This window comes from Prionailurus viverrinus, chromosome C1 (assembly GCF_022837055.1).
Source record: "Prionailurus viverrinus isolate Anna chromosome C1, UM_Priviv_1.0, whole genome shotgun sequence".
Lineage (NCBI taxonomy): Eukaryota > Metazoa > Chordata > Mammalia > Carnivora > Felidae > Prionailurus > Prionailurus viverrinus.
This window is the reverse complement of record NC_062568.1, coordinates 24,644,720-24,785,270: the sequence shown is the minus strand read 5'-3', so window position 1 is coordinate 24,785,270 and position 140,551 is coordinate 24,644,720. Positions and strand designations below refer to the sequence as shown.

General features: G+C 42.4%; 2 protein-coding genes across 8 annotated transcripts; one reads left to right on the top strand and one right to left on the bottom strand.

Moving 5' to 3' along the window:
* The first annotated feature begins 49,890 nt into the window (after nucleotides 1–49,890).
* ZDBF2 (zinc finger DBF-type containing 2) lies at nucleotides 49,891–105,899 on the top strand. 7 transcript variants are annotated; one of them, XM_047871702.1, is made up of 8 exons: nucleotides 49,891–50,475; nucleotides 56,061–56,134; nucleotides 78,405–78,457; nucleotides 79,434–79,511; nucleotides 80,681–80,785; nucleotides 86,277–86,404; nucleotides 93,881–97,253; nucleotides 97,821–105,899. In XM_047871702.1, exons 5-8 carry the CDS (start codon nucleotides 80,726–80,728, stop codon nucleotides 101,196–101,198), a joined length of 6,939 nt encoding a protein of 2,312 aa, XP_047727658.1. In that variant the 5' UTR covers nucleotides 49,891–50,475; nucleotides 56,061–56,134; nucleotides 78,405–78,457; nucleotides 79,434–79,511; nucleotides 80,681–80,725; the 3' UTR covers nucleotides 101,199–105,899. The 7 variants fall into 7 exon arrangements, with proteins under 7 accessions (XP_047727658.1, XP_047727654.1, XP_047727652.1 ...); XM_047871698.1 differs by having other exon boundaries at nucleotides 56,064–56,134; nucleotides 93,881–105,899; XM_047871696.1 differs by having other exon boundaries at nucleotides 93,881–105,899.
* Nucleotides 62,810–74,289, bottom strand: LOC125171580 (basic proline-rich protein-like). The gene is made up of 3 exons (XM_047868783.1): nucleotides 73,822–74,289; nucleotides 73,574–73,722; nucleotides 62,810–63,161 (listed from the first exon to the last, which is right to left on the bottom strand). The coding sequence occupies exons 1-3, from the start codon at nucleotides 74,287–74,289 to the stop codon at nucleotides 62,810–62,812; spliced, it is 969 nt and encodes a 322-aa protein (XP_047724739.1).
* Nucleotides 105,900–140,551: the final 34,652 nt, after the last annotated feature.

Below are 140,551 nucleotides of genomic sequence, written 5' to 3'. Positions count from 1 at the left end.
TCTCTCTGCCCCTCCCCTGCTCATGCTCTGTCTCAAAAATAAATAAAAACATTTTTAAAAATTACTCAATTAATTAATTAATCAAAAAAATGAAAGATTGGAGGCACCCGGCTGGCTCAGTCTGTAGAGCATGTGACTCTTGATCTCAGGGTTGTGAGTTCAAGCCCCACATTGGGTGTAGAGGTTACTTAAAAGTAAAATCTTTAAAAAATAATAATAATAATAAAATGAAAGACTGATTCAAGAAGTAAAAGCATTACAGCAATGATGTGATTTAGTAGTTGCCTAAATTGTACCTTCTGCAGACAGATCAGTTTCACTAAAATTCAATTACTAATTGCTGATGTAGAGAAGTATCTTTTTCTCCTATCCATTTAAGTGGGGTTCCTGTGAGAAAAGACAGATTGACAAGAGAAAAGCATACACATTTATTTAATATAAGTTTTAAGGTCATGGGACCTTCATAAGGAAATAAAGACCTGAAGAGTGTTTTATGCCGGGTTTGATGAAGAATGAAAAGTCATGAAAAAATGTGGTAGGACAAAGAAGGGTATGAGCAAAGTGTATAAACTAGGGGAACAGCAAGGCCCCTTTGTTCTAATTCCTCCTGGTGTCATGGATGTCAAGATGGATATACTTTCCTCAAGTACAGGGAGGGCGCCTCTCCCACAAGGGTGTCAGGACCTGCTTCAGGAGAAGGTCAGAAGGTTCTTCCTGCTGCACACGCTCTTTTGCAAATTCCTTCATGCTTAATATATTCAATATGTCAAGGTGCCATATTTTGGGGTAGCATGTCCTGAGCCTTGTCACTGGATAGTTATTTGCGTGAAATATTATTATATCAGACGGCAACCAATGGATGTGCAGTCAAATTGTTAGTAAGACATAAAAAGAAGCAGTTAGGCCTGGGAACGTACATACATTTTAACAAAGGGTGTTTCATTGTGGAGAAGTGATAGACAAAGGAAGAGGGGGAGGCGGACTTCTAGGGGTGATACATTTCGGGAAGCTGACTAAAAATGTATGGTAGATAAGGGTTGTTTTAGTAAGTGCTATAGTCTGAATGTTCGCGTCCACCCCCCACGGCAAGATTCATATGTTAAGTCCTAACTCTCCACCTCGAAAGTGATAGGAGAGGGGGGGCCTACGAGAGGTGATTGGGTCATGAGGCAGAGCCCTTGTGAATGGGATTGGTGCTCTTCCTGGTACATGAAGGGAGACGCCTTTTTTTTTTTAAGTTTATTTATTTTTGAGAGAGAGAGAGCATGAAGGGGAGAGGGGCAGAGAGAGAGGGAGACACAGCATCTGAAGCAGGCTCCACACTCTGAGCTGTCAGCACAGAGCCTGACGCGGGGCTTGAACTCACAAACTGTGAGATGGCGACCGGAGCCAAAGTCAGACGCTTAACTGACTGAGCCACCCAGGCGCCCCGAGACTCTTTTATAAAGAGGAAATTTGTTACCTTTACAAAGGCGAATTTATGTCCTGTCTTTAAGCAGAAGGAGGGAGAACAAAGAATCCTTTCCACGTCTGCTGTTTCTTAATTGCTTTCAACTCAAAATAATCCTTACACCAAAGTGGCATATTTGGGGGTGGCATATGTTTCAATAACCTCATAGACTCAGCAAGATGCGCTCAGGAGCACTCGGTTTTTTCTGTGGTTGTTGGAGCATTTGTTTTTTAAAAAATTAAAAAGTTGTTTTTCTTTTAAATTTTTTTTTTAACGTTTATTTATTTTTGAGACAGAGAGAGACAGAGCATGAACGGGGGAGGGTCAGAGAGAGGGAGACACAGAATCCGAAACGGGCTCCAGGCTCTGAGCTGTCAGCACAGAGCCCGACGCGGGGCTCGAACTCACGGACCGCGAGATCATGACCTGAGCCGAAGTCAGCTGCTTTACCGACTGAGCCACCCAGGCGCCCCAGAAAGTTGTTTTTCTTTTATAAAATTGTGGTTAAAAAACACGTAACATAAAATTTGCCATCTTAACCATTTTTAGATATACAATTCAGTAGTTCAGTATTCACACTGTCAGGAACTAGATCTCCAGAACGTTTTTCACTGTTTGTTTCGTTTTTTTGTTTTTTTACTTTTGGTGTAGTTGACACATACCGTTACATTAGTTTCAGGCAAAGGACACAGTGATTCAACAAGTCTACGCATTATGCTGTGCTCACCCCAAGTCTAGCTGCCACATGCTGCCATATTATGCTATTAAATACCATTGACTGTATTCTGCATGATGTATTCCTTTCATCCCTGTGACTTATTCATTTCATAACTGGAAGCCCGTGCCTCCCACAGCCCTTCATCCCATTTTGCCCATCTTCTCACCCCCCCTCCCCTTTGGCAACTACCAGTTTGTTCCCCCCATTGGTAGGTCTGTTTCTGCCTTTCTTTTTTAGTTTCTTCATTGGTTTTGTTCTTTAGATTCCACATGTACGTGAAATCAAATGGTGTTTGTCTTTCACTGTCTGATTCATTTCACTTCGCGTAATATCCTCTAGGCCCATCCATGTTGTCGCAAATGGCAAGATCTCATTCTTTTTTATGGCTGAGTAATATTCAAGTGTGTGTGTGTGTGTGTGTGTGTGTGTGTGTATTCCACATCTTCTTCATCTATTTATCTATCAATGGAAACTTAGGTTGTTCTCATATCTTGACTATTGTAAATAATGTTGCAATAGGCATAGGGGTGCCTATATCTTTTCAAATTCATGTTCTCATTTTCTTTGGATAAATACCCAGCAGGGGAAAAGAACTTTTAAATCTTCCAAAGTGCAACTATATACCTATTACAGTAGAACTCCTGGTCTCATACTGAATTTTGAAAAGACATTCGAAAAGGGATGCCTGTCTAGCTTAGTCAGTGGAACATGTGACTCTTGACCTTGAGGTCATGGGTTTGAGCCCCACATAGGGCATAGAGATTATTTTTAAAAAATATGTTTCAGTGGACAGGTCAGGCAGAGAAGACCTCAGGCTAAGTAGCCAGCACGAAGAAAGACAGTGCGGGGAGCAACGGGCCAACTTCACAGCAGCAATGTGGATAGAAAGAACGGAACACGAAGGTCCTGCCCAGGACAACCTGATTTGCCAGGAGAGGCAGAGGTCCAGGTGGAGTTACCGGAGAGGCTAGAAAGGGGTCCAGGCCATTAATTTTACTACAGTCTTTGAAGATGCTGGGTATCCTTGGACTGAAACTGACCACGGAATGAGATATCAGCTGCTTTGTTTAGACTTTGTTGCTTTGTAGTCGATGCCACACCATAATACCTTCCACACCACCCACCCATTCAAAGTAACTGCCAGAATAATTAACATTTCTCAATTAAAGAATCAGAATGATTATCATAGAATTTTCAGAAAATAGAAAAGAACATAACATGATGATTAAAATCACTCCAATCTCCACCATTTAGAGAGTAAACCCATGACATTTTGGCATAGTTGTATACTTTAATTAATTAGTTAATTAATTAATTTTTGTACATAATCTCTTCCCCCAGCCTGGAGCTCGAAGGCACGACCCCACAACCCAGAGATTGAGAGTTGCATGCTCCACCGATTGAAACAGCCAGGTGCCTCTATTTGTAATTTTTTTTTAATTTCTATATTTTATTTATTTACTTATTTATTTATTTTTAATGTTTATTTATTTTTGAGAAAGAGAGAAAATGAGCCAGGGAGGGGCAGAGACAGAGGAGGACAGAGGATCTGAGGAGGACTCTGTGCTGACAGCAGAAAGCCCAACGTGGGGCTCGAACTCATGAACTATGACACCGTGACCTGAGCCAAAGTGAGAAGCTTAACCGACTGAGCCACCCAGGCATCCCCCAAATTTCTATATTTTAAAAATATTATGCGAGATTAGTTTGTACTTGCAATTTTGTGACCTGACCATTTTACTTACACTGTGAGCATTTTTCCATGTCATTATATATTACTCAAAAACATATTTTTAATGACTGCATAATATCATACTCTACAGATGCTCTTTAAGGCATTTTAAAAAGTGGCAATTTTATTGCCATCCTAGAAAATGAGAGTCCTATCTTCAAAGCAATTCCTGGGATCCTATGCTAAAATAAAGCACTATCAAGCTGGATCCCAGAGATAAGCGTATTTTATGAACTACTGAAATGAAATATAAAATCCTAGCACAGGAAATAAAAAAAAAACCCACAAAACCCTAGCACGGGCTGCAATTTAAGCAAATAGAAACAGAATCTGGTACTTTTTCTGTCAACAAATAACTCAGAAAGCTTTTTCCATAAAATTAAATAATGATGTGATGTGTTATCCACTACATTTGTAGCAGCCATAATTACAATAATGAGACACATTTAATATAATGAGACTCCATATTTTTAAAATGCTAAGTCACGCCAAGCATGCTATTTGGTGTTGCCCAGTTATTAAACCATTTAATATTTCCATTTAAATTTTATGAGGTCCAGGAAGCAAAGTGAGAAGAAATTTTGTTGAATTATAAGCATATTAGGTGGGAAAATGAAAGCTTCTCTTGCATCCTCCAGAGTCAGTTAGCAACAGAGTTGCAAGTTTAGAGCTTCAGTTAGAATTCAGGAGCTCTCGCCAATGCCAATGAATACAAATTTATGGCACTTTAAAGAGCATACTTAATATTTTATTTTCTTTCCTGTGATTTCAGCTACCAAAGTATTGCAGTAAATGTCACACTTGGGAACTTACCTGGGAAAACTTCCCCCAAACCATTATGGTGCCAGTACACATAAAGGTGATCAATGCTAAGACCGGGGCACTCGTGGCCAAAACAGAACATGGACATGGTATTGAAAAATCATTCGCTGGGAGAAAAAGCAGAGTCAGATTGATTAAGTAACACTGCACTTTGAGATCAAGAGTCCTGAGAAAGGTGTTGACCACACATTTTCTAGGAGGGGTCCTTGCTCTCTAGAACAGACTCTAGATTTTGTGATTAGTCATTTGATGCAGGGCAAGAGGGGAAACCAGCACATATTGACTGCAAAATCTGGGCTTTAAGAGAACCTGGATTCTAGTTCTGACTGCTCTCCCACTAATTGGCTGAATGGCTTTCAGCAAGTTTCAGAAATTCCCCAAACCCTGGTTTTCTTATCTGGCGAATGATAATGATATTACCTGTATCACAGTGTTGTCGTCAGGTTCCAATGAGACAGTATCTGTAAAGCACATAAACAGTAAGGTCTCAATACATGCTTATGTTCTTTATTACTCGTCATCTATTATGCCTTGCCCTAGGTACTTTCCAGTTAAATTATCTGTTGATGAGGTGCTATTAGCACCTATTCACTTAGCAGCAGTGACCACAATTGCCTCCTCAAAATCCATTCCTTCCTTCTTTCTCATCACCAGAGCCACAATTTTATTTAGGACAGCAGTGTATCCAGATAAAACACTATATTTCCCAGCTTGCCCTGAAGCTGAGAATGGCCACTAAGATTTATGTGGAAAACATTGGCTGGGGCTTCAAGGAAAGCTGGCTGTGCTTCAGAGGTATGCCTTGGAAGGTCAACAAGATGAATGAAGCTTCAGCCGCTTTTTGGAACTATAATGGAACAAGAAGTGCAGGGAAGAAGTTACAAAAAGTCTAGAATCCTGGAGGTCTCAGCCTTGAGCTTTTTTTTTTTTTTTTTAATGTCTATTTATTTTTGAGAGAGAGACAGAGCATGAGGGGGGCAGGGTCAGAGAGAGAGGGAGACACAGAATCCAAAGCAGGCTCCAGGCTCTGAGCTGTCAGCACAGAGCCTGATGTGGGCCTCGAACCCACAAACCGTGAGATCATGACCTGAGCCGAAGTCGGATGCTTAACCGACTGAGCCACCCACGCACCCGTAAGCCTTGAACTTCTTGAGGCACTCAAGGGAAGTCAGCAACATTTTACCTCCCCAAACATACTGTTTCTTGAGAGATATAAGCCTTGAATGAGTTTAGGTCACTATTGCTTTGAGTCTGTTGTTATATGTTATCCCAAGTGTAGCTCACTTTTCTCACACCATATTAGAATCCTTGAAAAATGATGACACCTTCATCATTCAAAGGATCATTATAACAAAGTCGCATTTTGTGAAGTAACCTGAATAAGTTTGTTTGTGAAACAAACAAAAAACCTGAGAATCTACCTCACAGTGTTTTTGTTAGAATGGAATGAAAAAGAAAGGGGTGCCTGGGTGGCTCTGTTGGTCGAGTGTCAAACTCTTTTTTTTTTTTTAACATTTATTTATTTTTGAGAGAGACAGAGACAGCGCGAGTGGGGGAGGGGCAGAGAGAGAGAGGGAGAGAGAGAAACCCAAGTAGGCTCTGCATTGTCAGCACAGAGCCCGATGCACAGGGCCCGATGTGGGGCTAGAACCCATGAAATTGTGAGATCATGATGGAGCCGACACCAAGAGTCAGACGCTTAACCAGCTGAGCCACCCAGGCGCCCCCAGAGTTAAACTCTTGATTTCGGCTCAGGTCATGATCTCACGGTTTGTGGGTTCGAGGCTCACGGTTTGTGGCATCCTAGGGATCGAGCCCTGCATTTGCTTCCTTGCTGAGCATGGAGTCTGCTTAAGATTCTCTCTCTCCCTCCCTCTCTCTGCCCTGCTCATGTGCATTCTCTCTCTCTCTCTCTCTCTCTCTCTCTCTCTCTCACACACACACACACACACACACACACACACACACAAATAATAATAAAATAAAAAAATAAAAAGGAAAAAACACATAAATTGACTTGTTTAATACAGTCCCTGGCATGTGGTGATTATTTGGCTAACACTAGAGGGCTATCACGAAAGAAAACAAACTAGAAGAAAATCTTGCTTTGTCCTTGGAGTAGAAACCAAAGACAATCATTTTTATAGCTCATTAGCCGACATTCTGTATTATCATTATTTCCCTAAACTCATTGTCTGATAAATTCATTATTCAGGAGGATTGTAGCTCAGACATGATTAAGAAGGCAAGGCATAAAGGAAAGTCGGTGGACTTTCTTCAGAAGGCTGGAAGCACAAGAGTGGCCTGTATGTATAGAGAGTCGCAGGTAACAGCTTGTAACCTCCTGAGGTTGCTTCTGGGATATGAGAGAAATCATGTAATTGTATCCCATCTCACGTTCCGAATGATTATGTCAGGTAGGATGTAGATTCAGAAAAGTGCAGCTGTGGGCCGGGGGGGGGGGGGGGGGGGGGGCGGCGCCTGGGTGGCTCAGTCAGTTAAGCAGTTGACTTCAGCTCAGGCCGTGATCTTATGGTTCGTGGGTTCGAGCCCCGTGTCCGGCTCACTGATGTCAGCCTGTCAGCACAGAGCCTGCTTCAGATCCTCTGCCCCCTCTCTCTCTACCCCTCCCCTGCTTACTCCCTCTCTCAAAAAATAAATAAAAAACATTAAAAATTAAAAAAAAAGAAGAAAGCAAAGTGGAGCTTTGCCAGGTCCTGATGGCCTGGCTCCTCGTTTCCTGCTTCTCTACTCGTGCTGGGGTTACAATGGCAGTATCCCAACACAGAATGGGAACAAACTCGGTGGCTTGTGTGAAGATTTTGAATGGTGGAAACACACACAAGGCCCTTCCCCTGAACCTGTGGCGGTCACGTGACTAACGGTCACTTTGAAACCCTCAGGGGGATGTCACTGCCAAGAGCCCCGAGTGAGGTCACCGTTCACGTGCTGAGGAGCATTTTTGCATCGGCCCAGTCTGCGTTAGCATCAACTTGTTTTTAGTTAAGCTGTAAAAGAGCAGTAAGACGTCAGAGACCACTCCCAGACAATGTGTATTCGCCTCATCTTCAGTGGAGTCTCACTGGACTTTGGAGACAGGTTTCTCTGAAAATTCCTGGCCGTGTGCTAAGACACCTTCTTGCACAGCAACAACGTTCAGGATGGTGTGCAAACCATGCAACGGATAAGGTTACTGCTTTCCCAGCATTCCGTCTTGCTTATTCCAACTATGACATAATTTAAGTGGAAGGAAACGTTTTCTATGGCAGCCGTTCACAGAAATGTCATACGTATGTGGCGTAGAACTGGTAACCACATCCCCAATATATAAACCATTTGGTGCCATCGTACAAGCTAACTCAATGCTCTGCTCTATAGGAGACTCACCGAAGTCAATGGGATAACGGTGCTTCTGCACAATGGAGTCTTCCGCAGGTGAAAAAGGAAGAAAGAGGATCTCTCTGTCTTCACAGAAAGTGTTCAGCAAGATAGACGTTAGTACTAAAAGGTGGGTCCAGAACTGCATTATAGCATGCTATCTTTTGAGGAAGACAGGGTATGCACGCATGTATGTATGTATGTGTGTGGATATTGACCAAGATTCTTTGCTTGACTAAACTTTACTAGGGTTCCCCATGAACCTTTTCCTCAATAATGATTCTTCCTTGTAGAAGTCAGTTTTAGCAAAACTCCTGCTAAGTCACCTTAGGAGAATTCCCCACCATGATAAATAGCTAATACATGTGTGAAATTAGCAGACTCATCTCCAACATTCAAGAAACCAAGCGATTTCCAAGCCTTGGGACTATGCCCCTAGGTCCCATTTCAAGGCTCTAGACCTTGGCAGGCTTATTCATCCTCCTCAAGGGAGAGAACTTCTTCAGGATGACCTCTAGGGAAGTCATAAAAGAGATTTGCAAGGCCTGAGTAACAACTTCAGTCTCAGAAAGAACTGGATAGGAAAAAGCTGGATGTTTAATCCACTTAGATGGACTTTGGAAACAGCAATATGGCTGCTTGGTTGCTCCTAAGTCTACCTCTCAAGTCCTTGTGTATGGTTTACCCAGCATGACTCACCTTAGAAAGGACAAATTGCATGATATATTAGACAAACAGTGGTTTGGATCCTACCCACAGAGGAGAGTGGACTCTCGCTAAGCTGAATTAGCAAGGTTCTTGCTAATGCCAGATTTTATAAGGAAGTGCACAGATGGGCCGAGGAGAAGTTTCAGGAGCCTGACTAAAATTTTTTTTATTTTAAAATTTTTTAATGTTTATTTGTTTATTTTTAAGAGAGAGAGAGAGAGAGCGCACGTAGGGGAGGAGAAGAGAGAGAGAGAGCCACAGAGTGTGAAGCAGGCTCCAGGCTCTGCACTATCAGCACAGAGCCCGACGCAGGGCTCGAACTCAGGAACCATGAGATCATGACCTGAGCCAAAGTCAGATGCTTGCTTAACTGCTTAACCAAATGAACCACCCAGGAGCCACTGACTAAAGTTTGATTAAAGAATCTTTGTTAAAAACCATATTGTTTTAAATAATTTAAAAACATTGAATCAAATGAAAAGAATATTAAAGACCCAAATATCCTCTTTGGGTCTCTGGCTGGGTCCAAGAGTTAAACTGACATAACCCTGAAAGATTAACAAGAGAAAAGTATAAAATTTTATTAAGTCTTTACACTTACAGTGGAACCTCCACAAGGGAAAGAAGCCTCGACGTGACCAGAGCAGGACATTTTTATACCTTTTAGACAACATAAGCAGAAATGTGTGAAAAACTGGGTTTCAGCTAAGGGTGGGAAATGGTGAAGTATTAATTAGGAAGATAAGAGTTAGGTGAACAAGGTTTGTGTGTACCCATCTCTTGGCCCCAAATCCCCTGTCTCCAGTAAGAATGTCTTCTCTCCTCCTGGCACAGGGAGGGCATCTTTTCACATGAGAAATGTATCTCCTGCTTTCAGGAGGACATAGGAGGGTCAGAGTGTTTTTCTTGTACTGGCTCTTTCTCAAATGCCTTTAGTACAAATTATCCAATATGTCCATGTGGCATATTTTGGGGTGACATATTCTGGTGTCCTTCAAGAACAATCCTTTAATATTAAAAATGAACTGGGGTACCTGTTTGGCTCAGTGGGCAGAACACACAACTCTTGATCTCGGGGTCATGAGTTCAAGACCAACACTGGGCATAGAGTTTACCTAAAAAAAAAAAATCGAAAACAAACTGAAATTAATGAACCTAACTGTATGTCAAGCTGGTAGCATATACACACACAGAAAAAAAAGCACTTTAAGAGACTTTAAAATATAATCTTTTGCCTGCACATCCTTATGGAATATAATTTAAGAGCTTGCAAAGAAGTTTTAAACTGCAGTCTACAATTAATGTTAGTACAGATAATGGCCCAGCATCACTGTGGAATAATCCTGCCCAAAATATATTGAACCAAATCTAATCAAGTCTCTGGATGTAACTATTGCTTTCTAGAAAATGCAGGGGATGGATAAAAAGTTAAATGACATTATGGGAGGGGTGGCTGGGTGGCTCAGCTGGTTAAGCATCTGACTTTGGCTCGGATCGTGATCTCATGGTTTGTGAATTGGAGTTCGAGTCCATGTTCGGCTCTGTGCTGACAGCTCAGAGCCTGGAGCTTGCTTCAGATTCTATGATTCCCTGTCTCTCTGCCCCTCCCTTACTCACGCGCGCTCTCTCTCTCTCTCTCTCCCTCTCTCTTAAAAATAAGTAAACATTAAAAAAAAATGTTAAGTGGCATTATGAGAAAGCAATCAGCCACATTCAAAGTACGTTACATTCTAAAGGATAAATGATTTGCCAACAAATCTATAAGTGTGAGGAAGAAAGGGTTAAGAAAAAATATTATAAAATAAAAGAGAATTAAGGGACAACATAACCAAATAAAATGTGTTGACCTTATTTGAATCCTGACTGCTTTTTTGGCAATCAGATTAATTTTCATATGCACTGGGTATTAGATAAGTAAAGGAACCCTTGTTAATTTTACCAGGTATGACAATGGGAAAGTGGGTGGGTCAAAAATCTTATGTTAGTAGTGAGTAAGGTGATGATCATGGAAAAATTGTTGTGTTAGTTATCAATGCATGCTGACGTACTTACAGTTTCAATCTTATGATACCTGGGTAATTAAAATACTCCAGTGTCCTAATACTAAACTAAAAGATTTAAAGAGAAGTAGGGATGTCAGACTGAAATATTTCAAAGATGATCAGTAGGTCACAATGGGAAAGGTATTCTTTGGTTTAAGCAACAAGGAAGTCACTGGAAAATTTAAGAAGATGCAGACCAGATGATTTGGAGTTTAATTAGTGAGGGAGGGTTTTGAGCGCCGAGATCCGAGACGGTGAAATTTATTTTTAAAGAGCTGGAAAGACACTAATAGAAAAAAATAAAAGCCATTGTAATAGCACTAGTAACTAGTGAGGTTTCAGAAAGGTTGGTTTGCTGCCTTTTTTTTTTTAACGTGAAGCAACTCTATAGGGAGAAAAGGGAGTTCTCTTTTTTTATTTCTTTCATAATTTGGTCCATAACACCATACTCTCTCTTTTCCTCTGCCAGAGAGACAGTGTTCCAGAGGGTGTGTTGTCTTGCCCCCCGAGTCCCAAAGGAAGTAAACTTGGAGCAAATCTTCCAGCCAAGGCAGGATGGATGGGTAGTGAGGTAGGAATGAATCTTTCCTGTTTTAAGCCACTGACATTTTAAGGTTTGTTACTGTAGCAGAACTCAGCCCATCTGACTTAGGAATACTTTTCTTTTCTTTTCTTTTTTAAGTAAATTCCACGTCCAAGGTGGGGCTTGAACTCACAGCCCTGAGATCAAGAGATGCATGCTCTAAGGACCAAGCCAGCCGGGTGGCCCATGGGATACTTTTTAGTGTAACAAAATCTAAAAGATGCTTAATGAATTCTGATAGCAGCTTTTCTCAGCGAGACATTGGTGACAACATGTCTCCTATGTGGCTGAGGGAGGAGTTCGTGTCACCCACCGTGCATTCTCCCTGTGTCCCATAGTTTTCTGTGTCTCCTGTGGCAGGAACAGTGGCAGGTAATCATTGGCTTTTGTCTGTTGACTCCAGGAACAGCTGCACGACTGTTCTGTTTCCAAAGAAGATTTTTACATATCTTTTCACAAGAATGGCTGCAGCCACAGGATGAGACACTGCAGAATTAGGAAGTCTCAACAAGAGGCCTTGGTAAGCATTCAAAGAACATGATTGAGGAAAGGAAAGGTTAGAAAATCTGACTCAGTCCACGCCTGGAAATTCTGAGAAGCGAGCGCGATGGAATATTAGGGACTCCTTCCCCATCTGGAGGCAGGATCTGGAATTTGTGACCTGCCCTGATCGTGCTGACGTCACGCAGGCACTGCAGTGGTAACTTAGCAACTCTGCCAGCTCTCCCTCCGTGGAGCCCACTGTGCAGGAATGTGATTAAGTCGCCCGTGGCACCAAATCCTAGCTAATGCTTCAGAGGACCAGGCTTTGTCTTAGAAATATTTTCCAGTGGATAGAAAAACAGCTCTTTCTGGCTCACTGCAGGGTCTGTCTCTGAGGGCGAATGGAACTGCTGAGATGGCAGTTTATTCCAGTGAGGTAGCCTCAGCCAGCTGCTGGGAGGCTGAGCCCATTTACCCTACGGGCAGGTTTGCCAAGGTAGCAGGGATCCCTCAACAGCCTCAGCTGGGTTCATCCAGGATTCAGACTTGCTGCGGCATGATCTGGGAGGCTGGCAGGTGCCGGGGGCTGGGCTTTGGGCATCAGGAGCCTCGTGGAAAAGAAATTCACTGATTTGGCTCAAAGACAGTGAGAGAGCAAGTGCTGGGGGCCAGGGGCTTTCTGAGGACAGCATGGTGGGTGTCTGTCACTCAGATTGTCCTCTGTGACTGCTCTCTGGGCTGCGCTCCTGAGTCCTGGGAGGAGGAGCTGCACTTAACATCGAGTGGAAATGGACAGAGCTGATCCACTTGTAACCTCAGACGTGCAAAGGGGCGGGAGAGAGTACTCCGAAGCCTCATCTGAGCGCACCCTGCTCTTTTGATGTCCCACAGGCTCTTCCCATGGCCACCTCTGATCCTGCCCCCATTGCACTCCCTACCCACCCTCCACTTTGGTGGCCAGTTACCAAGAGGGCCGTGGGTTCCACCTCAAGGGCCTAAATACTTCATTGCCTAAAAGGCTTTCTCAGGCCCAGGCCCAGGGGCTGAATGCGTCGGCGCCAACCTCCAACTGATGAGGGACATAGACAGGTACATAACACTCCCCCCACCCCAGCTTTCTAACCCTGCCTTGGGACAATTCTGGGGCAGTTCCACACAGCTCCCCAGGGGTCCCAGTGGGACCCAGACAAACTTGCCCACACCGGTAATCCGCTCATTAGCATATCTTTCACTGGCTGCTCTCTGGCTCAGAGCTCCCTTCACTCCCGCCTTCTCTTCTGCTTCCTAGCAACCCCTCCCAAACAAACTGCCTGCACCTACGCCCCTCCTGGGGGGGCTGCTTTTTGGGAAAATGTAAACCAAGACACCCACTCTCTGTATTACCTGCCTCGCCACCAATTTAAATTCTCTAACCTCCCTTCATTCTTCAGGCCTTTCTTCTTGTAGCTGATGTCGAATTTATACCTCCACCAAAGCAACGCACCACCTTCTTTGTAACATGCCGCATAGCGACCCAGAGATGCTGTGTTTTTGAAATTTCAGTCTTCCTTTCCGCTCTCCCCCACCGGCGTCTGCATGTACAAAGAGGCAGAGGAGACAATTCTTTGTCTCTTGATATGAACTGTGCATGGACACAGCCCCTTGAAAGGTAGAAGTCACTGTTGTGAGCTTGCTTTTCACTATTTTTACTTCCACCCAAAAGGGTATTTTCCTCACTGGATGCTGCTGGGGAAGGCAGTGGACACAGTGACTCACGGGGTGAGAGCAGGAAGGACATCAGATCTTGGCGACATCAAGGTAGCTTCGGAGGCCCTGGTGCCCGATGTAAATGTGGAGTGAGGCAAATGGAGGGTTGCTTCAAGAATACATTGAAGGCACCCACCAGAGATGAGCAGCACCTTTGGGAGGAATTTGAGGGAGGCCTGGAATTCCCACAGCACGGGCGAGAATGGAATTGAAGCCCTCCTTTTAGACACTGTCTGTCTTGACTGGTGTGGCCCAGAAAATTATGCATTATGCTAAGACAGCTGTGATTATTCCCCATGTACTCTAAATTGCTTAATTTGGCTGAGTGGATACACACTAATCCATTCCCTGGTGAAGCAGACACAAAGGGATATTTTCCCCATAAAGCGAAGCATGATGGCAGATATGATGGGAGACTGGGGGAGCCATCATGGTTGAACTTGGGTAGAAACTTACAGTGAAAATGCCACAGAGGTGAGGGCTCCTTGGCATCCTGAAGAAAGCCTAGCATTGGGAATGATTTGAAAAGGTGAATCTGCTAAGAAAAACTCAGCCAGGTGATAGTGTAACTTAATTCTTTAAAGGAATCAAATTCAGAGAGAGTAACTTTAAGACTATGTAAGCTGTTAGAACCTTAGGACTCAGTGAAAACTCAAAGAAATAGCATTTATTGAATGTGTTCTTAACTTGGGGACATAAAGTGCCTAAAACTGGATGCAGACTGTTTTTCAAGAGAGCATTTCTAGTTATGGGTGCCTGGCTGGCTCGGCAGGTGGGGCATGCGACTCTTGATGTTGGGGTCCTGAGCTTGAGCCCCACGTGGGGCGTAGAGATTACTTTCAAAAAATAAATAAAACGAAAAAAAAAAAAGAAAGGATTTGTAGTTTCATCAGATTCTTATTGGGGAATCTGACCCCCAAAAGACCAAAAACTATTGGTATACTTTAAGAATACAGAAACCAAGGCATCATATAAAGCTACCTACATGCAACCTCTGTCCTGTTTCTAATCTCGTGTGGACTGTACTTAGAACAATAATGGTAACAGCAACAGGTGTCACCACCACCTTAATGAGCCTGAGGATCGTGACAGCCAAGTGGACTTAACGTGCTATTGTATATATGGAAAGCGTGGGTTTTGTACTCAATGGTAATGGACTCAAATTCCTACTTATATTGCTATTTAATAATTATATGACCTTCACCTGGTAACTTCATCCCTTTTTGCCTATTTTCTCATCTCTAAAATGGAAATCCTATCTCATATGTTGCTGTGACGATTAGTATGGATATGTATGGCCTCCCTGGAATTCTTTCTTAGAATTTTTTTTTTAATGTTTATTTATTTTGAGAGAGAGAGAGAGAGAGCAGGGGAGGGGCAGAGAGAGAGAGAGAGAGAGGGAGACAGAGAATCCCAAGCAGGCTCTGCACTGTCAGCACAGAGCCCGACCTCACAAACCAAGAGAGCATGACCTGAGCCCAAATTGAGAGTCAGACACTTAACCGCTTAACCGACCGAGCCACACAGGTGCCCCTGGGATTACTGCTTTTACTGTCAGAGCCCTCTGTCACAGGATGTAGATGGGTTGCCATAAAGGTTGGGGTTCGTCAGAGAGATCAGAATCTACTCAAGCTGGTTTTGGTAGAAGAGTCATCACAATTTGGAGGGCTGAAGAAACAGATTGCATACTGAGCGTCTAGAAAGGAGTCTCAAAGCCAAACCGCAGAACAAGGACACCCCGGAAGCTGCTGCATATCCTGTGGGCAGGAGGCCATCTACTCAATCGGGAAGCTGCACAAGGATTGCTGGCCGGGAGGTCATGCCATCGTTATTTCCGTCATGAAGGCATCGCGAATTGGAGGTCGGCCTCCACAGCTACCGGCTTCAGAACCACAGCACACCTATGACAGTAGACCCTGCCATCTGACGGCAGTGCCCTGAGAGAAACCACATACCTTTGCAGATAAACCGCATACCTCTGCGACCACTTATGAAACAGGAGCATAGAAACAACAAAAGCAGGGCTCTTACCTCATAATCTGATTTGAGGAGCCTAAATCATAGCCAGGGCTTTAGCTCAAGGGGGTTTGGAAAATGTAGGATTTTTTTTTTCTTTAATCTTTTCATCATCTCATATGGGGGGGGCACACTAGAGAGAGATTAGAATGCATGCTTAGCGCTAATCTGCCACATGCACTCCGGAATGTTTGGTCAAGGTATTTTTATGTTTATTTTTTAAAAGTTTCTAATGTTTGTTATTGAGAGACAGAGCATGAGCCATCAGCACAGAGCCCGATGCGGGGCTGGAATGCAGAGACCGTGAGATCATGACCTGAGCCGAAATCAGCCTTTAACCCGACAGCCACCCAGGCGCTCCCAGGGCATTTTTATTGTTATCTTTTTATTATTTTAAATTATAAAAGTAATACACATGAATATATTCACTTTGCAGAAGATGAGAACAAAACAAACTTATGGAGTAAAAAGTGAATGTTCACCTCAGTTCCTAACTTATTTCCTGTCAGGAAATTACGGACACCAATTTACCTTGCCTCTGTGTTACATTTTGACTGTACACGTATCTCTCTCTATAGGTACAACACACATATCTGAGATGAAAAGCAAACAAACAAAAAAAAAACATAAATGGGGCACCTGGCTGGCTTAGTCAGTAAAGCATGCGCTCTTGATCTCAGGGTCACGAGTTCAAGCCCCACATTGGGTGTAGAGATCCCTAAAAACAAACAAACAAACACCCAAACACCCAAAACAACAAACCAAACAAACAAAACACACATAAGTATGGTTAACAGCAGTTCAGAACTTTGCTTGGAAATCTTTTCATGTCAGAACATAAAGATCTACGAGTTGGGAAACTTTCTGAGAAGGGCCAGATAGTAATAATTTCAGGCTCTGTGGGCCACATGTAGTCTCTGTCACTTCTTTTTTGTTGTTGTGTTTTACAATCATTACAAAATATGAAAAACCTTCTTAGTTTGGAGGCCACACAAAACAGGTCACAGACCAAATTTGGCCTGTGGGTCATAGTTTGCTGACCCCTGAGCTAACCTTACTCTTTTTAATGGCCGAATAGTGTCCCATGGTATGAATATGTCATAGTTTCAGTGGTGGGGAGGTCAATTTTCTTGCTGAAATATTTAGAGATTTTACAATTTTTTTTAAATTGCTATGTTTTAATTTATTTAATTTTTTTTTAAGTTTTTATTTATTTATTTTGAGAAAGACAGAGACAGTGTGAGCAGGGGAGGGGCAGAGACAGAGGGTGAGAGAGGATCCCAAGCAGGCTCCACACTGTAAGCGCAGAGCCCAATGTGGGACTTGAACTCATGAAACTGTGAGATCATGACCTGAGCTGAAACCAAGAATCAGACGCTCAGCCACCTGAGCCACTTGGGTACCCTTAATATTTTTTTAATGTTTATTTATTTTTGAGAGAGAGAGACAAAGTGTGAGCGGGGGAGGAGTAGAGAGAGAAGGAGACAGAATCTGAAGCAGGCTCCAGGCTCTGAGCTGTCAGCACAGAGTCTGACAAGGGGCTTGAACCACAAACTGCAAGGTCATGACCTGAGCCAAAGCCGGATGCTTAACCAACTAAGCCACCCAGGTGCCCCTTTAATTGCAATGTTTTAGAAAAAAACACCAGCATAGGGGCGCCTGGGTAGCTCAGTCGATTGAGTATTCGACATCAACTCAGGTCATGATCTTGAGGTTCACGAGTTCGAGCCCCACATCAGGCTTGCTGCTGTCAGTGTGGAGCCTGCTTTGGGTCCTCTGTCACCCCCTCTCCCCACACCTCCCCCGCTCATGCTCTTTCCCTCAAAAATAAATAAAAAACATTTAAGAAACCACACCAGCATATATTTCTCATGAATATGTGTGTAAATGTTTGTACCTATGTCTCAGAAGTGGAATTTCTTGATCAAAATGTATATTCAGCCTAAGGCTTCATATACACCATGAAATTCCCCTTCAAGAAGGCTTTTCCAATTTAGACTGACACCAGCATTACATGAGAATACTTGCTTTCTATCACTCTTCCCAGTCCATAATATTATTCCTGTTAAACTTTCATTAATTCGATGGGAAACAAATCACACAGAAAGTATAATATTCTTTTTCTCAGTAGTATATTGAATTTTCTTAAAGATAGCTCTATTGAGGTGTAACTGACTTAAAAAAAACTGTACATATTTAACATATATAATTTCATGAGTTTGGACATATGAACACATGTATGCACCATGGTAAAGGTAACAAACATACCCATCACCTCTAAGTTTCCTTGGCTGCCTTTGTGTGTGTGTGTGTGTGCGTGTGTGATCAAAACATTTAACATGACATTTACCCCATTTCTAAGTGCACAATACAGTATTGTTAACTATAGGCACTATAACACTTATTCATCTTGCATAACCGAAATTTTCTCTATTCAACAGCAACTCTCATTCCTGCCTGTCCTCAGCCCCTGGCAATCACCATACTGTCTTCTGCTTCTATAAGTTTGATGATTTTAGATACCTAACGTAAGTGGAATCATATAGTATTTGTCTTTCTATATGTGAATTATTTCACTTGGCATAATGTTCTCCAGGTTAATCCATGTTGTTACATATCATGAGATTTCCTTCTTTTTTTAAAATTAATTAATTAATTTATTTTGAGAGGTACAGAGAGTGTGCAAGTGAGGGAGGGGCAGAAACAGAGGGAGAGAGAGAATCCCAAGCAGGCTCTACACTGTCAGTGTGGGGCTCGATCCCATGAACCTCTGAGATCATGACCTGAGCTGATGTCCAGAGTTGAGCACTTAACCGACTGAGCCACCCAGGTGCCCCCTCCTTCTTTTTTTAATGCTGAAAACGTATTTCTTTGTGTGTGCACACCACATTTCTTTATCTATTCATTTGTCAATGAACATTTAAGTTGTTTCTATGTCTTACTATTGTCAATAAAGCTGCAATGAACATGGGAGTGCACATGTCTCTTTAAGATCTCAATTCCGGGGCGCCTGGGTGGCTCAGTTGGTTAAGCATCTGACTTCAGCTCAGGTCATGATCTCACAGTTCGTGGGTTCTAGCCCTGCAATGGGCTCTGTGCTGACAGCTCAGAGCCTGGAGCCTGTTTTGGATTCTGTGTCTCTCTCTCTCTCTCTCTGCCTCTCCCCCGCTTATGCTGTGTCTCTCCCTCTCTCTCTCAAAAATAAACATTAAAAAAATTTTTATTAAAAAAAAAGATCTTGGGGCGCCTGGGTGGCGCAGTCGGTTAAGCGTCCGACTTCAGCCAGGTCACGATCTCGCGGTCCGTGGGTTCGAGCCCCGCGTCAGGCTCTGGGCTGATGGCTTGGAGCCTGGAGCCTGTTTCCGATTCTGTGTCTCCCTCTCTCTCTGCCCCTCCCCCGTTCATGCTCGGTCTCTCTCTGTCCCAAAAATAAATAAACGTTGAAAAAAAAAATTAAAAAAAAAAAAAAGATCTTGATTTCAACTCTTGGATATGTACCTAGAAGTGACATTACTGGATCTCATGGTAGTTCTATTTTTAATTTTTGGAGGGACACCCATACTGTTTTTCACAATGACTACACCATTTGACAGTGTGCAAGGGTTCTACTTTCTTCAAATCCTTGCCAACACTTGTTAATTTTTATTATGTTAATAATAGCCATCCTGACAGATGTGAGGTGTTATTTCATTGCGGCTTTGATTTGTGATGATTAGTGATTTTGAACATCTTTTCATATACTTGTCAGCCATTTGTATGTTTTCTTTGGAGAAATGTCTATTCAAGTACTTTGTTTTTAATTAATTAATTAATTTATTTATTTATTTTAAGAGAGAGAGAGAGAGCGAGTGGGGAAGGGGAGAGAGGGGAGACAGAATCCCAAGCAGGTTCCCCACCTTCAGCACAGAGCCTGCCATGTGGCTCAAACTCACAAACTGTGAGATCATGACCTGAACTGAAGTCAGACGCTTAACCTACTGAGCCACTCAGGCACCCCTGCCCATTTTAAAATCAGGTTATTTGTTTCTTTTGCTATTGAGCTGTGGGAGTTCCTTTTCTAGTTTGGATGTTAACCTTTTATCAGACCGACGGTTTGCAAGTATTTTCTCCCATTCCTTAGGTTGCCTTTCATTCTGTTGATTGTTTCTTTTGCTCTGCAGAAGCTTTTTAGTTTGATGCTAGTCCCATTTGTTTATTTTTGCTTTTGTTGCTTGTGTTTTTGGTGTCACATCCAAAAGGTTTGGGTGTCATATTCAAGATGAATATCATAGAACTTTTTTCCTGTGTTCTCTTCTAGAAGTGTTATGGCTTCAAGTATTACATTTAAGTCTTTAATCCATTTGGAGTTAAGTTTTGTGAATGTTGTAAGATAGGGGTGCAATTTCATTCTTTTGCATGTGAATATCCAGTTTTCCCAACACCATTTATTGAAAAGATTATATTTTCCCATTCAGTTATTGGATCCACTGTCAAATATTAGTTGGTCATATATGCCTGGATTTATTCCAGTGCTCTGGAATTTATTCCATTGGTCTATGTATATGTTTTTATGCTGGTACCATACAGTTTTGATTATCATAGCTTTGTAGTACAGTGTGAAATCAGAAAGTGTGGTGCGTCTAGCTTTGTTCTTCATTCTAAAAATTGCTTTGGCTATTCAGGCTCTTTTCTTGTTCCATATGAGTTTTAGGATTGTTTACTCTGTGAAAAACAACATTAGAATTTTGATAGAGATTTCATCGAATCTATAGATGATTTGGAGTCGTATTGACACTTTAATAATATTATTTCCTCCTATCCATGAACACTGGATGTTTTTTCCATTTATTTCCATTTTTTTCTCAATTTCTGTTATCAATATCTTACTGTTTTCATTATACAGATCTTTCACCTCCTTGGTTAAATTTATTCATAAATATTTTATTCTTTTTCATTCTATTGTAAATGGGATTATTTCTTTATTTTTCCTTCAGATATTTCATTATTAGTGATAAGAAATGCAAAATTTTTGCAACAAATTGTTGTACATTGATTTTGTATCATGCAACTTTACTAAATTTGTCAATTAGTTCTGACAGTTTTTTTGGTGGAGTCTTTAGGCTTTTCTAGATATAAGATCATGTCATCTGCAAACAGACAATTTTACTTCTTTCTTTCTGCTTTGGATTCTATCTATCTATCTATCTATCTACCTATCTATCTATCCATCTATCTATCTTTGCCTCATTACTTTGCCTAGGACTCCTAGGACTATGTTCAATGGCTGTGGTGAGTGTGGACACCTTTGTCTTGTTCCTGATTTTTGAGGAAAATCTTTCACTGTTGAGTATGATGTTGGCTATGGGTTTGTCATACAGGGACTTTATTATGTTGAGATATAATCATTCTATACCCAATTTTTAAGAGCTTTTTATCATGAAAAGGTGTTGAATTTTTGTGAAATGTTTTCTTCTGCTCTGTTGAGAAGATAATGATTTTTTATCTTTCATTCTATTAAAGTGGTGCCTCATGTTGACTGATTTGCCTGTGTTGAAACATCCTTTTATTCCAGAGATAAATCCCACTTGATCATAGTGTATGATGCCTTTAATGTGCAGTTAAATTGGGTTTGGTAGAATTTCATTGAGAATGTTTGCATCTATACTCATCAGGGATATTGTCCTACGCTTTTCTTTTCTTGTAGTGACAATTGACTTTGGTTTCATGGTCATGCTGGCTTCATTAAATGAGTTTGGGAGTGTTTCCTCTTCTTCAAATTTTTGGAGGAGTTTAAGAAGGATTGGTGTCAATTCTTCTTTAGATGTTTGGTAGAATTCACCAGTTAAGCCATTTGGTTTGAGGTTTTTCTTGGTTAGAAGGGTGTGGATTATTGTTTCAATCACCTTAATTGTTACTAGTTGTTCAGGATTTTGATTTCATCATGATTCAGTCTTAGTGGATTGTATTTTTATCCATTTCTTCTAGATTATCCAATTTGTTGGCACACAATTGTACATAGTCACCTCTTATGATCCTTTGTATTTCTGTGGTGTCAGCTGCAATGTCTCCTCTTTCATTTATGACTTTGAGTCCTCTCTTTTTCTTGGTTAGTATAGTTAAAGGGTTGTCAATTTTGTTTATCTTTTTAAAACCCCAACTCTTAGTTTTATTCTCTTTTTTTATTGTCTTTCTAATCTCTATTTTATTCACTTCTGGTCTAATCTCTATTATTTCCTTCCTTTAGGTAATTTTGGGCTTAGTTTGCTGTTCTTTTCCTAATCTTCAAGGTGTAACATTAAATTGCTTTATTTGAGATCTTTCTTTCTTTCTTTCTTTCTTTCTTTCTTTCTTTCTTTCTTTTCCTTTCTTCCTTCCTTTTTCTTTCTTTTTAAATAAATATAAGCACTTATCACTATAAACTTTCTGCTATGGGGCAAGGCTGTCTGGAGCCATGGGAACCCAACCCCTGCCCAATAAGGCAGGCCTATAACTTCAGTGGATCCAGAAGGTGGGACCACCTTCCCAGTTGGCCTGGAGGGCAGAACACGCAGCCAAAGATTATTCATGAACCTTGAGTTTTAATGTTGTTTGCCCTGTTGGATTTTGAACTTCCTTAGGAACTGTCACTCCTTCCTTCTTTCCTTTTGGAATGGGAATGTCTACCCTATGTCTGTCTCACCATTGCATTTTGGAAACACTCAACATGTTTGATTTCACAGGATCACATTTGGAGAGGAATTTGCCTCAGGCTGAGTGTTTTTTAAAGTTTGTTTTATTTTTGTATTTGGTGGGGGGAGGAGCAGAGAGGGAGGAAGAGAGAGAAAAAATCCCAGACAGGCTCCATGTTGAGCCCCATGCGGGGCTTGAACTCGTGAACCTGTGAAATCATGACCTGAGCCAAAATCAAGAATCAGAAAGCTTAACCACCTGAGCCACCCAGGCACCCCACCTCAGGCTGATTTATATGGTATTTAGAGGAAACTTTGAACTTAGACTTTGAGCTGACATTTGGTAAGGATGTGGATCTTTGGGGTCCAGAGACTGAATGCTTGTGCCCTCCCAAAATTCATATGTTGAAAGCTAATCTCCAATCAGATGGTATTTGGAGGTAGGACCTTTTGGAGGTGATTAGATCATGAGGGCTGAACCATCATTAATGTGGTTAGTGCCCTTATTAAAAGTTGCCCTAGGACTCTGTGCTGACAGCAGTTCTCCCTCTCTCTACCCTCCCCTGCTTACGCACGCTCTCTCAAAATATATAAACATTAAAAAAAAAAAAGTTGCCCCAGAGAGCTCCCCCTGCCCCACTTCTGACACGAAAGAACACAGAGAAAAGATAACCATCCAAGAAGCAGGAAATCAGCTCTCATCAGACATCTAATTGGCCAGCACCTTGATCTGGACTTCCCAGTTGCCACAACTGTGAGAAATAAATTCCTGTCGTTTATAAGCTACCCAATCTATGGCATTCTGTTATAGCAGGCTGATTGGACTGAGATAGGAGTTATGATGTTTTCCAGTCCAAGCAGCCACCTCTATTCTCCCCTGGGATGCCAGACTGTGCTGGACTGGTCAGAGCTTCAAGATTGGCAGATAGAAGCTAGTCTTTGGGGAACACCGTTGGAAAACTTGAGAGCTGGGAGTTTCTTTCTGATTATATATATGTATTGTGCTGCACAGGGGACAGGGTCTCTGGCACGAGGATGTCCTGAATCTCTTAAACAGCTTAATGAGTGTGGCTTTATTCTCTCAAGCAATAGGAGACTTTCAACTAGTTTCTGATTTCTCACAAAGGGAACTATTGACGAATCAGTGTGTTTTGGAGGGGAGGAGGGTCCAGGACTTCTTACTCCTCCATGTTGCTGATGTTACTTAGTCATTTAGTTTTTTAATTTTGATGTGAATCTGGCAAGTTCTTGATCCTCTTTGAGCCTCATTTCTTTTTATGCATCTAAAAAGTGGAGGTGGGGTTGTTGTGAGTACTAAGTGAGGTAATGTATGTAGGTCCTGTGGGCTTTACTGGCTTCCATTCCCAATGGAGCAGAAGCCCGGCTCTGCTTCATGGAGTGGCCAAGGGTGTCAACATTGGTTTGACAACCACACTGATGAATTCAAACATATTCTCCCTCTCCTACTCTGAAAACTACCACCTTGGCCGAACTGCTGACCTTCCTCCAGCAACTACTTTCTCCTTTGACCCCATCCTCCAGGCACAGGCTCTCCTCCAGGCACTACTGATGTTCTGCACCGGCATGTGAACCTTCATGTCACCCACAAACAGGCACTCTTCAAGGATCAGAGTATGGTCTCGTGTGAGGTGGCAGGTGGACAGAATGCTGACTCCTTATGTCTGTTATTAGGGGTATGGTAGGAAAGCAGGGTTACTCCTGTGCCTGAATCTTCTAGCACATATAAAAGCTCTGTCTCCTAGTACTGTCAGCTTCCTCAGGCTCCTTCCTCAGTGAAGGACTAAGTCCGGGTAATTCGACAAACCCCGTCATCTCTGCTCCCTTCCTTGTTAGGCTCAATGTTCTCCCAGCAGTCTCTTCATTGCCTTCTGCATATATTTTCTGGCAAGAAGTGTCCCATGGTTTTCTAGATGTGAATCGGCATGTATGAATCAGAGCACAAATGCACTGATGAGGCTCAAACGGCAGGTTCTGCTGTACATGTTAAGCACCCAGCCTTCAAAATTGGTAAAAACCACTAGCCCTGAGTTTGGCTCAAATCATCTTTAACTGAGGCACAACTTTAACTGAGGCAGTTTCAAGGTCATTTGCAACTGGATTTGGACTCCAACTCTGCTGATTTCCTGATTCCATGTTCATTGATTTCTGTTCTAATTTTTATGATTTCTTTTCTTCTGCTTACGTTGGATTTAAGTTGCTCTTCTTTTTCTAGTTTCCTAAAGTGGAAACTTAGGTCACTGATTTTAGATCTTTCTCTTTTTCTAATCTATGCATCTGCTCTCACTGCATCCCACAAACTTTGGTATGTTGTGTTTTCATTTTCATTTGGTCCAAAATATTTTTAAATTCCCCCTGAGACTTCTTCTTTGGCCCATGTGTTATTTAAAAGTGTGGGTTTTTGTTTTTGCTTTTACTTTCAGAAACTGTTGATATTCTGTCAACCTTATTTCCATTTTCAGTTTAACCGTCTGTGGAAGGACAGGCTAAGCACACTCAGTGGCTGTTCCTACACATCCAGGAGCCTGAGCAGTGGGAGCCAGACCAGTCCTCAGCGGCGGGCTGTATGCTCCCGCCTTCCTGAATTCAGGGAACTGCTGAATAAGTACAGAGGGCACCTCACATCCATCCATGACCTTAAGTAGGGTACCAGTAAATTCGGGACCTGGAGCAGTCTATTCACCCTGACATTTCTCCTTGGCCACAGCCTTTTCAGCAGTGGCTTGCTCTTCCTTTCCAATCTCCTTAGGATCTCTCTGGAAGTAGAGATCAGGTATGACCTCCCGTGGGTGCTCATGGGAGATGGTGCCACTCATGCATAGAATTTCCTGGGTCAGCATCCCCTACATCAGACCCATGGAGTGAGGGCTCTTGTTTGCAGGGGGTGACAACACTACTTAGCTTAGAGGAGAGTCTGTGTTACACAGAGCGGTGGTAGGCAGGTGGACATTTGACACCTCGGTCAAAAGGCTGGTGGTCAGTTCTGGAATCAGTAACCTCCAGAAGTCATGGCTCCTAGAAGGCTGTCTGGATCTGGTTAGTGAAGGTTCCAGGAGTGAAGCACCAGCAAAGGGGTGTCTCCAGGGCAGCAGCAACTGGGGCAGAGCTCACTGGCCAGTATTCTTGGACGAGATGACTCTGACATCAGCCGGGTTTTCAATGGCACAAGCTGCCGGCAGAAGCTCCTCTCAGGTTCTCTTCAGACTTATGACGAAGGTGCTGTCACTTTTCCTTTTACAGATGTACTGTTCCATTTAGGAGTCATGGTTGGTGTCACTTAAGTGGGTCTGTGCTGTAAGGAATTTGAGGGACTTCCGTCTCTTCCATCTGCGGGGTATCAGGGGCTCCACACATCGTGAACGCTTCCCTTTATGTTATAATGGAAACCTACTCTGGGTAGTGCAGAGATGCTAGAAGTGTATTTTTTAATCTCCCTACACATTGTAATTTTCCAAGTATCTTTGTAATTGATTTTCATTTTAATCCCATTGTGGTCTGAGAGCAGACAATACATAATTTCTTTTTTATTTTATTTTTTAAATTTACATACAAGTAAGGGTATAGGGCAACAATGATTTCAGGAATAGATTGCTTAATGCCCCTTACCCAGTTAGCCTATCCTTCCTCCCACAACCCCTCCAGCAACCCTCAGTTTGTTCTCCATATTTATGAGTGTCTTCTGTTTTGTCCCCGTCCCTGTTTTTCTATTATTTTTGTTTCCCTTCCTTTCTGTTCATCTGTTTTGTCTCTTAAAGTCCTCATATGAGCAAAGTCATATGATTTTTGTCTTTCTCTGACTTATTTCGCTTAGCATAATACCCCCGCCCAGTTCCAGCCATGTAGTTGCAAAGGGCCTGGTTTCTATTTTTTAATGTTTAAGGTATGTTTTATAGCCCAGAATGTGGTCTATCTTGGTCAGTGTTTCATGTGAGCTTGAGGACAATGTGCACATTGCTGTCGTTGGATACAGCAGTCTACAGATGTTGATTATATTCAGTCGATTGATGATGTTGTTGAGTTCAACTATGTCCCTACTGATGTTCTGCCTCCTGGATGTATCCATTTCTGATGGGAGGGTGTTGAAGTCTCCAACTACGATAGTGGATTCATCGATTTTTTTCTTTGCAATCCTGTTAGTTTTTGCCTTGGCTAGTTTGATGTTCTCTTGTTAGGTCCATACTTGTTATGTCTTCTTGAAGAATTAATCCCTAATGTTCTTCTTTATCCCTGATACATTTTCTTGCTTTGAAGTCTACCCTGTCTGAAATAAATATAGCTGTCCTTGTTTTTCTTTTTGTCAGGGTGGGGGAGTGGTGTTAGCTGGTATATTTTTCTCCATTCATTCACTTTAAAAACAAAATCTTTACTTATTTCTTAAATGATCTCTAGGCCCAACGTGGGGCTACAGACCCATGCGATTTCATGATCCTGAGATCAAGAGTTGCACACTTACCGACTAAGCCAGCCAGATGCCCCTCTGACAATTTCTGTCTTTTAATTGGTATATTTATACCAATGATATTCAAAGTTATTATTGATGAAGTGAATTAATATCTACGGTTTACTGGTTTCTATTTGTTATTCTTGTTATTTGTTCATATTTTTGTCTTCCACTCTTTCTGCTTTTTGTGTTTTTTGTTTGTTTGTTTGTTTGTTTTGGTGCAAAAAGGTGATTTTATTAAAGAAAGGGACAGGACCCATGGGCAGAAAGACCTGCCTACCTTTTGTGGTTTTAATTGAGCATTTTATGTTTTTGCTTTCTCTGCTTCCGTACTTAACATATCAGCTATACTTTGTTTTGTTTTTTTTTTTTAATTAAAAAAAAATTTTTTTTTCAACGTTTTTATTTTTGGGACAGAGAGAGACAGAGCATGAATGGGGGAGGGGCAGAGAGAGAGGGAGACACAGAATCGGAAACAGGCTCCAGGCTCTGAGCCATCAGCCCAGAGCCCGACGCGGGGCTCGAACTCACGGACCGTGAGATCGTGACCTGGCTGAAGTTGGACGCTTAACCGACTGCGCCACCCAGGTGCCCCTATACTTTGTTTTTAATGTTTTTAAATGTTTATTTATTTTTGAGAGAGAGAGAGAGAGAGAGAGAGAGGAGAGAGAACATGTGTGCGGGGAGTTGAGGGGGGGCCAGAGAGAGGGGACAGAGGACCCAGAGTGGGCTCTACGCTGATAGCATGAGATTATGACCTGAGCCCAAGACAGATGCTTAACTAACTGAACCACCTAGGTGCCCCTAATGTTTGTTTTTTTTTTTTTAATTTTGATTAATTAATGAATTATAGCTTTTTCTGGTGAAAAGTTTATTGACTGGATTAGTCCTTTCATAGCACCACGTTTTGGTTCTGGGATGCTGTATTACATATAATTATTCAGATATAAGCAAGAAAGCAGAGGAACTCCTGAATGCACAACAGAAACGGGTTGACCAAGGTGGGAAGAGAATGGAGGGGAATTAAAATTATCAAACATTTTAGAGTAAGAATGTCAAGCAATCACATGAACTCTTCATTCATGCAAGTGATTATCTAAATACCTCAGGCTGGGCTTTTATTTATTCATTCAATAAGTATTTAAGATCTAGTATGTACAGACATATATTTCTATTCCCATAGATACATCCAAGGACAGACACTCTATTGCTTTCCTTGCAAACTCAAGTAAATTTCAGTATCCAGTATGATTTTTTTTTCATTCTTTTGGGATTTTTTTTAAAGTTTTTAACGATAGCCCTAGACTTTGTACTATACATTTACAACAAATCTAAGACCACTTTCCAAAAACTCCAACTTCAGAAATAGTTTAACAAAATAGTCTTAATTCCATCTTGTCCCTTGGATCATTGCTGTCATTCATTTCACTTATATATGCATAAATAAACATATATGTGTGTGTGTGTATATAAGCATACATACCTGAATACCTTGTTGATTAATATTTGGGACAAATTGTTATCTGTAACCTCAATTAAAAATAAGAAACAGTTACAAAAAACAAAAATAAAAAGTTTTTATTTTACCTTCACTACTTTGATGTTCTTCCTCTTTTAACGCTAATCTTGACCTTCCATCGGTTCTTCTTCTTCTCTCTAAAGAAAACCTTTTTAAAAAAATGATTTTATTTTTAAATAATCTCTACACCCAAGGTGATGCTGGAACTCCCGAGCTGAGATCAAGAGTGCCGCTGTCTAGGCACTGAGACAGGCGCCCCACTAAAGAAAACTTTTACCAATTTTTCCAGGCAGGTCTACTAGCAACAAATTCTCTCCATTTGTGTTTGAGAGTATCTCTATTTCTCCGTTAATAAACCCCATATATCGCTGGGCTGGAGCGCAAATCCTGACCTTAGCAGGCTCGAGCCCCGGAAGAGGAGGCCTGCGCACGCGCACAGCAAAGGTGCCGGCCGCTGGAAGGAATGAATGGTGGGGAGCGCACTCTCCTACCTCTGGGTAGAGCCTGATATTTGACTCGGAACAACTCGGAGACCAAGGGGAAAGTGGTATTTCGAGTGCGCCCGTGAGCACAGAATGTGGAGAAAAGGTTGAGGCTCAGACTCTAGACACTGTAGCCTCTGCGCCGCGTGTGACAACGTCCCGGACATCTCACGCAGATCCCTGCGCAGGACCGGGCGTGGCACCCCAGGCTGCGGGCTGCGTAGTGGCTGCCCAGCTTCAGGCTGGGAAATCATGACAATTCTCAGCAAAAATCAACACAGCGCACTAGCCATCAAGGGACAAAGGTGCCAAAGATCAGAGAGGGACCCTTTGGGCGGTGGCCCTTGCCCGAGGGTCCAGCTGGTGAGCCCACGCAGCCCAGGGTGGATGTATCATGTCCATCTAGTGTAAAGTACCCCGCTCGCTCGGTCAGTTGTTCTAAAAACGTGCCCTGGGACTTGTTTTGAGGAGAAATAGTAAGACACACGACACCAAAATGATCATGATTGAAGGAAGAAGTTTTCTATTAAAATCATGGTCCCCTAGAAACAGGAGGCAGTGGCCGTTCATGTAGGGCGACCAAAGAAACGTCCTGCAGGCAGAGAGAGAGAGAGAGAGAGAGAGAGAGAGAGAGAGAGAGAAAGGAGATCTGTAGCTGGGAGCCGGTCCCGAAGTTTATCTTGGGACAGAATGAGCGAAAGAGGTAAGCCAAGGGTAGAAACTTACAATGTATCCATTTCTCTTAGGTATCCGATCTGTTGGCATATAATTGTTTTAATAGTCTCATAATCCTCTGTATTTCGCTCATTGCACTTACACTGTCTCCTTTTTCATTTCTGATTTTGAGTCCTGTCTCTTTTTTTCTTCGTCAATTTAGCTAAAGTTTTCCCAGTTCTCTTTTCAAAACATCAACTCTAATTTTGTTGATTTCTTTTTCTGTTGTCTTTCTAGTCTCTACTTTCTAGTCTCTAGTATCTACTGTTAAAACCTGTATTGTTTCCTTCCTCTGCTAACTTTGGGCTTCGTGTGTTCCTCTCTCTGTTGTTCCCTGGGCTAAAGTTAGGGTGCTTATTTGAGATCTACTTTTTTCCTAACATAGGCATTTAGTGTTGGAAATGCCCCTCTTAGAACGGCTTTTGCTGTATCTCCTAAGCTTTGTTATGTTGCATTTCGATTTTCATTTGTCTCAAGATACTTTGTGATTTCCCTTTTGATTTCCTCTTTGCCCCATTGGTTGTTCCGGAGTCGTGGTTTATTTTCCACGTGTTGGCGAATTTTCCAATTTTTCTCCTGCTTGTAATTTTTTGGCAATACCCAACGAAAACAACAAATGCAGAATAGCCATCAAGCAGCAGGCGTGCCAACAGCCAGTGGTGCCCCTTTAGGCCGTGGCCGCAGCTGTTGGGTCCAGTTGGTAAGTCCAAGCAGTCCAAGGGCTTATCATCTCCTTCTGGGGAAACCACCTGCTGACTGTACCAATTGTTCTAATAATGTACCCTGGACTTGTTTGGAGCAGAAACAGCAAGAGACACAGACACGAAAATGATGGTCATGAAGGAAGAATATTTTTATTATAATCGTGGACCGGACCGGAAGCATTGCGGACCATGCAAAGCGACTAGGGAAGTAGTCCATAAGATCAGCAGGCAGACAGAGAGAAGGGAATTAATTGCTGGTGGGAACCTTGACAGAGGGTTTTTTTTTTGGGGGGGGGAGGGAATGAGTGAAGGAGGGTAGGCAGGAAATATGAACTTACGATTGGAGAGTTTGAAAAGTTTTGGAGTACTGTAGTCTGATCATGGTTCCCCTGCTGTGTAAAATCTGGCCCCACAGAGTCTGAGGGTCTTTTAGTAAAACCTGAACCTTAGGACTCCTGCCATGGTGACTACTTCCTTCTCCATGGCACTGAGCCCACGATGCAGAGGCTGCAGAATTAGTGAATCCCAGCATTCCTTGTCTTTTATGCTTTTTTATTTATTTTTAATTTTTTAAATGTTTGTTTCTTTGTTTTTCTTTATTTTTGAGAGAGAGAGTGTGCGAGTGAGCAAGGGGCAGAGAAAGAGAAGGAGAAAGAACCCCACAAGGGGCAAAGAGAGAGAGAGAGAGAGAGAGAGTGGAGCCCGGAAGGGGAAGGGGCTAGAACTCGCAAACTATGAGATCATGACCACCCAGGTGCCCCAAAGTTTATTTTTGAGGGGTGGGGGAAGAAGCAAAGAGAGGGAGACAGAAGTTCCAAAGTGGGCTCCAGGCTGTCAGCACAGAGCCCAATTGCTGGTCCCCAACTTAAGAACCCATGGAGGGGCGCCTGGGTGGCTCAGTCGGTTAAGCGGCCGACTTCGGCTCAGGTCACGATCTCGTGGTCCGTGAGTTCGAGCCCCGCGTCGGGCTCTGTGCTGACAGCTCAGAGCCTGGAGCCTGTTTCAGATTCTGTGTCTCCCTCTCTCTGACCCTCCCCTGTTCATGCTCTGTCTCTCCCTGTCTCAAAAATAAAAAAAATAATAATAAAAAAGAACCCATGGAGCCAAAGTCTGACGCTTAACTGACTGAGTCACCCAGCTACCCCCATGCTTTTCTTTAAAAAAAAGAAAAAATTCTTCATTGTGTAAAAATATGTATGTAGCACTAAATATGCCATCTTAAACATTTTTAAGCATTTGATGAATGAGTGTTAAGTATATTCTCATTGTTATTCAGCAGCTCCGTAAAATTATTCATCCTGTAGTTCTGAAACTTTATAACCAACAAACACTACTTCCCCCTTCCGTGGCAAAGTCCCTTCTACTTTTGTTTCTATGATTTTCACTACTTTACATACTTCATAGCAGTGAGAGAATACATTTGTCATTTTTGTGCCTGGCTTATTTCTCTTAGTATAGTCTTCTTGATGTCCATTCATGCAGTCACGTGTGACAAGATTTTTTTCCCTTAAGGCTACATAATATTCCATTATATGTACACACCCCATTTCCTCTGCCCATTCATTTAGCGATGGACATTTGGGTTGGTGTCCTCTTGATATGGTTGGATGCTTAACTGAGCCATCCAGCTGCCCCTCATTGTGCTTTTGATATGCATTTCCCTGATGATTAGTGACGCTGACCATCTTTTTTTCTTTTTAATTAAAAAAACATTATTTCTTTCTTTTAAGAAGGCTCCTTGACCAACCTGGGGCTTAAATCATGACCCTGAGATCAAGAGTCACAGCTCTGCCGACCGAGCCAGCCAAGCGCCCCAAGTTGACCGTCTTTTCATATAATTGTTGGCCATATCTATACCCTCTTTGGAGAAATGTTTATCCAATCTTCTGCCCATATTTTAATGACATTATTTGTTTAAAAATTTTTTTTTAATTTAAATCCCAGTTAGTTAACATACAGTGTAGTATTAGTTTCAGGTGTACAATATAGTGATTCAACACCTCCGTATATCACCCGATGCTCATCACAAGTGTCCTCCTTAATCCTCATCTCCTATTTAACTCATCCCCTCACCCACCTCCCCTCTGGTCACCCTCAGTTTGTTCCCTCTGGTTAAGAGTCTGTTTCTTGGTTTGCCTCCCTCTCTCTTTTTTCTCCTTTTGCCCCTTTGTTTTGTTTCTTAAATATTACGTGTAAGTGAATTCATGGTATCTGTCTTTCTCTGACTCACTTATTTCGCTTAGCATAATGCTCTCTAGCTCCATCCACATCGTTGCAAATGTTAAGATTTAGTCACATTATTTGTTTAGTTTTTTTACTCGTAAAAGCTCCTGACATATGCCGGGTAGAGAAAAAGCCCTTATCAGCTATATGATTTGCGATTATTATCCCCCATTCTAGTAAGTTGCTTTTTGCTCTGTTGATTGCCTTTGATATGCACATATTTTAGAATTTGATGTAGGCTCATAAATAAGGTTTTTCAAAAATGTATAAGAACAATACATTTGTGTATTTCTTATGCAGTAAATATACTTGATTTCACATAGATTACCGTAATAGTTTTATATAGCTGTGTGACAAATTGCCGCAAACCCAGTGGCTTAAATGAAACCCATTTGTTCAAGTTCTGTATTCAGCACTTGTGCAGTCTGTATTTGGAGCTGAGCCAGACTCTCTCCTAATCTCAAATCCCAAATGAAGAGGTCGCTATACCTATTGCTGAAGTCCTGAATAGCAACTTATTATCTTTAAAAAATTTTTATTGAATATTTCTTACTGAGAGAGAGAAAGAGAGAGTGCACATATTGGAGAAGGGTAGAGAGAGAGATGGGAACAGAGGATCTGAAGCAGGCTCCGTGCTGACAGCAGAGAGCCTGATGTGGGGCTCAAACTTATGAACCCCAGACGTGACCAGAGCTGATGTTGCACCCTTAACCGACTGAGCCACCCTGCCACCCCCACCTTACTTATTATCTTAACACGTGTCAGCAGGGTGGCTGGCTGGCTCTGTAGGTGGAGCTACTGGGTCTCCTGGTCCCAAGTTCAAGCTCAGATGGGTATACAGAGTCCTTAAAGAAAAAAAAAATTTTATAATGTCAGCAAATACCTGTGCATGTTTTTTGTAAAGTGGCACTGTATGTGACACTGTTCCGCCACTTTGCATGTATTACCAACATCTGCGTTGTACTCAGCAGGAGAGGGGACCCTGTGCCGCACTGTTAGTGGTGTTCTACCTACGCAGCTACCCTTAACACCTTCACAAACTCTACCATGCACCAAACCTTGGCCTCCTCCATGACAAAGTTTTTTTGGTTTGTCATATCTTAAGCTCCTGAACTTTTCCAAAATACACCTGTGCATGTCCTTGTAAATATAGTTTTAGCAAGAACCATACTAGGTTAGCTTTGAGCTGAAACCCCTATTTCTACATCAGATCACCCTGTCCTGTTTCTAGCAAGAACGGTGGCTAGCTAGCAACTATTGGTCGCTTTAACCAGAATCCCCTTGTTTTCCTCTTAAGCACTTTTCCATCACTGTCAGGGCTCTGCTCTGTAGGCATATTTCCCTCTTGCTGCACTGTGTTTGGAGGGAAGGGCGGTCTCCCCCCCCCCCCCCCCCCCCGGCCACCAAGTGAGGTCCCAGGTGGAGGGTCCCTGAATCTATTGCTATGATCCCAGCAATGTCCATCTCACGATCCTAGCAAGAGTCACGGAGTATTCTGCCTCCGCGGTGGCTCCTGGTAGGTCACACCGTGCAGCCTGATGGCACCACGACCCTGCTCCTCAGCCCCAGAGGCGCTCCTAGGTGGCACCTGGCGCCAAAGCACACGGCGTGTTTGGGCCTCATCTGGGTCCCGTGCGGGGCTCTGTGGGTTTGCCCTCCTCACAGCACTCTTGGGGGCAGCTTGGGAGGACTCCCCTTTTGGAGCTCCCCCCAGTTTAGTCTGGAGGATCTTAGCTACCCCGATCAAAGGCGACACCGCGCGGCAGCCATCAAGAGCAAGTGCGCCACCAGCAGCGTTTCCCTCCAGGCCCTGGCCACCGCTGTGGGGTTGGTGAGCAGGGCCAGTCCCAGGCTGTGCATCCTGGACTCTGCGGGGTGATCCTCGATGCCGGCAGCCCGTGGGCCTGCATACGTGGCCTGCGGACTGTTCTGAGCGGAAACAGTGGGATACTGACAGGGAAATGATGGCCCTGAAGGAAGAAGCTCGTATTTGCTCCTTCTCCCCCAAACAGGAGCCGCGGCAGGGCCGGTGGGGCCGGGAGGGAAGCAGCTTGGGGTCAGCAAGCAGAGGGCAGAGGGCAGAGGGCACTGCGGGTGCAGACAGTACGTGGGATTTCTGGAGAAACAGCAGGCAAAGCGACGTAAAGGAGAGGCACACACTTAGGCTTTAACTGCTTCTGCCAGGCTCTTTCCTTCGCTGGCAGGTAATTGTCGTAGTCGTCTCTTCTGGTGCTTTGCGTTTCCATGGTGGGCGTCGAAACGTCTCCTCTTTCGTTTAGATTTTATTAATTGGGGTCCTCCCTCCTTTGTCTTGGTTAGTTTAACTAAAACTCGTCAATTTTGTTTATCTTTTTAAATAGGGAACCCTTGGGGCACCTGGGTGACTCAGTCACTTGAACATCCAACTTTGGCTCAGGTCATGGGCTTGCCCTTAATGAGTTCGATCCCCACATCAGGCTCGCAGCTGTCAGCCTGTCAGCTCAGGACCTGCTTCAGGTTTTCTGCCTTCCTCTCTCTGCCCCACTTGCACTCTGTCAAAAATAAATAAACATTAAAAAAAGGGGGGGGCACCTGGGTGGCTCAGTTGGTTAAGCATCTGACTTCGGCTCAGGTCATAATCTCACGGTCCGCGGGTTTGAGCCCCATGTAGGGCTCTGTGCTGGCAACTCAGAGCCTGGAGCCCCCTTCAGATTCTGTGTCACACTCTCTGCCCCCTCCCCATCACACACACTCTCTCTCAAAATAAATAAACATTTAAAATTTTTGAATAAAAAAGGAAACTCTTATTTCGTTGATCTTCCTATTGTTCTTCTATCTATAGTTCCTTGATTTCTGCTCCGTCCACATTGTTTCCTTCCTACTGCTGATTTTTTTGCACTATTCGTCCCTGAGGTTACAGGTAGGTTGTTAGTTGAGATATTTCTGTGTTAATATAGTACTTTTAGGTACAAACGACTTCTGAGAACTGCTTTGCTGCATCTCATGAACTTTGTTATGATGTATTTTCATTTCTGATTGTGTCAAGATAATTTGTCTTCCCTTTGGTTTACTTGCGACACCCGTTGGTTGTTCTGGAGTTGAGGTATGATTTCTAGAGGTTTGTCAACTTTTCTGTTTTTCTCCTGGTAATATTTTCTGTCTTCATACGACTGTACCCCAAGAAGAACGCGATATGATTCCAGATTGACATCTAGCCCATCGCGCACCCGTGCGGGCGCTCAGCATGGGGAGGTAGGAGACACTCTATTGTGGCGTCTTGGGGTGTGGCTCCCTGTATGACCATGAGGATCTCTCAGTCAGTCTTCAATCTTAGGATATTGTGCTACTTGGAAATTGCTGCTTCCCCTAGACTGTGAGCCATAGCTGAGAGCCCAAGAGACAGACTCTATGAAACACTTCTCCCCCACCTGGGTCAATTTTACTTTTTCTTAAGGATTTTTTGCGAAAAATACTCAATTTTTGTTAACTATCATCTTAACCATTTTGAAGTGTCCGTATAGTATTAAGTATGTCCATTTTGTGTCAAAAACTTCCGTAAATATTTTTTACCTTGCACATCTGAAACCCTATATTCAATACAATAATATCTCCTCTCTTCTTCGAAGCCTTTGGTCACTGCCAATTACCATCATTTCCAGGAGTTTTGTCTACTTTAGATACTTCAAACGAATGGCATCATACAATACAGACCACATTTTCTTTTTTGACACTGGCTTATATCTCTTAGCATGATGTCCTTGAGGTTCATTCATGCAGTTGTACTGGTCAGGGTTTTTGTTTCTTTTTTTTTAGGTTATTTATTTATTCATTTATGTATTTTTGAGAGAGAGAAAAGGCACACATGCATACAAGTGGGGTAGGGCTGAGATAGAGAGAGTGGGAGAGAGAATCCCAAGCAGCTTCTTCATTGTCAGTGCAGGGCCCAATGCAAGGCTTGAACTCATGAACTCATGATCATGAGATCATGATCTGAGACAAAAATCACACGCTTGACCAATTGAGCCTCCAAGTTGCCCCCCGCTTTTTAAAAGTGTTTATTTTTGAGAGAGAGACAGACATAAAGACAGAGACAGAGAACACACACAAGAAAGGAGCAGAGAGAGGGGAACAGAGGATCTGACGTGGGTGCTGCACTGACAGCACAGAGCCTGATGTGGGGCTCGAACTCAAGAATCAGAAGATCATGAGGTGAGCCAAGGTTGGAGACTCAACCTATGGAGCCACCCAGGTGCCTCTCATTTCTTTTTTTTTAAGTAGGCTTCATGCCCAGCACAGAACCCAATGCTGAACTTGAACTCAGGACCCCGAGGTCATGACCTAAGCTGATGTCAAGAGTTGAACACTTAGCAGACTAAGCCACCCAGGCGACCCTACTGTAATAGTTCTCTAATAGTTACAAACTGGCACATACACACAGTGGCTTAAATGCAACCCATTTATTTGTACAACTTCTGTAGTCAGAACTGGCCGGGATCGATTTGGAGATGAGCCCGTCTCCTCCCCAGTTTCAAATCACAATGGCAGAGGTCGCCCTGTGTATTGCGAAGGAACGGAATAAGGCTTTTCTGACCATCTTAACACGTGTCATTATGTATTTTTTTTCATTACTGAGTTCTGTGCAGAACAGGTGGCTCTGGAACGCACTGCTGCTCTGTACCTCTGCCCCTGCCCCGCGTCACGTGCAGCGCCTTACCTGGCTCCATCCCTCAGCACTGCACTGCGTCCTACTCAGCGCCACCCCGCGGTTCGGGAGGTGGTACCATACGCGGGATGGTTCTCCCTAGCGTCGACCGGCCCGGGACCAGGGTAGGCTTTGGTAACAAAGATTCTTTCCCGAACTACCTTCACGTTCCTCGAGCTTCTCCTGGGTCAGCTGTGCACTTCTTGGTAAAATCTGAGTAGGAGCAAATCCTGCTAAGATATTTTCACTGAAATATCCGCATCTGAGCACTGTGGGTTTGTGATCAGGATCGTCATGCTTCCCCATCTCCCAGGTGATACTTGGTCACCCCCTTCTGTCTTCAGCAAGCCTCCTGTTAGATGGGATTAGCCAGAACCCCCCTTTCCTCTGATGTTCCTGGTAGTAATTTCCATGCGGTGTCCCACGGGCTCCTTGTCTCCAAATGTCCACCCGCTCATGCTGTATTTGTTGTTGGTCCCAGTCTGTCCTGCACTGTAATTTCCCAGTTGGAGGGGTCCTTATAACAAATGCTAAGTCCTGATTAGTTTGCATTCTTGTCCTAGCGAGGGTCTTTAAATACTCCTTTCCCTTAACAGGGCTATTGTGATGCACTACATCCCGCTGCCTTAGGCGACAGCACACCTCAGCAACTGTGCTGAGTCAGAGAGCGAGCAGCTTCCGATGCCTTGCAGCACCCGCGCCCCTCGGTGGTTCCGTAGGCGGCATCGTACCTCGGTACCGTACCTTAGTACCGTCCCTGGTGCCGGACTGCAGCTGTACCTGGGCACTTCCAGGCCTTTCCAGGCACTGCGTGGTGACGCGGATTCTTTGTTTCACCACCCAGGTCAGGCACATGACCTTTCTCTTAGACGTTCTGTGCACTTCCTCGTCAAATGGAGTTGTAACTCCCACCTTGATAGATCTGTTTCCCCAGGACCTGCACCCTCCTCTTCTGATCACTTGCATGGATATCTCATCGGGTTCATCATTGTTACCATCTCCCATTCAGGTCTGATCACCTGGACATGTCTTCGTTAAGAATCTTCAGAGCTGGTTTATGCAGAACCCTCTTTATCCTTGATATTAGCTCTTAGGAATTTTTGATCAATGCACTGTCCTCCATCCTGCTCCATGGCTACAATTGCACACGTGGTGTTGCCATACTCAGAGTTGAGTCCTGTCCACTCCCCACCCTCGTTTAAGGCCAATTGCAGAAGTCCCTGTACCTGAAGACCACATTACAATCCCTAAGAAGTGTCATTAGTGTATTTTCCCTGTAACCGTGGCACTCTGTGGGAAACCACACCGCGGCATCACCCTACTGGGGCACCATTCTCCATTCTTTGTACTGGCGATTCTACCAATACCGCTATACTGTATCCCCGTGGGACGTGCAGTATTTGTCTTTCTTGTGCCTTGGGTACTGTGCTGAGCAACATGTCCTCTATGTGCGCTCACACTGTAGCACGGGAAAAGGCACCCCCCCGAAGGCTGCCCTAGTATTCCAGTGTATGCTTATACCCCATTTCCTCTCTCCATTCATCTAGCGACTGACATTTGGGATAGATCCATCTCTAGGCAGTTGTGTACAATGTTATGATGAACACAGGGGTCTAATAATGTTTCAGACACTAGTTTTAGTAGTTGTGGCTAATACCACAGGTGGGATTCTTGGGTCATGTGATCTTCCCTCCTTTTATAATTTTGAGCAAACTCTCTACTATTTTCTGTCATGGGTACATGATTAACACTCATACCAATAGTGCTCTTGTGTTCCTAGCTCTCATTTCTGCACCCCCCCCTCAATTGTCATTTTTTGGTACCTTTGTTAGTGGTCATGCTGACGTGTGAGTTAACAGATCATTGTGGTTTTGATACGCATTTCCCTTAAGATTAGCGATGCTGGGCATCTTTTCATATGCTCGTTGGTAATTTGTATACTTTCTTGGGAAAATATCTGTTGAATCTACTGCCCATATTTTATTTTTTTTAATTTTTAAAAAATGTTTAATTATTTTTGAGAGAGGGAGAGAGAGACAGACTGTGATCTGGGGAGAGGGAGAGAAATAGGGAGCCACAGGATCTAAAGCCGGTCCAGGCTCTGTGCTGACACACCCGATGCGGTGCTCGAACCTAGGAACCGTGAGATCATGACCTGAGCTGAAGTCGGACGCCTAGCCAATTGAGCCACCCAGGCATTTTTTTCTTTTAATTTTTTTAACGTTTATTTATTTATTTATTTATTTATTTATTTATTTATTTTTGAGACAGAGAGAGAGAGAGACAGAGTGTGAGCCGGGGAGAGGCAGAGAGAGAGAGAGAGTGCCCATATTTTAATGGATCCGAATGTCGTCGTGATCTTGCTGAGTTGTAAAAGTTCCTGAAATATGCTGGGTAGCAGCTTATCAGATACATGATTTGCAATTATGTTCTCCTTTTCTGACCATTCCAACATTTATTTTAATTTTATTTAAAAAAATACTTATTTTTGAGAGAGAGAGAGCGTGAGCAGTGTGCACAAGCTGGGGAGGGGCAGAGAAGGAGGGAGAAAAGACTCCCAAGCAGACTCTGTGCCTTCAGTGTAGAGCAGGGTTCTGGACTTGAGCTATAAACTGAGATCATCACCTGAGTCCATGTCAAGAGTCAGATGCATAACCAACTGACCCTCCCTGTCAGCCCCCAACATTAAAAAAAATAATGTCTATGCTGAAAGTGGGGCTTGAACTCACAACCCCTAGACCAAGAGTTCAATCCTCCGCCAACTGAGCCAGCCAGGCATCCCCTCTTCTTTTCTGTCAGTTGCCTTTCACTCTGTTGATTCCTGCATTGAAGAGCAACTGTTTTAATTATTTTTTTTTTAATTTTTTTTTCAACGTTTATTTATTTTTGGGACAGAGAGAGACAGAGCATGAACGGGGGAGGGGCAGAGAGAGAGGGAGACACAGAATCGGAAACAGGCTCCAGGCTCTGAGCCATCAGCCCAGAGCCTGACGCGGGGCTCGAACTCACGGACTGCGAGATCGTGACCTGGCTGAAGTCGGACGCTTAACCGACTGCGCCATCCAGGCGCCCCACAACTGTTTTAATTATTAATATCAACTTCTAGGTCATTTTTTAAATGTATAGGCCATGATTTGTGTATTGCTTGTGTAATAAACATAACAGAATTCACATTGATTACTGTAGTTTTTTGATTGCTCTGTAAGAAACTGTCACAAGTGCAGAGGCTAAGGAAAACTCGTTAATTAGTCCAAGTTCTGTAGAAAGGATTGCTGAGGCTGTATTTGGAGCAGAGCCAGTCTCTCCCCCGATCATAAATGCCGATGGCAGAGGTCCCTATACTTATCGCTGAGGTCCTTAGTAAAGCCTGTCTCACCACCTGAGTGTGGGTGAACATTTGTTTTCCGTAAAGTGGATCCGTGTGTGACCTTCTACCAACGCTCTGCATGTGGTACCAACCCCTGCCTTGTACGCGGCAATGAGGGGGACCATGCGCCCCTCTTAGGTAGTGTCCTTCCTGGGGAGCGACACTTAGCGCCTCCCTCGGCCTCTTCTGTGCCAACGTTTTTTTCGTTTGCCCTACCTTGGACAAGTTTCTGGAACTTTTTTTCTAGGCTCATTTCTGCATGTCCTTGTAAAATCCACTTTTTGCAAGAACGCTGCTATGTTCAGCTTTGACCAGAGCGCCCACCTTCCACATTTGATCACCCTGTCCTGTTTGTAGCTAGAATGCTGTTCGGTTCCTTTATCCAGAATCCCCTTGGTTTCCTCTTAGCACTTTTCCATCACTGCCCGGGCTCTGCTCTGTAGCCATATTTCCCCTTGTCGCGCTATGTTTGCAGGGAAGGGCGGTCTCCTCCCCCCACCCCCAAGTGAGGTCCCAGGTGGAGGGTCCCTGTATCTATTGCTATGATCCGAGCGATGTCCGTGTCACCATCCTAACGTCACGGAATATTCTGTCTCTGTGGTGGCTCCTGGTTGGCGACACTGTACAGCCTGATGGCACCAAGACCCTGCTCCTCAGCCCCAGAGGCGCTCCTAGGCGGCACCTGGCGCCACCGCACACGACGTATTTGGGCCTCGTCTGGGTCCCATGAGGGGCTGTCGGGGCTGGCCCTCTTCGTGGCACTCCTGGGGGCAGCTTGGGAGGACTCCCCTTTTGGAGCTCCCTCCCAGTTTAGTCTGGGGGATCGTGGCCATCCTGACCTTAGACAACACTGCGCGGCAGCCATCAAGTGCAAGTGCGCCACCAGCAGCATTTCCCTTCCGGCCGTGGCCGCCACCGTGGGGTCGCGTCGGTGAGCGGGGCCAGTCCCAGGCTGTGCGTCCTGGGCTGCGTGGGGTGATCCTCGATGCCGCAGCCCGTGGGCCTCCATACGTGGCCTGCGGACTGTTCTGAGCAGAAACAGTGAGATACAGACAGGGAAATGATGGCCCTGGAGGAAGAAGCTCGTATTTGCTCCTAGTCCCCCAAACGGGAGCCGCGGCAGCGCCGGTAGGCCGTGAGGATACGTCTATCATTGGAGTTTTATTGTCTCCTCTTTCATTTTTGATTTTATTAGTTGGAGTCCTCCCTCTTTCTTCCTGGTATTTGAACTAAAACTCGTCAATTTTGTTTATTTAAAAAAAGGGACTCTTATTTCGTTGATCTTTCTAATGTCCTTCTCTCTAATGTCCTTGATTTCTGCTGCATCTGTATTATTTCCTTTCTACTTCTACGTTTTAAAAAAAATTAAAATATTTTTATTTTAGAGAGAGAGCACGTGGAGGGAGTGGGCAGAGCGGGGAGAGAATCCCAGGCAGCCTCCTCACTTGGCATGGAACCCAACATGGGGCTGGATCCCACAACCGCGGGATCAAGGTCTGAGTCAAGTTGGGCGCCCAACTGAATGATCCACCCAGGCGTCCCTCCTACTGCTAATTTTTAGAAAATATTTTGATGGGGCGCCTGGGTGGCTCAGAAGGTTGAGTGTCTGACTTCAACTCAGGTCATGATCTCGCGGGTTCATGGCTCGACCCCGCTTGTGCTCTGCGCTGACAGCTCGCTCGGAGCCTGGAGCCTGCTTTGGATTCTGTGTCTCCTTCTCTCTCTGTCCCTCCCCTGCTGATGCAGTGTCTCACTCTGTCCTCAAAAATAAATAAATGTAAAAAAAATTATTTTAAATATTTTGATTTAGTAGGCATTCTTGCCATTCTTCCCTGATATTAACATTATATTGTTAATGAGATCTTTCTCTATTCTTAACGTAGTGTTTTTAGTACACATGTCCTCTGCAAACTGATTTTACCTCATCTCTTAAACATTGTTATGTATCGTTTTCCTTATTTTTGTTCTCCCTTTGATTGACTTCTGTGACCAGTTGATTGTCTCGCGTTGTTGTTCAATATCCATAGGTTTGTGAGTTTTCCACTTTTTCTCCTGCCTGCAGTTTCTGTGTTTACAGCCCTGTGGCCAGGAAAGAACCTGATAGGATTCCAACCTTGACACATAACCTACCAGGCACCCCTGGGGCACTCTGTGTGGAGTGGCTCTTGGAGAGCCTTGGGGTGTGGCTCTGAAAGCCGCAGTCACTATGACACCTCAGGGAGTACGGAGTTTAGACTGGGAAAATTGGCAGTATGGGACGAAAACAACAGAATGAAGTAGCCATCAAGCAACAAGCATGCCAACAAGCTGCAGTGCCCCTGAGGTGGCGGCTGTGGGTGCTGGGTCCCATTGATGAGCCCAAGCAGCCCAAAGGTGTGTCATCCTCTTCTGGTGAATCAACCCCGCTGGCTGCACTGATCATTCTAATAATATATCCTGGACTCGTTTTTGCAGACAAGAACACACTGAGACACAAAAATGATTTGTTATAAAGGAAAAAAGAATTTTTTTGACACTCAAGGATTCTTAGAATCATTTGACAGGGGTGAGGAGAAGGGCCCCTGGGGCGGCATTCTGCGTGATCAGCAGGTGCCATTGTGGGGGGGGGGGAAGGGAAGATGGGAAGACACTGTGGGTGAGAGTCTTATTGGAAATTTCCTCAGGCAGAAATGAGGTAAGCAAGGAGATGCATGGATGGCTCCACGGGTAGAGCACACGACTCGTGATATGGGGGCTCTGAGTTCATGCTCCACGTTAGGGTAGATACTAGTTTAAAAAGGAAGAAAATGGGGTAAGCAAGGGGTACAAATTATAATTGGAGACCTTGAACCGCACGGACCCTGGGCAGCCTAGAGCGGTGGTCCCCAACTCTGTCATATCTGGTCTCATGAATCGTAGGATAGTGACCTATTTGCATAATTGTTGCTTCTCCCACACCGTGAGCCGTGGTTCAGAGGTCAAGATACAGACCCTTTAAGTTACCTTTCCCCCTGACCTGGATCATTTGAGCCACTGAGGATTTTTTGTATGTAAAAATATATTTCTCTAATGGTTATCATAGGCTATTATGTTCATTTTGTTTTGAACATTTCCTTAAATCCCCTCTTTCCCATTTATTTATTTATTTATTTATTTATATTTTTGAGAGACAGAGCACGAGCAGGGGAGGAGCAGTGGGAGACACAGAATCCACAGCAGGCTCCAGGCTCTGAGCTGTCAGCACAGAGCCTGACAGGGGGCTGGAACTCACCGACCATGAGATGTTGACCGGAGCCAAAATTGGAAGCTTCACCAACTGAACCACCCAGGCGCCCCTCCTTAAATCTTTTTTATCTTGGAGTTTTGAAGCTCCATTAACTGATATGCTGATATCACCTCTCTGCTTCCCTTTGATGTTGATAACTGCCATTCTACTTTTGTTACTATGATTTTTAAATACTTTAGATTCCTCAAATGGGTGGGGTCATACAGTACTTTTTTTTTTAATGTGTATTTATTTTTGAGAGAGAGATAGAGAGCCCACAAGTAAGCGAGAGGCAGAGAGAGGAGGACCTAGGATCTAAAGCAGGCTCTTCGCTGACAGCCGAGAGCCCCACTCTTGAACCCACGACCTGTGAAATCATGATCTGAGCAGAAGTTGGATGCTTAACCGACTGAGCCACCCAGGTGCCCCCAGTCCTTTTTTTTTTTTTTTTTTTTGATGTCGGTTTATTTCTCTTAGCATGATATCCTTGAGGTCCGTTCATGTAGTCGCATGTGCAGGATTTATTATTTTCTTAAAGCTGCATAGTATTCAATTGTATGTATACACCCCACTTCTTCTGTCTATTCACTAGCGATGGGCATGTGGATTGGTTCTACCACTTGGCATCAGTGAATAATGCTGTGAAAAGACAGGGCATGCAAACATCTCTTTGAGATTCTGCTTTGAGTAGTTTTGTATGAATACCACAGATGGTATTCCTGGATCATGTGGTGTTCTCTCTTTGTATATTTTTGAGTAATTCCCTACTGTTTTCTATTTACATGGATAAAGTATTTAGGTGAACTATTTACTCTCACATCAAGGCCTCTTATGTTCCAACTTCTTCATCTCCTCTCCCCACCTCCACACAACAATTGTCATTTGTTGTTCCTTTTGTAATGGCCATCTGATACATGCAAGATGTATCATTGTGGTTGTGATATGCATTTCGCTGTTGAGTAGTGATGTGGAATATTTTTTTCATATACTTCTTAGTTCTGCTTATACCTTTTTCTTGAGGACTATCTATTGAATCCTGGGCCCATAATTTAATTGTGATATTTGTTTTATTCTTGTTGAGTTGTAGAAGTTCCGGAAAACTGCTGGATAGAAATTCCCTAATCAAGGGCACCTAGGTGACTCAGTCGGTGAAGCGTCCAACTTCGGCTCCGGTCATGATCTCCCTTTTCCTGAGTTCTGGCACCATGTCAGGCTCTGTGCTGACAGTTCAGAGCCTGGAGCCTGCTTTGGATTCTGTGTCTTCCTCTCTAAATGCCCCTCCCCCTGCTTGCGCTCGCTCTCTCTCTCAAAAATAAATAAACTTCGCAAAAATTTTTTAAAAAGGAAGAAGTTCCCTAATCAGTGTATGATTTGCATTTGTTTTGTCTCTTTCTGTGAGTTACCTTTTACTCTGCGGATTTCTGCATTGAGGTGTAGACATTTTAAAGTTTGATGTAGAGCCATAGGTCAATTTTTCAAATTTTTATGAGAACCATGTATTTCTGTATTTTTCTGCAATAAATATAAGAATTGATTTCACACTGGTTACTGTATTAGTTTTCTGTTGCTATGTATCAAGTTGCCACAATCTGAGCGGTTAAAGGAACTCGTTCATAGTCACAATTCTTGTAGTCACAGCTGCTGGAGGGTGTACATGGAGTTGGGGAAGAGCTCTCCCCTAGTCATGAATCACAGGGGCAGAAGTCCCTATATCTATGGTTAAGGCCCTGAATAATGCCTTCTTTACCTGAATAATGCCTGAATAACTACCATCTTTACAACTGTCATACTTTTTTTTTCCTTTGTGTTCTGTGCCTGACATTACACACTGTACCCCACTGCTGCTCTGAGCCTTGGCTCCTGACCCACATCATGTGCGGCACCTTCCTGGCTCCGTCCCTCAGCACTGCGCTGCGTCCTACCCAGCACACACCCCGGTTCCGGTTCCGTAGGTGATACCATATGCGGGATGGTTCTCCCTCCCGTCCCACAGCCCTGTCCCCAGATACTATTCAGTAACAAAGGTTTTTTGCCTCACTGTACTATATTCAGGTTCCTAAAACAGGGCCATCTGTGCACTTCTTTGTAAAATCCGAGTATGAGCAAATCCTGTTAAGTTATTTTCACTGAAACGTCCATATGGAAGCACCCTGGCTTTGCGATCAGGATCGTCACGCTTCCCCATCTCCCAGGTGATATTTGGTCACCCCCTTTTGTCTTCAGCAAGACTCCTGGAGGTGGGTGTAGCCAGAACCCCCTTTTACCCTGATGTTGCTCATAGTAATTTCCATGCGCTGTCCCACAGACTCCTTGTCTCCAAATACCTACCTGCTCAAGTTGTATTTGAAGTTGGCCCCAGTCTGTCTGTGAAGCCCCAGTTGGAAGGGTCCTTATAACGAATGGTAAGTCCTGAATAAAGTTTGCATTCCCATCTTAACAAGGGTGGGTGAATACCTTTTGCCTTAAGCAGGACTCTTGAGATTCGCTGAATCCCAGCACCATGGGTGACCTCCCGTCTCAGCAACTGTACTGATTCCGTGAGCAGCAGACGATACCGCACGGCACCTGCGCCCCTTGGTGGATCCTTAGGCGGCGTTGTATCTTGGTACCGTGCCTCAGTACCGTACCTCGGTACCGTACTGCAACTGCCTTCGGCATTTCCAGGCCTTTCTAGGCGCTGATAGGTAAGGAGGATTCCTTGTTTCGCCACCTAGGTCAGGCACATGAACTTTCTCTTGGACTCTCTGTGCACTTCCGTGTCAAATAGAGTACATCTCTCAGCATGCTAAGTCTGTTTCCCCAGAATCTCCACTGTCCACTTCTGATCACATGGATGGATATCCACTGGGGTCACCATCCTTACCATCATCCATTCAGTTCTGGTCACCTTGCCCTGGCTTTAGCAAGAATCCTCAGAGCTGGTTTATGCGGAACCTTCTGTATTCTTGACCTCTACTCTTGGGAATTTTTGATCAATGCACTGTCCTCCATCCTGCTCCTTGGCTACAATTGCACACGTGGTGTTGCCATACTCAGAGTTGAGTCCTGTCCACCCCCCACCCCTGTGTAAAGCCCAATTGCAGAAGTCCCTGTACCTGAAGACCACATTACAATCCCTAAGAAGTGTCATTAGTGTATTTTCCCTGTAACCGTGGCACTCTGTGGGAAACCACACCGCGGCATCACCCTACCGGGGCACCATTCTCCATTCTTTGTACTGGCGATTCTACCAATACCGCTATACTATATCTACGTGGGACATGTGGTATTCGTCTGTCTTGTGCCTTGGGTATTGTGCTGAGCAAAATGTCCTCTATGTGCGCTCATCCTGTACATGGGAAAAGGCTTCCCCACCCCCAGCAAGGCTGCCTAGTATTCCAGCGTATGCATACACCCCATTTTCTCTCTCCATTCATCTAGCGACTGACATTTGGGATAGATCCATCTCTAGGCGATTGTGAACAATGTTGCGATAAACATGGGGGTCCACATTACTCTTAGTAGTTCTGGATAATACCACAAGTGGGATTCCTAGATCATGTGATGCTCCCTCTTTTCATAATTTTGAGTAGTGTCTATATTGTTTTCTATGAGGGGTGCATAATTATCATTCACACCAACAGCTCTCTAAGGTTCCTAGCTCTCAATTCCCTCCCACCCCAACAATTGTCATTTTTTGTTCTTTTGATAGTGGCTATGCTGATACATGAGATAATATATCATTGTGGCTGTCCTTTTTGTTTTTAATGTTTATTAATTTCTGAGAGAGAGAGAGCGCATGAGTAGGGTAGGGGCAGACAGAGAGGGGGACAGAGGATCCAAAGCAGGCTCCATGTTGATCTCAAGGAGACTGACATGGGGCCTGAACTCATGAAACATGAGATCATGACCTGAGCCAAAATCGGGTGCTCAACAGACTGAGCCACCCAGGATGCCCTCACTATGGGTTTGATATGCATTTCTCTGATTAGGGATGTTGGGCATTTTCTCATATGCTTCTGGCAATTGGTAAACTATCTTCGGAGAAATGTCTATTGAATCCAATGCCCATATTTTAATGGGGCTATTTGTTTTGACCTTTTTGAGTTGTAGAAGTCCCTGAAATATGCTGGAGAGCAATCTTCCTATCAGATGTATGATTTGTAATTATGCTCTCCTTTCTGACCACTCCAACATTTTAAAAGTAATCTCTGCATCCAACATGGGCTTGAACACTTGACCACAAGATCAAGATTCACATCTTCCACTGACTGAGGCAGCCAGATACCCTGTCTGCTTTCTGTCTTTTGCCTTTTATGTGGGTGATTCTTGCATTGAAGTGCAAAAGTACTAAAGATTAATACAGTCACATAGGTCAAATTTTTCAAACTTTATAAGGATAATTTTGTGTATTGCTTGTGTAATAAAGATAATAGATTTTTGGGGCGCCTGGGTGGCGCAGTCGGTTAAGTGTCCGACTTCAGCCAGGTCACGATCTCGCGGTCCGTGAGTTCGAGCCCCGCGTCAGGCTCTGGGATGATGGCTCAGAGCCTGGAGCCTGTTTCTGATTCTGTGTCTCCCTCTCTCTCTGCCCCTCCCCCGTTCATGCTCTGTCTCTCTCTGTCCCAAAAATAAATAAACGTTGAAAAAAAAATTAAAAAAAAGATAATAGATTTTGTATTAATTATTATAATTTTTTTATTGCTGTGTAAAAAATTGTCACAAGCAGCTAAACTAAACTCATTAAATAGTCCAAGTTCGGTAGTAAGGATTGCTGAGGCTGTATTTGGAGCTGAGCCAGTCTCTCCCCCATCATGAACCCTGATGGCAGAGGTCCCTATACCTATCGTTGAGGTCCTTAATAAAGCCTATCTCACCATCTGAATGAGTGTGGGTGAACATTTGTTTTCCGTAAGGTGGATCTGTGTGTGTCACACTGAACCACCTCTCTACACGTGGTACCAACCTGTGCATTGTATGCAGCACTAGGGGGGACCATGCACCCCACTTTAGGTGGTGTCCTCCTTGGGGAGCAATGCCTAGCACCTCAATGCTTTGTACTGCGCACCGTACCTTGACCTCCTCTGTGACAACGTTTTTTCATTTGCTGTATATTAGACAGTTTCTGGAACTTTCTCCTAGGCTCATTTGTGCAGGTCCTAGAAAAATGAACTTTTAACATGAACCCTGCTAGGAAAGCTTTGAGCCGAACCCCTGCTTTCCAAATCTGATCACCATGTCCTGTGTTTGTCTAGAAACCTGCTTTGTTGCTTTAGCCCTTAGTTTCTTCTTAGTAAATACCTCTTAGTAATTTTCCATCACTATCTGGGCACTTTGTGCCACGACACATGGCATGTTTCGGCCCTGATGGGTCCCTAGCGGGGCTGTGCAAGGCCAGGCTCTTCACAGCCCTCCTGGGGGCAGCTTGCGAGGACTCCCCTTTTGGAGCTCCCCCCATTTTAGTCTGGGGGATCGTGGCCACCCCGCTCGAAGACGACACCGCGGGGCAGCCATCAAGTGCAAGTGCGCCACCAGCAGCGTTTCCCTCCAGGCCGTGACCGCCGCCCTGGGGTTGCGTTGGTGAGCAGGACCAGTCCCAGGCTGCGTGTCCTGGGCTGTGTGGGGTGATCCTCGATGCCGGCAGCCCATGGGCCTGCATATGTGGCCTGCGGACTGTTCTGAGCGGAAACAGTGGGATACCGACAGGGAAATGATGGCCCTGAAGGAAGAAGCTCCTATTTGCTCCTAGTCGCCCAAACAGGATCCGCGGCAGGGCCGGCAGGGCCGGGAAGGAAGCAGCCTGGGGTCAGCAGGCAGAGGGCAGAGGGCAGAGGGCACTGCGGGTGCAGCCAGTAGGGGGGATTTCTGGAGAAGCAGCGGGCAAAGCGACGTAAAGGAGAGGCACACACTTAGGCTTTAACTGCTTCTGCCAGGCTCTTTCCTTCGCTGGCAGGTAATTGTCGTAGTCGTCTCTTCTGGTGCTTTGCGTTTCCATGGTAGGCGTCGAAACGTCTCCTCTTTCGTTTAGATTTTATTAATTGGGGTCCTCCCTCCTTTGTCTTGGTTAGTTTAACTAAAACTTGTCAATTTTGTTTATCTTTTTAAATAGGGAACCCTTGGGACACCTGGGTGACTCCGTTAGTTGAGTGTCCAACATTGGCTCAGGTCTTGAGGCTCGTGAGTTCGAGCCCCACATAGGCCTCGGTGCTGTCAGCCTGTCAGTGCAGAGCCCGCTTTAGATTTTGTGTCTCCTTCCCTCTGTCCCTTTCTCCGCTTGCACTGTGTCAAAAATAAGTAAACATTAAAAAAAAAAGGGAACTCTTATTTCCTTGCTCTTCCTATTGTTCTTCTATCTATAGTTCCTAGATCTGTTCTATCCACAATGTTTCCTTCCTACTGCTGATTTTAGTAGGCTGTTTGCGCTATTCGTCCCTGAGGTTACAGGTAGGTTGTTAGTTGAGTTATTTCTGTGTTGTTAATATAGTACTTTTAGGTACAAACGACTTCTGAGAACTGCTTTGCTGCATCTCATGAACTTTGTTATGATGTATTTTCATTTCTGATTGTGTCAAGATAATTTGTCTTCCCTTTGGTTTCCTTGCGACACCCGTTGGTTGTTCTGGAGTTGAGGTACGATTTCCAGAGGTTTGTCAACTTTTCTGTTTTTCTCCTGGTAATATTTTCTGTCTTCATACGACTGTACCCCAAGAAGAACACGATATGATTCCAGATTGACATCTAGCCTATCACGCACCGAGGAGGCACTCAGTGTGGGAAGGTAAGAGACACTCTATTCTGGCATCTTTGGGGGAGGATCTCTCAGTCAGTCTTCAATCTTAGGGTATTGTGCTAGTTAGAAATTGCTGGTTCCCCCAGACTATGAGCCATAGCTGAGAGCCCAAGATAAACACCCTATGAAATACTTCTCCCCAACTGTGTCATTTATACTTTTTCTTAAGTTTTTTTTTTGAGAAAAAATACTTAATTTTTGCTATCATGTTAACAATTTTAAGTGTACATTTAGTGTTAAGGATGTTCATTTTGTGTTGAAAACTTGCGTAAATATTTTTTACCTTACACATCTGAAACCCTATATTCAGTACAATGATATCCCCACTCTCCTTCCCAGCCTCTGGGAACTGCCATTCACTGTCATATCCAGGACATTTGTCTGCTTCACATTCTTCAAACGAATGGCATCATACAATACAGACCACATTTTCTTTTTTGACACTGGCTTATATCTCTTAGCATGATGTCCTTGAGGTTATTCATGCAGTTGTACTGGTCAAGGTTTTTGTTTCTTTTTTTTTTTTTAAGTTATTTATTTATGTATTTTTGAGAGAGAGAAAAGGCACACATGCATACAAGTGGGATAGGGCTGAGATAGAGAGAGAGGGAGAGAGAATCCCAAGCAGGTTCTTCATTGTCAGTGCAGGGCCCAATGCAAGGCTTGAACTCATGAACTCATGAACTCATGATCATGAGATCATGATCTGAGACAAAATCACACGCTTGACCAATTGAGCCTCCAAGTTGCCCCCCGCTTTTTAAAAGTGTTTATTTTTGAGAGAGAGACAGACATAAAGACAGAGACAGAGATAGAGAACACACACAAGAAAGGAGCAGAGAGAGGGGAACAGAGGATCTGATGTGGGTGCTGCACTGACACCACAGAGCCTGATGTGGGACTCGAACTCAAGAATCAGAAGATCATGAGGTGAGCCAAAGTTGGAGACTCAACCCATTGAGCCACCCAGGTGCCTCTCATTTCTTTTTTTTTAAGTAGGCTTCATGCCCAGCACAGAACCCAATGCTGAACTTGAACTCAGGACCCCGAGGGCATGACCTAAGCTGATGTCAAGAGTTGAACACTTAGCGGACTAAGCCATCCAGGCGACCCTACTGTAATAGTTCTCTAATAGTTACAAACTGGCACACACACACACAGTGGCTTAAACGCAACCCATTTATTTGTACAACTTCTGTAGTCAGAACTGGCCGGGGGTCAATTTGGAGATGAGCCCGTCTCCTCCCCAGTTTCAAATCACAATGGCAGAGGTCGCCCTGTGTATTGCGAAGGAACGGAATAAGGCTTTTCTGACCATCTTAACACGTGTCATTATGTATTTTTTTTCATTACTGAGTTCTGTGCAGGACAGGTGGCTCTGGAACGCACTGCTGCTCTGTACCTCTGCCCCTGCCCCGCGTCACGTGCAGCGCCTTACCTGGCTCCGTCCCTCAGCACTGCACTGCGTCCTACTCAGCGCCACCCCGCGGTTCGGGAGGTGGTACCATACGCGGGATGGTTCTCCCTAGCGTCGAGCGGCCCGGGACCAGGGTAGGCTTTGGTAACAAAGATTCTTTCCGAACTACCTTCACGTTCCTCGAGCTTCTCCTGGGTCAGCTGTGCACTTCTTGGTAAAATCCGAGTAGGAGCAAATCCTGCTAAGATATTTTCACTGAAATATCTGCATCTGAGCACCCTGGGTTTGCGATCAGGATGATCAGGATCGTCACGCTTCCCCATCTCCCAGGTGATATTTGGTCATCCCCTTCTGTCTTCAGCAAGCCTCCTGTTAGATGGGCTTAGCCAGAACCCCCCTTTCCTCTGATGTTCCTGGTAGTAATTTCCATGCGGTGTCCCACGGGCTCCTTGTCTCCAAATGTCCACCTGCTCGTGCTGTATTTGTTGTTGGTCCCAATCTGTCCTGCACTGTAAGTTCCCAGTTGGAGGGGTCCTTATAACAAATGCTAAGTCCTGATTAGTTTGCATTCCTGTCCTAGCGAGGGTCTTTAAATACTCCTTTCCCTTAACAGGGCTATTGTGATGCACTACATCCCGCTGCCTTAGGCGACAACACACCTCAGCAACTGTGCTGAGTCAGAGAGCGAGCAGCTTCCGATGCCTTGCAGCACCCGCGCCCCTCGGTGGTTCCGTAGGCGGCATCGTACCTCGGTACCGTACCTTAGTACCGTCCCTGGTGCCAGATGTAGCTGTACCTGGGCACTTCCAGGCCTTTCCAGGCACTGCGTGGTGACGCGGATTCTTTGTTTCACCACCCAGGTCAGGCACATGACCTTTCTCTTAGACGTTCTGTGCACTTCCTCGTCAAATGGAGTTGTAACTCCCACCTTGATAGATCTGTTTCCCCAGGACCTGCACCCTCCTCTTCTGATCACTTGCATGGATATCTCATCGGGTTCATCATTGTTACCATCTCCCATTCAGGTCTGATCACCTGGACATGTCTTCGTCAAGAATCCTCAGAGCTGGTTTATGCAGAACCTTCTTTATCCTTGATATTAGCTCTTAGGAATTTTTGATCAATGCACTGTCCTCCATCCTGCTCCTTGGCTACAATTGCACACGTGGTGTTGCCATACTCAGAGTTGAGTCCTGTCCACCCCCCACCCCTGTGTAAAGCCCAATTGCAGAAGTCCCTGTACCTGAAGACCACATTACAATCCCTAAGAAGTGTCATTAGTGTATTTTCCCTGTAACCGTGGCACTCTGTGGGAAACCACACCGCGGCATCACCCTACCGGGGCACCATTCTCCATTCTTTGTACTGGCGATTCTACCAATACCGCTATACTGTATCCCCGTGGGACATGCAGTATTTGTCTTTCTTGTGCCTTGGGTACTGTGCTGAGCAACATGTCTTCTATGTGTGCTCACACTGTAGCACGGGAAAAGGCACCCCCCCCCCCGAAGGCTGCCCTAGTATTCCAGTGTATGCTTATACCCCATTTCCTCTCTCCATTCATCTAGCGACTGACATTTGGGATAGATCCATCTCTAGGCGGTTGTGAACAATGTTATGATGAACACAGGGGTCTAATAATGTTTCAGACACTAGTTTTAGTAGTTGTGGCTAATACCACAGGTGGGATTCTTGGGTCATGTGATCTTCCCTCCTTTTATAATTTTGAGCAAACTCTCTACTATTTTCTGTCATGGGTACATGATTAACACTCATACCAATAGTGCTCTTGTGTTCCTAGCTCTCGTTTCTGCACCCCCCCCTCAATTGTCATTTTTTTGTACCTTTGTTAGTGGTCATGCTGACGTGTGAGTTAACAGATCATTGTGGTTTTGATATGCATTTCCCTTAAGAGTAGCGATGCTGGGCATCTTTTCATATGCTTGTTGGTAATTTGTATACCTTCTTGGGGAAATATCTGTTGAATCTACTACCCATATTTTATTTTTTTAAATTTTAAAAAATGTTTAAGTATTTTTGAGAGAGAGAGAGAGAGAGAGAGAGAGAGAGAGACAGAGTGTGATCTGGGGAGAGGGAGAGAAATAGGGAGCCACAGGATCTAAAGCCGATCCAGGCTCTGTGCTGACAGCTCCAATGCGGTGCTCGAACCTAGGAACCCTGAGATCATGACCGGAGCTGAAGTCGGACGCCTAACCGATTGAGCCACCCAGGCGTTTTTTTCTTTTAATTTTTTTAACGTTTATTTATTTTTGAGAGAGAGAGAGAGAGACAGAGACAGAGACAGAGACAGAGACAGAGTGTGAGCCGGGGAGAGGCAGAGAGAGAGAGAGAGTGCCCATATTTTAATGGATCCGTATGTCGTCGTGATCTTGCTAAGTTGTAAAAGTTCCTGAAATATGCTGGGTAGCAGGTGTCCTGTGTTTAGCAAGAATCCTGTTCTGACCTGTTCTAACCAGAATCCCCTTGTTTTCCTCTTAAGCACTTTTCCATCATTGCCAGGGCTCTGCTCTGTAGGCATATTTCCCCCTTGCTGCACTGTGTTTGGAGGGAAGGGCTGTCTCCACCCACCACCAAGTGAGGTTGCAGGCGGAGGGTCCCTGTATCTATTGCTATGATCCCAGCAATGTCCATCTCACGATCCTAGCAAGAGTCACGGAGTATTCTGCCTCCGCGGTGGCTCCTGGTAGGTCACACCGTGCAGCCTGATGGCACCACGACCCTGCTCCTCAGCCCCAGAGGCGCTCCTAGGTGGCACCTGGCGCCATAGCACACGGCGTGTTTGGGCCTCATCTGGGTCCCCTGCGGGGCTCTGCGGGTTTGCCCTCCTCACAGCACTCCTGGGGGCAGCTTGGGAGGACTCCCTTCTTGGAGCTCCCTCCAGTTTAGTTGGAGGATCTTAGCCACCCCGATCAAAGGCGACACCGCGCGGCAGCCATCAAGAGCAAGTGCGCCACCAGCAGCGTTTCCCTCCAGGCCCTGGCCGCCGCTGTGGGGTTGGTGAGCAGGGTCAGTCCCAGGCTGTGCATCCTGGACTCTGCGGGGTGATCCTCGATGCTGGCAGCCCGTGGGCCTCCATACGTGGCCTGCGGACTGTTCTGAGCGGAAACAGTGGGATACCGACAGGGAAATGATGGCCCTGAAGGAAGAAGCTCGTATTTGCTCCTTCTCCCCCAAACAGGAGCCGCGGCAGGGCCGGTGGGGCCGGGAGGGTGGCAGCCTGGGGTCAGCAGGCAGAGGGCAGAGGGCACTGCGGGTGTAGCCAGTAGGGGGGATTTCTGGAGAAGCAGCGGGCAAAGCGATGTAAAGGAGAGGCACACACTTAGGCTTTAACTGCTTCTGCCAGGCTCTTTCCTTCGCTGGCAGGTAATTGTCGTAGTCGTCTCTTCTGGTGCTTTGCGTTTCCATGGTAGGCGTCGAAACGTCTCCTCTTTCGTTTAGATTTTATTAATTGGGGTCCTCCCTCCTTTTTCTTGGTTAGTTTAACTAAAACTTGTCAATTTTGTTCATTTTCTTAGGAAGGGAACTCTTATGTCGTTGTTCTTCCCATTGTTCTTCATCTATAGTTTCTAGATATCTGCTCCACCCACATTACTTCCTTCCTACTGCTAATTTCACTAGATTGTCACGTTATTTGTTTCTGAGGTTACATGTAGGTTGTTAGTTGCGATCTTTCTTTGTTGTTTATTTAGTACTTTTCAGTACAAATATCGGGGCACCTGGGTGGGTCAGTCGTTTCAGGGTGTGACTCTTGGTTTTGGCTCAGGTCATGGGTCCCCGGTTCGTGGGTTCCAGCCCCACGTTGGGCTCTGTGCTGGCAGCGCAGAGCCTGCTTAGACTTCTGTCTCTCCCTCTGTCTCTGCTCCTCCCCCACTTGTGCTATCTCTGTCACTCTCAAAATAAATAAATAGACTTAAAAATTTAACAAATGTCTTCTGGGAACTGCTTTTACTGCATCTCATAAACTTTGTTATGAGGTATTTTTATTTCTGATGTGTCAAGATAATTTGTCTTCCCTTTGGTTTACTTGCCGCACCTGTTGGTTGTTCTGGAGTTGAGGTACGATTTCCAGAGATTTGTCAAGTTTTCTGTTTTTCTCCTGGTAATATTTTCTGTCTTCATACGACTGTGCCCCAAGAAGAACGCAATACGATTCCAGATTGACATCTAGCCCATCACGCACCGCACCGAGGAGGCACCCAGTGTGGGAAGGTAAGAGACTCTATTCTGGCATCTTTGGGGGAGGATCTCTCAGTCAGTCTTAAATGTTTGCCATATTGTGCTACATGGAAATTGCTGCTTCCCCTAGACTGTGAGCCATAGCTGAGAGCCCAAGAGACAGACCTTATGATTTCCTTTCCCCCCTTGACATTTATGCCTTTTTGAGGATTTTTTTTTTGTGAAAAAATACTTAATTTTTGTTAACTGTCATCTTAACAATTTTTTTTAACGCTTTATTTTTTTTAGAGGCAGAACTCGAGCAGGGAGGGGCAGAGAGAGAGAGAGAGGGATACACAGAATCTGAGGCAGGCACCAGGCTCTGAGATGTCAGCACAGAGTCCGATGTGGGGTTGAACTCACAAACTGCAATATCATGACCTGTGCCAACTCAGCCACCCACGTGCCCTCATCTGAACATTTTTAAGTGCATTTCGTGTTAAGGAAAATTATTTCGTGTTGAAAAGGTTCCTCAGTGTTGTATCTTGCATTTTTGAAACCCCATAATCAATACAGTGATATGTCTTCTCTCCTTCCCTAGCCTTTGGTAACTGCCATTCTACCATTGTTTCCAAAACTTCTGTCTATGTTAGATACTTAAATTAGTGGCATTATACAATACAGATCATATTTTCTTTTTTTTTTTACATTTTTTTAACGTTTATTTATTTTTGAGACAGAGAAAGACAGAGCATGGAGGGTCAGAGAGAGAGAGAGACACACACACACAGAATCTGAAACAGGCTCCAGGCTCTGAGCTGTCAGCACAGAGCCCGACGCGGGGCTCGAACTCACGGACCGCGAGATCATGCCCCGAGCCGAAGTCGGCCGCCCAACTGACTGAGCCACCCAGGCGCCCCCATATTTTCTTTTTTGACACTGGTTTATTTCTCTTAGCATGATGTCCTTGACGTCCATTCATGTAGTTGTATGTGTCAGAATTTTTGTTTCTTAAGCTGCACGGTATTCCTTATATGTATACATTCCATTTTTTGTGTCCATTCATCTAGGGATGGACACGTGGATTAGTTCTATCACTTGGCAGCAGTGAATAATCCTGAGATGAAAATGGAGGTTCAAATTTCTCTTTAAGATCGTACTTTGATTAGTTTTAGATGAATACCGCAAGTGGGATTCCTGGATCATATTATATTATCCCTTTTATGTTTTTGCGTAACCTCCATACTGTTTTCTATCTTGGAGCACTATTTACATTCACGCCAGGGGCTCATGTATTCCAACCTGCCCATTTCCCCAGCACAATTCTCATTTTCTATTCCTTTGATAATGGCCATCCTCATAGATGTGAGGCTTGGCTCGCGGTGTTTTGATGTGCATTTCTCTGATGATTAATGGTGTTGGCCAAATTTTCATACACTTGTTAACCATATTTATACCCTTTTTGGGGAAATGTTTATCCAAATATCTGCCTATATTTTAGTCAGGTTATTTGTTTTCTTCTTTTTGAGTAGTAGAAGTTCCTCAAATGTGCTGGACAGGAAACCTTTCATGAGCCATATGACTTGCAATTATTATCTCCCATTCTGTGAGTTGCCTTTATCTATTGATTGTTTCCCTTGACCTGCAGAAGTTTTAAAATTTGTTGTAGTCACTTTTGCCTAAAATTATAAGGGCACATTTGTGTATTGCTTGTGTAGTAAATAGGCTAATTGATTTCACATTGATTGCTATAATAGTTTTTCTTTTTTTCTTTACTTTTTTATTGTTTAAAAAAATTTTAAGTTTATTTATTTATTTTGAGAGAGCGAGAGCGAGAGCGAGCGCGTGCCAGGGAGGGGCAGAGGGAGAGGGAGGAGATATTCCCAAATAGGCTTCACCCTGCCAGCGCAGGCTCTACTGACAAACTGTGAGGCCACAACATGAGCCAAATCGAGTCAAAACCTTAACCAACCAAGCCACCCAGGTGCCCCTCTTTTTTTTAAAAAAATTTATTTTTGAAAGAGAGAGAGAACACCAGGGGAGGGGCAGAGAAGGGGGAACAGAGGATCCAATGTGGGCTCTGCGCTGACAGCAGTGAGCTTGAAGCGGGGCTCCAACTCAGGAACTGGGAGATCAGAATTGGAGCTGACGACCAAGGCTTAACCCACAGAGCTACCCATGTGCCCCACTTTTTCTTTTATTAAGTAGGCTTCTCACCCAGCAAGGAGCCCAATGGTGAACTTGAACTCAGGACCCTGAGATCATGACCTGAGCTGAGATCAAGAGTTGAACACTTTGCGGACTAAGCCACCCAGGCGACCCTACTGTAATCGTTTTCTAATAGTTACAAACTGGCACACACACACAGTGGCTTAAACGCAACCCATTTATTTGTACAAGTTCTGTAGTCAGAAGTGCCGGGGGTCGAATTGGAGATGAGCCCGTCTCCTCCCCAGTTGCAAGTCACAATGGCAGAGGTCGCCCTGTGTATTGCGAAGGAACGGAATAAGGCTTTTCTGACCATCTTAACACGTGTCATTACGTTTTTTTTCATTACTGAGTTCTGTGCAGAACAGGTGGCTCTGGAACGCACTGCTGCTCTGTACCTCTGCCCCTGCCCCGCATCACGTGCAGCGCCTTACCTGGCTCCGTCCCTCAGCACTGCACTGCGTCCTACTCAGCGCCACCCCGCGGTTCGGGAGGTGGTACCATACGCGGGATGGTTCTCCCTAGCGTCGAGCGGCCCGGGACCAGGGTAGGCTTTGGTAACAAAGATTCTTTCTGAACTACCTTCACGTTCCTCGAGCTTCTCCTGGGTCAGCTGTGCACTTCTTGGTAAAATCCGAGTAGGAGCAAATCCTGCTAAGATATTTTCACTGAAATATCCGCATCTGAGCACCCTGGGTTTGCGATCAGGATCGTCACGCTTCCCCATCTCCCAGGTGATATTTGGTCACCCCCTTCTGTCTTCAGCAAGCCTCCTGTTAGATGGGCTTAGCCAGAACCCCCCTTTCCTCTGATGTTCCTGGTAGTAATTTCCATGCGGTGTCCCACGGGCTCCTTGTCTCCAAATGTCCACCTGCTCGTGCTGTATTTGTTGTTGGTCCCAATCTGTCCTGCACTGTAAGTTCCCAGTTGGAGGGGTCCTTATAACAAATGCTAAGTCCTGATTAGTTTGCATTCCTGTCCTAGCGAGGGTCTTTAAATACTCCTTTCCCTTAACGGGGCTATTGTGATGCACCGCATCCTGGCACCATGGGGCACCTTACACCTCAGCAACTGTGCTGACTCCGTGAGTCGGGAAATCGCAGGGCACCTGTGCCCCTTGGTGGTTCCTTAGGCGGCATTGTACCTTGGTTCCATACTGCAACTGCCTTCGGCATTTCCAGGCCTTTCCGGGAGCTGTTTGATGGTGAGGATTCTTTGTTTCACCATCTGGGTCAGGCACGTGAACTTTCTCATAGAGTCTCTGTGCACTTCCTATTCAAATGGAGTATTAACTCTCACCTTGCTAAGTCTGTTTCCCCAGAATCTTGACCGTTCACTTCTGATCACGTGGATGGATATTCATTTGGGTCATTATCCTTACCATCTTCCACTCATGTCTGATCACCTCAACCCGTCTTTCACAAGAATCCTCAGAGCTGGTTCATCCAGAACCCTCTTTATCCTCGATGTTTTCTCTTAAAATTTCTTTTCCTGATCCACTGTCCTCAATCCTGCCCCTTGGCGACAATTGCACACGTGGTGTTGCTATATTCGGAGTTGAGTCCTGTCCACTCCGCTGTAAAGCCCGGTTGTAGAGGTCCCTGTACCTACTGCAGTGCTTCTGAGTGAAGGCCGCATTACCATCCCTAACAAGTGTCACTGGGTGGACTGCCCCGTAACAGTGGCACTCTGTGGGAAGCCATACTGTGGTACCACCGTGCGGGGACACCATTCTCCATTCTTTGTACTGGCGATCTTACCAATAGCCCTCTACTGTATCCACGTGGGACATGCGGTGTTTGTCTTTCTTTGCCTGGGGTACTGTGCTGAGCATAATGTCCTCTATGTGCGCTCACCCTGTAGCACAGGAAAAGGCACCCCCCGAAGGCTGCCCTAGTATTCCAGTGTATGCTTACACCCCATTTTCTCTTTCCACTCATCTAGCAATTGACATTTGGGATAGATTCATCCTTTGGCAATTGTGAACAGTGTTGCGATGAACAGGGGGGACCAAATATCTTTCAGACTCTACTTTTAGTAGTTCTGGATAATACCACAAGTGGGATTCCTGGCTCATGTGATACTCCCTCGTTTCATAATTTTGAGTAGTCTCTATACTGTTTTCTACCAGGGGTACATAATTATCATTTATGTTAACAGCGCTCTAATGTTCCTACCTCTCAGTTCCCTCCCCACAGCAACAACTGTCATTTTTTTGTTCTTTTGATAGTGGTCATGCTGATACATGTGAGAAGATATATCATTGTGCTTGTCTTTAAAAAAAATTTAATGTTTATTTTTGAGAGAGAGAGCGTGAGCAGGGGAGGGGAGGATAGAGACGGAGACACAGAATCTGAAGTAGGCTCCAGGCTCAGAGCCTGATGCAGGGCTTGAACTCACAAACAGTGAGATCATGACCTGAGCTGAAGTCGGATGATTAACTGACTAAGCCACCTAGGTGCCCCTGGTTGTCTTTTTTTTTTTTTTTTAACGTTTATTTATTTCTGAAAGAGGGAGAGTGAGAGAGAGCCAGAGAGAGTGAGCGAGTGAGCGCATGGGCAGGGGAGGGGCAGACGGAGAGGGAGACAGAGGATCCAAAGTAGGTTCAGCACTGATCTCAATGAGCCTGCTGTGGAGTCTGAACTCAGGAACCTCAAGATCATGACCTGAGCCAAAATCAGGTGCTCAACAGACTGAGGCACCCAGGAGCCTCTTATTGTGGTTTTGATATGCATTTCTCTGATTAGCGATGTTGGGCGTTTTTTCATATGCGTTTTTCATACGTTTTTTTCATAAATTGTTGGCAATTTAAAGCATCTTTTGAGAAATGTCCATTGAATCTACTGCCCATATTTTATTTTATTTTTTTAATTTTTTTTAACATTTATTTATTTTTGAGACAGAGAGAGACAGAGCATGAACGGGGGAGGGGCAGAGAGAGAGGGAGACACAGAATCGGAAACAGGCTCCAGGCTCCGAGCCATCAGCCCAGAGCCTGACGCGGGGCTCGAACCCACGGACCGCGAGATCGTGACCTGAGCTGAAGTCGGACGCTCAGCCGACTGAGCCACCCAGGCGCCCCTACTGCCCATATTTTAATGGAGCTATTTGTTTTGACCTTTTTGAGTTGTAGAAGTTCCTGAAATATGCTGAGCAGTAATCTTCTTATCAGATATGTTTCCCAATTATGTTCTCCTTTCTGACCATTCCAACATTTTTAAAAAAAGTACTCTCTACACCCAACGTGGCGCTTGGACTCTTGACCACAAGATCCAGAGTTGCATCCTCCACTGACTGAGGCAGCCAGGTACCCTCCCTCCTTTTCTGTCATTTGTCTTTTATTTGGTTGATTCTTGCATTGAAGTGCAAAAGTTTTAAACCCTGATATAGTCTCATAGGTCAAAATTTTAAACTTTATAAGGATAATATTTGTGTATTGCTTGTGTAATAAAGATAATAATAGATGTCACATTGATTACTGTAATTTGTTTTATTGCTGTGTAAGAGATTGTCACAAGCGCAGCGGCTAAAGGAAACTCATTAAATAGTCCAAGTTCAGTAGTAAGGATTGCTGAGGCTGTATTTAGAGCTGAGCCATTCTCTCCCCCATCACGAACCCTGATGGCAGAGGTCCCTATACCTATCGCTGAAGTCCTTAATAAAGCCTATCTCACCATCTGAATGAGTGTGGGTGAACATTTGTTTTCCGTAAGGTGGATCTGTGTGTGTCACACTGAACCACCTCTCTACACATGGTACCAGTCTCTGCATTGTACGCAGCAGTAGGGGGGACCATGCACCCCACTTTAGGTGGTGTCCTCCCTGGGGAGCAACCCTTAGCACCTCAGTGCTCTATACTGCGCACTGTACCTCTGCCTCCTCTGTGACAGTTTTTTGTTTGCCATACCTTATACAGTTTCTGGAATTTTTTCCTAGTGTCATTTGTGCAAGTCCTTGTAAGATCCACTTTTAACAAGAACCCTGCTAGTTCAGCTTTGAGCTGAAGCCCTGCTTTCCACATCTGATCACCGTGTCCTGTGTTTAGCAAGAATCCTGTTCTGTTGCTTTAACCAGAATCCCCTTGGTTTCCTCTTAGCACTTTTCCATCACTGCCAGGGCTCTGCTCTGTGTTTGGAGGGAAGGGCCGTCTCTCCCCGAAGTGAGGTCCCAGGCGGAGGGTCCCTGTATCTATTGCTATGATCTGAGCGATGTCCATCTCACGATTCTAGCAAGGGTCATGGAGTATTCTGCCTCCGCGGTGGCTCGTGGTAGGTGACACCATGCAGCCTGATGGCACCACGACCCTGCTCCTCAGCCCCAGAGGCGCTCCTAGGCGGCACCTGGCGCCATAGCACACGGCGTGTTTGGGCCTCATCTGGGTCCCCTGCGGGGCTCTGCGGGTTTGCCCTCCTCACAGCACTCCTGGGGGCAGCTTGGGAGGACTCCCCTCTTGGAGCTCCCCCCAGTTTAGTCTGGAGGATCTTAGCCACCCCGATCAAAGGCGACACCGCGCGGCAGCCATCAAGAGCAAGTGCGCCACCAGCAGCGTTTCCCTCCAGGCCGTGGCCGCCTCCCTGGGGTCGCGTTGGTCAGCAGGACCAGTCCCAGGCTGTGCGTCCTAGGCTGCGTGAGGTGATCCTCGATGCCGGCAGCCCGTGGGCCTCCATACGTGGCCTGCGGACTGTTCTGAGCGGAAACAGTGGGATACCGACAGGGAAATGATGGCCCTGAAGGAAGAAGCTCGTATTTGCTCCTAGTCCCCCAAACAGGAGCCGCGGCAGGGCCGGCGGGGCCGGGAGGGAAGCAGCTTGGGGTCAGCAGGCAGAGGGCAGAGGGCAGAGGGCACTGCGGGTGCAGCCAGTACGGGGGATTTCTGGAGAAGCAGCGGGCAAAGTGATGTAAAGGAGAGGCACACACTTAGGCTTTAACTGCTTCTGCCAGGCTCTTTCCTTCTCTGGCAGGTAATTGTCGTAGTCGTCTCTTCTGGTGCTTTGCGTTTCCATGGTAGGTGTCGAAACGTCTCCTCTTTCGTTTAGATTTTATTAATTGGGGTCCTCCCTCCTTTGTCTTGGTTAGTTAAACTAAAACTTGTCAATTTTGTTCATTTTCTTAGGAAGGGAACTCTTATTTCGTTGATCTTTTCTTTTGTCCTTTCATTGTCTATTTCACTGATTTCTGCTGAGATATTATTTTTGTACCTGCTGCTAATATTTGGTGTTGGGGGTTGTTTTTTCTGTTTTTCCCTGTTGTTCATGTTAGAGCGTTATTTGTGATCTCTCTTCATTCTTTTTGTTTTTTTTTTAAAGTTTATTTATTTTGAGAGAGATGGAGAGCAGGGGCAGAGAGAGAGACAGAGAGAGAGAATCCCAAGCAGGCTCAGCTCTGTCAGTGCAGAAGTGGATGTGGGGCTCGAACCCAGGAACTGTGGGTCATGACCTGAGCTGATACCAACCGTTGGAGGCTTTACCAACTGAGCTATGCAGGCGCCCCTGTTCATTCTTAATGTCATTTTTAATAAAACATTATGCTGAGAACTCCTTTTGCTTTATCTTACAATCTTCGTTGTTTTTGTGTTTGTTTGTTTGTTTCTGGGTACTTTTTGATTTGTTTTGATTTTCTCTTTGGTTAATGTGTTTGTTCCGGGGTCTGGTGTAAATCTACACGTTTGGGAATTTTCCAAAATTCTCCCGCTAGTGAATTTTGCCTTCATACCGCTATGCCCAGAAAAGAACTTAATACGATTCCAGAGCCAACACTCTAGCCTACCGGACGCTCTTGGAGGCACTCTATGCGGTATGTTAGGAGACACTGTATTGCGGAGGCTTCGTGAGTGGCTGTGCAAGTGCCAAAGAGCACTCAGCCCTTTGAGCTCTCCAATTTTAGTCTGGGAAATCATGGCAACACCTGATAAAAGAACACAGTTCAGTAGTCATCACGCAGTAAGCGTGTCAACAGCCAACGTGCCCTTTAGGCAGTGACCATGGCTGCTTGCTTTAGCTGATGTGTCCAAACAGTTGAAAGAGATGTTGTCTCTTTCTCGTGTGTAACGTCGTTGCTGCCTGCACCAATTGTTCTAATAATGTACCGTGGACTTGTTTTGAGGAGAAATCGTAAGAGACATGGACATAAAGTGATTGCCGTGAATGAAAATATTTTCATTACACTCACCAACGTCCCTTAGAAACAGATGGCAGGCTGGCTGGAAAGGCCACTGGGGAAGGAGTTTGCATGATTAGCAGAGAGAGGGGGTAGGGAGACTGCAGGCAGGAGCATTAATGGAGATTTTCTCGGGAAGGAATGCTAAACAAGGTAAGCAAGGCGTACAAGCTATTATTGGAGAGTTGCAGAGTTTTTGTGGACTCCGGGCTATAGGATGGTCTCTAGTTGTCTGGTACTTTGCCCAGTAGTGATTAGGGCAGGGAATTGAGTCCTGGGCTGTCGAAGTGGCTTGAAAGGATGTTGGGGATGTGGAGTCAGGGACTGGTTCACTTGCATATCAAAGCTTTGCTAGTAGGCAATTTGTTATTGCTTGGAATTAGTTAATCCAGGGTGGGTGGTTTCCCTGGGTCTAATACCTCCTAATTCCACATACCTAAGAAAATATAGTTATAAAATATTTATTCACTGGGGAGCCTGGCTCAGTCAGTTAAGTGTTGGACTCTTATTTTCAGCTCAGGTCATGATATTGTGATTCATGAGTTAGAGCCCCACGTTGGGCTCCAGGCTGACAGTTCAGAGCCTGCTTGGGATTCTCTCTCTCTCTGCCTCTCACTTGCTCATTCTCTCTCTCTTTCTCAAAATAAATAAATAGACTTAAACTATACTCATTTTGAGAGAGCAAGAGAGCACGCACATGGACACATTCAGGGGAGGAGCAGAGAGAGACAGAGAGAGACAGAGAGAGAGAATCCCAGGCAGGCTCCTCGATGTGAGTGCAGAGCCTGGCATGGGGCTCGATCTCATGAAGCGTGAGATCACGACCTAAGCCAAAATCAAGAGCCAGACACTTAACCACCGAGCCACCCAGGTGCCCTGAGAAAACATAGTTACTACTATTGGCCCTGTGATGCTCAGGCATCTCAAGGTGTTTTGGTGGAACTGTGCAGATATGTTAGCCTTAGTAGATATGCAAGATGCATATCTTCTATAGATCTGCTGTGCAACGTTGTGCTCAGAAACAAGAATACTACATTGTACACTAAGAATCTGTTAAGAGGGTATATCTCATGTTGAATGTTCTTACCACAATAAAATAAAATATTACAAAACAAGTATAATAGTAAGGAACTACATTACTGAAATATTTTAAGAGGCAAACAAGGAGAAAACACACCCATTAGTAAAATTAGCCTAACCTGGAAGTTGGTTCCCAGTGAGCCATGAAAATAAGTTAGGGATTTGTACCATACATACAGGTCAAAGAATCGTGATCCATGTTTCATAGATATAATGCCTCAAAACCTTGGGCAACATTAGATAAAGTCTTAGACGTTCGTTGATAGTTCTGTGTGACTTGATTTTGTCTACTGATGGCAGTGACTCTGGTTGAAAAGCCTGCAACTCCCAACGATGTGACCTATTCCCCAAAAGGGAATGAAAATAGGGTCACATCTATGCCTTTGCCAAAGTGAGGCTGAAGGGAATGGTGCTTCTTGAGATTGATATATAGTCATGGGAAACCCCGGTGTGAGCAGGATTGAATGGGAATCCCATTTTCGTAGGGCAACACCAGGTACAGGTGACATTGATTTTTGTTATTAGGGCCATAAGAAAAGCCCAATCCTGAAGTACGTGGCTTCAGGCAAAATTGGGATCCTAAGCATAGTTGTTTTTTTTTTTTTCGTGGACTTTTGTGTGCTGTTTGAAGGCCAAACATCTCCGTTGGGATGGAGCAAAAATGCCAATAATGTTTAGCAGTGAGGGTTGGTACAAATCCTATGCAGAGGGCCCCCTAATTAGAACGGTTGTTTGAAATCTTAGGAGCTTGGTATAATGGAAGTATTGAAGCGAGTTGGACCTGTTCTCGGCTGCTTAACCTTCACTTATAGGCGATCTCGGAACTATGTCGGTGGGATATGCGTGTACAAGTAGGACAGTGGTAGGTTTATGGATCTCAAGCCCCACAATTGCAGGCAGTTAAACTCCGTGCTGCCATTCCTGTCGATTGTAAATATTGCTAGTATCAGAATGACTTTGGGGAAGACAGGTGCATGGTCTTTGGCTTTAAACATATGGGTGGTAAGGTTGCTAGGCAAAGAATGAGTGGTTGTTGGTGGCTATGCAAAGTCTGATGATGAAGCAGATTTAGAAAGCTGGGTTGGGGTGCCTGGGTGGCTCAGTCGGCTGGGTGTCCGACTTCGGCTCAGGTCATGATCTTAGAATTGGGCTCTGTGTCGACAGCTGGAGCTTGCCTTGGATTCTGTGTCTCCATCTCTGTGCCCTGCCCCCACTGGTTCTCTGTCTCTCTCTCTCTCTCTCTCTCTCTCAAAAATAAATAAATATTAAAAAAAAAAAGAAAGTTGTGTTGGTGAAGTGAAGGGGTGTGGTGAGTGGATGGTAGTGGTCTAACTACCATTCTGACAGGAGCCAACAAGAATCAGCCAAGACTCATAGCAGGACACATAGAAAGGGCCAGTCTTGTGAACGGAAAATTAAACATGGAGTCTAGCTGTAGTTGAGGGTACATTTCAAGTGACAGCCTCAAAGATACATTTTTTTATGAGCCCCTGTGAACCTTTTCTGTGTGCTTCACTTCCCTCCGTGAATGTTCTTCTCTGTCTAAGCAGATCCTACTCACCTCCCCAGGCCGAGCTCAAGTTTGCGCTTAACTACTTGCACTGGAGGGCGAATTTTGAGAGATACTGTCAAGATACGTGTTTCTGATCCTGTCGTTTATCTTACCGATCCCAGGTTTCCTAGCATTGCTTTGCAACCACGCAGCTTGTCACTTGGAGTTTGAAGGCAGGATAGGATATAGTAAGATCCTGGGTGAGGCACGTTGCTAGCTCGGGGGCGGGGGGGAGGGGGAGGAATAGACATTTGGTGGATGATCCTGTTGTAAACGATCCCGGGAAGTTCAGGGTCAGGAGTCGGGGAGGACGGCATAAGTGTGGAGCGATGCAACTGGGTTGAGTCCAAGGGATAATTTTGAGTAAGAGCTTGAGCAGGAGGTGAGGTCACTTTTAGCAGTGAACTCCTGTGCCGGCAGGAGGGGCCCTCTCCAACAGCGAGCCAGAATTCTTTCCGAGAAGTCAGTAAGTCCTCCGTAGCCTGGCTCCTCTATTTTGCTGCCAGGAAGCCACGATACAGGGCTGTCAGGTGGCGGATGGTCTGCGCTCAGGCCTGCGGTGGTTTGAACTAAAATTGTTTAGGTGGGCCCAGGTTCAGAGGGCATCGGCCCCTTCAGATTTTGGGAAAAAAAAAAAAAGACTCCAGTTTTGACTCCAGTTTGCTTTTCACTGTACGGTCACCTAGAAGGGGCCCTGGAGTCCATTTAGTTGCAAACCGTGTACCTGGTGTTTCTGAGGATATCAGAATTCCTCTCTGGACCTTCCCCAAGTCCCCTGGTGGGGCTCCTGTTCCAGAGCCCGTCATCAAAACTTTCTTTCTCCACTGTCTAATGTCTGTTAGTTTAAATTTTTATTTAGCCACTATTTTAAGCAGAAAAAAATCCAGAAGACTCCTAAGCCATAACATGGTAAGTGCACAGCGACACTGTCACTCTCCCCCACCTTCTTCCTCCCTGTTTTTACAACCTCCTTTGTGCCGTGATTGATTTTATTATTTCCTGAGTTGCATTTCAGAGTTTCTTTGTGGAAATATAATTATATATTCCTAGTTCTGCCTTTCTCGTACAAAATTCATTACATTTTGCTTTTTTGTCACCTAATGTATTCCAGAGCTCTTCCTAAATAATATTTGAGTGTCATCTATTAGTTTTTAAAAATGGGGTCTACGGAATTCATATTAGCTTCTAAAATCATCCTTATGGCAACTATATATAAATGGAATAATTCTATAGTGTTGCAAGTTGACCAGTGAAAACAATTGAGGTGAGGGGAGGCAGGGGAGTTTAAATAGAGGGAAAGGCTCAAGAATATAGTTCTCATATTGATGATTTCATCATATAAAAGCCAACAGTAATTATTTTTTTAAAAGTTAAAGCTCCAGAGGGCATAAACTTTGAAATGAATTAAAAAAACATTTTTTTTGGTCTTTAGTTGGAGATAGTATTTTTTTTAACGTTTATTTATTTTTGAGACAGAGAGAGACAGAGCATGAATGAGGGAGGGTCAGAGAGAGGGAGACACAGAATCCTAAACAGGCTCCAGGCTCTGAGCTGTCAGCACAGAGCCCAACGCGGGGCTCGAACTCATGGACCGCGAGATCATGACCTGAGCCGAAGTCGGCTGCTTAACCGACTGAGCCACCCAGGCGCCCCTGAATTTTGAATTAAAGGAAGGAACAAGTGAGGGTGCCTGGGGGGCTCAGTCAGTTGAGCGTCTGACTTCTGCTCAGGTCACGATCTCGCGGGTCATGGGTTTGAGCCTGCGTGGGGCTCGCTGCTGTCAGCACAGAGCCTGCTTGGGATACTCTGTCCCCTGCCCCTACCCCGCTTGTGCTGTCTCTCAAAAAGGAAGGGGGCGCATGGGTGGCTCAGTTGGTCGAGTGTCCTATTCTTGGTTTCTGCTCAGGTCATGATCTCATGGTTCAGTTACTGAGTTGGAGTCCTGTGTTTGGCGTTTTCTCTGTTTCCCTCTCCCTCTGTCTCTCTCTCTGTCTCAAAATAACGTAAAAGGGAAAAAAAAAAAAAAAAAAAAAAGAAGGAACAAGTGTGTGGTTAGTCCTGATTATCACCAGAAGTTAGGGGCATTATCTTTCAGGATTATAAATTGTGCTTTTCTGATAGCAAGAAAAAAAAAACAAGGTAAAGAAACAACGTGCTAGTAGAAACAAAAGAGGGGAAGGAGTGAAAGAAAAAAGAGAAAGAGTAGACTATGGTAAGAATTGGTAAGGAATTATTAGAAAAAAAAACTATAGCAAAGGATGCCCTATTTGATGTCTTTGTATAAAGACGTATTATGGGTGAGGGGCGCCTGGGTGGCTCAGTCGGTTAACCATCCTACTTGGGCTCAGGTCATGATCTCACAGTTTGTGAATTTGAGCCCAGCATAGGCAGTTTGTCAGCACAGAGCCTGCTTCGGATCCTCTGTCTCCTTCTCTCTCTGCTCCTCCCTCGCTCATGCTGTTTCTCTCAAAAATAAGGAGACCTTAAATTTTTTTTTCAAAAAAAGATGTATCCCAGAGGTATCCACATAATGTAAAAGTGGGAAGGAGTTGGCTTGACTGGATTAAAGGAAGAACAGAATGGGAAGACTGTGACAAAGAAGTTAGATCTCATTGCACAGAAGTTTAAATCAACAGGGGAACATGTTATGATATTAGAGTTTTTATGATATTAGTCGCTGGTCCTGCTGCCACTCCTTTGTCCATATCTACTCCAGACAGATAGGAGCAACTACTAAAAAACTTTTTCTTGTCTTTAGTTCCGGCGGATCATTTGTATGTTTCGTTAAAAATAGGCTCATAGTGCTCTGTAGCGCTTTGCTGACTTCAGTCATTTTTAAGTTCTCGTGTGATAGATGAGGGTTAAACTCATTTGCAGAGTTCTCTCCCACCTCTCATCTCCCCACACTGACACCCACCAACGTTTTCTGTGTGTCCACCATATACCTCTGCCACTTTATAGACTTTAACTTGCCTTCCTTTTCCAAGAACCTGTTTGTTCCTTGTTCCAACTATCACCCTTACCCTCTGTCTTTTGAATGACATTTTTGTCAAAGATGGGGACTATCTTACAGAGAGGAATCAAGAACAAGACAAAATGCATGGAGATATCTTGTGATCATTCTCATTAAATTTAAAATTTTGATTTGGATGGGGCATATGAGTGAATTCTTTTCTATTAAACATGACATTATGCTCTTTATATACTTCTAAAGTTTATTTATTTATTTTTGAGACAGAGACACAGAGAGAGAGCGAGAGCAAGCGAGCTCTCACACATGCTGGGAAGGGGCAGAAAGAGAGAGGGAGAACGAGGATCCCAAGCAGGCTCTGCACTGACAGCGGGCTCAAACTCACAAACTGTGAGGTCATGACCAGAGTTGAAATCAAGAGTCAGACGTTTAACTGACTGAGTTTCCCAGGTGCTCCCTATACTGTTTATAAAAATGCCAGGGTAGGGGCACCTGACTGGCCCAATTGGTAGACCATGCGACTCTTCGTCTTAGGGTCGTGAGTTCAAGCCCCACATTGGGCATGGAGCCTACTTTAAAAAAAAAAAAAAAGAAGCCTGGCTAATGGGTAAAATCTTCATGATAACTTCGCCTGACTATGAATAGGTATATGTGCACTAATAGAATTTTAGGGAAAAATAAACTCTAAACTGATAGAATCTAAATTCTTTTATGATTCAGGAATGAGATCTCTGCTTTCCCTTTTTCCTTCAGACATTAGCCTAATGTTAGCTTAAACAGCTTACAAAACATCAGCATTATCAGAATGATTTCTGGACATAAAATAGCAGTTTTTATTCTTCCTTTGAAGAAAGAATGTGAAATAACACATACATAGGATCTTTTTTCTCCCTGGGGAGGGAACATACAAACCCAACCTTGATACTTAGTGTCCTTTAAAGAATTATTAGTGAATGAGTTTAGCTCTATAATGGATTAATAAAAGATTGTGGGGATCTGAAAAAGTTTAAGGCTTAACCTTACAGATAATTAAGCTCTGCCAAAAAAAGTACCCATTGCCAGTAGACAGAAATGTAGTCTGGAAGGACTACTAACTGGATGCAGGATGAAACTTCCTTTAATTTTATATGATAGGGGCACCAGGGTGGCTCATTTGGTTGAGTGCCTGACTCTTGATTTTGGCTCAGGTCATGATCCCAGGGTTCTAAGATCGGGCCTTTTGTGGGGGCTCTGCACTAGCATGGAACCTGCTTATGATTCTCTGTCTCTCTCCCTCTGCCCCACTCATGCACAGTCTCTCTCTCTCTCTCTAAAAATAAGAAAAAAATTTTTATATGATAGTATCATGTTGAAAAAAATGCTATCAACTAAACTAAAACACGTTGATTTTTTGGTAATTTAGTGTTTTATTTCATACTTCGTGAAATAACCCTTTCAGACTTAGATTTATTATATGTCAACCTTGTGTGTGCATATAAAGGGAGATGTAAGTAAAATTGGTTAAGGGGTTCCAAAATTTCTTTGCATTCAAAACCCACCTTTTCTAAAACACTTTTTGTATCAGTTGTTGATGGCTGTGGTTTTCCATACAGTATTGTCTTCTGGGCCACCAAAAGTGTTGGAGATGTATCGACTCGTGTATGGACTCCTAAGAGTGCCCTACTACTGAATCTAGGGTTTTTTTTTTTTTTTTCCCTCAAGTCGCTGATTCTATTCCGAAGGCTTCCAGGCTGGCATTGTCTGATCTAGCCAGAAGAGGTCAATGGGTAGTTTCCCGGTAACACATAGGATTCATTTTACTTCTTCAACGATTTTTTTTTGACTCAAACTTAGAGGGATTGTAATTGACAAACCATACCATCAGAAATAATATCTAAGTCATTTCAGTGTGTGTGTGTGTGTGTGTGTGTGTGTGTGTGTGTGTTAGGCTTATTTAACTGTTTATTTGTAGGTTTCCAAAACGCATGAAGAACTAATGTTCTTGGTAAGGAACTCGGGTTTCTCAGAAGTCTAAGCTCTTTTAGCCAGTCCCATCTCTTTTTTATATGCTGTTAATTTCCTCCTTTAAGGGTTGTGGGTTTTATTAAACAATGCACTTAACTCAGTTGAAATAAGGACAATGTAAAAAGCCACATTCAGTTTTCTATATGTGGAGGTGCTGACATCCAGGTTAATACAGCTACCTGGCCAGTAATATTAAGAGACCAGTTTGTAAAATGCATCTTGATTTCTGAGATGTTGAAGTGTGAAAAATGTGTGTCTTTGCATCTGTGAAATGCATTATGTCATGGTGGCTGGGTTAATGTATAATGGGCTTTCTTTCACCATTTCCAAGGTTGGGATGTACCTTAAAAGCTTGCCTTAAAAAAATCAGTATACATATATATATTTTTTTGGTGTGTTAAAAAAATCTAAATAGCTGCAATAGCCCAGGTTTAAAGTCGGAGAAAGATGTAGGGGGCGAGGCAAGAGCTAAGTAATACACAAGAATGGAAACTGTGGAAGCAAAAGCAATGGTGAATTTAAAAAAAGGGACAAAGTCACAAGCTTATTTAAAAAATGTAATGACAATGACAACAATAGCCAAAGAACAAGGTAGCTCATTCTAAGATTATTTTTACCTAAAACATAAGCTCTTTAATCGGAGGCTCTCTCCACTTTAGGGATGCTCATTTTCCTTATCACAGATTTTAATGATATATTCAGTATTGTGATTGATTCTGGTTTGTGTCCCCCTCATTACAGTCAGCTGTTTTTGCACACCACCATATTCGCAGTGGGTGGTACAGAATACCATTGAATGACTGAGGGGATTTCGGTTAATATTCGTAACCCTTTCATGTGCAGGGGAGGTCTTTGAATACCTACCCTCCTTAAGCCTCAGTTGTCTCTTTTGTCAACTGGGAATAATAGGATTCCTAGTAAGATCCTCTAAAGGGTTGCTTTGAGGATGAAATGCAAGAGTACATATATAAACCTTAAACACAGTGCCTAGCACAAAGTAAGCGCTCATTAAACTGGAGCTTTTGTTTGCTGCAGCTCACTGCGGCAAACACACACGAACGGCGCAAACGCCGAGCCCTCTCAGCGGAATTTTCTTTTCGAGGTTCGTCTGTTGCTGGGAATTGACAAGCAATTTCCCTCTGGGCCCTCAAATGCTAAAACCTTCGTGTCTATCTCGCGTCCTAACTCCGCTGTGAGCCCAGTCATTTTGGTTAGAACAGGTTTGATTTTACAAGCTCCGGAGTGGGGCCCTGACCCCGGTGGAAGTGTTCGCTTTAAAAGATCTGCGGGAGGGGAGGGTTGGGGCGGGAGGAAGGGGGCTCCAGCGCCGGGGGGCGGGGGTGGGCGGGGGGCGGTGCGCGGCTCCTGCGTCAGAAGGGGCCCTGTTTTCGCACCTTCCCTGACGTCAAAGCTCAGTCAGGACTGCAGCGCTACGTTCCCGGTGGATGTCTACGTGGGCTGAGTCGTGACTCGGGGCCCGGGTCTTGCGAGTGACGCTTGCACTTCGCTCCTCGTCTCACACCGGCGGGAGAGGCCGGGGGGCTCCTCTGTCTGGCTCCGCGGGCTGCGGGCGGCAGGCAGCGGGCGGCCGCGGCGCCCTGGACGGCCCGGGGGGTCCGGGCACCGCCATGGAACCAGAATAGGAAGGGAGCGCGCCCACCGGTCCTCGGCCTGCGCCCAAGCCCGGGAGGAATCCGGGAGGCCTCCGCGGAGGTGAGAACCGCGCCGCAGAGCACCGCGGCGGCGGCGGCGGCGGCGGCGGCGGCGGGCGCGGGCGCGGGCGGGGCGGGCCGAGCCGAGGCGGCGCGCAGCCGGGGCGACGCCCGCGGGCTCCGTGCGCGCGGCCGGGGGTGGGGCCTGCTCGCCTGGCGCCCCGGGCGCCTTCTTCCTCCCGAGGGACGGCCGGACAGCCCGCCCGGCTCCTGCACCCGCCTCGCAGGTCCTTCTCGGCTTCTCCCGTCCCCAGTCCCTTTCTGCCCGTCCTGCGGGAGCGGGGCCGGCGTCTCCGGGCCCGGATCGAGGTGGCTGGGGCGTGGGGTGGAGGTGGGGCGCAGGCTGCCCTGCGCTTCTGTCGGGGGCCCTGGGTCGGAGGGGCCCGCGGACGCGGCCTGGGGCTGGGAGGTGGAGAGGGGGCGGCTCGCGGAGGTCGGATTTGGGGCTTTGTACCCGCGGGGACTTGTAGGGGCACCTGTGGGGCCGAGATCCGAAGCCACCTGTCCACAAATCCCCTTCCCCCATTGCCCTGCGCTGTGTCCAGCTGTCCCCAGACCAAGGCCCTTATCAGCCTTTGGCGATTGGGATTTATTTTGGAAGCGTTAGATTTTTGTGTTAACGATCGTTTTACTATCGTCGTGCAACAGTTGTGTAAATCTGCTCAGATTACGCCGTCGTTATTACGTGCTCTTTAGAAGGCCCTTTGCAGCTCCTAACATTATCCGACGCGATGATTTTGGCAGCGCGGGGAAGAAATGCATAACGAGATGCTGGCTGTTAAACGTCTTTAATCCCCAGAATAGAATTATATTTAATTTGCTTGACAGCAATTATATACTATCAGGAAAAAAATAAATAAACCCATTGAAAAAGCCCTTAGCAATCTTATCATCAAGGGAGTCAGTATTAACAATTTGGGGTACGTAAGTGCATATTCGTGTTACATAAAGGGGAATGCTAATGTAGTCTGTTTTTTTTGCTTAGTGCGTTGTGGTCATTTCTATATCAGTGCATAAACGTTTTTCTGCTGCCTTCTTAACGTGCACTGATTTGGACCCAGAGCCTGGAAGGCAAGAATTTTCTTCTTCTCCCTGCACTTTGGCCAGTGGCCAACGTTAGTAAAGAAAGTGGTTAGAGATTTGATAAAGTATCACCGCAATGGCCAAGGTATTGGATAGAAATAAGCTGAATTCAGGGTAACAGCCATCTTCTGTATAATATTGTTTGTTTGGCTTAATAATGTGATGCCGTTTTTTCAGATTGCAGTTTTCACCCATTAGTGAATTGTGAAATTAATTTTGTGGGTCGTAACTAGCACTTACAAAAAACAAAAGAGGATAGCATAGTAAATACCAGAATGCATTACAGGTAATGAGGATATTTTGTAAGCTTTGTTTTAACTGCGTGTGTGTGTGTGGGCCAGTGCGTGCGTGGGGTGCATGCGCGTGAGGGCGCGTACATGTGTGATTGCGTGTGTGTGTGCGGGGTTGTGATATAAAATGTATTGCTTCCTCTGTGCTACGCTAATTAAGTTTGAAAATCACTAATCCAAGGTACTGTCAGCACTCATCTCAGAATGGGAGCAATGATGCAATTAAGCTAAACGTTAGTTTTACTCTTTTCTTTGGAATATGTGACAGTGTTTATTGCAACAAATTAGATCCCTAATTATTTGTTTTCACTTAATATTAAAACAATCAATTAGCATTCCTGAAAATACAGAGAGGAAGCATTTTATGGAAGTTAAGAGGTTAAGAGCATAAACTGCTCAGATTGACCTACAGTCAAATCCCAGCTACAGTGGTTATTGGTGTGTGACCTGGAACAAGATACTGCTGCTTTCTCAACCTCAGTTTCCTGATTTGTAAAGTGGGAGTTAACCGGGACACCAATTTCATAAGGGTGTTTGCTATTCAGATGGGATGATGCATATGAAACTGTTGACATAGTGCCTAGCCCAGATTGAGTATTCACTAAAAGTTAGCTATTATTATTTTATTAAGACTGAATGGAGGATAATGCTTGTCACCAGAGGAAAGGCAGCATAAGCATAAGGTGGATAATCCAAACAAATGGGAAGTTGAAAATTAATGTTGTAAAGAAAGGGACACTGAATTAATAAGATGGTCTTTTTATTTCATTTAGCCATTGTTTTGTGACTGCTCCCCCGTTGTTTTCCTGTTGCGAGACAGATAATTTGGGTGATCTTACTCAATAAACCAAATGCCTTTCTATTGTCTTTTTATATTTAATATTAAGTTGGTGTCTGTCTTGTGTGACAGTTGAAAAATATTTCCCATAGGGATTCTGGATTTTGTTAGCTCTTATTTCAAAATACGGTGGTTTGGGAAACACGCACTACAACTCTGAACTCATTGCAACGATGTGTTTATCTCTGCAGCAGGTCCAGATCTCAGGTGTGCAAGAAATAGTCCCAAAAGAAAAATAGATGCAGTTTGAGACATATGTGCTGAAGTCACCTCAGGCAGTCTCAGAGATCTTTGTTCACTGCCTCAGATCGGTTTATGCTCTTTTAAGTGTTTCATAAACCAAAGAAATAGAGTCTGGGCATTGTCCTTTTTTAGAGCATTATTATTTTTATGAAAAATAATTTGAATGCTTTGCACTCAAAAAAAAAAAGGCCATTGCAAGAGTACTTAATTGGGTGTGACAACTGTAAAAGTTTGGGGGAAATCTTAAACGTTAATCAAATGCTGCTCTCAGTTTTAGAAATGTCTTTAAGTTCTTGTTCTGTTTGAAAGGAACCAAAGTGGAAACTTGTTGATGGTAAATTATGGTGTGGTTTATGAAAATATGAAAAAAATATGACTTGGAACCCTAGCTGTCCTAGCCACAAAAAAATCTCAATGAAACAAAAAAGCTTAACTTGACCTTAAATGAAACATGTATACATGCATATATGTGAAGTTAGACAAAATACTAATTTATGTGTGTATCTATTTTTAAAATTCTCCTAATTTTTAAATAGCTAATTCACCGGCTGCTGGGTCTTGTCAGATAAGACAGCTTTTGTCTTACACTGATATGCAGTCATTAAAAATTCGGTTTTGGAATTATATATCATATCATATAGGAGTGCTCATCATATATGGTTAAGTGAGAGTCAGCAGGCTATATAGAATAGACTATAGTACCATACCATTTTTGTAAACACATGTTTAGAACAAAGAATATATGATAAATATTAATGGTGGGGAGTGGGATTATGACTGATTTTAGTGGTCTTTATTTTTATAATTGTGCCATGGTATGTTTTATTTTCATAATAAAAATTAATAAAAGTAATATTTGAAAGAAAAAAATTAGTGTGTGTTTTCCTAATTTGCAAGCATAAATGAGACTAAATCTTTGCTTTAAGGGATACTGATTCTTTGAATTTGGATAATTTGGGTGTTAACTAATTCTCTAATACCCTAGAAAATGGTGCCGCATAGTTTAACTTACCCTGTGAAAAGCTCCTTTGAATAGGGAAGAACCACTGTTCCAGAATTTTCTTAAAGCTCCCTGCATATACTGCTTTCCAAAAAAACCCCAAAACAAACAAACAACAACAAAAACAAACCCCACACTGTCTGAATATGTGGTCTAAATTCTTAAGTTTTCTTTTAACTACGATCATGTTGAAGCTGAATCTACGTTTCTTGCTTTATTGCCCCTTAAATTTTTAAATGAAGTCTTGGCTCCAGCTTTAACTTGTCAGTTTACTGTCTCTAAAGGTACTTTTGCTTTCTTACTTTTGTACTTTTGCTTTTTTGTTACTTGGAATATCTTTTCCTGATCTTTATTTAAGTACACCCTACCCATTTTCCAATGTCCAGTTAAAAAGCTATATCCATTGTGACGTTTTGGCACTTACTGTTTGTGCTTAGGCATTTCTCAGATACCACCTGGTATTTTTACATTCGTTTCCTAGTGCCATTTTCAACTTCTTGAGAGCAAGAAAGCTTGTCTATTTCTATCCTTTAAAGCTTCCAGCATCTGCACAGGGTAGGTGCTAAGTATTTATTCTTTGACTATACAGTGCTGTCACACCCTCTTTTGAACCAAATTGTTGGAGTTTTTTGTTAACCAATGATCCTGGGTAAGGGTCATCAACACTTTGCCAACAACAATGTGGAAGAATAAACAAGATTGATAATTTGGCCTAATTGTCAGTTGATAGGTGATAAAGAATTGACAGTGTTTTTCACCGAAAGTAACATAAGAACCGAGTTGTGTGGTTCGTCCAGGATCCACACTTAATTCCATCTAAATATTTCTTTCAAAGATTTCCTATCAAGCTCATATGGGTTTATAGCATCATGTTCTTACCCTTACCAAGATCCAGTTTATTTTCCAGCTGCTGTTCCTGGAACCCAAAGATGTGAAATACTCGATGGTGGGTTATATGGGTGGGCCATGACAATTGCTCTGTCCCAGAGCATCTTAGGAGGTCATGTGGGAGTCTATGAGTCACAGTATGCAAAGTGCTTTGTGTTAAAGAGTTAGTATTTTTTTCTCCCATTGAAACATAATTGGGTTACTTTTCAAACGTATCTATGACTTGGGGATAGTTACTTGGCCTGTGGTAGACATTTAGGGGGCTGATCTTTTTTTTTTTCAATTGTTTTAATTTACAGATGTTTTCCAGGACTAATGCAACTGATGAAATACCTGCCCTTTTCTGCTCAAGGTAAGTGACTTGTTACTTTATGAAAATACCAGGTACCAGTAGAATTTAGAATTGGAATAAAAAGACCCATTCAGTCATGAAAAGTAATATAATCCCAGGCCCCAAAGAAATGATCCCTTTAGTAAGTAAGAATTTTATTAGTATGTAAAAAATGATGACTTATGTTACTGCTTCAGCCTGCCTCAGAATCACCTTAGAGCATTTTAAATATGCATAATAGGCATGTGCCTGGCTCCCCACCAGGCGGTTTTGATTTAGTCAGTTTTTGAGGTGGGGTTCCTAGCATGCAAAGTTTGAAAAGTGCCAATCAGGTGCTTCAGAGTCATGGCGGCTCACTGTCTCAGTGGCATGTATGTGACATGAGATGACAGAAATGTAGATAATCATGGCATGGGAATTAAAGGCTGTATGTGTCAAAGATCAAAAAAAATTATAAAGAATTTCAATTGTGTGTGTGTGTGTGTGTGTGTGCAACATTAGACTAATACTTTCATTTTGCCTTTCATTCAATGATTGTTTAAAATACATTTCGAATTTTTTTTTTAACATTTATTTATTTTTGAGAGACACAGAAAGATAAAGCACAAGTTGGGGAGGGGGCAGAGAGACAGAGAGGGAGACACAGAATCCGAAGCAGGCTCCAGGCTCTGAGCTGTCAGCACAGGGCCCAATGCGGGGCTTAAACTCAAATCGTGAGATCATGACCTGAGCTGAAGTCAGACGCTTAACCTACTGACCCACCCAGGTGCCCCTGTTTTAAATATATTTTGAATAAAGTACTAGAAAATTTGTTATTTTATGATTTTCAAAGTTCAGGTTTAGGCCCTAGGGTTCTCTCAGCTTGAAAATTGGCTATATCTATACATACAGCTTAAAGCTTGTTTCATTTTGTTGCTTCAGGTTAATAAATGAAGTAAAATAATGGAAAAAAGACCAAATTTTAAATAAGTCATTTTTTATATATTCTCTATTTCAGAGGCTGGTTTAATTGATTTATTTTCCCTGTAAGTGTGGAAGCCAGAAAGTCAAAGTTTGTCGTAATAAAAAGTAACAGGTGAGTGCATGTTACAATAGCATTTTGATTTAATAAAGCTCTTCTGTTCTCATTGATTTTCAGGCTTGACTTCATTTCTAAATATTGATTTTAATGAGTAAACTTTTTGTATTGCAGGATCATCTTATCAGAAATATTCTACACATTATAGGATCGTTCTGTTACATATTCAACAGACAAGAATGTTTAAAATAACTCGAATTAAAACTTGATGAAATTATTTCTTAAAATTCTGTTTTCATCTTAACAAAACAGCAAAAACCTTAAAATTGTATTGAATTATTATTTAAAATAATCATTAACTGTAAATACTTTATGTCAGTGAGTAAATAGTTGTGTATCAGAATTACTTGGGAAATGAAAAAAATTCTGAATTCTAGGCTGTCTCAGCCCTACTAAATCAGAATTTTGGGGAATGATTGTGCTATTCAGCCTGGGTTGGGAACCACTGCAGTATGTAATGTTGAAGGATGATAGTTTCAAGGCGGTAGAAACTTGGAAACTTTTTTTATTTGTAGAGAGATCTCATTGCACCAACTGGAAGAAATTCCTCATATTTATTTGGTTTATATAGTTGTCAGGAGAGAGGTGTCTTGTGTTTCAGACCCAAATTAGTTATTTTGATTTTTAGTAATTCTGTCAGGTAATTTATCTTAAAATCTGCACCTTTGTGGATTAAGCAGAAAATACATGCATCTTTACTCTCGTGACGGAAGTAGATGTTAGGTATAACAATGAGAATTCATGTAACGTCAGATTTTATGTAGGAACACAATGGGAAAGTTACTGAGCCTCATTCGCATATAGTGAATATACTATAACAACAACATAGAGGTAGGAATTTGTCTTTACGGATTGAGTACTGAACCAATTCCTAATAACTGTAACAAGTTATCAGAAAATTGATAAAAAAATTGAGTCCAGTCTCCACCTATCAACAACACACCCCTTTTTTGGAAGGTGCACAACTCTCCCCCTCTCCTCCAGGCTCACTGATCGACTCAGTAGCTTTTGGCAGACTTACCTAATTTCATAATTATTCAAAATAAGAGTGCATTGTACTCAAGAATGAATTTCTGTTCTCTGATATTACCAAGGGTATTTTCCTCAGGGTAGTAAGGACTTAACTGTTTGTTTGTTTTTTTCTTCCCGTTTTTTCTTTTTTCCAGTTGGAGTATTCCCGGACAGTAGCCACTTGACTTTGGTTATTCAGCATGCAGAACAGACAGGGGTACTGCAGCTATTGCTGTGTGCGCTATAATAACCTGGAACAGGTGAGAGGATCCTGTTAATAAACAGTTATACCTCAAAGGACCTAGTCGTGCATTTTATTAAACTCATTTATTCACCCGAACAGATTGTTGTGAATCTTCTAATTGGTAGACACCATTTAAAGTTCTCAGGATATAGCCAGGGACAAATCCACATCCCTTTTGTAGTATAGTAAGACAGAAAATAAATAATCATATAAACTTAATACATGATAAGTCAGATTGTGATAAATGTTATGAGGAAAATAAAATAGAGAAGGGAGTGCACTTTCAGGTGGGGCTGCCAGATAAGGTTAAGGAGTGACATTTGAGTTGAGATTTGAATGAAGTTTGGGATCCAGGCTGCCTTATATCTGGGGGAAGAATTTCTAGGTAGAGGGAGGAGAGAGTAAAGACAGAGACCCCAAGGTAGAGGGGTGGTTGGCGTGCTGGTTAAAAGCCAGGAGCTGATGAGGCCAGAGTGCTGGTAAGGTGGAGGGCTGGTGTGAAGTGATAGGTGAAGAATCTAGAGAATTAGATGCTGTAAGACATTGTAGAATAAGGTAAGGACTTAGAAGATTATGCTTCCATGCGCAAATGTTTTAAATGTTGCTATAGTTTAGATTTTTTCCCCTCCTCTTGTTGCTTGTGTTTTTGGGGTTGTAAAAGATTGCTGGGTCCAAGGTCATGAACAGTTACGCCCTGTGTTTTCCTCTAAGAATTTTATAGTTTTTGTTCTTACATTTAGGTCTCTGATTCATTTTCAGTTAATTTTTTTATATGTTGTGATTTTAATTCCCTCCTAGAAGCCCTGTCTCCAAATACAGTCACATTGAAAGTTAGAACTTCAGCATAGGAGTTTGGGGCCTGGGGGACACAATTCAGTCTGTAGCAATTAATATTGATTGAGTTTTAGCTATTAAGCCAATTTTATATCCCTGGGCTAAATCCCGCTTGGTCATGGTGCTTAGTTCTTCTGTATGTTCCTGGATTTGGCTTGCCAGTATTTTGTTGAGGATTTTTGCGTCTATATTCGTAAGAAATATTGTCTGTAGCTTTCTTGTCTTGTGATGTTTTTGGTTTCAGAACTCGGGTGATGCTGGCTTCAGAGAATGAATTGAGTAGTGTCCCTTTCTTTTTGTTGGAAGAGTTTGGGAAGAATTGTGTATGGACGTTTTGAAATCAGTATTCATAGTAATAGTAGCTGTAGGTCTTCTGACCAGAATTGTTCACTTGGAAGAGCCTCAAGGTTTTCTTCAGGGTCTGAGCTGTGGAATTGTGTCATAGGTGAAGGAGTAATATAAGGAAGCTCTGGTCCTGTTAGTCTATAGTATTCTATCTTAAGTGATATCTAAGGCAAGTTTGTCCTATGTAAAAATTCTGCTGTCCAGTGGCATTTGCTTTGTTTAGTTATCAACAGTCATCATTTAAATTCATACTAAGGAAAAGTTATTACGATTTCCACATCTCTGCCTTTTAACAGAAAAAAATTTTCTACTGCTGGTTATAAACACGAGGCGGCAGATAATAAATCTCAAAGCTGTCTTTAGTGTTTCTGTCATGATCGATAAAATGATGTCATCACTTGACTTGGACGATTACTTGTTGAACTTTTGATATTACTAAAACATTGAATCTTTAACTACAAGTTCTATTCAGTAAGCATTCAGTATAACTTTTTGCCAAAGGTTTAAAATAATTTTTAGACATTTGGATACTCATGTACTAAGCAGGCACTTAAAAAGACTGTTAAAGGGGTACCTGGGTGGCTTAGTTGGTTAAGTGAAGGACTCTTGGTTTCGGCTCAGGTGGTGATCTCATGGTTTATGGGATGGAGCCCCATGTTGCGCTCTGTGCTGACATCACAGAGCCTGCTGGGGATGCTCTCTCTGTCTGCCCCTCCCCTGCTTGCTTGTGCGTGCGCGCGCTCTCTCTCAAATAAGACTTAAAAAAAGACCCTGTTGATGACAGCTGAAGTAATTTGCACTAAGTACAAAGTCTTAAATAAATAGATAAATTTCATGGCTTTGGAGAACTCTAAAGGCAGTGGAGAAATAGAGGACCCAGATGTAGCTGAAGATTCAACAGAAACAATGGAAACCCAAAGAAAGAAAACAACTACCAATTTAGTATTCGATGCTTAATAAATATATCCTTGAAAAAAAAGGTGAAATAGAAATATTTTCAGAAAACGAAAATTAAGGGAGTTTACTGGCAACAGACCCTGACTGAAGGAAATACTAAAAAGAGTTCTTCAGACAGAAGGAAAATGATTTCAATTGGAAGCGTAGAGATACGGGAAGTCAGGAAGATCAGTGGAAAGGTAGCAGGTGATTTAAATGAATGGTATCTTGTGGCATTGACAACAATGACATATAAACTGGAAGGAAAATAAATCGAGTTAATTCCTTGCTTAAGAAGAGAGTAAAAGTAGCAAGTGATTTTAGATCTTGGTAGGTCAGGGTTGCTTGTGATAATCTGTTACCACTAGCGGACTAGAAAAAGAGCCTGGCCTATAACTACCTACCAACTTAACAGAAGTGGAGAACTTGGAATAATAAAAAGTGGTCCACAAGAAGGAAAGAAAGAAGAGACATAGGGACATCGCATAGGCAGGAGTAATGAAAACAGTTTTAAAAATAAAAACAAAGATTAAATCCAAATGCATCAGTACTCTATTAAGTAATAGACTTGATGCTTGAATTAAACTATTCAATATTTTATCAGAGGTTCTAGCAAGGGAAATAAAGAGAAATTAAAATGATACATATTAGATAAAAAGAAACAAACCTGTGATTGTACCTTGCACAAAGTGTGATTGTAGATGTAGAAAACCTGAAGATATCTAGGTAAACTATTAGAATTGGTAAGTGAGTTTAATAAGCTTGTTGGGCAACTTAAAAAGAAATTGTATTTTTATATCCAACAGCATACAGAAAATGAGATCTAAAAAAGGTATTTAATAATAGCATCAAAGAACACGAACTCCTTAGGAATAAATATAACAAAATATGTATAAGGTTTTTATGTAGAAAACCATAAACACTGAGAGAAATATAAGAAAAATTAAATAATTGGTGTGATATACCAATCGGAAAAATCAATATTGCAACCATGTCAGTTTTCCCCAAACATATATGTTGATTTAATGAAGTTCCAAACAAAATTCCAGGAAAGTTTTTTTTTAAGAATGTATTTTTAAGTAGGGGCGCCTGGGTGGCGCAGTCGGTTAAGCATCCGACTTCAGCCAGGTCACGATCTCGCGGTCCGTGAGTTCGAGCCCGCGGTCCGTGAGTTCGAGCCCCGCGTCGGGCTCTGGGCTGATGGCTTGGAGCCTGGAGCCTGCTTCGGATTCTGTGTCTCCCTCTCTCTCTGCCCCTCCCCCGTTCATGCTCTGTCTCTCTCTGTCCCAAAAATAAATAAACGTTGAAAAAAAAAAAGAATGTATTTTTAAGTAGTCTCCACACCCAACAAGGGGCTTGAACTCTCAACCCCGAGATCAAGAGTCACATATTCCACCAACTAAGTGAGCCAGGCGCCCCTAGAAGAGTTGTTTGTAATGAAAATTAAGCCAGTTCTAAAAATATGTATGCACATGCAAAAGGCTAGGAAAAACCAGGATAATCTTATAGAAGAACAAAGTCAGGAGACTTCGTGTACCAGGTATCAAAATTTATTACTAAACTACAATCATTAAGACAGTGGTGCAAAGTTAGAAAGACCATGGAAGTAAACCAAAAACCCTAGAAATAGACACATACATGGATATTTGATTTGTGACAAATACGGCCCTGAAGAACAGTGAGGACAGGACTTTCTTCCTTAAATGGTACTGGGTCAATTGGATATCCATATGGAGAAGAAATGAAACTCTATTACTAAATCATCCTGGATACAAATGCCAATTTCAAGTAGATTGTAGATGTACATATTACAGGTAAAAACAACAAGACTTCTAGAAATAAACAGACAATTTTATGATTTTGAGTTAGGGAGGGATATCCTAAACTAGTAACAAAAAGCACTGAAAAAGAAAAAAATTGGTAAATGGACTGCAGTGAAGTTAAGAAACAATGGGAGATGATTAAGAAGGTGGAGAGGTGTCCTGTAACTATTGCTGGGAAAGTTGTGGATTTACTGTGCATGTGTGTGTGCGCGCTCACAAAAATAAACTTTATGAACCCTCTGCCCCCAAAAGAAAAAGTGAAAAGAGAAGCCATTGAGAGAAGGATGATATTTGAAACACATATAATTGAACAAAGAGTTCATGTCGAGAATAAATAATTTTTACACTTCGTTAAAAAAAAAAAAAAAGAACATGCATTTGGAAGACAGGAAGAGACTTGAACAGACACATCATGAAAGAAGATATCCAGGTCACCACTAAAAACGAAAAGCTATCACAAAAATTGCAAAGTAAAGCAACAGTGATAACAACATTAAACCCGTTCTACAGTAGCTAAAATTAAAGAGACAATGGCAAGTGTTGATGAGGAAATGGAGGGATGGAAACCATGACACGTTGCTGATGAGGGTACAGATCGGTAGAGCCGCTTTGGAAGACATCAGTGCAGAGCCTGATGTGGGCTTGATCCCGTGGTGAGATCATGACCTGAGCTGAAATCAAGAGCCAGATGCTTAACTGACTGAGCCACCCAGACACCCCAAGACAGTGATTCAACTCTCTTCTCTTTTTTTAATAGATTTTTATTATAAAGATATTTGCTTGGGAAAAAATACAAGAATTTATTTATTTTTTATTAAAAAACATTTTTTTTAATGTTTATTATTTGAGAAAGAGCAAACAGGGGAGGGGCAAAGAGATAGGGAGACACAGAATTGGAAGCAGGCTCCAGGCTCTGAGCTGCCAGCATAGAGCTCGACGCGGGGCTCGAACCCACAGACTGCGAGATCATGACCTGAGCTGAAGCTGGCCACCCAACCAAGCCACCCAGGCGCCCCAAAGAATAAGAATTTATAAGAAAAAATTTAAAATTACCTCTAAGTGTACCTCACAGATGTTAATGATTTTAAAATTTTGGTTTCTTTTCTTCCATTAACTTGTCTATACCTTTTAAAACTATAGTTTCAGGTAAAAGCATACATGTGATTTTTGCATCTTCCATTTTTCTTCTAATATGCAACATTCCTCTATGTTATTTAAAATTCTTTGTTTTATTTTAGGTAGCTGTACAGTATTACATCTTAGGGTATAATTTAAATATTTTACTGTTAGACATTTTGGAGATTTCCCGTTTTTTGTTGTTAAGCTTGTTTTTGCAAAAATCATCCACATTTAAGATGATTTCCTTAGGACAGATTTAGAGAAATGTAATTATTATATTGAAGGGAAAGGTCCTTGTATGATTTTTAGATGCATATTTTAGAATTGCTCTATAGAATGTTCATGTCAATTTATACTTCTACCAGGAGTATATAAATGAATCCATTTGTGAAACTCACTACTAATGAGTATTACCTGTGTAAAACTATTCAGTTTTTTTTTTTTTAATAGCATATGTCCAGTGCTCAGCACAGATACTTGACTACACAGAATCGACAGCGGATGGGTACCACTAGTTTGATGGAACGTTTCTTGCAGGATGTACTCCGGCACCACCCATATCATTCTCAAGAAAGCAGGTAAAGTAGCTGAGTGGGACCATATTAGTCCGCAGTTACTGTATGTTACAGTAGATGTTTGTGTTAACTTTCTAGTACTTCTTAAAGTAAATCTTTTAATTAAGGAATATACAGTGAGATTTTTATCTAGTAACTTCTCTTTGCAATTCTTTAAAAAATTTTCCTAGCTTAAATAAGCAATTTCACTGTAAAAGATGTGGACTACACCATACTTTTCTCTAAATAAATGTCTTAGGCCAATAAATAATTCTATATCATTAAGGCGTTCTATTAAGAATGTCATAGGATTAAGCTGGGGAAAAGGTGGGGGCAAAAATAGCTTTTAATTTTTTGTAACGTGTGTTTATTTTTGAGAGAGAAAGTAAAAGCGAGAGTGAGAGAAACTGAGCACAAGCAGGGGAGGGGCAGAGAGGGAAGGAGATACAGAATCTGAAGCAGGCTCCAGGCTCTGAGCTGTCAGCCTAGAGCCTGATGTGGGGCTCGAACCTACGAACCGAACTGTGAGATCATGACCTGAGCCGAAGTTGGATGCTTAACTGACTGAGCCACCCAGGCGACCCAATGCTTACTTTCAAAAGATTAGTAACAGACAATGTGGTGACAGTAATGGAGAGTAAGGGTGGTTTAAGTAAAAACTAAGTCTGTTCCACATTAATTGAACTATTTGCTAACTCAATAGAAGAGACCTCAAATAGAATTGGCTTTTTAATGATCTGTCAGTATCTTGAGAGCTTGTATCAATTTTGATTGAAATTTTAATAAAAATAAATTTTTTGGTAACATTTAAGAGTTAAAGGAAAACATTGGTAGAAGATTGGACTACATAGTGTGGTGAGTTTGCAGCTACAGCTGTATGAGAAAGCAAAATAGATTATTAGCACATCTGTGCAGAATTAATTGTTGAGATAGTGACCAGCAGTTTCTAGAAAAAGGGTAAACTTGAATGCTTTGCAGATCACAACCTGGAATTTAGCGAATGATGAAAAGTTTAAATGGGGACATTTTTTAAAAATGTTATTTTTTAGCCGTTGGAAAGATGATCTTGTGGTGAGTATAAATTTCCAGTTTATAGCTTGTATAAGCAGAGCTTCAACACACATATTTGTACATGCAGCTATTTCTGTGGTGTGCATTTCTAGAACTTGAACTTCTGGGCTAAAGTTTCTGGACCTTAAAAAATACATAATTTTTTAAATTATTTAACCTTTTGTTTTGGAGTTATTTCAGGCTTACAAAAAAGTGCAAAACTGGTACAAGGAATTCTTGTATAACTTTCACCTGACTTCTTCAGATGTTAAATCTAAAATAGTCACATCACAGTGATCAAATCCATGGAATTACATCGGTGCTATACTATTTGTAGACAAAATCTTACTCAGATTTTGTCAGTTGTCTTTCTAATGTCCTTTATTTTGGGACCAGGATTCAGTCCAGGAGCACATATGGCATTTAGTTGTTCCATCTCCTTAGACTCCCTGAATCATGAACAGTTGCTTAGTTAGTCTTCTGCTTTCAAGACTTGGACACTGCTGGCCACTTATTTTGTATGATGTCCCTACATTGGGGTATGCCTGACATTTTCTCATGATTAAACTTAGGTTATGCGTGTGGGAGAAGAACAAATTATAGTTGATGTGCCCTTCTCAACGTATCCAGAGACCCATGATGTTGCCATGTCTCATGGCTGGTGATGTTAACTTGGATCACTTAATTTTAAGATGGCTTCTCTACTGTAATGTTCCTGTTTTCCCCATTATAATTAATGACAAGGACTTTGAGACTATGTAAATAAATACCCTGTTTCTCATTGTACTTCCACTCGCTTGTATTAAACATTGATTGATGATTCTTCCCTGAAACAGGTATTACATGTATTAATCAGAATTCTACCTTTATAAAGAAGGGGTTTCTGGTTGTCTCACTTATTTATTGAGTTATCTGTTTATATCATTATAAACTCATGGATATGTCTTTTGTGGGTTTTAATCCTTTACTATTAATTTATTTTGTTGCTCCAGGGGTGTGTGTGTGTGTGTGTGTGTGTGTGTGTGTGTGTAAATTTAAAAATCTTGAGACACTTCCTAGAAGGCTATGCCAATTTATATGCAATTTATATTATATACATATTCATAGTAGTCTATGAGAAAGCTCATTTCTTATCACTCTTGCCAACACTGGGATTAGCAACTTTTACCGCCCTAACATAACAGGCCAAAACCATGTGTCCCTTAATTAGCCTTTATTTACTTACGAATAAAATAGATCATCTCTCTATATATGTTTATTAGCCATATGTTTATTTTATGAATTGTTTGTAGATTTGCCTGTTTTTCTATTGAGTTATTTGTATATTTTGGATTTGGATGCAATATTTATAGATAATAGTCCTTTGTATCTTAAATAGGTTGATTATTTTCTCAAAATCTGTCCAGTGTCTTTCATCTGTGTGTATTGTCTTTTACTATATAGAAATTAAACATTTTGGCATAATTCGATACAAGGGGACTTTTCCTTTATGGCTTCTTTCATGACTTTTCCTTCATGTCCTTATTTCTACTTTTAAATATTAAAAAAAAATTTTTTTTAATGTTTATTTTTGAGAGAGACAGAGATAGAATGCGAGTGGGTTGGGGCAGAGAGAGAGGAAGGCACAGAATCTGAAGCAGGCTCCAGGCTCCAAGCCGTCAGCACGGAGCCTGACGCGGGGCTCAAACTCACAAACCGTGAGATCATGACCTGAGCCAAAGTCGGATGCTCAACTGACTGAGCCATGCAGGCGCCACTGCTTTTAAATATTTTTAATCTTCCTGGAATTTGTTTTTATACGTGGTGTGAGGTAGGGCTTATTATTATTATTTTTTATAAACGTATATTATCTCCACTGATAAAATGTCACGTTAGGGCCACCTGGCTGGCTCAGTTGGTAGAGCACAGGACTCTTGATCTCCAGTTGTGAGTTCGAGCCCCACATCGGGTGTGCAGATTACTTTAAAAACAAAAGAATGTCAACTGTAACATAAGCTAAATTCCTGTATATTTGTATCTATGTATCCAAAATTGAATTCCATTTTGATTTTGAATTCCATTTTCTTACCTTGAGGTTTTTTTTAAAAATTTTTTTTTAAACATTTTTATTTATTTTTGAGACAGAGAGAGACAGAGCATGAATGGGGGAGGGTCACAGAGAGAGGGAGACACAGAATCTGAAACAGGCTCCAGGCTCTGAGCTGTCAGCACAGAGCCTGACGTGGGGCTCGAACTCACGGACTGTGAGATCATGACCTGAGCCGAAGTCCGACACTCAACCGACCAAGCCACCCAGGCGCCCCTTACCTTGAGGTTTTTTAATCTCATGTAACATGTAAGCATTCTGAATTACAGAGTTTGCTTTTTAAAGTTTCTTCTCTCTTCCCCTCTTATCTAGACATTGCAGGTTTTTGTATTATTTTAGCCTTCTTGAAAATCAGCTCTTGGTTTGTTTTTGTTTTCTATTTATTGGTTTTTCTTTTTCTTGTTTCCTCAGATTTCCTAGGTGGGGGGGGGGGAGTTTGGTTATTTTTTTGTTTTTTTTTTAAGTTTTTTTTATTATTAAGTTTATTTATTTTGATAGAGAAAGAGCGAGCACAAGCGGGGGAGGGACAGAGAGGAGAGACAGAATCCCAGTGTGGAGCCCTTTGTGGGGCTAGAACTCACAAACCGTGAGATCATGACCTGAGCCAAGATCAAGAGTGAGAGGCTTGAACTGTGCCACCCAGGTGTCCTGGTTATTTTTTCTGTCTTCCTGAATTAATTGCTCATTTAATTCATTTGTGTCTACCAAATCCTTTATTAGTGGAAGATATAAAAGTGTGAGGTTTCCATTTTGATCACATTTCATAGATTTGATATATAGTTTTTAAATTTTATTTATAGATTTCAGAAACGTAGCACAAGAGTTATGTAAAAGGGGTTTTGAATCTTTAACGGTTAGGTTTTTAGAGGGCTTTTTGGTGTAAAATGAGTTTAAAATGAGTAGAAATGTAGATTGTGGCTTAGTTGTTAATTTTAAGCATGTGCAAATACAGTTGTAAATCAAAGCATCTAGATGGTGAACCCTATAACTTTTGGGATTTTGCCTAATTGTTTGATTTTATGATACTGCCTTCCTCTTCTTTGCCAAATGTTACAAGATTAATTTTATTTTCAGATTGTTGTGACAGTCTTTAAGACAAATACATGGGGATGGTCTTCAGGGGTTCTGAGAAACTAGGGTTAAGTGGCATTTCTCCTGCAGTTTTATTGATGAGAATTCAGAAGTATGAACAATTTTGGAATTTTTTTTTTTTTTTTAAATTTTTTTTTCAATGTTTATTTATTTTGGGACAGAGAGAGACAGAGCATGAACGGGGGAGGGGCAGAGAGAGAGGGAGACACAGAATCGGAAGCAGGCTCCGGGCTCTGAGCCATCAGCCCAGAGCCCGACGCGGGGCTCGAACTCACGGGCCGCGAGATCGTGACCTGGCTGAAGTCGGACGCTTAACCGACTGCGCCACCCAGGCGCCCCTATTTTGGAATTTTTTTACCCCGTCATATGATTCTGATATCTGGGTTAACTTTTTAATTTTACAAGTGCCAAAAAAAGTGTTATTTTAGTGTAAATCATGGTAAATTTTCAGGGGAAAGAAATCATGATATTTATGATATGTTAAAAAAAAGCGTGGGGCACTTGGCTGGCTCATTCAGTGGAGCATGTGGCTCTTGATCTGGGGGTTGTACGTTTGAGCCCCACGTTGGTTTTGGAGATTACTTAAAAATAAAAAAGCTTTAAAAAAAAGTTGCATGTGACTGACACGTATATACATTTCTTTTAGATGATTGAGGCATCTCGCAAATTGAAAAATATTTAATAAAGGTGCCTTTTAGGTGTTAATGTATTTTTAAAAACTTATTTTTAATAGACTACATTTTAGGACAGTTTTAGATCAACAGAACACTTGAGAAGGTACTACACAGAGTTCCTGTATACCCTCCCCATCTAGTTTCCATGTTACTAACAACTGACACTGGTATGGTACACTTGTTACAATTAACGGACTGGTATTAATACATTAAGTTCTGTAGTTTATTCAGTATTCTTAGTTTTTACCTAATGTCTTTTCCTGTTTCAAGATCCCACCTAGGATAACCATGTTCCATCATGTTGTCATGTCTCCTTAGACTCCTCTTGGCATTTTTAATTTTAATAGACATTGCCAGATTGTTGTTCATAGAGATTAAACTAACCTATACCTCTACTAACAATGTATTAAAGTGCCCCCGTCATGACACCCTTGCCAAAACAATGTGTTGCTATAAACACTGGGGTGCTTGTAGCCCTTTGAATTAGTACTTTTGTATTCTTTGGGTAAGTACCTAGTAGTGCAGTTGCTGGATCCTAGGGTAGTTCTGTTTTTAACTTTCTCCATACTGTTTTCCCAGAGTGGCTGCACCAGTTTGCATTCCCACCAACGGTGCAAGAGAGTTCCCCTTTCTCTGCATCCTCGCCAACACATTTTATTTCTTGTGTTGTTGATTTTAAGCCACTCTGACAGGTGTGAGGTGATATCTCATTGTAGGTTTTTGATTTGTATTTCCCCGATAATAAGTATCTTTTTGTGTGTCTGTTCACCATCTGTAATGTCTTTGGAAAAATGTCTGTTCCTGTCTTCTGTCCTTTTTTTTTTTTTTTTCAATTGGATTGTTTGTTTTTGGTGTGTTGAGTTGTAGAAGTTCTTTATATATTTTGGATACTAACCCTTTATCAGATATGTCATTTCCAAGTATCTTCTCCCATTTGGTAGGTTGCCTTTTTTTTTCTCTAACGTTTGGTTATTTTTGAGAAAGAGCGCGCATGCACCCCCATGAGTGGGGAGGGGCAGAGGGAGAGAGGGAGACACAGAATCCGAAGCAGGCTCCGGGCTCTGAGCTGTCAGTACTGAGCTCACAAACCTCGAACTCACACACCTTGAGATCATGACCTGAGCTGAAGTCAGACACATAACTGACTGAGCCATTGAGGCACCCTGAGTGGTAGGTTGCCTTTTGGTTTTGTTGATTGTTTCCTTCACTGTGTAGGAGCTTTTCTTGGATGAAGTCCCAATAGTTTATTTTTCCGGAAACATACCTAGGAAGAAGTTGCTCTTACTGATGTCAGAGACGTTGTTACTGTCTGTTTTCTCCTTTAGGATTTTAATGGTTTCATATCTTACATTTAGGTCTTTAATCCATTTTGAATTTATTTTTGTGTTTGGAGCATTATCTCCAATAGCCAAGTTACGGAAATAGCCCAAATGTCCATTGACTGATAAATTGGTAAAGAAGATGTGGTATATATATACAACGGAATACTGCTCAGCCACGAAACAGAACAGAATCTTGCCATTTGTAACCATGTGGATAGAGCTAGAGAGTATTATGCTAAGTGAAATAATTCAGTCAGCGAAAGACAGATACTGCATGATTTTACCATATGTGGAATTTAAGAGACAAAACAAACGAGCATAGGGGACAAAAGAGAGGAGAGACACACCAAGAAACAGACTCTTAACTATAGAGAACGGATGGTTACCAGAGGGGAGGTGAGTGGGAGGATGAGTGAAATAGGTGATGGGGATTAAGGAGGGCACTTGTGATGAGCACTGGGTGATGTATGAAAATTCTTGAATCATTATATGGTACACCTGAAACTAATATATGACACTCTATGTTACCTAACTGGAATTTAAATAAACACTTCAAAAGAAACGACAATGTGTTAAGATTTGTGAATTCACAAACTAACATTTGTGAATGATTACTATTTTCCGGGTCTTTTAAAAAATGCTCTTTACGTAGCAAAACTAGTGTACGCCTCAAAACAATTTCTTGGGGGAAAATAATACTGTATTCTTTCTCTAGGAGAAAACCAGAGCCTGGAAGGTGAAGTGACTGATGTTAAACTTTTTACTGTTTACCACTCTGATATATGGCTTTTTTTTTAAGAACAGTTTTTCATGTTTAGGAGCCATCTGTGTTGCTTTTATTCTTTTTTAATTAAAAAAAAGTTTTTTTTTAAGTTTATTTTGAGAGAGAGATTGCGGGCGGGGAAGGGGAAGAGAGAGAGGGAAAGAGAGTCCTGAGCAGGCTCTGTGCTGTTAGTGCAGAACCTGACTTGGGGCTCGAACTCAAGAACTGTGAGATCATGACCTGAGCTGAAACCAGGAGTTGAACACTCAACCAACTGAGCCACCCAGGTGCCCTGCCATTTGTGTTTATTAAGTAGCAATTGGTGGGGCTCTTTCCATCTCCTGCACTGATTTACCTACTGAAAACACACATAGTGTACAGCCTCATGGGATTGCCTTGATTCTTTGTCCCCTTAACAACTGGGCCCAGGACGCAAAGAAAATAACCTTTATTATGCCTTTACCTTAACATTCTATTAGAATATATTTATGGATTTTTCTCCTTGCTTTCTAGATCAATGCAAAATGAGAGACTTCTTACGAATACTGCGTCACCTACCGTGTCACCTACTGCGTCACCCTCTGAAGTGGTTCCTGTTGATGATTGTATTTCTGAAGAAATGACTGATGATGCTGCTGGTGTCAAAGGAGAGAGCTCCCCCAAGGGTTTTGAACCTAGTAAAGAGTTACATTCTAGACCTAGTAAATCTCAGGAATATATCCAGGGGGTTTCAGTTAGACCATCAGTTATCCAAAAACTGGAGAAGGGACAGCAGCAGCCCTTGGAGTTTGTTCATAAAATTGGGAGTGGTGTGAAAGAATTTAATCCAGTTGGTATTGGTCAAGCTACAAATAATAGACAGAGCTTAATATGTCCCTCGGTGATTTCTAGTGCTCCTGCTAGTTGTTTACCTGGAAGTTCCTATGACAGACCGGTTACAACTAAAACGACTAGGTCACCAGCAGCAGCCAGTTTGGGTCCAGTCAGAAAATGTGACCCAAACAAAGTTGACAGATACCTTGAACAGCCAGACAGGGGCTCTAGAAATTCTGTGCTATCGTCCAATCTAGAAACTTTTTCAGTTTCATATCAGAAACCTAAAGAATCAGACAGAAAATCTTTATGTACAAATTCAGATAAATTGATTATACGGGAAGATGTAAAGTCTCAGTGTAAAACTTTGTCAACTGGCGCTAAAGTCCGTGAATTTATGGGTACTGAAGGCTCTTTAAAATCTGAATCTCTTTCCAAATTGGCTGTAAACCAAACAATCAATGTGAATAAAACTGGTATGCCTTCTAATAAAGGACTCTTTGAAGATGCTGCTGCAAAGCACCGTGAGAAATTCTTTTCGGGTATGGATCAGACCCAAGAGGAAAAGCATTTGGTTTTTAATAAGTCAGCCTTTTTGGAACAGAAGAGCTCAGTGATTTCTGAAACAAAGTTTGCTCGTGGCTGTCTTCAGTCAGCGTGTAATCAACCCGAAGAGGCTGCACAAGACCTTTGGAAGGAAGAGCAAGTTGACCAAGAAGATAAAAACTATGAATCGAGAGCTTCTGAAATGAGTTTTGACTGCAGTTCTTTTCATTCACTGACTGACCAGTCTAAAGTGACGGCCACAGAAGTAAATGTTTCAGAGGAAGTATATGCTGATCTGCAGTGTAAGAATGATAAATCTTATGTTTCTGAAGTAAGTTCTGATGGTGCTGGCTCTCTTCAGTTGGCTACCAACCGGACTCAAGTAATTGTTAAAGGTGTAAGTGCTCAGAAGGCAAAGCCTATTAGCCTGGTTGATGAAAGCTATGAATCTAGTGATTCTGAGATTAATTTTGATTGTGATGCCTTACTTCAATCAGCTGATGACTACCCCCGACAGCCTGCAAAAGAAGGAAACCTTTCTAAGGAGGAACACCTTGACTTGGTTGATAAGAACTATGGATCTAGTAGTTCCGAAATAAGTACTGATTCTGCTTTGCCTCTTCAGTCGCTGGGTGACCAACTCCCAGTGGCTGTCACAGAAGCAAAACTTCAGAAGGTTCACATTGGCTTGGTTGATAAGAACTATGGATCTAGTTGTTCTGAAACAAGTACTGATAATGATGTTTCTCTTCAGTCAGTAGTTGACCATCCCCAACTGGTTGTCAAAGAAAGAAACCTAAAGGATAGGCATGTCTATCTGAAAGATAAGAGCCATACATCCAGTAGTGCTAAAGAACATCTTGATTATGTGGTCTCTCTTGACACAGTGACGGATGAATCTCAGAGGGCTGTTGAAGAAATAAGTCTTCTGGAAGAGAAGAATGAACCTGTGGATATGAACTATGATTCTCATGGTTCTGAAATGAGTTTCCACACAGATGTTCGATTAATGGCTGGCCAATCAGGAGTAATAGTTAAAAAAGTAAACCTTCGAGAAGTACCTGTTGACCTGGAGGATAAGAGTGTTAAGTCTAGCAATTCTGATCAGAGTTTTGATTCTAATGCTTCTCTTTATCAGTCGGTTAGTGATCAGCGTCAAGGGGCTCTGGGTGAAATAAGCCTGAAAGAGTTAAATTTTGATATGGAAGTTAAGAGCTATGGATGCTCCAGTTCTGAGCTGACTTTTGAATCTGATCCCCCTGCTAGGTCAGGTACTGAGCAGTCTGAGATGGACATTGAAGAAATAAGAAAAAGGCACATTAATTTGGAAGATCACTGTGGTTCAAATAGTTCTGGAATAACTTTTGATTCTGATACTGCTTCCCGCTCAGGAGGTGACCAGTCTCAAGTAGCTATTTATGTGGAGGAACCTAGTCCTCTGGAAAATAAGACTCCTAAGTCTTGTGTTGCTGAAGTAACTTTTGACTCTGGCATACCCGTTCAGTCAGGAATGAATCAACCTGGGCTAGCTGTTAAAGAAGTAATCGTTCAGAAAGAAGACTATATCCACTTGGGAAGGAAGAATGTGGAACCCAGTGGTTCTGAAATAAGTCTGGATTTTTATGTCCCTCCTCATTCAGTGATTAACTCTCCTGAAATAGCTTTGGAAAAGCTAAATCTTCAAAAAGAAGAGCAGATCTACCTGGAAAGTAAGGTAAATGAACCTAGTGTTTCTGAATTAAGCTTGGATTATATTTTTCATTCAATTACTGGACATTCTAAAGATCCCCTTCAAGAAGTCAACCTTCAGAAAGAAGAGCACATACACTTAGAAAATAAAGGTAACGGACCTGGTATTTCTGAAATCAGTTTGAAACCTGACATGTCTTTTCATTTAGTGACTGATCATCCTAACATAGCTGAACCTGACATGTCTTTTCATTTAGTGACTGATCATCCTAACATAGCTGTGAAAGAAACAAGCCATCAGAAAGAACACATAAACTTACAAGATAAGGAAAGTGAATTAAGTGTTTATGAAACAGGTTTGGATTCTGGTGTCCACCTTCATCAGTCAGTGACTCAGAAGCCTGAAATAGCTGTTAAAGAAATATGGCTTCAAAAAGAAAAGCTTGTTAAATTCAAAAGTCAAAGTGCTAAATTTAGTGGTTCTGAAACAGGTTCTGATGTACCTCATTATTTAGTGCCTGAACCTCAGATAGCTGTCGAAGAAATCAGTGTTCAGAAAGAAGAACATGTTCTAGAAAAGCGTGACAAATACAGTAGCTCTGGAATAATGTTTGATGCTGATGTCCCTCCTCAGTCAATGACTGAAACACCTCACATCGCTGTTTTGAAGGAGGACCGTGTTGACCCGGAAGGTGAAAGTACTGGATCGAGAGGTTTTGCAATAAATTTGGATATCGGTGCCCCTCTTCATTCAGTCATTGGTCAACCTCAGCCAACCCTCTTGAAGGAAAGAAACGTTCTTCTGGAAGATAAAAACAGTGAATCTAGTCATTGTAAGGTAAGGTTTGATTATGGTGACCCTCTTCGGCCATTGACTGGGCAATTTCAGGAAGTGGTTAGGAGAACAACCCTGTGGAAGGAAGAGGATATTGGACTGCAAAATAAAGTGTTTGAAACTAGTGGTTCTAAATTAATCCATGGTTCTGGTGTTTCTCTTCAGCCCGTGGCTGATCAGCCTGAAGTGGCTGTTAAACGAGTAAACCTTGAGAATGAAGGTCATGTGAATGTGGAAGATAAGCACAGCCAATGTAGTGGTTCTGAAATGAGTTTGGATTCTGATTTCTTGGTTCAGTCCATAGTTGATCAACCTCAAATAACTATTTTGGATCAGGACCATATTGAGCTAGAAGAGAAGCACAGTCGGTCTGGTGGTTCTGAAATAAGTTTTGATTCTGAGGATCCTCTTCAGTCAGTGGCTGACCAGGTTAGAAAAACCGTTAAAGAAATAAGCCTTTGGAAGGATGAAGTTGATGTGGAAGATAAGAGGGATGAAGGTGATGTGGAAGATAAGAGGGATGAATCCAAGGGTTTTGAAATTGTGTATGATTCTGATATCCTTTTTCAGTCAGTGGCTGGCCAAACTGAAGAAGTCGTTAAGGAGATCAACCTTTGGAAGGAGCACGTTGACTTGCAAGGGAAGATTGTGGAACCTATTGGTTCTAAAATAAATTTTGATGCTAATGAACCTCTCCAGTCTGTGGCCAATGAAATTCAAGAGGCTATTACAGCAGAAATAAATCTTCTGAGGGAAGGGCATGTCTGTCTGGATGATAAGGGCTATGAACCCAACGATTCTGAAATAATTTATGTTTCAGATATCCCTCTTCAGTCAGTAGTTGAGCAGCCACACATTTTGGAAGGGGAACATGTCAACTTGGAAGATAAGAGCAATGTTTCTTGTCCCGAAATAACTTTTATTTCCGATGATCATCTGCAGTCAGTGGCTGACCAGCTTCAAAAATCTGTTAAAGAAGTAAGTCTTTGGAAGGAAGACCGTATTTACCTGGAAGATAAGAGCTATAAACTTGGTGACTTCGAAGTAAGTTACGATTCTGATGTTCCTGTTCACTTTGTGGCTGATCAGTCTCCTTTGACTGTCAAAGAAATAAACTCGCAAAAGAGGGGTCATACTGACCTAGAAAGTAAGAGCTGTGGACCTAGTGTTTCTGAAATAAAATGTGATTCTGGTGTTCATTTTCAGTTAGAAGTTGACCAGTCTCAAGTGGTGTGCAAAGAAATAGATCTTCCAAAGGAACGGCATCTTGGCATGGAAGTAAAGAGCAGTGAACCTAGTGATTCTGAAATGATGTGTGATTCTGATGTTCCTCTTGAAATAGTGGTTAACGAACTTCAGGTGTCAGTTAAAGAAGCAAATCTTCGGAAGATGCTCTTTGTGGACCTGGTGACCAGTGATAGTGATTGTGAAGTGATTGCTGAGTCTGATATCCCTTTTCAGCCAGTGATTGACTCCCCTCACATGACTGTCAAAGAAATCGATTGTATAAATACGGAAGATTTTGATCTAGGTGAGTGCTGTGACTCTTGTGATTCCGAAGTAGGATATGTTTGTGAAGCGTCTCCTCCATCAATGACAAATGAACCCAAAGAGACTTTCAAAGTAGTAAACCAGAAGAAAGACTATATTATTCTCCAAGAGTCCAGCTGTGAGTCTTACGGTTCTGAAATAAAATTTCAAATCGATCCCCCAGATAGGTCTGTGACTTACCCATTGCAAGGCTCTGATAAAGAAATGGTGACATTTGTTGACTCAGAAGCTAAGAGTTGTAGACCTCATAGTCCTAAGACACACTTTAAATGGGAAGACAATCCTGAGCCTGTGACTAGCAAACTTCAGAAAGCTGATAAAGGAAGCAACTTTTGTCACAGGAAAGACGAAAATACTGGCCGAAAAGATAAGCACTGTGAATCGAGGGGGTCTGCGGCGACTCGCAAAGCCTCTCCTGGGTCAGCAGGCCGTCAAAGGGCTGGTAAAGGAAACCCGAAGTTAAAACATGCAGATCGAGAAAGTAGGAGCTGTGAACCATGCGGTTCTGGGATGAGTTTTCAGTGTGATCGCTCTCTTCAGTCTGATAGTGGCCAGCCTCAACAAGCTGTTAGTAAAAAGGAAGGATGTAAGAAGAGGTCTGTGGACCTAAAAGGAAAAAAAGGCGATTCCCGTTCAGGCCCTGTTCTCAGGGTTCCTTCTGTAAGGAACCGGGAAAAAGCAAAGGAGGTCATAGAAGACAATCCCGATGAACCAGTTCTCGAAGCCTTGCCTCATGTCCCTCCTTCATTTGTAGGCAAGACATGGTCTCAGATAATGAGAGAAGATGACATGAAAATTAACGCTCTGGTGAAGGAATTCAAGGAAGGTCGTTTCCACTGCTACTTTGATGACGACTGTGAGACCAGGAAAGTAAAAAAAAAAAATTTGAATAAAGGAAAAAAGATTACCTGGGCTGACGTTAGTCAGGACACTGCAGCAATTCAAGTTTTTTCAGATGGTGATGATAATGCAGGTGGCATTTCAGATACTGATGACTTTTCAGTGGCCTTAGATAAACCTAGCCATCATCCTACAGCAAAGAGGCCTTATGAACAATCCTGGCGAGTGGCTTCTCGATGCCAGGCTGTTAAAGTCAGCCATGGAACTCAAACCAATCTCATAAAAGAGTCAGCGACGAAAGCAAGTGGACCAGAGGAAGACTCGCCAACAAGGAAGCGTTTACTTTTACAGAAAGACAGAAAAATGAGAAACAGAGTGCAAATTGGAACACTTGAATTTCCTGAAACATGTACTAAAGTTTTGAAGCCTTTGCAACCCAATGCCTTAGTCTATGTTATTTCTTCAAATATGAAGTTTCAGAATGGTGAATCCTTCAACTTTGCTAAAAAGTACCTTGGTGGCAGAAGTAGTCGAGATGTTAGCATACAGTACAAATATAAGCGGAGGTCCTTTGATTACTATGACCCATTGAATAAGAAAATTGTAACGAATCCTCCAGAATCTGACAGAAATAACTGGCTTCAAATTCACTTGAGCGACCTAAGCTCCAGTTCAGATGAAGATGGTCCTGCAGAAGGCTTTGATCCAACAGGCATTTTGACGCTAAGAGATGAGCTAATGGCCTATCCGGGGGCGCGTATTTCTCCCGAACGTGTGCCAAGACCAGGGACTTCGAGTGCTAGTCAAGTTCCATCGGGAAGTAATTTCCAGTCAACTCCTGTAGGCGGCGATGCTGCCAGAACCTCCCCCAAATCAGCCACACGGAAGATACTGGAAGGTAAAAAGAAGATTCAGAGAAGGAAGATGAAAACTAGCAAGCCAGGTTTCCCCCAGAAGGTTTATAAACCAATTATTCTCCACCAAAAACCGAGAATCGCTTCCGAAAAACCGTCCATTTGGATTCGGACCAAACTAAGTGATATAATTAGGAAGTATATTTCAAAATACTCTGCTTTTTTGCGTCGCAAATATCAGTCCAGGAGCGCCTTTATTCGACTGCATCTTAAGAAAAAATGCGACGTCACTAAGTCAAAGAAGGCGAAGAAACCAGCGAAAATGCCTTTGGGCTCACCGGCTCCCTCGGGGCCGCCGGGGCCACCGGTTCCCTCGGGGCCACCGGGGCCGTCGGTTCCCCCGGTTCCCTCGGGGCCGCCGGTTCCCTCGGTTCCTTCGGGGCCGCCGGTTCCGTCCGTGGCGGCTGCTGAGGGGCAGTTGGGAGCAGTCCCTAGCTGTTCTCCCAAGCCACCTGTGCAGAACTCTTGGCCCGCTGCAGGAAGAAAGCGGAATGGTACTAAAAAACGCCCTAGGAAGAGAAGAAGAAAGCCTTTTAGACCTGTTAAAATATATGCTTTGAGAAGCTTATATTCTCAGGTACCGTACTCTGATAGGATGAGGACTCGGCTGTCAGACAAATCGCCAGCTAATGAGGCCACCTAGAAGCGTTTCCGTTCAGGCTAGCTGAGGATTCGGTACTTCACTTGAAATACATTTTGTGCACATAGCTTTCCCAGCTTTGGTGGAAAAATTAACCTTCAACTATTTTGCTACAGACATTATTTTTCAGAACTTTTGTAATTCATTTAAAATTCGTGTTTAAGGTCCTTTTTTTTTTTAAAAAAAAGATTCAGACACATCCTTTGTCCATTTGCTGTAGAAGAGCTTCATTTTAATTTATATCCATAATTTAGCAGAGGATACATTTTTTCTCCCTCAAATCCTGTCCCTCTTATTTATTTTTTATGGTTGTATCTCATGTCAGCAGGTTATCATATTGCAAAAATGAATGTGGCAAACATTAATTGCTATCTTATTTTTACTTTTTAAAAATTGGAACAAATGAACATGTACTTACATTCTGTGTGTTTCAGAGTGGCATTGTCAATACCGTATTCTAACTGGATAATTAAGGAGAAACTATAATTATCTCAACTTTTGAATGAAGCTGATTTAAATAATCAGAAACAAAATATAATTTATCTTTTAAAGCATTCAAGAAAATGAGATTCCATGATCTTTAATCGAGTTTTTAAAAACTGCCTAGTGATTTTATATACATAAACAGAAACTCCTCCTGCTTCATTTAAATTGGATCTGCAAGTCTCTAACTTTCCTTATTTGGACACACGCACATATACAATGTCTGTAGGCTTTTCTTTAGCATTATTAGATCTTAATGGGAAAATGATCTTGCCAGTGTAATCAATGGTTTCTACCACCTTTATTCCCCTCCACCTCAAGTGTTGGTGGTTTATTATGAAAATCTGGGTTATCTTATGGCCTTACCTCTTCAAAATATTTCAGCCACTACCATATCTTTTTTTGTAACAGCTTGAACTGAAATTATTGGTTTGGTAATTTGGGCAGACCATTAATTGTCATTAACAAACTATTTGTAATCTTACTATTTCAAAAGATCTAGTGAAACTGATGACCTACACGGAGGCCAATTTTTCAAGGGAAAAACTACATATTTGTACATTAGTTTGACTTTCCTTAAACTTGCTATCTGATTTTAATAGTTCAAACAAAAGATGTTAAGCAGTTTGGGTCTGAGATACTCAGAATATGTTTTGATCCTTTATTCAGAGACACTGGTCCAGTTGGTACAGATGCATCCAATTATCCTATTAAGACAAGGATCCTGGATCCTATTCTATCATTAATGTTAAAGGAAACACGAATTTCAACTATATTGTACAAACCATATTTAATTGAAACTAGATCAGTGTACCATGATTTCAGAGATAAAAATGTGTTACTTTAGAATTAATGAAATATAGTGTAACAGTTGGTGTCTAAATGTAGTTTTATTTCAGGGGCCATTTTTAACCTGTGGGTATGTTATGATGGTGTTCTGTTGTAATTTCTTTACTTCTAAATTTAAAACAGTTATTCTGTTGAAAAAAAAATGGACAAATGTTTATATTTTTAGTTGCAAAGCAACTTCAACCCTGCTTCCTATACAAACCTATTTTAATTCCCTTTCTTAAGACAACATTATGGGCCACTAGTTTAAAACAATCTTCCAGTTTTCGTTTGGAAAGCAAACTGTCCTACTGATTAGGAAGTAAACAAGCAGCTAATACGTAAAAATATTCTATTTGTGGGTATTGGTGTCTTTTTTTCCTATAGCTTAGACGCGGTAATTTCCTTAAGTACTGCTAGTAGGCATTCTGGATGCTTTTTTGCTTAAGTTAAAAAGCAAGAGATCACATGGAAATGATGTACTCCATAACTGTGATGTGTCATATCTATTGTGATTACATCATGCAGAGCGGACAGTTCTCACAATTCAAACGATCAAAAGCAGTTAAAAAATTTTACTACTTTTTTCACATTGGAAACTCTTCTAAATACCGTTTTTTTGAGAGAAAAAAGATTTATATTTAAAATTTATACTACTAAAAATATCAAAGTATAATACAGTCCTAATTATTTTTTTTAACATTTTGGAAATATTTATAAGTTCCTGTAATCATTATTTTAGACAAGTTTGAAAACTTGAAACTGTAAAAATTATAATTTAAATTAAATTAGAAATGAATTACTTTCAGAATTTGGTAGGATGTAAGATGTGCCCCTTTGTCAAAATATTTTTGCTTAATTTGCAGATTAGATGAAACAGTTGGATGTTTTTTGTGTATTCAAGAATGCATTAAATTCTTTTAATAGTAAAAAATTAAATTATAACCACAGTGAATATTTTATTATTCTTGTCCTTGTTCAGTATCTTGCATAGATTTTTATTACAATTGTCCCAAGTTATACAGTATGTGGACAATATTGTGTGAAGTGTGTTTTGCATTTGTGCATTTAAATTATTTGTGTAATTAGGGCTCTGAGTGACACTTTTTGGTAAAGAGAAACTATATTTAAATATTCAAGCAAGTATATATTTCCATGTAAAGCTAATGTGAAGACTAATGTATTTTTTATAATGCAGTTTAAAGAGTAAATTTGTTTTCAAAGTTATCAAGATAAAATTTATCAAATATTGAAATTTGTCTCTACTTTCTCCTCATGTTAGGAAGTTTTTCTGGGAACACTTAAGGAATCAGAGAATAACGAAAACAAGTTCATTTTATAAATGGTCTTAGAGATAATAAATAAGAGAATATAAATGTTGATGCTGGTGAGGAAATAGTTTAACCAAAGATATACAGGTATGTTCATGGAGTAGTTATTTCAAAGGATTAAAATGAAACAACTATTTATTTGACTGGTGGCGTAGTGGGTTAGCAACTGTTCACTTTGTATACCTGTATTGAAAGAGTCAATGAACAGGATTGAGTTCAGGAGGCAGTATCTACATCATTATCTGACACCTACTGGGAAGAGAGAACCGTAGCGCCTCCAGTATCACAGCGTATATTATAAAGGACAAGAAAAACATGGAAAAGCGTACGTATGTCACTGAGGTGGGGGCCTTTGGCCTCAATAGTATTGACTGCTGGGTTTTTTGGTCCCAGATTATATTGTTAAGATACAACAACAGCCTACTTTTTGTGATAAAAAATTACTAAAGTAAAAATATGTGATGGATGTCCATATTCAATGAAGGACTTTTATATGGAGAAATAAAATGTGGAACATACTGAAAAATCACGCAATTAGGGGATTAACACATCAAAATGTCAACTTGAGAAAATGAGTGGCTGAGGAAGAGTCTCAACATTTTCTGAAACTTTATTTAGACCCCAAATGTTAGGGAAATAATATAGTAAGTTTCCTTTGTTCTTAGACTTTATATGTATATTTAAAAAGTTTCCCCCAAATATTTTGAACCATTTACTTTGATTAAGAAATAGGTCTAGGGTGAACTATAATTTGTTGCTGAATCTTTAAAGTATGAACTTCTACTTTATTTACGTTTATAATTTATTATGTGCATGTTGTTTTTCTTTACATGCATTTTATTTTCTAAGTTTTTAAGCTGGACGTGTGTGTGTGCGCGTGTACATCTTGAGCCCTTACAAGTGCCGGGCACTGTTCTAAGCTTTTAAACTGTATTATCTCATTTGATCTTCAAAGAGCCCTTATGAGTTAGGTACTGTGATTGTCACTAAATAGCTCTATGCCTCAATTTTGGGATTACAAATGAGTTGTTATTTAATGTAATCAAATGGGGATTACAGTCAATCCCCAGTGCCAGGACACCACTAATCTACTGTCTGTATAGTTTAGCCTTTTCTGGACATTTCATATAAATGGCATCATACAATATGTGGTCTTTGTATCTGGCTTCTTTCATTTACTATAGTGTGTTTGAGGGTCATTCATGTTGTAGCATGTATCAGTATTTTGTTCTTTTTTATTGCTGAGTAGTATTTATAATTAGTTTTTAATGAAGCTGGTAACAGAATGCTGGTCTCCTGATAAATATGATAAAAGCTGTTAGGCTTGAGGCTAGCTGTTCCTTTATAACTCTCATACCTGTTACCCTCGATTACCACCCCAATTCCAAGACCAACTGGATATCTGCCTTTTTAAGTGCCCTTATCCCATACTTGAATGCTTTATACTTCCTCTGTCTTTGACTCTAATTCCCTTCACTGCCTATCTTTGCATTCTTCCCACTGTGCTTTGTGACTTCTCACTTTCAGTGTCAACACATTATCCTGTGTTCTCAGTCTTTTCGCAGTGGATTGCTTGAATGTAACCGAACTGAGAATCACATCCAAGGTGCCCGTTATCCTACACGTGCTGTAGAGCCAGGAAATGTTGGTGATGGTACTGGTCATTCTTCTTTAAAATTCCTCTCCTATGTGATCCAGTACATACCATCGAAATCAACATTGGTATACCCCTCTTCTTCATAGACCTCACTTGGAATTTCCCGATTGTTCCAAAATGTCCTCTAGAGGTCCAGGATTTGATCCAGGATCACAGACTGTCATGACTGTTGAGTTTCCTTCTGTATGGAGCAGTTCCTCAGCCTTTCTTTGTATTTAATAACTTGACATTTTGAAGTGTGCAAACCAGTTTCTTTGTGGAATGTCCCTCGGTTTGAGTTTGTCTGGTGTTTCTTTATAGTTAATGCTTTTGTGGGGGGGGTGGGCAGAAATTCTGTGGACTTCTCAATGTATCATAACCGCAGCCATGTGATGTCAGTTTGAATAAAAGTGGTGATTGAAAATATCCAGTCTTTGTCTTTATCTTAGAGGAGTAACTTTTTAATAATCTGAAACGGGGGCACTCATAGTGGGTAGGTTGAGTTATTAACATATAGTTACACAGTTTTTCACAACTGAACTTTGAAGCAGTTGTGACAAAATTTTTTTGTTGTATTTATCATCTAACTCATCATAGGTTAAGATAGTAGCTTATGTGTACACTTAAATGTTACTTAAACCCCTATTATGTGCTCGGTCCTCTCTATTGGGTGCCAAGGATCTAAGCATCAACTACGCAAGCCTCTACTTGTTCACGTTCATTAGCTGATACGAGTGAAAGAATTTCAGTAGTGGTAAGTTAGTGAACCTGCGACATAATCCTTAAACTTTCAAAAGATTGCTAAACCTGTATAGATAACACAGGACATTGCTATTTGGCATGGAAAACTTCCTCAACTTTCTGCACAGAGACCATTTGCAAAGCGTTTCTCATCGTTCTCTGGAAGGATTGCTTTCCTGTGTTTGCATTATTACGAATAGTCTCTCCTGTGTTGGTTTGATCCATCAAGATGAATTGTTTCTATATAGACTCTCTTAGATAGTTGTCTTATCAGGGCACAGAAAAGACTTCTAAAGGATGAGTATACGTATATACATTAGATACTTGAGTTATCATCAGCTCTTTTGAACTGGATAAATAGAGGGTTTATTAATTTTTTTGGAGAGTTGTAATTAGGGTCACAGGTAATAAATGATATTATGTTGTCCATTGAGCTGAAACTATTTCACTAGGTGAATGCCCACTTGAAAATATGCTTATTGTCTACCATGATTATTTCACTGTACCAAATGGTGGTCGCCTAGTAACTAGTTCTTACTACAGTCTGACACAGTGACCTTCTTACCTCTAGGATATGTTTAGGTGAGTATTTGAAGTAGCACTGATGGCTCTATAGAGTCAGAGAAACCTCTTGACCCTTAGAAGTGATCATCTTCGCGTTTTCATACTGGGTGTACTACCTGACATGTATAACCCAGCACAGCTACAAGGTTCTTTTTCTTCCTACAGAGAAAGCATCTCAAGCGGAATATAAAAAGTTGCATGACAAAGCGTGACAATCTTTTGAGAACAAATAGTAACCCCATATTGCCCAGCATAATCAGTGGCAATGGCCAGGTAGCATTTGGAGCTAGGACATTTCTTCTCCTGTGCTGGATGATCATGTGAAGAGGCAGAAGGTGAGGCAGAATAAAAGTGGCAGAATGAAAACAAAGCTAAATTTTAGTATTCCCCATAATGGGGTGGCCCCTTTATTTTTATTTTTTTCTTCAATATTGGTAATTTATTTTTTTATTGTTTTTTAAATATATGAAATTTATTGTCAAATTGGTTTCCATACAACACCCAGTGCTCATCCCAACAGGTGTGGGGGGTGTACCCTTTAAAAGTTGATGACAGCTGGGCTAGTTAAAAAAATTTTTTTAACGTTTATTCATTTTTGAGACACAGAGATGAGCTTGAGTGGGGGAGGGGCAGAGAGAGAGAAGGAGACATAGAATCCGAAGCAGGCTCCAGGCTCTGAGCTGTCAGCACAGAGCCTGATGCGGGGCTTGAACCCACCAGCTGTGAGATCTTGACCTGAGCTGAAGTTGGACGCTTAACTGACTGAGCCACCTAAACGCCGTTGGGCCGTTTTTAATGTGGTTGAATCACCTGATTAAATGACTTAACGCTTAAAACATTTTTAAATTTTATTTTTATTATGTTTTATATACCAGTTTTACTGAAATAGAATTCTTATACCATAGAGCTTACCCATTTAGAGTACAATTCAATGGTTTTTAGTATATTCACAGAGTTGTGTAGCTATCACCACAATTTTTTATTTGGTTAGTTTTGAGAGAGTGTGTGCACATGTGTGGGGGAGGAGCGGAAAGGGAGGGGGTACAGAGGATCTGAAGCAGGCTCTGCCCTGACACCAGAGAGCCCGATATGGGGGCTCGAACTCATGAATTGGGAGATCACAACCTGAGCTGAAGTCAGACACTTAACCGACTGAGCTACCCGGGTGTTACATCACAATCTATTTTAGAACATTTTCATCAATGAAATCCATGCACACTAGCAGTCAGTAAATTGCATTTGACACTAAAAAGAAGCCCCATGCCAGCTAACAGTTGCCCTCCACCCCCTCAGCCTCCCTTGATCCCAGTCCCTGGCAGTCACTAATCTACTTTCTGACTCTGGATTTGCCTATTCTGGGCTTTTTCTTTCCTTCCTTCCTTCCTTCCTTCCTTCCTTCCTTCCTCTCTTTATTTCAGAGACAAAGAGAGGGTGCAAGTGAGTGAGGGGGAGGGAGAGAGGGAGAGAGAGAGAATCCCACGAGGGGCAGAGGGAGAGAGAGGGGGAGAGAGAGAGAAGTGGTCCCAACCTAAAGTGGGACCACCCGATGCAGGACTTGAACTCACAAACCTGAGCCTAAGTCAGATGCTTAACCAACTGAGCCACCCAGGCGTCTTATTCTGGCCATTTTATACAAATAGACTCATATAATGTGTGGCCTATTGTGACTGGCTTCTTTCGTTTAGCATAATGTTAAGGTTCATCTGTGTTGTAGCAGGAATTGGTACTTCATTTCTTTTTATTGCCAAGTAACATCCCATTGAATGGATACATCACATTTAATTTATCCATTCACTAGTTGATGGATGGAGACCCATCAACGTGGGTCTCTACCCTGATTCTTCATGATAGCTTTGGTGTTACCTTCTCCAGGGGGTCTTTCCTGGCTCGCCTCTGTCACATAATTGTGAACAGATCTTTTCTTAGTCTAACACTCAAATATAACGCTGTGAGGGCAGGAATGTGCCTTTCATTTCTGCATTCCTGCAACTTGGCAACTGGTTCACCTGTCCGGTCCCTTCTGGGCAATTTTGGCATATCTGTATACCATCTATATTGTTGTTTATATTGAGAGATTTATAAAGTAAGGGAGAAAGCAAGAATAGTTAATAAACATCCATGTTGCTTCCATCTAGATTACTAACAAAGTGTTAGATTTCCTTCAAGTCACTTTCTCTTTTTTTTAAAAAAAGGAATTGAAACTTAAATTTTAATACTTTTTGTTTCCTTTGATCATCAATTTTAGCCGTATCCCTTCCTCTCTTCCTTTGCCCTGAGGGAGAAATTTTTTTATTTTTTATTAAAAATTTATTAGTAAATATATATATTTTTTATTTTAGAGAGGGAGAACACGTGAGCAGAACCGGGTGCAGAGGGGCAGAGGGAGGGAGAGAGAGAGAGAGAGAGAGAGAGAGAGAGAGAGAGAGAGAATCCCAACCAGGCCCCACACAGGGCTCCATCTCATGACCCTGGGACCATGACCAGAGTCAAAATCAACAGTCAGATGCTCAACCAACTGAGCCACCCAGGCGCCCCTGGAGGGAGAAATTTTTTAAAGAAAGGTGGCAAGAATATACTAAGTGATTACAGCAGTTGGCTCTCATCCGCGGTTTTGCTTTCCGCAGTTTCAGTATTCCACCCCTCCCCCCCCTTGGTCTGGGAGAGATGAGCCGCCTTCTGGCGAATCAGCAGAAGGTCAATAGTAGCCTAACTCTACTTCACCAGGCTTACGTCATTCACCATTCGGCATCTCATCACGTAGGTGTTTGATCATCTGACATCAGCAGGGAGAGTGAGTACGTTACAATATTTTATTTTTACTTTATTAAAAAATGTTTAATGTTTTATTTTTGACACAGAGAGAGAGAGACAGAGAGACAAAGAGACAGAGAGACAGAGAGATAGTGAGCGTGGGGGAGGGGGAGAGAGTGAGGGAGACACAGAATCCAAAGCAGGCTCCAGGCTCCGAGCTGTCAGCACGGATATCAACGCGGGGCTCAAATCCACCAACTGTGAGATCATGACCAGACCCCAGGTCAGATGCTTAACTGACTGAGCCACCCAGGCGCCCCGCAATAAGATATTTTAAAAGAGACCACGTTCACATAACTTTTATCACAGTGTATTGTTATAATCGTTTTATTTTGTTATTAGTTACTGTTGTTAATTTCATACTGTGGCTAATTTATAAATTAAACTTTATGGCAGGTGTGTATATGTAGGAAAAAACATGGTATATATAGAATTCAGTACTATCCATGGTTTTAGGCATCCATGAGAGGTCTTGGAATATATCCCCTGCAGGTAAGGGGGGGCTACTGTATTTCAAAGCAACCATCTCTGGGGCACCTGGGTGGCTCAGTCGGATGAGCGCTGGACTTCGACTTAGGTTTGTGAGTTTGAGCCCCACATTGGGCTGGCTGCTGTCAGGGCGGAGCCTGCGTCAGATCCTCTGTCCCCTTCTCTCTCTGCCCCTCCCCTGCTCACGCTCTCTGTCTCAAAAATAAATAAACGTTGAAAACCAAACAGACAGACAGACAGACAAAGCAACCATCTCTGAAGTCTTCTGAACAAAGCCCACACGGAGGGCACCAGGGATGGGTCCCTGCAGGGCACTTACTCTAATTCAGACGAACATTCCTCTATTTGGAGATAATTTCTTTCAGGTAGAAAATTTATGAAGTTCCTGTGAAATGAAAGATGTCGATGAGGCTTATTTTGAAGAAAAATGGCCACTTCATTTTAGGCGTTAATCAAGGATGACTAACTTCTTTTCAGATAATGTTCATTATAACTGCTTCCAAATGATGCGGCTTAAGCTATGTAAATTTAAACTCTCAGGAATAGGTAGATTCTTTTTTCTACGTCCTTTTCAGTCACGAAGCGGCTAATTTCACCTGCCGTGGGTGAGACTATGGGCAGAAATTCCTTTTAGTTATGTGCAGGTATATTGTGGCAACAGATCTTTTATTTAGCAAGGTAAGTCCTTAAAGTGCTTTTAGTACAGATTCTGTGACTTAAATTGTGCTAAGGAATAATCATGAAGCCTGATATTCTTCCTCAACCCCTGTCCAATGGAAAAGTGGATTTAGTCTTCCATATGTGACCTTTCTCTTGGACATAGAGAATGGTTTACACTATATAGTACTTAAGGCTCAGTATTCATGCCAAAGTAATTTTCTTTTCCTTCTGAACCACAAAAACTGGAAATTGTTCAGGAAATATGTGCTTGAGGCGCAAGGGCATGATGAACACTGGAGGCACTGAGAGCTCATCTTGGGCATGGGAAGAGGGACAAGAGTCCACACTGCCTGTGAATCACCCCAGCCTTTGAATGACCCTGTAGTCAGGGAGAATAACACAGTAGGCTTGGCATCATCTTTGTCCCCTCACCTCTTTCTTGGCCACCACATCCTAACACAAAGTTGCATTAAATATTTACTTACAGTTTCTCCCACATTGATCATCTCCACTCCTGTGGCCACCAACCTAGTCTTGAACTTCTTCGTCTTACGCCTAATTTATTCTAATGGGGGCCGGGGCCTCTGGAGTGATGGAGTGAAGACCTCTGTGAATCTTCCCTTCCATAAAAACAATGAAAATACTGAGAAAGTTTGTCAAAATCAGCCTTTTCAGAACTCTGCAAATTAAGCAAAAATCTTTCAATAAGATGCGGAATGTTTATTCAGGAAGAAAAACTGCTGCATCTCCGGAGGAACAGTGGGTTGTGGCATTTTCACCTGTTCTGCTCCCAGTACCCTTTCCCCAGCTCCACTGTAGTTGTGTAAACCAGCAGCCTTACAGCTATCGGAGGGGGCAGACCGTGTCTTGAGATCCTCAAAAAGTCCTAGCTCCAGAACATTAACCCTATTTGACCCGTCTTGCAGCTCCCTGGAAAAACCCTTTGAGGGGAGTTGCTTTGCAGTCATGGTTTTTTTTTTTTTTTTTTTTTTTTTTTTTTGGTCCAGAAAAGCTCCTTCCTCAGGGCCCTTGTTGCAAACAACCAGTGGCAATTGTTTAACATCGCAGCTGTGATACCAATTGGGGCAAACAAGAGTCTGGCCAAAACTTAAAAGGCAGATCTGGGAAACAAGGTGTCCGGTTGAAAAGCTCTGATACATTCCCGGGGCTCTAAAAGGTCCTACAAATGTGCAAGTCTGTGTGCATGCCTGGAAAAGACCCGTGAGGGCCCCCACCTCTGGCTGGCTGGAGGCCCTGGGCAAGCAGAAAGTGACGCATAAGGCGGAATTAGAAACCGCCTGAGTGTGGAGGTCATGCCCCAACATACCTACATACAGAGCTTCTCACGAAAGGTTGCAATTCTTATTGCTTCAAGACATTTCAGGAAACCTCTGACCAATCATTAACCGACCATTAAAGCTAATTGATCAGAGAATTCAGTGGCTGCACACTATAGGGAACAAAGAATTTATAGAAGTGGTCTCTTCAGAAAGGTCACTAAAGTAAACAGCAGCGGCAACAAGAATAAAACTGAAATACGGACAGACGCTAAGGGTGGGGGAAATCTGATTTCCAGAGTTGACACATTATATTATCTAAAATGTCTTCCTCCCTTCCTTCCTTCCTTCCTTCCTTCCTTTTTTCCTTCCTTCATCTTTCTTTCTTTCTTTCTTTCTTTCTTTCTTTCTTTCACCTCGACATCCAACACGGGGTTCAAACTCATGGCCCCGGGAGCAAGACTTGCATATACCTCTGACTGAGCCAGCCAAGAGCCCCTAAAACATCCACTTTTCAATAAAAAATTTTAAATAGTTACAAAGAAACAGGAAAGCATGGCTTATGCACAGGAAAACAACCACTCTTTGAAGCTATTTTTGAGGGATCTGAATTTTGGACTTAGATTTATAAGTATAGAAATTAATATTTATAAATATTAATATAAATACGTAAATGTAAATAACTAAAGAAAACCATATCTAAAGAATTAAAGTGTGCGAACAATGCTTCACCAAATAGAGAGTATCAATAAAGAGCAATTAGAAAAATCAAAATTTTGGAGTTGAAAAGTATTTTCATATATTTTTCTATAAAAAATGTAAACATCATGTCCTCCTTACTAGGGAGGCTCCTACAAGATGTAATAGTTATTATGTACATTACATTTTTGTGTTTCTCAATAGGCCTGGTGTAATACATAGCTTTCTGCTTAGCACTTAGGGTACATAATTTGTGAATATATATTTATTTGTGTGCCTGTCTTCCCACTAGCTTAGAGACTTCATGAAAATGGAACCTTATCTACTTTATTCTCTAGTATCTATCCAGTATCTGATTTAATACCCGGCTGATCGTAAGTTTTTAAAAAGTATATGTTAAGTAAATAAATTACAAGCAAACTTATGAATGAAAGGAACTATCCTTTGGTGAACATCTGCTACATATTATATGCACTGTGCTAGATTTCTACATCTATTATCTAAATCAGTCTTCACAACCCCTCTAGCATGGATATCATTATCTCTATAATCCAGACTAATTTCCTTATCTTGGAGGTGGTAAAGACCATTAGCAAAATTGGTTTGGTTAGCATACCGCGTGCAGGCTAGCAATCGGATGATCTTAAAGCTAGGAAATTCTGGGCTCCCTGGTTCTCCCTACTGAGTATTATTGGTTGGGTATTTGGTTTCCTCCAACCCTTTGCAAATAAGCATCCACAGAACTCCAGATGTTTACTTGAGTCTTTACAAAAGATTCACAATGACAGAATTTACGTGGGGCCTGTTGAGGAAGGATTCCATATGGCACTCCGGCAGTCTTACACATACCCATATAGGTCCTGTCTGCAAAAGTCTGAGCTACAACTAATCTGAGTCTTGGCAGAATGCCTTATTATTCTCCCAGAACATGAGAGGAAGGGAGGTCTGTGACCGAGCTGGCCTGCGGCAATCACCCTTGAGTTCCTCATTGCCTTAGGGGGTACTGGTGAGGTGTGAAGTTTTCTGCCATGCCCCTTTGGAATATACCTGCAGACTGTACAATAACCTAGCTGCAGTCTAGAATTAGCTCTGCAGCACTGGGACATCCCATGATGTGTGTTGCAATCTTCTGGTCCTTATTATTTTGGGGTCATGCTCTTTGTTGTTTGGGACAAGGACGACAGGGAGGTGGAGTTTCGGCTATTTTTTTTTTTTTCTGTCTGTGTAAGTTATAAACTACTTAACTCTAAAAAGGGCTAGTGTGGGGTGCCTGGGTGGCTCAGTTGGTCAAGCTTCCGACTCTTGGTTTAGGCTCAGGTCACAATCTGGAAGTTCATAAGTTAGAGCCCCACATCAGGCTCTGCACTGACAATGCAGAGCCTGCTTGAAATTCTCTTTCTCTCTCTCTCTCAAAATAAATAAATAAATGATAAAAAATAAAAAATAAAAAATAAAGAAAAGGGCTAGTGTGTTTTTACCAGTTGAATCTGTCACCTGGTCTTGGCCTTGGCCATCTTTGCTGCTGTTTTACAGGGCCCTGATCCCAGAGTGGGAGTCCTTTCAACCCAGACCTGTGGGGTGCCTCTCCTCACCTGGCTATATCTTCCCTCCTCTGTGTAACTCAGCCATAGGCTTTGAAGTCCATATTCTGGTTGTTTCTTCTCAATTCCTTTTAATTTTCAAGATTTTGTGGGGTGATATCGGGTCAGTTTTTTTTGTTTTGTTTTCTTTTTCAATTTTGAAAGTTGAGTAGAAAAAGATCCTGAGAATGGAGAGGGGAAAACTGACTGAGACATATACACTTGGGGTGACAGCTTGCATTTTTCTTTTCTTATGATTGGCCTTGAAAAAATTATACATATGTATAAATTATATATATAATTAATAGCTTTAATTATTTATAAAACAGATATTAAAATTCAAACACCTAGCATTGGGATTCTGGAAGTTAATCTCTTTTCAATTCCCACACAGATTTTGACTTTTTATTATGCAGAAGAGACTTTTTTCCTTTCCTTCCTTGAATTTCATTAAAAAAAATCCTCTCTAATAACTTGATATTGTAGATTGCTATGAGTGTGTGTGTGCGTATGTGTGTGTGTGCGTGTGTGTGGTGTATGTGTTCATGTCTGTTTTTTTAACTTAGAAATGGTAGAGGAGAGGAAAAGACCTCTTATATGAGAGAAAACTGAGACATAGAAAGGTAATATTATAGTCAATCAATAAATGTTAAGGAACACTGTGCTCGTCAGGAGCTTGTCCGATGTGCCTATTCTGCATGTGTGAATCTTGGTCAGAGGCTCCTGAAGACGGTGGTTTGGGGGCTAGTTTTCCGCTAGGATAGTTACTAGGGAGTAAAAGGCACTTTAACCTCCTTCTCAGAGTGCTATGAGGGGGAAGATTGTGCCCGTTAGAAATATTTAGTTCTAGAACATCTCCAACTGACAACCTGAAAGTCATTTGAGAGATTTACTTACGGATATTCAAGTCAGAGATGTTGAGTGACTTTTCTTTACCAAAAAGACAAAAATGAAAACCTGACTTTAGGAAATTTAAGGTAGTAGATGAAATAAATCTATCAGTTTATTATAGAAAATGTTGAAGCTATGAATAAGGAAACTGGGAAAATTAAAATGATTCACAATCCTGTCATGCAGAAATAACACAGTTGGTATTTTGGTGTAAGTTCTTACAGATACACATTTTATGGGATGATCCTATAACTAGTACATGGAGTATTGTTTCATAACTAGCTTTCCCCTTGCCAACTAAATATACTGTGAGTACCTTTTCCTGCCATATTTTCTACAACATCCTTCTTAATGGCTGTGCAGTATTCCATTGCATGGATAGCCAAATGTTTATGTAAATGGTTCTAGGTTGTCATATATTAGGTTGTTTTCAGTTTCTTTTTGAAAGTATAAAAACCCTGCCACTAACATTCCTATGAATAAAGCTTTTTGAATATTCATGATAATTTACTTGGGATAAATTCTTAGAGATGTGGGCATTTCTTTTTCTAATATAGAACAAATTGGTTTTATAATTAGTTTTTCTATCAAAAAATGCATTTGAGAGGTTGCGGCAAGATGGCGGCTTAGGAGGACGCTGGGCTCACCGCACGTCCTGCTGATCACTTAGATTCCATCTACACCTGCCTAAATAACCCAGAAAACCGCCAGAGGATTAGCAGAACAGAGTCGCCGGAGCCAAACGCAGACGAGAGGCCCACGGAAGAGGGTAGGAAGGGCGGCGAGGCGGTGCGCGCTCCACGGACTGGCGGGAGGGAGCCGGGGCGGAGGGGCGGCTCGCCGGCCAAGCAGAGCCCCCGAGTCGGGCTTGCAAAAGCGGAGGGGCCGGGCGGACTGTGTTCCGACAGCAAGCGCGACTTAGCGTCTGGGAGGTCAGAAATTGACAGCTCTGCTCGGAAAGCGGGAAGGCTGGAGGACAAAGGGAGGGAGAGCTGCTGAGCCCCCTGACAACAGAGCTCAGTTTGGTGGGGAACAAAGGCGCTCGCCAGCGCCATTTCCCCCGCCCATCCCCCAGCCGAAATCCCAAAGGGAACCGGTTCCTGCCAGGGAACTTGCTCGCTCCGCGCAAACACCCAACTCTGCGCTTCTGCGGAGCCAAACCTCCGGCAGCGGATCTGACTCCCTCCCGCTGCCACAGGGCCCCTCCTGAAGTGGATCACCTAAGGAGAAGCGATCTAAGCCTGCCCCTCCTGCCCCCGAGCACCTTGCCTACCCACCCCAGCTAATACGCCAGATCCCCAGCATCACAAGCCTGGCAGGGTGCAAGTAGCCCAGACGAGCCACACCACCCCACAGTGAATCCCGCCCCTAGGAGAGGGGAAGAGAAGGCACACACCAGTCTGACTGTGGCCCCAGCGGTGGGCTGGGGGCAGACATCAGGTCTGACTGCGGCCCCGCCCACCAACTCCAGGTATACACCACAGCACAGGGGAAGTGCCCTGCAGGTCCTCACCACGCCAGGGACTATCCAAAATGACCAAGCGGAAGAACTCCCCTCAGAAGAATCTCCAGGAAATAACAACAGCTAATGAGCTGATCAAAAAGGATTTAAATAATATAACAGAAAGTGAATTTAGAATAATAGTCATAAAATTAATCGCTGGGCTTGAAAACAGTATACAGGACAGCAGAGAATCTCTTGCTACAGAGATCAAGGGACTAAGGAACAGTCACGAGGAGCTGAAAAACGCTTTAAACGAAATGCATAACAAAATGGAAACCACCACAGCTCGGCTTGAAGAGGCAGAGGAGAGAATAGGTGAACTAGAAGATAAAGTTATGGAAAAAGAGGAAGCTGAGAAAAAGAGAGATAAAAAAATCCAGGAGTATGAGGGGAAAATTAGAGAATTAAGTGATACACTAAAAAGAAATAATATACGCATAATTGGTATCCCAGAGGAGGAAGAGAGAGGGAAAGGTGCTGAAGGGGTACTTGAAGAAATCATAGCTGAGAACTTCCCTGAACTGGGGAAGGAAAAAGGCATTGAAATCCAAGAGGCACAGAGAACTCCCTTCAGACGTAACTTGAATCGATCTTCTGCACGACATATCATAGTGAAACTGGCAAAATACAAGGATAAAGAGAAAATTCTGAAAGCAGCAAGGGGTAAACGTGCCCTCACATATAAAGGGAGACCTATAAGACTCGTGACTGATCTCTCTTTTGAAACTTGGCAGGCCAGAAAGAATTGGCACGAGATTTTCAGGGTGCTAGACAGAAAAAATATGCAGCCAAGAATCCTTTATCCAGCAAGTCTGTCATTTAGAATAGAAGGAGAGATAAAGGTCTTCCCAAACAAACAAAAACTGAAGGAATTTGTCACCACTAAACCAGCCCTACAAGAGATCCTAAGGGGGACCCTGTGAGACAAAGTCCCAGAGACATCACTATAAGCATAAAACATACAGACATCACAATGACTCTAAACCCGTATCTTTCTATAATAACACTGAATGTAAATGGATTAAATGCGCCAACCAAAAGACATAGGGTATCAGAATGGATAAAAAAACAAGACCCATCTATTTGCTGTCTACAAGAGACGCATTTTAGACCTGAGGACACCTTTAGATTGAGAGTGAGGGTATGGAGAACTATTTATCATGCGACTGGAAGCCAAAAGAAAGCTGGAGTAGCCATACTTATATCAGACAAACTAGACTTTAAATTAAAGGCTGTAACAAGAGATGAAGAAGGACATTATATAATAGTTACAGGGTCTATCCATCAGGAAGAGCTAACAATTATCAATGTCTATGCACCGAATAACGGAGCCCCCAAATATATAAAACAATTACTCATAAACATAAGCAACCTTATTGATAAGAATGTGGTAATTGCAGGGGACTTTAACACCCCACTTACAGAAATGGATAGATCAACTAGACACACGGTCAATAAAGAAACAAGGGCCCTGAATGAGACATTGGATGAGATGGACTTGACAGATATATTTAGAACTCTGCATCCCAAAGCAACAGAATATACTTTCTTCTCGAGTGCACATGGAACATTCTCCAAGATAGATCATATACTGGGTCACAAAACAGCCCTTCATAAGTTTACAAGAATTGAAATTATACCATGCTTACTTTCAGACCACAATGCCATGAAGCTTGAAATCAACCACAGGAAAAAGTCTGGAAAACCTCCAAAAGCATGGAGGTTAAAGAACACCCTACTAACGAATGAGTGGGTCAACCAGGCAATTAGAGAAGAAATTAAAAAATATATGGAAACAAACGAAAATGAAAATACAACAATCCAAACGCTTTGGGACGCAGCAAAGGCAGTCCTGAGAGGAAAATACATTGCAATCCAGGCCTATCTCAAGAAACAAGAAAAATCCCAAATACAAAATCTAACAGCACACCTAAAGGAACTAGAAGCAGAACAGCAAAGGCAGCCTAAGCCCAGCAGAAGAAGAGAAATAATAAAGATCAGAGCAGAAATAAACAATATAGAAACTAAAAAAACTGTAGAGCAGATCAACGAAACCAAGAGTTGGTTTTTTGAAAAAATAAACAAAATTGACAAACCTCTAGCCAGGCTTCTCAAAAAGAAAAGGGAGATGACCCAAATAGATAAAATCATGAATGAAAATGGAACTATTACAACCAATCCCTCAGAGATACAAACAATTATCAGGGAATACTATGAAAACTTATATGCCAACAAATTGGACAACCTGGAAGAAATGGACGAATTCCTGAACACCCACACGCTTCCAAAACTCAATCAGGAGGAAATAGAAAGCTTGAACAGACCCATAACCAGCGAAGAAATTGAATCGGTTATCAAAAATCTCCCAACAAATAAGAGTCCAGGACCAGATGGCTTCCCAGGGGAGTTCTACCAGACGTTTAAAGCAGAGATAATACCTATCCTTCTCAAGCTATTCCAAGAAATAGAAAGGGAAGGAAAACTTCCAGACTCATTCTATGAAGCCAGTATTACTTTGATTCCTAAACCAGACAGAGACCCAGTAAAAAAAGAGAACTACAGGCCAATATCCCTGATGAATATGGATGCAAAAATTCTCAATAAGATACTAGCAAATCGAATTCAACGGCATATAAAAAGAATTATTCACCATGATCAAGTGGGATTCATTCCTGGGATGCAGGGCTGGTTCAACATTCGCAAATCAATCAACGTGATACATCACATTAACAAAAAAAGAGAGAAGAACCATATGATCCTGTCAATCGATGCAGAAAAGGCCTTCGACAAAATCCAGCACCCTTTCTTAATAAAAACCCTTGAGAAAGTCGGGATAGAAGGAACATACTTAAAGATCATAAAAGCCATTTATGAAAAGCCCACAGCTAACATCATCCTCAACGGGGAAAAACTGAAAGCTTTTTCCCTGAGATCAGGAACACGACAAGGATGCCCACTCTCACCGCTGCTGTTTAACATAGTGCTGGAAGTTCTAGCATCAGCAATCAGACAACAAAAGGAAATCAAAGGCATCCAAATTGGCAAAGATGAAGTCAAGCTTTCGCTTTTTGCAGATGACATGATATTATACATGGAAAATCCGATAGACTCCACCAAAAGTCTGCTAGAACTGATACAGGAATTCAGCAAAGTTGCAGGCTACAAAATCAATGTACAGAAATCAGTTGCATTCTTATACACTAACAATGAAGCAACAGAAAGACAAATAAAGAAACTGATCCCATTCACAATTGCACCAAGAAGCATAAAATACCTAGGAATAAATCTAACCAAAGATGTAAAGGATCTGTATGCTGAAAACTATAGAAAGCTTCTGAAGGAAATTGAAGAAGATTTAAAGAAATGGAAAGACATTCCCTGCTCATGGATTGGAAAAATAAATATTGTCAAAATGTCAATACTACCCAAAGCTATCTACACATTCAATGCAATCCCAATCAAAATTGCACCAGCATTCTTCTCGAAACTAGAACAAGCCATCCTAAAATTCATATGGAACCACAAAAGGCCCCGAATAGCCAAAGGAATTTTGAAGAAGAAGACCAAAGCAGGAGGCATCACAATCCCAGACTTTAGCCTCTACTACAAAGCTGTCATCATCAAGACAGCATGGTATTGGCACCAAAACAGACACATAGACCAATGGAATAGAATAGAAACCCCAGAACTAGACCCACAAACGTATGGCCAACTCATCTTTGACAAAGCAGGAAAGAACATCCAATGGAAAAAAGACAGCCTCTTTAACAAATGGTGCTGGGAGAACTGGACAGCAACATGCAGAAGGTTGAAACTAGACCACTTTCTCACACCATTCACAAAAATAAACTCAAAATGGATAAAGGACCTAAATGTGAGACAGGAAACCATCAAAACCTTAGAGGAGAAAGCAGGAAAAGACCTCTCTGACCTCAGCCGTAGCAATCTCTTACTCGACACATCCCCAAAGGCAAGGGAATTAAAAGCAAAAGTGAATTACTGGGACCTTATGAAGATAAAAAGCTTCTGCACAGCAAAGGAAACAACCAACAAAACTAAAAGGCAACCAACGGAATGGGAAAAGATATTTGCAAATGACATATCAGACAAAGGGCTAGTATCCAAAATCTATAAAGAGCTCACCAAACTCCACACCCGAAAAACAAATAACCCAGTGAAGAAATGGGCAGAAAACATGAATAGACACTTCTCTAAAGAAGACATCCGGATGGCCAACAGACACATGAAAAGATGTTCAGCGTCGCTCCTTATCAGGGAAATACAAATCAAAACCACACTCAGGTATCACCTCACGCCAGTCAGAGTGGCCAAAATGAACAAATCAGGAGACTATAGATGCTGGAGAGGATGTGGAGAAACGGGAACCCTCTTGCACTGTTGGTGGGAATGCAAATTGGTGCAGCCGCTCTGGAAAGCAGTGTGGAGGTTCCTCAGAAAATTAAAAATAGACCTACCCTATGACCCAGCAATAGCACTGCTAGGAATTTATCCAAGGGATACAGGAGCACTGATGCATAGGGCCACTTGTACCCCAATGTTCATAGCAGCACTCTCAACAATAGCCAAATTATGGAAAGAGCCTAAATGTCCATCAACTGATGAATGGATAAAGAAATTGTGGTTTATATACACAATGGAATATTACATGGCAATGAGAAAAAATGAAATATGGCCTTTTGTAGCAACGTGGATGGAACTGGAGAGTGTGATGCTAAGTGAAATAAGCCATACAGAGAAAGACAGATACCATATGGTCTCACTCTTATGTGGATCCTGAGAAACTTAACAGGAACCCATGGGGGAGGGGAAGGAAAAAAAAAAAAAAGAGGTTAGAAAGGGAGAGAGCCAAAGCATAAGAGACTGTTAAAAACTGAGAACAAACTGAGGGTTGATGGGGGGTGGGAGGGAGGAGAGGGTGGGTGATGGGTATTGAGGAGGGCACCTTTTGGGATGAGCACTGGGTGTTGTATGGAAACCAATTTGTCAATAAATTTCAGAAAAAAAAAATAAATAAAAAAAAATGCATTGGAGGTTTTACATATGGTTCTCTCTTATATTAGTCCGTAATAAAAAGCTGAGACTAATGTTTGGCTGTCGTATTGTAAAAGGCAATTTCATTGAAGAAAAAACCCAATATACCATAGATACGTATTTTTCTAGTGGTCACGTTTTTTTTTCTTGTCTGTCTGCCCCCTTAGAATGTAAGTTCCGTGAAGAGAAGGACTTTTTTCCTGGTTTATTACTGTATTTCTAGTGCTTGTATCTAGCACAGAGTAGGTACTAAACAAATAGTTGTTGAATGAATAGGTTAAGGACTCAGGGCTTTTTATAGGGACTCTAGCTAACAATACAAGTTGAGGTCATTAATGAATGCTTGAACTGCATGGTGTTACGTAGGGGCCCATCGGTCAGGCAGTGGTGAGGCAGGAAATGGAAGTTAATTTTACTGTATTGATGGGTAAGAAAAATGTGATTATCATATGTGTCAGTTCAGGTCCTCCAGGAAGAAACACTGGGATAGAGTCACAAATGCAAGAGCCTTACTGTGAAACAGAACTGTCAGGTAAAAATGCCTGTGAAATACGAAGATTGAGGAATCAAGAGTAGGCACAAAAAGTCTTCAGATACAGTGTATGTCTGGTACCTCTAAAGGAGAGGCGGAAAGAAAGACGGTTGGGTGGAAAGAGCCCCAGACTGTGGTGCAGGTGGATAAAGTCTCGGCTTCCATCCCCCACCCCCAAAGGGAGCTCCAGTATAAAGATGACCCAGAGAAGAGTTCCCACACTGTGCAGCCAATGGCTCAGCGGCTGGGAGCCGTCAGGGAGGCTCATGGGCTCAGCTCATTTAGTGGATCCTGGAGGTGCTTCACATAGGGGCTGGCAGCTAACGGAACTTCTGGCTGCTGACCAGCAAGCTCTTCCTAAAGGGAGATCCAGGAGATGCACCTCCATGGTTACCATGGTCCTCTACCGAGCCATGCAGGTCTACTTCTCCAGACACACTCGGGGAGCTGCTTCTCCAGGGTTTGTTGCAGAGTATTGCTTTTAAGCTTGCTCCTTAGTCAGCCATTTCACTGCTGCAGCAGGTTGGTTGCTTTTTGGATAATATTGTATATGATGTAGCCATTGGATCTCATGGTCATGAGCCCACCAGTGTACTTCCTTTGCCGTGCAGTAGTTTGGATGCTATGCTGTGATTGATTTAATGTGATTTCATGGCTGCAGATTAGTCACACTAAGCCTTCATAACATGGTTTTGGCAGGAGAGGTATAGGCAGGAAAGACAACCTCTTACTTGAAGTATCTTTTCCTGAGAGAGTGAATCACATTGGCCCTTCTAGGACGTAAGGGATCCAAACTAGTCAACTTGCCACCAGGTGGCTAGTTGGTCCTCTCAAGAAATAGTGCTGTATCATGGGTTCGTATTGGTCTCTATCATTGGAGGTTAGACATTCAGAGGTTATAGTACCTAAATCAGCCTTGGTAAGTAAAAGTCCATGCTGTTGGACCCCATCTCTGACATGGTGGTTACTCTATATGTATGTCCATCTTTCCAGCTCTCCAGTAACCGATGATGAAGGCTGGCTAATGTCAATTGGCTTATCCATTTTATCTGCATAGTTGTTTCTTACCTCTTGTATGGTGGATGTTTTCTGATAAATGTTAAAATCTTTACACTTTGTGCCCCTTCTCATATATCCATCCACTTGCCTCTACTCCAGAACTCCTTGCTCCAGCCATTTTAAAGGTTTTTTTTTTCACCACTGTCTTTAAAAGTCACCCTTAAATGAGGACTGTAATGCAGCCTCTATTTATTTTCAGCTTTCACCTATATTCAGAGCCAATCCATTAAAAAAAAATTTTTTTAACATTTATTTATTTGAGAGAGACAGAGCATGAGCAGGGGAGGGGCAGAGAGAGAGGGAGACACAGAATCGGAAGTAGGCTCCAGGCTCCAAGCTATCAGCACAGAGCCTGATGTGGGGCTCGAACTCACAAACCACGAGATCATGACCTGAGGCGAAGTCGGATGCTTAACCGACTGAGCCACCCAGGCACCCCCTAGAGCCAATCCATTTTTAAAACAAGTGCAGGCTCCCCCATTTTGTTTCGGCTGGTCATGTGAGGCCCTCCATATGACCGGGAGGCATGAAGGTGCATTGGTACAACCAGGGAAGGGAAATGGGAGTCTGGACTACTTCCTCGTGCAGCTTACACACGCTCTGGCCCTGCTTGAGCTTGACCCCTGGTTTACCTTTTCCATCTTAAAGAGGCTTTGGCTGGGCAGTTGTGTGTGTCGCTACCTGGCCTCTACTATTTCAGGGACTCATTATCACCATCACTATTAAGGAGCTGCTCTCTGTGACTGCCTGTCCCACAGTTAGCACTAATCTGTAGAAGAGGACCACCATGGAATTTTTAGTGACATCAGTGCCCTTCTTCCCATGGCATTTCTGATGGCCTTTGGTTCTCCTATGGAATATATTCCTCTGATTTGTCTTTGGGCCCCGCATAATATATGCATCCCAGCATGCCCAATTCCCTGAGCCTTTTAATTATTTTCTCCGCTGCCTGCCATAGCGACTCATGCATTTCAAATTCACTTAGCACGGGCCATTGCTTTCTTCTGAATTTTAAAGCCACCCAAACGGTAAGTTTGTCCTATCCTTTTGGGTCCTTATCAGAGCGTTAACTCTCATGTTCTGGGAAAGTGTCACTAAGGCAATAAACTCTTGCTTATATAGGGGTTGGTCAAGCACGCTCAAAATCCAATCCTATGGTGTCTACTAATCCTTGCAGCTCATTTAGGGTGTAATCTCTTCTTCTCTTTTTTTAAAAAAATTTTTTTAATGTTTATTTGTTTTTGAGACAGAGACAGAGCATGAATGGGGGAGGGTCAGAGAGAGGGAGACACAGAATCTGAAGCAGGCTCCAGGCTCTGAGCTGTCAGCACAGAGCCCGACGCGGGGCTCGAACCCACGGACCATGAGATCATGACCTGAGCCGAAGTTGGACACTTAACCGACTGCGCCACCCAGGCGCCCCCTCTTCTTCTCTTTTTTTTTTTTTTTTTTTATTTATTTTTGGGACAGAGAGAGACAGAGCATGAACGGGGGAGGGGCAGAGAGAGAGGGAGACACAGAATCGGAAACAGGCTCCAGGCTCCGAGCCATCAGCCCAGAGCCCGACACGGGGCTCGAACTCACGGACGCGAGATCGTGACCTGGCTGAAGTCGGATGCTTAACCGACTGCGCCACCCAGGCGCCCCTCTTCTTCTCTTATAGTTCCCAACATGTGCTCAGTTGTGTGATGCTGGGATTTTGTCCTAGTTATTGATCTGGCATCCTGGTGAGGAGGAGGGGTGACCAGTTGTCTTGTGGGGGAGAGGTCTCTGCAGTGTCTTTCTGCATAGGGGAAATGCTAATTCAGAAGAGGGTCTCACAGAGGAAACGCTAATTCCAAATAGGGAGCTATAGGTAGCCACTAGATTCTCTGAGGGTTCAGGGCAGTCTACAGAACTCACATCTTTTACAGGATACATTCCCATTCAATATTTCCGTGTTCTATATTTTCTAGCTAGAGGCCCAAACTTGCCTTGGCTGAGTATTCAATGGTCTTTGAAGTTTGACTACCCTGAATTTGTTCCACAGTTGTGTCTGTTCTCTTTACTGCAGGAGGTAAGTCTCTTTGTAAGCTGTCAGAGAGGTCCTTTGGCTCCCATGCTTAGCTTTCAAATGTTAACTGCCTTCAGTTTTTCATTATGTCTTCATATCCTTTTTAAAAAATTTCTTTTTAATGTTTGTTTTGGAGAAGGAGAGAGAGAGAGAGAGAGAGCACGAGCGCAGCATGAGCAGTGGAGGGGCAGAGAGAGAGAGAGAGAAAGAGAGAGGGAGACACGGAATCCAAAGCAGGCTTTGAGCTGTCAGCACAGAGCCCGACACAAGGCTCAAATTCATGAACTGTGAGATCATGACCTGAGCCGAAGGTAGACACTTAACCGACTGAGCCACTCAGGTGACCCTCTCTTTATATCCCTTAATAATAACCAGCCAATTCCATTGTCCTTGTATGTATTGTTCACTCTCAAGCTCCTGTATTGGATCTTGCCAGAGAAGTCTCCACCAGAACCCTTTCCTGAGTCACAAATACCAAAAGGAGAGAAAATAGGAATAGGCAGGTCAGGAGAGAAAGGAGGAAGACAGATTAATTGAGAAGAGCTAAATCTCAGTCAACTCTAAGAAGACGTCTGGCGTAAAGACTGCTGGTAGAGAAGTTCTATGTTGTGCAGATTACCAGCCCGTTGTACACCTGTCACACTCAGTTATTGGCTTGGGGCTGCTAGGGAGGGTGTGGCACATCCTGAAGGTGCCGTGGCTGGAAGTTGTCAGCTAATGGCACTCCTTGTGCCGACTGGCAAGTTGGCAGATCCAAGTGGCGCCCATCTATGGCTGCCATACCATACCAGTTATTTATATATAAACCAGGTGTGGTAGGTTAATAAGGATTCTTAAAGATATGTCCACCTCCTAATCCCTAGAACTTGTGAAATGCTTGATTTGTAAACAGAGTCTTTGCAGATGTGATTGCGTAAAGGGTCTTGAGATAAAATTATCAGGGTGGACCCTAAATGCCATCACAAGTGTCCTTATTAGAAAGAAGAAGAGGGAGACCTCACACACACACACACACACACACACACACACACTCATGCACACATACACACACACTCATGCACACACACACACACACACACACGCACACACACACACACACAAACACACACAGAAGGCAATGTGAAGACAGAGGCAGAGATTTGAGTAATGTGGCAAAGGAATGCCAGCAACCACCAAAGGTGGAAGAGAGGAGGAATGGAATCTCTCCCAGAACCTCCAGAGGGAGTGCAGCTCTCCTGACACCTTGATTTCAGACTATTGGCCTCCCAAAATGTGGGCAAATAAATTTCTATTGTTTTAAGCTACAAGTTTGTGGTTGGTTGTGGTTACGGCAGCCATAGGAAACTAATACACCAGGTTTATAATTTCTATTTTAATGTTTTTTTAAAAATTGAGATATAATTCCCATGTCGTAAAATTCACACTTTAAAAATGTATAATTGAAGGGAAAGAAAACTAAGATAAAAGCAGAGAAGGAGACAAACCATTAGAGACTCTTAAATACAGAGAACAAACTAAGGGTTGCTGGAAAGGAGGTGGTTGGGGGATGGGCGACATGGGTGATGGGCACTATGGAGGGCTCTTGTGATGAGCACTGGGTGTTATATGTAAGTGATGAATCACTAAATTCTACTCTTGAAATAATTATTACACTATATGTTAACTAACTTAGATTTAAAATAAAATTAAAAAATAAAAAAAATTAAATTAAATTTTAAAAAGTATAATAGATTTTCTAGCACATTCACAAAGTTGTACAAGCTTTACTACTAATTCTGAAACATTTTAATCACCCCCAAAAGAAACCCATATCAATTAACAGCAACTCCCCTTTTCCTTTCCTCCAGTCATTAGCAGTTACTAATCTACTTTATGTCTCTGTGGATTTGCCTGTTCTGAACCTTGCATGTAAATGGAATCATACAAATGTAACCTTTTGGTCTGGCTTCTTTTACTTAGCATAATGTTTTCAAGGCTCACCCATGCTATAACATATAGCATAAATCAGTACCTCATTCCATCTTATGGTCAAATAACATTCCATTCTGTGGATTTACCACATTTTGTTTATGCATTCAACAGTGATGGACATGTGGGCACTATTTCTTGAAATAAAATTTCTATAGCAGAAATTTTTCTGTTAGGACTTATGTTACCCAGATATCAGTTCGAATCGTCTCTCTTCTTAATACTTTGAGTAAATCCCAATTTCAGATCTGAGTATCTTCAATATTTCTCTAGATCCTTATAAGTAGGGGAAATGAGTAAGGCTTAAATTTTCACTAACGTCTTGCTCCTGTGCCCTGTATTGACTGAATTCCTGTTATTTGTTCTGAATATTGAGGCAGATTCTTTATTTCTGTATTGGTGTGATGTCTGGTGGTGGAACTTGACTCCCTTCCTTTTCCTTGGTACCAGTTCTGACTTCAGTTGCAAGTGACAAAAAGCAGACTCAAGCTTAAGCAAAAAAAGGATTTCAGCATCTTGAGCAGGGATTCTCAAAGTTTTTGAACTCAGGACCTCTTTATACTCTTAAACATTATTTACAGATATATCTACTCTTACTATACTACTATATACTATATACTCTTAATACTCTACTATATACTCTTAAACATTATTTACAGATATATCTACTGAGATTTATTGCATTAGAAATTAAAACTAAGAAAAATTTAAAATATTTACATATTAATTCCATTAAAAATAGCAAAAATAATCCTACTGCATGCTAACAGAAACAACACATTTTTTTTAAATTTTTTTTTTCAATGTTTATGTATTTTTGGGACAGAGAGAGACAGAGCATGAACGAGGGAGGGGCAGAGAGAGAGGAAGACACAGAATCGGAAACAGGCTCCAGGCTCTGAGCCATCAGCCCAGAGCCCGACGCAGGGCTCGAACTCACGGACCGCGAGATCGTGACCTGGCTGAAGTCGGACGCCTAACCGACTGCGCCACCCAGGCGCCCCGAAACAACACATTTTTAATGAAATAAAACTATATTTCCAAAACAAAAAAATACTGACAAGAGTGGTGTTTAGTTTTTCAAATCTTTTTTAGTGGTTAATTTTTTTAAAAAAATTTATTTTATTTTATTTTGAGAGAGAGAGAGTGCATGAGAGAGGGAGAGGGGCAGAGAGAGAGAGAGGGAGAGAGAGAGAATCTTAAGCAGGCTCCATGCTCAGCCTGACATGGGGATTAATCCCACAACCCTGGGATTATGACCTGAGCTGAAATCAAAACTCAGACCCTGAACCAACTGAGCCACCCAGGTGGCCCTAGTGTTTGATTTAATAGAAGACACTTGGATTTTCATATCTTTTCCTGCATTCAGTCTGGGCTTTGGTTGAATTACGAAGAAAACTTGGTCTCACAGAGATATAAATTGGAACAAAGAGGAGTATTTTAATAGCCTTGTCCTGTAATTGTGAATATTTGTCTTTGAAATTACACTAAAACAGGGCAAGTAGTAGTTTCTTAAAGGATAATTGCAATGTGGAGTCTAAAACCATACCAATGATCTTTTTATGGTTTGTCACGTTAAAATCCATTGGTCAGTATTGCATGTTGAGTGGATCTTTTACCTGTGTGTGGCTTTGTAACATCATGCCTTGGTGTGGAAAATACCATTTCACTGAATTATGCAGATCTCCCAAATGTTGACACATTTCATTATACAGTCTCGAAAAATCACATTTGTTTATATTACTTCCAGTTTCATCAGAAACATCTTTAAATATCAGTAAACTGTTAAGCTTGCAGGGTTGGGGCACGGATTTCTAAAATCCCAATTTTCACTCGAAAGCTTGCATTTTATCATTGGCAACAATTTTGTCAGTTGTTTTCCTTGCAGTTAAAGGCTCATGTTATTTTCGATAAAATTGTCTGCCAAACATCTGAATCTGAATAAGCATACCTTGCCTGTCAGTTATTCTTTCAAATAAAATGGTATTACGTGAAAATCAGCTAGTGCAGGTTGCAAATCACCTGCTACAAATGCTCTTCCTGGAGACAACTATTTTACTTTAATATACAGCAGTTCTTTGTTTTGAAAGAGTACGGATTTTGCCATTAAACTATTTTTTAGAATTAAAAAAATTATTTTAAGTATAGTTGACATATAGTGTTAGTTTCAGGTGTAAACATAGTGATTCAACAGTTCTATACATCACATAATGGTGACTATGGTAAGTCTAGTCATCATCTGTCACCATACAAAATTGTTACAGTATTATTGACTGTGTTCCCTGTGTTGTACTTTTTATCCCCATGACTTATTTACTTTACATCTGGAATTTTGTACCTCTTAATCCCCTTCACCTATTTCTTTGCCCACTGCCCACCCCTCACAACCATGTTTGTTCTCGGTATACTGTAGTTCTTTATGTGTACTTCCCATTTCATTTTTTAAAAGTTCATTTATTTTGAGAGAGACAGAGGGAGGGTGCGTGCGTGCGTGTGTGCCCACATGCATGCGAGTGGGGGAGGGACAGAGGGAGAGGGAGAGAGAGAATCCCAAGCAGGCTTTGCACTGTCTGCACACAGAGCCCGACATGAGGCTCAATCCTAAGAACTGTGAGATTGTGACCTGGGCCGAAACCAAGAGCCTGACGCTTAACCCACTGAGCCACCAGGCACCCCCCTGCCCCACTTCATCTTACAGAATGTTTAAAAGATGTGTTCTCAACCATCCAGGTTTAATAGGAATGATTTTTACTGATTCAGCAAGAACATTTTTTTCTTATTTGTTTATTTACTTAGAGAGCACAGGCAGGGGAGGGGCAGAGAGACAGGGAGAGAGAGAATCCCAAGCAGGCTCTGTGCTGTCAGCGCAGAACCAGATGCGGGGCTCAAACTCATGAGCTTTGAGATCATGACCTGAGTGGAAACCAAGAGACTGTCATTTAACCCACTGAGCCACGTCAAGAGCTTTCTTAAGTGAAGCTGGTTTTTTTTTTTTTTTCCTTTCAGTAAATGCGTTTTGGTAAAGAATATAATAGCCACTAGTACACTTTGATGACACTATGAAGGTCTGTACTTGGGTGCCAGCCATTTCATTCACTGTTTTGTGCTATCAATAGAAATTTAGCACAGTGGGTCAAAATCCTCAGGCAATGTCTTAAATATATTTTGAAATTGATTTTTCATCTCATAATCCCCTGAAAGGGTCTCCCAGATTTCCAGCGGTCCACGGGTCATGATACTGCAGCCTTATCATAACTTTCTTCCATATGCAGTACTCCTAGGAGCTTTAAACACTCTTCATCTTAGTCAAGGAGCCTGACAGTGGAGGTCAGAGGACTGTAGACTTCACAGTTTTGCACTGAAGTTTGGCCAGATACAAAGAAGCTTTGACCTGTTTGATCTATCAACTGTCTTATCCCCTGGCTTGTTTGCTAATTTATTTATATCACTTAGTTCATATGGTTTACATTATAAGCTATAGCAGTAAAATCATGAATAAAATTTTTATAAATCTTTTATAGTTGGTATGAAATAGGTTGATGAGATAAAGATAATTTCTCAGCTTGGCAAATGAAGCTGTTTAGCTCCTATGGGCTCTAGATGGTCTGAGGATAAATGTCTCTTACAAGAACAAAGAACAAGGGCCAAAATCAATTTTGGTCTCTCATATTTGCCAAATCCATTTGCATGTTCTTTCAAAATTAATTATCATTATACCAGAATCTAAAAGCATGGCATTTCAAGATGTTTCTGTTTTTGTGAATTGCTGTTCAAAATGGACAGCGTTTTACTGATGAGTAATTTCACAGGAGTTCCTGTATTTTTTTAAGCATATATTTCAATTTAGGCCAGTTTCAATTTAAGCATCAACATGATCAAAAGGCTGTTATGTGGGTGGGGAGTTACACATAAAGATTTTTATTATGGTCATGAGGAGATATAAAAAGAGAATTTCAGTGTGTCTTCAAATAATATGAAAGGATGTGCTTTATTCTAGTAGTAGCCAGTGAGAAAAAATAGAAAACCACAGACAATACCACTTAAGGGAATCAAGATGTAATATACAGTTGCCTTGACAGAGAAATTGGAAGGTTTGACCAAAAACTGCTACAGTTTCTTCTAGATAAAGGGCTCTGATCCCCCCAATTTAAAATCTCCTTGTCAGGGTGCTTATCTGAAATAGTGACCCTCAAAATGTTGATACAGCTCATTCATTCAGATAACATTTTTTAAAAAATTTTTTTAACGTTTATTTATTTTTTTGAGATAGAGAGAGACAGAGCATGAACGGGGGAGGGTCAGAGAGAGGGAGACACAGAATCTGAAACAGGCTCCAGGCTCTGAGCTGTCAGCACAGAGCCCGACGCGGGGCTCGAACTCACAGACCGCGAGATCATGACCTGAGCCGAAGTCGGCCGCTTAGCCAACTGAGCCACCCAGGTGCCCCCAGATAACACTTTTTAAAAAAGTTTTTATTTATTTATTTTGAGAGAGAGAGAGAGGCAGAGAAAATGCGAGTGGGGGAGGGGCAGAGAAAGAGGGAGAGAGAGAATCCCCAGCAGCTCCCGCCATGCTGAGTGTGGAGCCTGACATGGGGCTCGATCTCACAACCTTGAGATCATGACCTGAGCCGAAATCAAGAGTTGGATGCTTATCTGACTGAGCCATCCAGGCGCCCCTCACTTTTTTTAAAATTGAGGGCCTGCTATATTTCAGTTTACCTGATCTGATGGAAAATTGTGAATATATGTCAAATCTGAGTATTGGAATTAACCACCTGTTTAACAATAATTCAGCAATATAGTGATATGATACAGGAAAATGGAATCATGGTACAAGGTTGAGTGCATGTAAATAGTCCTCCATTTATTTATTTATTTATTTATTTATTTTCATTCTGACTATACTGTACTTTATCCTTTTCTTAGTTTTTCACCTTTGAGTGGGTCTCAGGTGTAATACATCTCCCTCCTTCCTGCTTCATTTATTTATTCAACAAATATTTCTTGGTCATTACTTGTGAGCTAGGTTCTCTGCCGAGCACTAAAGATACAACCATGAACAAGGCAAATAGGAATCCCCATTTGGCACTCGCAGTCTAGGTGGGGAGACAAAAATCAGACAAATAATTGCATAACTAATGACAGTTCTGGTAAGTGTTGTTACAAAGGAAAAATAAAAGGGCCACGAAAAATAAAAGGTACAGCAGGACATATGACCTAATCACGTGGATTGAGACTTATATTCTGCCTCTTGTACAGGTCAGGCAGCCAGAGTCACCAGGATGATGGCCATAGAACCAGAGGACATATGAAGCTATGTTAGGGTGACCAACTGTCTAGGTTTGCCTGGAACTGAGGTGCTTCCTGGGACATGGGGCTGTTAGAGCTGGAACTAGGGAAGTCCTGGGTAAACCCAGATGGGACTGATCGCCCTAAGCTACCCCCATCCCAGGATATTTTCTATCCAGATAAAGGCCATAGCCTCCTTTGGAAATGATGAACCTCAAAGAAGTGCCTGGTAGTGATACAGAATTTCTCCTTGCCAACTGAAGGGGAATAAAATATAAAAGGATGGGATGTAAAATGTATGAACTTGGTCATAGCAGGTGAGTCCTGAGGGCAGGTCTCTGCCACTGCAGAAGATAGAAGATTGTTTACTGCGGCACTAGGGATTTTTGGTGGCCTCAAACACAGTAAGACTTCAATTACGGGGGGAGGTGTGGTTAAGTGGCTTTACTATGGTTACAGAGCTAGTTGAGAGAATAGGTGATGCAGGTCTAGTTTCCATGGAAACAGACTCTGAGCTGAGGATTCTGTTGCCAGCAATTCATTAGAGCTCGCTTGCTCTCTGGAGTGAGGAAGGCAGGGCAGAGAGAGGTGGGACTGTAATGCAGCTGAATCACAGGCGAGCCTTGGCCAGGAGAATGTAAAGCTGGGATGAACCTTCAGAGATAAATGGATTAAGGCAAGAGGTCTGGGTCCACCAGTCATTGTATGCAGCTTGACTGGGAGGAAACCTAACCTTTCCGCCAAGGGCACTTTCCTTCATTCAGCTAAGGCAATGAGCACTTACTTGTGGGGATCTGGGTGGCTCACAGCTTCCCAGGCCTTTGGATTTCAGTTCAGCGTTTCCGTGACACCACGTGTCACCACTTATCAAGAATGGCCCGTAGACATCTTTAGGCTCTTGATTTAGTGTGTAATTAAATAAATTTCCTGGCTCCAGAAAGATGCTGGTCAATAATGTAAAATCATAAAGTTGTTAATAATGAATGAATCCGCAGATGCAAATGGTATGTAATTACTGTGTAGTGCTTTTGCTGAAAAGACACTGATTATTTCATGTGGAAGCTGATTTTTAAAATATAAACGGTGACATGGTCATGAGCAAAGAATCAGACATTTTTATCATGCCAGCATTTGATAAGACAAAATGTGAGATGACAATTCCTTGTTAGCTTAACAAGTATTCCGTTTAAGAAATTTCAACACAAAGCTAACAGAAGGGGTTGAAAAAAATGTGTCTAAAAACGTAAATTTTAAAGAATTATATCAATCAATTCTTTTTTTGAGTAGTGTCTGTGAAGTCAAGGTTTGAGATTTTGATTTGTTCAGTTTTGGGGTTTTCTTAAATATCAATACAGCATTATGTAAAAAAACACAACTATGTTTAATTATATAAAATCAGTACATTTGGAGTTGAGCCTGTTATAAACAAAACATAGATAATTGGCTTTTTTTGCCTCTAAATCGGATACGGTGAAATTAGAGCATAGCAGCCTTCAAACATGGCTGCATATGAGAATCTCCTGCGGAACATAAAAAAACAGGCCTCCCCCTGTATGTTATGAATGTTGATGTGGGCCCTATAGTTTGTAATGTGGCCAAGCTCTGAAAGCAATTCCTATGCAGCTTGCCAGGCACTAGGCTCGTGGTCTGATTTTCCTTTTGGAAAGTGCTAGTGCAGAATACAGTTTCAGCTGTAGGCCAGGTTTTGTTGGTAACGCAAAACTGTTTTTTTGTTTTTTTAAATGTTTATTTATTTTTGAGAGAGAGAGAGTGAGCACAGGAGGGGCAGAGAGAGGGAGATAGAGGATCCAAAGCAGGCCCCACACTGAGAGCAGAGAGCCTGATGTGGGGTTGCAACTCATGAACCGTGAGATCATGAGCTGAAGAGAGATGCTTAACAGACTGAACCACCCCGGTGCCCCCAAACTTTTTTTTTTTTATTGTGGTAAAATGTCCAGAACATAAAACTTGCCATTTTGAACCAATTTTAAGTATATAGTTCAGGAGCATTAAATACATTCATGTTATGTAGACATCATCATCCCTCTCTAGAACTTTTTCATCTTTCCCTACTGAAACTTTGCACCCCTTAAATAATAACTCCCCGTTCTCTCTTACCCCTAACCCCTGGCAACCATAGTTCTATTTTGTGTCTCTGTGAACTTGACAGTTCTAGGTACCTCATGTAACTGGAAGCATATAATATCTATCCTTTTGTGACTGGCTTATTTCACACAGCATAATGCCTTCAGGGTTCATCCATGTTGTAGCCTGTGTCAGAATCTCCTTCCTCCTCAAGCCTAAATAATATTCCATTGTATGTATCTATCACATTTTAATTAATTTATTATTGTTGTCATTTTTTTTTAACATTTATTTATTTTTGAGAGAGAGAGAGAGAGACAGGGGACGAACAGGGGAGGAGCAGAGAGAGAGGGAGACACAGAATCGGAAGCAGGCTCCAGGCTCTGAGCGGTCAGCACACAGCCCGATGCGGGGCTCGAATCCACAAACTACAAGATCCTGACCTGAGCCCAAGTCAGATGCCCAACCCACTGAGCCACCCAGACGCACCTATACTACATTTTTAGGTGGACACTTGGGTTGCTTCCACTTTTTGGCTATTGGAATCATGCCGCTTGAAAATGGGTGTACAAATATCTGTTTGAGTCCCTGCTTTCAGTTCTTTTGGGTGTTTACCCAGAGGTGGAATTGCTGGAGCATATGGATGGTAATTCTATTTTTAATTTTTTGAGGAACCACCATAACATTTTCTACAGCAGCTGCAGCATTTTACATTCACGCCAGCAATGGGCAAGTATTCTAATTTTGCACATTCTCACCAACGGTTATTATTCTCTGTTGTTGTTATTGATAATAGCCATCCTGATGGTGTGCAGTCACATCTCATTGTGGTTTTGATTTACCTTTTCCTAATGATTTGTGAGGTAGAGCGTCTTTTTGTGTGCTTTTTGTGTGTCTTCTTTGGAGAAATTTCCATTCCAGTCCTTTCCCCATTTTTTCCCCAGCTTTATTGGGGTATGATTGACCTATGAAAAGAGTATATATTTAAGATGTGCAACATGATGCTTGATGTTTTGAAATACATATATACAATGTGAAATGATCACCACAATCATGCTAGTTCACACATCATTTCATCTAGTTGACACTTTTTTCTTTTTGTGGTGAGAGCACTTGAGAACTACTCTCAAAGCAAATTGCAGGTATATACTACATTATTAACTATAGTCCTCATGGTATACATTAGATTCCCAGAACATATTCCTCTTATAATTGGAACTCTGTACCCTTTGACCAACGTCTTCTTACTATGCCCATCTCTCAGTCCCTGGCAACCACCATTCCATTCTCATTAGTCTGGGCTTGACTTTTGGGGATTCCACATATAAGTGAGATCATGCAGTATTTGTCTTTCTGTGTCTGGCTTATTTTACTTAGCATAATGCCCTCCGGGTTCATCCATGTTGTAGCAAATGGCGGGTTTCTTTCTTTTGCTTGGTCGAGTCTGCTGTTGAACACTAACGAGTCCTTCATTTCAGTCAGTGTATCCTTCAGTTCTAAAACTTTTTTTTGATTGTTCTGTTTCTTTGTCGAACCTCTTGTTTGTTCATGCGTTGTTTTATTATTTTCGTTACTTGTCTGTTCTTGTACACCAAGTTCACTAAACATTTCTAAGATTATTCTGAATTCTTTGTCAGTTCATAGACCTCCATTTCTTTGTGGTCATTTACTGGAGCTTTATTAATTCCTTCGGTGGTGTTATGTTCACCTGATTTTTCACGATCCTAGACTCCTTACTTTGGTATCTGTGCATGTGAGTGAGCAGTCCCCCTTTCCCAGACCTCACAGGTTAGCTTTGGCAGAGATAGTCCTTCACCAGTCTGCTTAGCTTGTGGTTTTGGACAGGTCAGCTGAGAGCGTCCTTGGGCAGGTGGGGTCTATTTTTGGGTGAGGCCGCTGCCCGAGCTCTGAGGTGGAGGGTACGCTGCTGGCTGGGAATAGCTGGACGGGACTGCTGGCTTGGTCCTCTGCCCAAGTGCAGTTGTAGGATGGGCTGTGCAGCTTCCCGGATTCTCTGATCAGGCTTGGTTGGGAGGGACTGGGTACTATGTGTAGGTGGGACTATGAATTAGCTCCGTTGCCTGGGTAGGGCAGCAGAATGGGCCCCAACACGGGCACAGGCAAAACTGTGCACTGAGTGCCCTGGCCAGATAGGGCCGCTTGCTTTGCTCTGCAGAGAGTCAGAGCTAACTTGCTGGGCTCTCTGCTCATGTACCACCCAAAGTGGAGCTGCAGGATGGGCTACACAGCTTCCCCTGGGCTCTGGTTAGCTTTCCTGGTCAAGTGGGGCAGGGCTATGAGCTAGTGTCCTTGACTGGGCGGGGCCACAGAATAGGCCCCAAGGCTGGGAAAACTCCGTGTTTGAGACCAAATGAGGACTGCACTATGCACCAAGCCCCCTGGCTAGGTAAGACTACCAGCCTGGCTCTGCAGAAGGGCAAACCCGTTGGCTGGGCTCTCAGCTGAAGTGCTGCTGGGCTACGCAGCTTCCCAAGTGCTTTGGTCGGGCTTCCTGACTGGGTGTGGCTAGGAGGCCAGGTACCATCAACAGTAGGAAGGGCAATGAATCAGCTTCTTTGCCTGGGCAGGCAGCGGAACAGGTTGTAAGACCAGCAAGGGTGGGTTGTTTGGGGGGATCAAATCAGGCACAACTACACACTGAGTACCCTGGCCAGGTGGGGCCACTGTCTTTCCTTTGTAGATGGGCAATGCCGCTGGTTGGGATTTCCACTTGGGCACCACCATGAGTAGGAACTCAGTCTACTAAGATCTGAGAGCTGGTTGTTGTAAGCCCTGTCCTCCTCCATCACAATCTGATCTCCAGTAGTCAAGCCCCACAGATTTCCCCCTGAAAAGATCCATGGGAGGCAAGACTCAAGTGGGCCCCCCCGGGAAGAAACTCACAATGCTGGAGAGCGGGATATTTACCTTGGGCTCTCTTTTTCTTATTGGGGAAACTGTAGGCCCAGAGGGCCCTTTCGGTGTGGTGCTGTGCCAGCCTGGGAGAGGGGCGGTGTGGTCAGTATGTAGCCGCTTTTCCAACACTTATGATGCAGTTCTTCATGGTTTCTGAGCTCAAGGGTGCTTTCACCTCAGCCCCCATTTCTGGGATTTTCACAATGGTATCTTGTCAATGGATAGTTGCTAGCTGGTCTTCTTGTTAGGGGACTGAAGTCAGGACCTATGTCACCATCTCGATGACTCCATTTTTCATTTAATCCATAGCATTCTTTAGCCCCCAAATTTCTGTTGGGTACTTTTTCATGATTTCTGTCTCTGTTGAACTTATCATTTTGTTTATGTATTGTTTTCCTGATTTTATTGAGATTTTTATCTGTGTTGTCTTGTAGTTCACTGAGCTTCCTTAAAAACAATTATTTTCAAATATTTGACAGGTGATTTGTAGATTTCCATTTTTTTTGGAGTCAGTGACTGGAAAATTATTGTATTTCTTTGTGGTGTCTTCTGTCCTTGATATTTTATGTTCCTTGAAATCTTGTGTTGTTGTCTTCATATTTGAAGAAGGTGTCACCTGCTCCAGTATTACTGACTGGCTTTGGGAAATACAAATGCCTTCACTGGTCAGCTTGGCTAGAGAATCTGAGGCTCGCTCAGACCTTTACTATGGATATGTCCACTCCATACTTCTTGTTCCCTCTTTGGGGAGAATTCCTAAGATTGTATACCTTCTCTCAGTCCCACAGATCAGTCTGGGTGCAAAGAGCTCATTTGTTTTCCCCAGAGCAGTGCCCTTTATTGCTGAAGTTTCTATGCCTTCTCTGAGTCCCGCAGGTTTGGGCTGGTTTTCTGCATGTGATCACATGCCATCTCTAAAAGCCCATTCTTGCTGTGCCTTGGGGTGCACATGAGGAGCTGACCATGGCAGGGGGTGTGGGTGAGGTACTTGGAGCATTTAGAGTCTCCATGGGCCAGTTGAGAGAAAGCATCTCATGTGGTTTGTAGGCAGCCTTCTTGATGGAATCTATAAAACGGTTTGTACAAGCCATGTCCCTTTGATGAATTCTGGTTCCTGAATGCTATGCAGTCAGCTTCTTCCAACCTTTCAGTTATGCTGATCACCTCACTACTCTGGGTGGAGCAACAAAGAAGTGGGCCTTTTGGGCAGTGTGCTGCATGGCTGGGGAAGCTGGTGCTCTCACTGTGCTGTCACTTTCCTTTTGGGGGAGAAATTGCAGACTAAGGGGGTCTCTCTTGACACTGAGCTGCACTTCCTTGGGGGAGAGGTGACATGGGTTAAATGAAACTATTTTTCTTACCCTCTTTAATGTATCTATTATCAGACTTTTTGCCCTTTCATTCTATGAGTTGCTTTTTCACTTTTTTGATTATGTCTTTTGATATACAGAACTTAAAAAATTTTTTAAAAATGTTTATTTATTTTTGAGGAGAGCAAGAGAGAGAGAGAGAGAGAGAGAGGGAGAGAGAGAGAGAGAGGGAGAGAGAGAGAGAGCACAAGCTGGGGAGGGGCAGAGAGAGAGGGATACCTGGAATCCAAGGCAGGCTCCAGGCTTTGAGCTGTCAGTGCAGAGCCCGACGTGGGGCTCGAACCCACAAACCATGAGATCATGACCTGAGCCAAAGTTGGACGCTTAATGGATTGAACCACTCAGGTGCCCCTGATGCATAGAACTTTATAGGTGAAGTTTGTGTGTGTTTTTCTGTTATTGCCTATACTTTTGGTGTCATATTCAAGAAATCATTTCCAGACCAACGTTATGAAGCGTTTCTTCTATGTTTTCTTCTAAGAGTGTATAGTTTAAGCATTTATGCTTAGTTAGGCCTATAATTCATTTTGAGTTAATTCATTTTGAGTTAGTCTAAGGTAAGACACTCCAACTTCATTTCTTTCTATGTAGGTATCCAGTTCTCCCAGCACCATTTTATTGAATGGTCTTAGCATCTTTGTTGAAAATCCTCTGATCAGATATGTGAAGGTTTATGTATGGGTTCTTTATTTTATTCTATTGGTCTATATGTCTGTTTTAATGCCAGTGCCATGCTGTTTTGATTATGGTAGTTTTAGTTTTTATTTCATTATTATTTTTTAAAGTTTAAAGAGAAAGAGAAAGAGGTAGGGGGAGGGGCAGACAGAGAGGGAGAGAGAGAGAATCCTAAGCAGGCTCTGTGCTGTCAGTGCAAAGCCTGATGCAGGGCTCCAACTCACAAACCATGAGGTCATGACCAGAGCTGAAGTTGGATGCTTAACTGACTGAGCCACCCAGCCACACCTGATTATAGTAGTTTTGTAGTAAGTTTTGAAATCAGGAAGTTTAAGACTTCCAAACTTTGTTTTCTTTTCAAGAGTGTTTTTGCTGTTTGGGGTCCTTTGAAATTCCACATATGTAGTTGACTTTAAAATTTTTCCTTTTAAAAATTATTTAAAATTAGGGGCACCTGGCTAGCTCAGTAGGTAGAAAATATGACTCTTGATCTCAGGGTCATGAGTTTGAGCACCATGTTGGGCTTGGAGCTTACTTAAAAAAAATAAAGTAAAAATAATTTAAAATTGAAGTATAGAGGTGTGCCTGGGTGGCTGAGTGGGTTAAATGTCCAACTCTTGGTTTTGGTTCAGGCTATGATCTCATGGTTTGTGGGTTTGAGCCCTGCATTGGGCCCTGAGCTGACAGTTTGGAGCCTGCTCAGGATTCTCTCTCTCTCCTTCTCTCTCTCTCTCTCTCTCAATCTCTCTGCCCTTCTCCTACTCTAGTGGGTATGCATGCATTCTTTCTCTCTCTCTCTCTCTCTCAAAATAAATATATAAACTTAAAAAAATTCAAGTATAGGGGCACCTGGGTGGCTCA

Bases quoted from the DNA above. Each gene is read 5' to 3' on its own strand.
- LOC125171580 (XM_047868783.1), bottom strand. From the start codon at position 74,289: ATGGGGGAAGGGGATTTGTGGACAGGTGGCTTCGGATCTCGGCCCCAC. The intron at 73,723-73,821 runs GCCCGCCGCCGC...GCTTGGGCGCAG, and splicing joins CCCGCCCCGCCCGCGCCCGC to GCCGAGGACCGGTGGGCGCG. The intron at 63,162-73,573 runs GTGTGAGACGAG...CTGCTTCTCCAG, and splicing joins CCCCCCGGCCTCTCCCGCCG to AAATCCCCCGTACTGGCTGC.
- ZDBF2 (XM_047871699.1), top strand. From the start codon at position 80,726: ATGCAGAACAGACAGGGGTACTGCAGCTATTGCTGTGTGCGCTATAAT. The intron at 80,786-86,276 runs GTGAGAGGATCC...TTTTTTTAATAG, and splicing joins GCTATAATAACCTGGAACAG to CATATGTCCAGTGCTCAGCA. The intron at 86,405-93,880 runs GTAAAGTAGCTG...CTTGCTTTCTAG, and splicing joins TATCATTCTCAAGAAAGCAG to ATCAATGCAAAATGAGAGAC.